The following is a 144,179-nucleotide window of genomic DNA, read 5'->3' on the forward strand; positions in this document are numbered from 1 at the left end:
TGCTTGATGGAGAAAACAGAGAAAGCATTGAGTATGTGAAGCAGGTTCAAAGGGACTATCAAGAAATTAAGAAGTCTATCCAAGACTGGCATAACAGCTTGAAAGAAACTAAGGACAGACTATCTGAACTGGAGGGAAGACTTGAAATATGGGAGAATAAAATGAAAAACTTCTTAAAAATAACAAAGAAACAAACAGCAATAATACAAAGACAAGAAGATGATAAGAGGAGCCATAACTTAAGGATTAAGAACATAAAAGAAGAAGTAGGGACACAAACAAGTGAACTACAAAAGCTACTCACAGAAATAATCCAGGAGAATTTTCCTAATTTAGCAAAAGGTAAAGATACTCAGATGTATGAGGCATACAGGACCCCAGCTACCTACAACCCTAACAGAGAAACACCCAGGCATATAATAATAAAAATTCCAGAAATTCAATACAAGAACAGAATATTAAAAGCTGTCAGAGACAAGAAACAGATCACTTACAAGGGAACACCTATCAGAATTACAGCAGATTTCTCTTCACAAACCATCAAATCACGAAGAGCATGGGGGGAAATAATTCAAGCTTTGAAAGATAATAATCTCCAGCCAAGATTGAGATATCCTGCACAACTGTCCCTGGAAATTGATGGAAAAACGAGGTGCTTCCAGGATAAAGAGGAACTGGGGGAATTTGCAACCACCAATTCAACCCTACAGAAAGTATTGCAGGATATTCTAAAAAAAGAAAAATACAAAGAACCCAGAAATGGTGGCAGGGAGGCCACAACGAATGGAGCAGAGAACAAAATGAAGAAGACAAACTGACAGCTACTGACAGAAAAAGAGCTCAAAAGAAATGAGACAGAGAAGATTGGATGATAGGAACAGCTATTTTGGAGAAAATGACATCTTAATAGGTAATGCTGATTTAGTACCATCTTGTTTTGAAGTCTCATCTAGCTTTTGTTCTTCTGTCTCCAATGGTCTAAACAGGTTGTATCTTATTGGATTTTGTTATGTACGATAGTATAAGCAAAAACCTTTTAAAGACAAGGAGATTATACAGAGACCATTGTTCATTTTCTGTTAGTCGATTCTAAATACTCTATAATGCTGTCATTCTCTTAAATGGTTTTACATTGTTTTGATATACTTAATGCTACAGTATATGAAGTTGTACTCAAGGACTTCAGGGAGGGAGTCAATATGGTAACTACTTTTGGGTCAGAAATATCTGGTAGTGAAACACTATTCTGCTTAAATGGTTATGTTTTGATCTGCCCTGTTTCGCTGTTATGCCCTCTTTTTTCTCAATCTCCACTCCATTATTTACTTTTTTATTTTTATCCATTTAATTAAAGGGAAAAATATAGCAGGATATAATATAGTAACCCACTTTGACTTTCTACTATCTCGATTTGAAGCCCTGTATTACTCTCACCATCTTGTTTTTGACTGAAGTTCCTCTATTCTGTTTTGCTGGATAGTATCAGGTTCGAAAGTTTAGGCATCAGCTGAGAAGATAATGAGATTCATTATAACGCCCATTCTCGTTGACTTTTATCTACTTTTGAAGACCTACAATATCTCCAATGTTTTGGTTTTGTCGGTTTTATTCTTTACTGTTTTGTTCAATTGTATTACAACTAATGATATAGGCAATTCTATTAGAAATAGCGGGAGGCATTATGGTAACCATTGTTGATCACCTTGTATTATGTTTTTATATTATCTATTATATCCACCCTTTTGACTTGACCGATTCTGTTCTGTTATGTCACATTTGGTTTTACTCTCTTCCAAAAAAGCAATAAGAACCGTGGGAGCAATGAAACCCAAAATGTGTAATAGTCACTGTACAAAAGAGAGGAAAAGAAAGTGCTCTAAACTATATAACTGCATGTATATTTAAATGTATAAGATAGAAAATGATATCACTGAGTTTTATTGGATCATTGAACAGAACTGTTTGCAGTATCATTGTTGGAATGTCCACTCTACAAGCTTTAATTTTGTGACTTGAACAATTATTTCTAAGATGGCAATATGTAATCCATTAACTAGTGATTTCCTACTGCGCATTTTTTCTTCTGTAAATCTGTATAACTTGTACCCCTTCACTGTTTTTTTTTTCTTTCTTTTCTTTTCTCCTTAAATAAAAAAAAATAGTTGTAACCACACAAGGCTTGCCATCCTCCCTTAAAGCCAACCAACTATGAACCGAAACCTCTGCAAACTTTGAGGCAAAAATCAACCTTTCCTACTTTAAATTGTGAGTGTTAGGTATTGTGACCCAATGATAAAAATGTATATGATTACAGTGTAGAATCACTTTTACTATAAGAAAAGGGTAAAAAAGACTTTGAAGACTGGACACTAGAGATTGTGGGATCAGGGCATGGAAGAAACACGTCAGAGAAAAGCAAAAGAGCTATCCATATATTGGGTCTTGTTTGTTACAGGGCCTCTCTGCAAGAAAAAGTTTTCACCTAAATATAAATGTACTTTGTCACCATGCACATTGTTTGTTCAGTTGACATTTTAATGCACACAACTTATTTGAGGAAGAAATTAGCATGAGCCTTTCAGTTCTCTGTAAGCTTTTAGCTCAGGGTAGACACTATTTTGTGCAGCATGCTTGGAGAAATCTGATCTCAGGAGCCAAGTGTAAGTGAGGCCTTTTTCACAGTCAGTGAGCTCCATTTCAATGGATTTCTTTTTTTGAATCATTAAAACTATGATCCTCCACCTTAATTTATTGTTTCTTATTTTCTTTCAGTGATGTGAATTTCCTAAATCCTCCTCCAATCCAATCACAAGCTAAAATCCCTTTGAAATACCATACAGTGCTTGATTTCCAGATCCCTCATCTCTTCCCTGTCATTAGACACATCACATGTCATTAAGGTTGAACTAAAAATGATGAAGCCTTGCCTGTTCTAGATATAGACATATGAATACAGAAATACATGGGAACTGTTTATTCTTGGGCACAATACCTCCACATTACAACTCATGATTTTATGTTTGTTGGTGATTATGCCTCAACTCTTAATGACACCAAGTGAACAGCTAACTAAAACTTCATGATTTTGCATTTGTTCCCATGAACTGCGTTTAATTTAGATCTCCAAAATCTGGTGCATTTGTAAGTATTCATTAATTTAATCTTGTTTAATAAGGACACCCAAGTCAAGCAATTATTGTCTGGAAGAGACAGTTCTGTGTATTTCTGGAAAAAAGTTACCTAACTTTACTAAAATCTCCATTTTCCTTTATGTGAAATAGAAATTATAATATATACTTCACAGGGATATTTTTAAGATAAAATATGTGACAATAGTAACTTCATCTCTTAAATTGCTATCTGCTAGAAAATTGTCTTATAAAGTTTAACCTGGGACCTTGGTCACCATCCATTGTGCTAGTGAAAACACAATTCATTCTTTATGTTTGCTGAACCTGAAGAAGACCTTGGATTTTAGCATTAATTTAAGGATGCAGAGCACTATTCAAATGGGTGAACAGGAGTAATATAGACAGTTAAGGCAATTCACAAGGAGCAAGAAGTGTCAGGCTGAGGGGCTAGCTAGGTTTGCTAACTACAAATCATCCTGACGTGCTGTGCTTCCAATTTAGACTGCACCTGGGAAGAAATCAGGGAGAAAAGCAACGTGGCTAGAAAATGGCTAAGACTGTGCAGGACTGAAAGGCTAAATTGAAGAGGCAGACTTTATCGCTTCTGTGATTACAGAGTGTGGGTCAATTGCATTGATTTGGCCAAAGAAATTAACATGATTACCTTTATATTTTAATGAGACATTAAGGATTTTTGGAACAAGTGTGTAAATGTATGCGTGGAAGGGAAGTGCTTGCAGACAGGGAATCCCATAGGATGTGTCAGAGGAATCCAAGCAATTGATACAGGAGCCCTAGGGAGCTTCTGGAAGGCAGGACAAGACATTGCTGAAGGGAGCATGACACTGGAATCTTCCTGACAATAAAGTGATCTTAAAGAAAGGGATTGTCTTCATTATTAGAGCCCATTCTTCCCTCTGCTTCAGAGAGTGCTGACCAGAGAGACTGTCCCAGAGGGTCAGAACCGTGCATTTTCTACCACCTACCAATCTCACTTTTAATTGGGAAGTCACTTGTTTCTTAAGTAGTGAGTGTCACTATTAGAAGAAATTAATTTACAATCAGTGTGTAGGGGCAATTAGGGAAATAAGCTCAATTTAGAATAAAGAAGAAAATGTATTTGGAACATACAAGTTTTTAAATGATAATTTTGTATTTTTCTAATTTAATAACCAACAGCTAAATAAAGTTAAATGGTATTATTATATTTTAGACTTGAAGGTAACTAAGTGACATAACTCATTAAATTTCAAGACAAATAAAATGTAGATTTTTTACTGGATCCAGGGATCAAATTCACAACCTCTCACCTGCCAGTCAGATGCTTGTGCCACTGAACTAAATCACTGGCCTAATACAGATAAACTTTAGAAGAATGCAAATTTTGTCCCGTTGGTTGTGAAATAAGGAAAAATTGTTCAAAACGAAAGGGAAATTATTAAGGAGCTGTGAGAAACTAAGGAAGGGAGAAGAAATAATGAGAAAAGAAGAAGAAAATGAAAACAAAGCTTTGTAAATAAGGAGGGAAAGAAAGGTTGAAGGAAGGAAAGAGAACAGGAAAAAAGAGCAATCAGAACATAAATGACACAGGTTCAAATTCCCTATGAGAGATGTGGACCATTATGCATATCTAAATGGTACCAATAAACTTAATAATAATAATAATAAAAGAAAACCCAAGATATTAAATTGATTTCAAAAATATACTGAAATTGGTAGAAAATTTAAAATTACATTTTCAATGTGCCCCTAATCTTTACAAATTATTTTAACCTTTCTAAAATTTTAAAATTCATTATATCTTTTATATGTAATATATTTTACAGCATATTCTCTGATTGTCAGAATAATTCTTTTGAGAAGACGCTTATTGTTTTGCCAAACATAGAATCTGAAGAAATTAAATGAATTTTGCCAAAGTGGCAAATAAAAAATAAGACTTCATTCTCTTTTATTTACTTTGTGATGTTTTTCAGGCTACGAAGTTACTATGTGAAAGTAGACAAAATTTGTATGATTAAAAACCAAAAACTAAAGAACAGTTTGTTTTGTCATTGTTTGCTTGATCACTTTTGTGTCTAGATTTTGTAATCTGAGTGTAATCGTGTTAATTCCCTACCTTTTTTTCTTTTTAAAAATTTTCTGTCATTTCTATCATTTATTTGTTTTGCCTTTTAAAAATAAAAAAAATTAAATAAAGAACAAAAACTTTATTTATGCGGTTCATACTTGTCCAACTGGCTCAATGCTTTTTCTCAGTCTTAATAATCAAGACAACACTATCCTGAAAATGTGGTCTCCTTGAGAAATGCTGCTTTGAATCTTGTTAGTTCCAAAAGTCAGTCCACTGAGCCCATCCAGACTTGTATTTTCTTTAGTGTTAGATTTCATAAATCATTGAAGTCTATTGTACTAATTACACTTGTCTTACGGTAAATGATCTAAACTTTTAGAACTTAAGATTCTTCATCTGTACAATGGGTTTAACAGTTGCTGTGAGGGTCAAAGAAACATCCATAATGTATTTGACAAAATGTACTTTATTCTGATTTTTTCTGCTCTCCTTTTCTCTCTTTTGTACTTTTACATTGGGAAAATTAAAGAATAGAAAACAATTTGTCATTAGTTTTTCTTAGTTATTTAAATAGTATATTCTATGTTCTTATAGTCAGAAAATTGGTGATAGACTGATATGCTACACACTTTAATTTTTCTAACTTCTTAGAGGCAACTTACAAACAGAGTAGGTCAGGCATTAGCATGTGTCCAAGAGAGTAAAGGCTGAAAGACTTTCACCAGCAAGGCTGACTGCTGCTGTCTACAGAGGAGCACATTTCCTAAATGCACCTTGAGCAGTTCCCCGAAGAATCAATCACAAGCATCCCATTTTATGTCCCATTTAGGCTCGTTCCATATCACGTCTTTTTTTTTTTTTTTTTGGTAATAAGAACAGAAAACTATTTGTCAGGCTAAAGGTTGCTTGTTAGAATTCATTTTTAAATGCATTTACCTTTGGAGCACTTGTACATGGTTTCTCTTATAGGTTTTTGGCAAAGTTGAGTCAGGTGACAATTACAGTGGACTAAGGCTGTGTTCTTCATGGATGTAATGAAGCAAAATTAAAACAATAAAAATAAATACAAAATAATAAAAGTATTAGAAAGTAAAAGCTTCTCTGCTATACAAATTCCCATGGAGAAGAGGGCCGTAGAACACTCTTATGTAGGCATTAACTATATATATCCAGTTCACACACTGAAGCAGTTTGTTTTGAGATGTAGGAAGTAATGCCTACTTTCTATGGCACCATATCCGGCCAATAGAGGCAAACTGGAAAGAGATTCGTAGTGAAATTAATTTAATAATTAAATCATTTGTGAAACCCTACCTAGGTAGTTTGAACTTCAACTTCTCTGTGCAATAAATAAACAATAAGTGACCTTCTGGGAAACTTCCTCACATTTAGGTGTGGTAATATGACAGTGTCACATGAAGGGGATTGCTATAAATAACCATTTCTTTTCTGAAGCATCCTACTTTGATTCTCTGTGATTCAGTAAATTGGGGTCCTTTTGTTTTTCTTTTTCAGTCTTGTCCTTAAATTATCTTTTGCACTTCTGCAATGGATGTCTATTTCTTTACATAAGACAAATTTTCTCTGGCCTTGAAAGCAGATATCCTCATCAGTGCTACTTACTCCAGGAATGATTGTCAAATGCTAAGTTTAGGCCTGTTCCCTGGAGCTAAAGTTTTGTGCAGCCAAATATAGATTGGACATTATTTCCACTCTGTATAACACCAAGAGGAGCACATCACAGTGGCTCCCCGGACTGGAAAATGTGAATTTTTCTCCTAAAGAAAATGCTTCAAAATTAGCACAGACAAAAAAAACTACGAGACATTGTATCTGACTTGGTGACCTGTAAATTTTTGCCCCCTTTTTGAATGTTCCATGCATTCTTTCATTCACGAAACCATAGCTCAGACCTATTCTGCCTTTTGTATGTCTCAGTATAGTGAACACATGGTTTTATTCGTAAACCTGAACATGGCATAAGAAGGCAGATCCTGACCAAAAACTTGACACATCTAGTTCTTCCTCTCATGAGTGATCAGTCTGATTTTTCTATATATAAAAACATTGAACAAATATTTTTAGTAGTTTGCTTAGTGAATAAAACTATACTTACAGTCGTGTAGCAAATGATAATATCACAGAATACTTGTAAGTTCTTATTTCTTTATGATCTGTTTTCTCATAATTCTGGAAAGGATGTAGATATGATATGCATCCTGTCCTTGAGGAGCGCAAGACTGATACATATATATAACATACACAGAGAAGGACACAATTTTACTTTTCATTTCTATTATCAGCTTTGTTAGATTCCAGAAATGTCTGGGGACCTGTTAATGCAAAGGTACTAAATTTAAGTTAGACAAACTCAAGAACTCTATTGGCTGATATTGAAACTATAGTTAATAAAACATATTCTTGAAAAGTTCTGAAAGTAGATTTTAAATGTTTTCACCACAAAAAATAACTTTGTGACCTAATATACATTTTATTTGGCAGATTTAGCCATTGTACAGTGCATATTTATTTTAAAATATCATGTTATACACAATGATGACCTAACCCAATATTTTGCTATTACACAAAGGGAAGCTAAGGTTCAGAGGTGAAAACTAAACCCAGAGTTCTTGATTACCACTCAATCTCTGTTTCTAACCTTCATTTTCTGCTTTGGATGACTTCTTTGTCTCGTTCAAAACCCAGTAAAAAGAGATGTGCTGTGCTTTTGCTAGACTGTGAAATTCGCACTGCAACAAATTTAAGGTCCGGATATTTTTTTTCCCTGCATACATATTACCATCAGGCCACAAGGAACTGTGAGATATGATCTTCAATCATACATCAAGTTAGAAATAGTGAACAAAGGCGTTTTGTGGAGTGAAAATGAACGTATTTGTGGTTCTATATACTGACAAATCTCTTTTTCCCCTCCTCCTTCTCTAGGGAAGCTGAAAGCTGGAACGTAATAAAAAGTAACCGTTTGAAGCCAGAAATGCTAGCTGTCCTAAACTTGATAAGAATATTCAATTACTTTATCAACAGATTGGGTTTAAAGGAACACGTAATTCAGACATAAAGAGACTAGGCAAGTACTCCAGGGCTCTTTCTGTGTCAACTCTACCTGCCTTTTGGCATAGCATCAAACAGTCTTACCCACCTCAGCCAAGATGCCTGTCGAGGGAGCGAATGTTTTAAAGAGGTTGCCTTCTGTTCTAATTATCTGGCTGATAAATGAAGGCTCTCTGGCAGTGCCATCTCCATTCTCCCACTACACCTACAGGGAATATATGAACATACAAGGGTAAGAAAGCGTACTACAGGTTTGTATGTCTTTGCCCAAACCAATTCCACCCTTGTGTGTTCTAATATTAGAAAGAACTGCCTTTCCTATGGGGAAAATTTCTCTTCTACTTATGAGTAGTCTGGAGAGCGTTCTCTCTTGATGTATCCTGTATAATCTTAGTAAAATAACTCTAGCAAGTGGTGTATATATACCTCAAGTTCTGTCAAATGAACTCTCTCTGTGTAGAATCTATTCTCCAGATATCATGACACATGACAGAGAAATGAATGGGGCTGATTCATCTAAAAGGCTGACTCATTCTAGCAAAATGTTATTCAGTATGAAGTTTTTTACTTGTGGAACTATTGTACATTTGTGATTTCTACTAAAGTGCTCATGAGTCATATGAGACTAAGGAGTGCTTAAAATGTGGCTAGTATAATGAAGGGAGTGAAATTTTAATTCAGTTTTATTCTAGTTAAAAATTATAGCTAACTAGACACACTTTGGTAATGGCTCGTGCTTTGGACAGCGTGCTTTCTGCAGCTCTCCCCACTGAGGTCAGCTACTGACACACCACTTAGTTTCATGGGGTTGCTTTGCTTGTTTCTTTCTCAGCTTGGTTGTTTAGCTTTTTTTCTTTCTGTGATGCACAAATCTGTTATAATAATTTCTTCTTTTTAAAACTAGATACAGTTAATTTTCCTTACTTAAAATAATCTTAACTGAAGAACTTACTTGATACAGCTCACTAGTTCATTTATGTAAGTTGAGCTGTTAACAAGTTTGGAGGTTTGGTGAAAGGGTTGCATGTCATCCACCTGCTGCTAGGAAAAGAAGCTTTTGGGTTAGTGTTGACGATCGTATTTTTACATAGGCGTGTCTGCTCATTGATTCTTACTAATGTTTTCATCAGTCTCCTTACATCACTATCCTTATGGTGGTGAAGGAAGAAAGTTCAGTAGGTTAGATATTAAGGATAACTCTGGATGGCAATCAAACAATGTTATTTTTCTATTTCATGGCATGGTATACATCTTCTTCCAGAAGTTACACTCTTTTCCCATTGCAAGGAAAAATAATGTGATCAAATGATAAGCTGAAAATTTTATTCTTTTCAGAGAATTTCATAGTTTTAAACAATCAGTTATTGACATTTAAACTAATATATTTCTGGCATTTGTTTTCTTACAAAGATTGACCTTTCTCTTGTGGATTCTGACTTCCACTTTATTGCTATATTAACTGATCCTCTTCTTTTTTTTTAATTCTAGATGCGTAGTAGGAAAATGTCTATCTTCTTTAGCATTTAAAAATAATCACAATTTAATTATTAATTTTATTTGAGCTGGCCAGTTTTAGGAAATCTTTGTTGTTTAGTTTACTTCTCAAGAATCTTTTCTAAACAGGGAAGAAATTCTCTTTTGAGTGTAACCTTTATTGTACTGTCAGATTTTCAATATCCTAAATGATGGGAAGCAATCTCAGCACCCTGGGAAGATTTATCAGCTCTCCCACAACTAAGAAGCAAACTTTTCTCTTTATCAATTACTACAGTAAGTTATATAACTCCCAGTATGCTATTCTGCTTTGAAAGTATCTACAAAATCAGTAGTTATAGTGAAGTTATAAGTGGAGAAAAATACTTTGCTTTTTTCTGTTCTATCTGACCTTCATATAAGGCTATAAAAATGAAGTTTTTAGTTTGTTATTTGGTACTTTTCTGAAATACATAAGGTTGGTGTTTAATTTTTAGGATATCTTTGTTTAGAATTGGCTTTCACAAAAATTCTATTATTTCAGCACTTAATAAAGTAACATATAAAATTTTTAATCAAATATCTTTCATAGAGTAAAATGTACCATCTTATTCTGTCATTATAGATAAATGGTGTATTTTCTGTTTATAACTAAACAGGCAAAAGAGACGCTTTGGGGTTGGTGAGTGGAATGCAGTTTCTGACTCAAGTACCATTTTTTGGGCAAGAACTATAGACTAGACACATTTGTTAATATTGTTAATCATGTGACATGTCAACTATTGGTACAACATACTATTGCCAACTATGTGTCAGATAATTTCCCTCACTTTTTAATGTTGCCAGTCAATATGTGCCAGAGATAAGATCTGAGTTCAATTCTGTTTGCCTCCACAACCTCTGTCCTACTGTTTTGTATGCAGTTCTGCCCAGCTAAATAGGATGATTTGAACTTATTTTGATTTATAACTCCTTCCACTCATATTATCTTGTTCTAGAATTTTAAATTACCAAGAATTATACTCCAGCTGATTTACCCATTTGGATCATGTAAATTCTCAGCTGCTTTAAACTGACCCAGTAAGGTTTCTTGAGAAGCCTGAAGGTTTTACTGGCTGAAAGTACAAGAGAACGTTCGAGTTGGGATCTGGAACTATGGAAAGAAGCAAATATGTGGGCAGACAAGCATGAGCATGTGATTTACTCATTGACAGAGGAGAGAGACATTGCACAGAAAACTGAAGAAATTTAAGGTAGATCCTGGTGATTTATAACCTATAACAGCATTTCTTTCCTGCAATGTATCTAATCATAAATATTTCACCAACAAACCAAAGGTCCTTGTTGTGGGTTTATTGTAAAGTCTTCCTTTACTTTTTGTTATTCTTTCAACTGTTTCCAGTTGCCTGAGGCTACTGTAGGCATCTTACACTAAGCATGACGCTTAACAATTTTCAACAGAATAAAGTTGTTTCAAGTGAAACTCATCTGAGGAATGTATTTTTACAGTGTCTATCCATGGTGACTATTCATCTAATTATCTTAAATTTTATCATAGGACTGGGAGTGATTAGTAGACATATTCTCCAGGAGATGTTTATTTAGAAGAATATAAAAATATGTATTAGAATGTAGATTTCAGAACTTATTTTCATTTTTTATTTCAGAACCTATTTTCATGTATTTGGTTTAATATCAATTCAATTTTCTTAAAATTTCACTTGGTAAGAGATCAGAAACGTGTTGGAACTCAGAGTAGATCAACTTCATGGAAATTATGGAGGTTAGACAGCAAGAAGAAGAGCAAAGAAGTGAAATCTACTTAATTATCAAGTGTTGATTATCTTCTTAGTATTGTTAGGCAAAATAGACTGAGCTAGCACTATGAGAAATTTTGAGGAAGCCTCAGGTGTTCTTTAATGTGACTATTCTCCTCTCACCATCCCTTTCTCTTACGACACATTGCTTTAAGAGTCAGAATTTTGCTGTGATTATTTAGACTTTCCTAAATTATCACATCTAAGAAATTATGTGAATATGCCTTTAAGAAGGTTTGCAATTTAAATCAGTTTATCTACCAAATGGATAAATGAAAAGTGTATGTGTGTTTTGAATAGAACAGATTAAAGATTTTCCTCTGTTTTGTTACTTAACACACATGCTTTTGCTAAGTCATCTGTTTTCCCTGTAATGGTTTGTCCTTTGAGACTCAGGTGTTGAAACCTAGTCCCAGGTGGGATAGCACAGGAAGTGAATACTTGAGGGAGTAGTTAGTTATAAAGGCACTGCCCCCCTGAAAGCAACTGTGTTCTTATAAAGGAGCCCATAGGGAACACCTTGCCCTGTTTCACCATATTAAAACACAGAGAAAAAGCTCCATTATCAGTCAGAAAGTCTCATCCAAAGCTTCTGTCTTGATTTTGCACTTTCTACGCTACAGAACTGTGAGAAATGAATTTCTCTTATTTATGCTCTGTGCAGTTTTTGATAGTTTATTATACTGACAGTAGTACTAATAAAACAGGACCCCAAGTATCTCCATCTATAAAATGGAGATAAATACCCAAGAATTTGTAAAAAATATTGAGCTTAGATGAAATGATGCTTGTAACACGTGTAATTCACAACACAAAGTGAAGTAACCATAAGCAATTCTAGTTTATAAGCTTTTCTATTTCAATCACTGAACATAAATATTAGAATCTAGTACTCAATTTCTTTTTTCTTTAATATCCAAGGTCTGACTCTTGAACTTGGAGATACCAATTTGGTTCAAAGGAAAGAAGAGGAAAAGAAAGAAAAATCAAAGAAACTTTCTAAGACATTTCAAATCAGACCCTGTGTATAAATTTCAATAGCAGCTGCATTCTGCTCATCAAAGATTTCAAAAAGAAAAAAAAATCCGTCTCCTCTACAGCCTTAAATTTTTTAGCTAAAACACATGTACCATGAGGTCCAAATCCGATTCACAGTACCCATACTTAACATGTTTGGGGAAATTGATTTAAGTTGGGCGACATTCTTTTGTGACTACATTCCAAATTTCCTCAATTCCTACAACTTTCATTGGCCCTCCAGATTTGGTTCAGAATACATAGAAAAGAATAGGTTTTGATATTTTAGTTCTTTTTTGCATCTACATTATTTTTCCAAGAGAGTGGCTCAGTATCAGGGGTTTAGATATGACTTACAACAAATCACGGAGGTGAGAAGGACTAGGACAGCTTGAAGATACCGCCATCTACTTCTCTGCTCTCAGGCACAAAGTCTTCATTCCTCTCTGATTCCAGCTTGGCCACTGCTAGAAGGTTCAGTGACAGTGTCCCTGTCCTTTCCAAGCCATGGCCGATGGCCTCAGTTCAGCTTTAGCTTATGTGTAGACCCCTTTCTATAAAATGAGCTAAAATCCTCGCCCCAAATCACTTTGACTCACTCTCAGAATTCCTTCCACAGTTTCCCTGAATAGACTCAGACAGAAAGTTATAGATGCTCTTGAATCATCAAAGTTCTTTAGAAATAGTTGCTGCTGAATAATCAAACCAGTTCTTAGCTAACTTGACTATCTTAATGTTCATTTTTAAAGAAATTTACGTAAGTGACTAAACAAATCATGCACAATAGTCCCCTCTACCTCTGTGTCTATGAGGAGCACATCCCCAAACCCCTATTAAATGCTTGAAAATGAAAATTAAATGAATTTTATTTATACTGTATGTACAGAAGATAGTTTAATTTACAAATGTGCATTATAAAAGAACAGCTAATACTAAATTAAAACAGTTGCATCAATATATAGTGATAAAAGTTACATGAATATGATCTCTCTTGACAGCCAAGACAAATTCTAATAGTTTCATACTGTTTTTGATCCTGCGTAGCTGAAACTGTAGAAAATAAAAAATGAGAATCACTGCACTCCTTATATTATTTATCGAATGCCTGATTTTTAGCAATGCACCTCTATGCAGAAGAAATACAAAAATGAATAAAACATGCAGCAATCTCTGACTTTACAGAGAGTGTATTATAATAGAGGCAAATATACAGCAATTGGATTTATACAAAATTCAATCATTAAATATTTACTGAACATCTCCACATCCTAGTGTTTGCAAAGTGTTATGAAACTTAAAAGTTAATATATTCAGGGTCTTCTCCTTAAAAATTCAAAGCCTTTCTTAATGTTTAACTGTAAACATTTTAAAGAACCACATAATTTAAACACATGACAAATATAAAGGGGCAAAGAGCCATAGTCACTAGAATGTTAAATAACAACAATGATCATAAATAGTAATAGTTTTTTTTTTAATTTGTTGCGTGTCTCACATCATCAGGCCATTTGCGTTAAAACTAAATCAGTAACGTACATGGGCACAGGTGAGTATCCATATTTGTTGAAAGATTAAAGATAGAAGATAAGCAATTTTCCCATTGTGATTAGTATATATTGTCTCAATCCAAGGCATTGTACTAATTCTCAGTATTTAGGCAGTGTAAGAGGACCAGCATCGACAGAAGCATAGTCAGAAGGATGCAGGGAATGAAAGAGAGTGTCATGGCTTTAGATTTTGCATGTATCTGATTTGAAACAGGTAAACTAACATTTCAAATAAAGACTTTTAAAATTTTACTGTTAAGTTTATTAGTACAGTTTAGCTATGCATATGATCAACATGTTCATTGTAGGCGATTTGAACCTGTCCGTGATGTATCTTAGTTCCCCTTTTTCTCCATTCCCTTTCCTTCTCTTTAGTCCCTCTTCCCCTCCTTATTTACAAAGCTTTGTTTCCATTCTATCCTTTTCCTCACTTTCGCCTCCCAAGCCCCTGCCTCAATTCCCTCTCCCTTTACTTCCTGTTTCATAAATCTATTATACATTTTGGTTCTTATTTACAGTTTCAGTTTCTCACACCAGAGAGACAATGTGATATTTATACCCATGTGTCCACTTACTTTCAGTTCAGAGTATGGTCTCAAGGTACATCTACTTAGCTATAAATATAACAATGTTACCTTTCCATATGACTGAATAGTACTCCACTGCATAGAAAAATCATCTTTTTATTCATTGGATCTACTTGTTAAATCTAGAAGTATTTTGGTGGAATTTTGGGTCTTCTACATAGAATATCATGACATCTGAAAATAGAGATAATTTAGCTTCTTCCTTTTCTATCTTTATTTCTTTTACTTTTTTCTCTTGTCTAATTGCTCTAGCTAATGTTTCCTGAACTAATTTAAATGGGAGTGGTGATAATGGACATCCTTGTCTTGTTCCTGATTTTAAAGAGAAAGCTTTTAATTTTTTATTTTCCTTAGTCTAATGGTAGCTGTTGATTTGTCATAGATGGTTTTTTTAATATCAGATTGAGATAAAGACCATCTATTTTGATTTTCTGTAGAGATTTCAATCATAAATGGTTTTTTGGACTTTGAAGTGATCATATGCTTCTTGTTCCTGGCTCTGTTAATATGGCATATTACATTTATTAATTTGCACAGGTTGAACCATCTCTGCATCCCTGGGATGAATCCTACCTGGTCACAGTATATAATTTTCTTGATGATTTGCTATATTCTGTTAACTAGTGTCTTGTTGAAGATTTTGGCATCTATGTTTATTGGGGAGATTGGCCTGTAGTTTTCTTTTTTAGTTATGTCCTTCTCTGATTTTACTATCAAGTTAATACTTGTTTTCAGGAATGGTTTTGTGAGTACTGTTTCTTTATGATGTCATTAAAGAATTTCACAAGTAGTAGCATTAGATCTTCTCTAAGTTTCTTGTAAAATTCAGCAGTGAATTATCAGGACCTGGGCTTCTCTTTAACAGTAAGCTTTTAATTACATATTCAATTTCATTGACTGATAATGTTATAGACAATTTTTATACCTTCTTTTTCTTTTTTTTAAAATTTTGTTTATTTTAAAGAGATTAAGACAAAAGAGAACATAACAGAGCAGATCAGAACAGAACAATGTAAGCAACACAGTATTTCACCACAATATAATATGTAATTAACAGTAACTACCATAATGTTTCTTTCTTTGAAATAATTGAGCATAAATTCATATACTGTAGTATCAAACATAACAAAATAGTATAAAACCATTAAAGAGAACGACTGTATTACAGGGCATTCAGAACCAAGTAACAGAGAACGAACAATGGCTACTGTATTATCTCATTTTCCACAGAAAATTTGTTTATACTATCACACATAATAATATACAGTAAGATACAATATGATAGAACCAATGGAAACAGAAAAAAAAAGCATGGTGGGGCTTCAGAGTAAGATGATACTAAATCAGCACTAGTATTATAATGTCTTGTTTTCTTCCAAATAGCTGTTCATACGATCACAGATAATAAAATCAAATAATCTAGGATAAAATCATTCCAAATAATGAATGCAAACATTATAAAGCTTCAAAACAATGTAATGGGGAATCATGATTACCATAAACTCTTATGTACTCCTACCATTTCTTATACTATGGAAACTATATGGTATTTATACATGTGACGTTGATTTATTTCACTTATGAGTAAGGTCTCAAGCTGTACCCATTTATTTATAAATATCTCAATGTGATCATCCTTTATAGCTGAGGAGTACTCCATTGTATAAAAATACCACAAATTTTTTATCAATTCCTCAGTTGATAGATACTTAGGTTGTTTCCAAGATTTGGCTATTACAAATTGTGCGGCTATAAACATGAGTGAACATGTATCACTGTGGTATGATGTTTTCAGTTCTTCTGAGAATATGCCTAGAAGGGGAATAGTTGGGTTGAATGGGACTTCCAATCTCAGCTTTTGAGAAATATCCAGACTGATCTCCATAGTGGTTGCACCAGTCTACACTCCCACCAAAAGTCAGGAGAGTTCCTTTTTCCCCCACAGCCTCTCTAGCATTTGTTGTTGGTAGTTTTCTTGATCCTGGCCATTCTTTCTGGAGTGAGATGGAATCTCAGTGTGGTTTAATTTGCATTTCTCTAATGACCAATGATGATAAACATTTTTACATGTATTAATTTGCCATTTGCATTTCGTCCTCTGAGAATTGTGCACACATCTCAGAAGCCCATTTTTGGATTGGGTCTTTGAATTTCAGGGGTCTGATTTTTTAATTCTTTATATGTTTTAGACAGAAGTCATTTGTCTGAGGGACAGGTCACTATGATTTTTTTCCAATTTGTGTGTTTTGTTTTCACTATGCTGGAGATTTCTTTTGACATGCAGAAACATTTTAATAAGACGTGACCCATTATTGATTCTAGGAAGTATTTCCCATAGGGTTTGATTCTGGTTCATGAATTCTCTACCTATCCCTAAGTCTTCAAGATTTTTACCTAATTTGTCTCCCAACAGATTTATGTTTCTGTTTTAATATTTGAATCTTTGATCCATTTAGATTTTAGTTTAGTACATAGTGATAGGCATGGGTCTAGTTTTAGTTTTCAGCATATGAAAGCCAGTTTATCCAGCACCATTTATTAAAGAGACTGTGATTCTTCCAGTGAACATGTTTGGCCCCTTATCAAACATAAGGTGGTTGAGTGTGTTTGTAGTTGTGGTTGTATCATCTAATGTACTTTTTTTTTGTCTTTTTCCTTTTTATTGGTACCAGAGATCGAACTCATGACTGCCTGCTTTCAAGGCAGGCGCTTATGCCGCTGAGTTAAACCCCCAACCCCTTCAGATCTGTTTTTATTCCAGTACCATGTTGATTTTACTACAGCTGCTTTGTAGTATAACTTCAAGTCAGGGATTGTGATGCCTCCTGCCTTGCCTTTGCTGCTTAGAATTGTCTTTGTTATTCTAGGTCTCTTCTGGGTCCAGATAAATTTGAGGAGTGATTTCTCCAGATCTATGAGGTATGTTGATGGTATTTTCATTGGATTGCATTGAATCTGTATAGCAGTTTTGGGAGAATGGCCATTTTCAAAGTATTTATTTTCCTTATCCAAAAACAAGGATATCTTTCCATTTTCTGAGATCCTCTTAAATTTCCTTTTTCACAGTATTATAATTTTACCTGTACAGATCTTTTACTCCTTTTGTGAGATTAATTCCTAAGTATTTCATGTTTTTGGATGCTAGTGTGATGGTTGTGGCTTCTCTTGTTTCTATCTCAGTGATTTTGTTGTTAGTGTATGAAATGTTATTGATTTTTGAGTATTGATTTTGTATCCAGCTACATTGCTGAATTTATTTATTATATCTAGGAGTCTTTCAATGGAGTTTGAGGGTCTTCTATGTAGAATATCATGCCATCTGCAAATAATGATGACTTAACTTGCTCTTTTCCTATCTCTACCCCTTTTATTTCTCTCACTTGCTTAATTGCTCTTGCTAGTATTTCTAGTACTTTGTTGCATAGGAGTGGTGATAAGCGACATCCTTTACTTGTGCCTGATTTTAAGGTGAAGGCATTCAGTTTTTGACCATTTAATATGATGCTGGCTGTTGGTTTGTTGTAGATGGCCTTCATCATACTGAGGTAAAGACCAACTATTCCAATTTTCTGTAAGTTTCTTATCATGAATGAGTGCTGAACCTTATTGAAAGCTTTTTCTGCATCTATACAAATCGTCATGTGATTTTTACTTTTGGCTTTATTGATATGGTGGATTACACTTATTGCTTTTCATATGTTGAACCATCCTTTAGCCTGGCATGAATTCCACATGGTCGTGGTGTATAATCTTCTTGATTATTTGCTGCATCCTGTTTGCTAATATTTTATTGAGGAGTTTTGCATCTGTGTTCATTAGAGAGATTGGCCTGTAGTTTTTTAGTTGTGTCTTTCTCAGGTTTTGGTACTAGAGTAATATTTGCTTCCAGGAATGACTTAGGAAGGATTGTTCCCTTTCCATTTCATTGAAGAGTTTGAGGAGTGCTGGCAGTAAGTCTTCTTTGTATTTCTTGTAGAATTCCTCAGTGAATCCATCTGGGTCTGGGCTCTTTTTTGTAGGTAAAGACTTAATCACATTTTCAATATCATAAATAGAATGTGGATTATTCAGCAGTTTTACATCTTCTTGACCCAGCTTTGGTAGTTCATATGTTTCTAGGAATCTTTCCATCTCTTCTGTGTTATCAGACTTAGGAGAGTAGAGGTTTTGAAATAGGTGCTGATGATCTTCTGTATTTCCAAAGAGTCTGTACTGATTTCACCTTTTTCATTCCTTATTGTATGACTTTGAGCTGTTTCTTTCCTTTTTTAAATAAGGTTGACTAGGGGCTTATCAATTTTATTTATTCTTTGAAAGAACCAGCTCTTTGATTCATTGATTCTCTGGGTTATTTTTTTAGTCTCTATTGCATTAATTTCTGGTCTGATTTTTATAATTTCCTCCCTTCTTTTGGCATTGGGCTTGACTTGCTCTTCTTTTTCTAGATGTTTGAGATGTAGCATCAGGCTGTTGATTTGTATTTGTTCTGATTTCCTGATGTGGGAACTCAGTGTACTCAATTTTCTTCTGAGGACTGCTTTCATTGCATCCCACAGATTCTGGTAAGTTGTATTTGTATTTTAGTTTGCTTGTAGGTATTGTTTAATTTCTTCTTTAATTTCTCCTGTGAGCCACTGACTGCTCAAGAGTGTATTATTCAATTTCCATGTGTTTGTGGGATTTTTTTTCAGTTTCTTTTATCATTAATTTCTAGTTTCATGGCACTATGATCTGATAGCATGCTTGGGACAATTTCAACTCTTTACATTTATTTAAATATGTTCTGTGGCTAGTATATGGTCTGTTTTAGAGAATGTCCCATGTACTGCTGAGTAGAATGTATATTCCTAATTTTGGATGGAACACTCTGTATATGTATATCAAGTTCATTTGTTCACAGGTGTAATTCAGTTCTGTTATTTCTTTGCTTATTTTCTGTTTGGTTGATATGTCCCTTGGTGTCAATGGTATGTTAAGGTCTGCTGTTATAATTGTATTGTTGCTAATTTGATTTTTCATTTCTATTAATACTTGCTTTGTATAACTGGGTGCTCTAGAATTTGGTGCATATATAAGATTATTATCTCTTCTTCTTGAAGTTTTCCCCTAACCAGTATGCAGTGACCTTCTTAATCTCTTAGGAACATTCTTGGTGTGAGGTTCATATTGTCTGCAAATAGAGTATCTACTGCTGCTTTTTTTCGATTCCTGTTTCATGAACTATTGCTTTCCATCCTTTGACTTTAGGTCTGTGAGTTTCCTTTTGTATTAGATGGGTTTTTGTAGACAACATATGGTTAGATGTTGTTTCTTAAGCCATTCTGCCAGTCTGTTTCTTTTAATTGATGCATTGAGACCATTTACATAAATGGTTATAACTTTTATATATTGGTTTATTGTTGATATGTTATCTTTCTGCTGTTGCATCTTTATCTTTCCATTCTGTTTGTCTGCCTTGCTTAATGGTTTTGTTCCTTTTGTATCTAAACTGATTTTTAGTATTCTTTGCAGGGTTGGCTTGGTGATCATGAAGTTCTTCAGCTGTTCTTTGTCATGGGAGTATCTTATTTCTCCATCAATTTTGAAGGACATTTTTGCAGGGTACATTAGTCTAGGATGGAAATCATTTTCCTTTAGGATCTGAAATACTTCACTCCATGTTCTTCTTGACTTCATTGTTCTGAGAAGTCTGCTATGATTCTGATATGTTTTCCTTATAGGTCATCTGTCTTTTCTCTCTAACTGATTTTAATATTCTGCCATTGTGTTGAATTTCTAGGATGGTAACTATTATATGTCTGGATGTAGTTTTATTTTGGTTATGGCTATTTGGAGTTCTATATGCTTCACTGATCCTAATGTCAGTTTCGACATTCTCATGTTTGGGAAATTTTCAGCTATTACTTCTGTAAATAGTCTCTTGATGTCATTTGTGTTGTCCCTTTCTTTTTCATTTATCCCTCTCAATCTTATGTTTTTTTCTTTGCATCATCTTGCAGCTGTTAAATTGTTATTTCCTGACTCCTTGTTATTTTTAAAAGATCTTTCCTTTTCTATTCACTAACTGCAATCTTGTCTTTGAGTTCTGAAATTCTATCTTACTTTCATTGTGGCAGTTTTGACAACTCTCAGTAGAATTTTTGATTTCCTGCATATTTCTTTGAATCTGCTTCATGTATTCTATTTGTTTCTTATATTGTTTACCCAGGGATTCTATCCTTTTGTTTTGTTCCTCTAATTTTTAACTGTATCTTCTTTAGATCTCTTTCATTATTTTTTCATTACTTTCATTCATCATCTCTTTCATTACTTTTATCATTTCTTCTTTTACCTGGGAGATTATTCTAGTTTGAATTCCTTTAAAGCTTCCCAGAGTTGCTTCTTTATTTCCGTTGCTATTATTTCAGGTGTTTCAGGTGTATGACATATATTTACTTCTATGTGCATGGCTCCTAGGCTTTCTTGGGATGGGCTACAGGTTTGAGATTGCATTTTGGTCTTTTGCTATTTCTGTATTCTAAGTGTTGTTCCAAGGCTTCCCCTGGGCATGTTGGAAATCGTCTTCTATGCCCTCGTCTCCTGGGACTGAAAGGAGGTTGCTGAGCGTGGTCCAGTCAGGCCTACAGGACCTCCCATGTCACGTCTAGTGTTCCAGGAAGCTGGACAAGCAGCTAACCACTGTGGATGATGGTCCAAAGCACTCCCCAGGCGAGGACCAATGGGTTGGAACTCACTTCACATGCCTTCAACTACCCTGATTGAAGAAGGTCGCTGGGTGTAATTTAATCAGGCTGCAAAACCTCCCAAGCCTAGTGTAGTGTGGCTGGAAGCTGGGCAGATCCTTGACCACTGGGAGTGATGCTCTTAAACACTCCAGGGGCTCAGGATGGTGAGCAGGAACTCACCCCTGCCAGCAGCACAGTTCCCTGGATTGAAAGGTCACTGGGTGTGGCCCAGGCAGGCCTGAAATCTGCAGAGCCCTGTCTAATGAGGCTGGAATCTTGGCAAGTCCTTGACCACTGGGTGTGATGATCTTAAACTCTCCTGGAGCTTGCGATGGTGTGTAGGTACTGACCTACTCCCGCAGCACAGTTCCCTCCTCTGGCAGCCCCGTTACCCAGATTGAAAGATAGTCACTGGGCATATCCTAGGCAGGCCTGAAACCTGCAGATCCCAGTCTAGTGTGGCTGGAAGCTGGACATAGCCTTGACCACTGGGATTGATGATCTTAAACTCTCTTGGGTCTTGGGATGTTGAGCAGGATCTCACTCTGCTGATAGCCAGTTCCCCAGATTCTATATCTTCTTGTTTCAACTTGGTAATTATGATTCCAAGGACTTATCCATTTGTCATGGTTTATGTGGGTGGCCCCCAGGCCTCATGTGTTTGCATTGTGCATTTGTGATTGGTCATTGTCTAGCACTTGGACTGATGGTGTCAGTGCTCCACCCACATAGGGGTGGAGCCAGGAGGTGATGTAATGGCAGGAAGAAGGCGTGTCTTGCTCTTTTCCCAGGTTGTGCCTTGCTGTTTGTAGCCACCATGAACTATGGCCCAGCCATGCCACCCTGCATTGGAGCCAACTGAGTGTGGACTGAAACCTCCAAAACTGTAAGAAATAAACCTTTCCTTTCCCAACTTTAGCTTCAGGTATTTTGTCTCAGGAACAAGTTAAAGTAACTAAGGCAGAACTTGGTACTGAGGAGTGGCACTGTTGCTGTGACTATACCTGACTATGCTTTTGAGGGGCTTTAGAAATGGCTTGTGGGCAGATATTGGAAAGCTTCAGGCATGTGCCTGGATGCATAGATCTGGAGCAGCTTAGACTGTTCTGTAGAGGAGATTCTGGTCAGAGCTCAGGAGATCAGAACTCTGATAGAAAGCTTCATGGTAAAGATCAGGCTTGGGAAGTTTCGGCTGGGAAGAAGGACTGCATTGGTTATTGGACTCCCTGTGATGTGTTAGGGCTTAGCAAAAAGTTTGTCTGCATTTTGCTCATGCCCAGAGACTTTGCCTGAGACTGAAACAAAGGGCAATGGACTGATTAATCTGGAAAAGGAAATTTCAAAGCAGTTGAATGTTGAGGCTGTGGCGTGGCTATTGTTGGGGTTAGCCAGGTTTATGTTGCAAATCAAGGGCAAAGACCACACCAGGTAATTTACAATACTGAGAATTTGACCAGAAGGAAGACTCCAGGAAAAGCTGTAGATTGTAAGGACAGGGTTGAGACTTTGATTCCTTAGGAGAAACAAAGAGATAAGAAAGATGACCCTGGAGAATCCCAGGAAACAGTGGTTCCCCACGCTAAGCAGCTTCAAAACTGCAAAAGTGAAAGAATTTGCTCAGAGTAGAAAGCTGCAGAGCACCATGCTCCAGAATGGCAATGGAGGCCACATGAGGTTCCAGAATGGTGGCAACATAGAGAAGCTTTACTTCACAATCAGGTTCACAGAGCCCAATGATCCAGGCAATCAACCCCTATAGTCAAGGGAAAGAAAAGCCTGGCTACTGCTCCAGCTGGCAACAAACCTTGGTGACATCCACATGGTGCTGATTTTAGGTGCAAGGAAAATGCACAAATTCTGAGGATAAGATGGCTTCCACCTCGATTGCAAAGGGTCTGGGAGGCCAAGCAGTGTGCCCCTGAGAGGGCAATTTGTAAAGATGCAAAGGTGAGGCCAAAGGTGCAGTGGAGACTCCAGAAGTGTGGAAAAGCCAGGAATGTGGATCATCCAAGGAAAGCTACAAGAAGGGAGCAGAGAGGGTTTAAGAGAGAAACTGTGGGAGCTGATATCTCTAAAAGTGCTGTGGGGGTGAAATCATCCAAGCCTTCTAGAGCTTGCAACCAGATTGCTTCAGATGCTGAGCACATGGAACTCTAGGACTTAGTGTTTGTCCTGCTGGATATTGGACTTGCTTTGTTTCCAATGCTTTATATTCCCCTATTTGTAACTTTCGGGATGCTAATGTTTGTCTTGTGTCTTTGCATTTCAGAAATGTTTAACCTTGTTTCATTTATACAGGGGGTTACAGTAGAATTTGCCATCTATCTTGGAGGAGACTTGGGACTTGGACTTCTCAGTAATGCTAAAACTGTTAGGACGTTGGCAACTTTTGGAGATGGACTAAATGTCCTCTGTATAAAAGATGTACATGAGTTCTGGGAGCCAGGGGTGGAATGTCATGGTTTATGTGGTGACGCCCAGGCCTCATGTGTTTGCCTTATGCATTTGTGATTGGTCATTGTCTGGCCTTGGATTGATGGTGTCAGTGCTGCATTCACATAGGGGTGGAGCCAGGATGTGATGTAATGGCAGGAAAAAGGCGTGTCTTGTTGTTTTGCCAGTTTCTGCTTGCTGTTTGCAGCTGCCACAAACTGTGGCCCAGCCATGCCACCCTGCCTTAGAGCCAACTTAGCATGGACTGAAACCTCCAAAAACTGTAAGAAATAAACCTTTCCTTTCCCAACTTTGGCTTTAGGTATTTTGTCTCAGCAACCAGTAAAAAGTAACCAAGACACCATTTCTTCATCATTTTCTATCTTATTGAGGATCCTTAACATAGGTATTAATGATCTTCTGGATTTACACAGGATACATTGAGATTTTGTCCTTTTTCATTCATAATTGCAATTATCTGACTCTTTCCTTTCCTTTTTTGGATAAAATTGCCTAAAGGTTTGTTAATTTTATTTAATCTTTTAAAGAATCAACTCTGATAAATTTATTTTGTGTATTATTTTCTTAGCCTCAATTGCATTAATTTCTGCTCAGAGCTGTACAATTTCCTCCCTTATGTGAATGTTGGGCTTGATTTGTTCTTCTTTTCCTAGAAGTCTGAGGTTCAACATTAGGTGTTTATTTGAGCAGATTCTGTTTTGCAGCTGTGAGAATTCACCATTATTAATTTTTCTGTCTTAGCACTGCTTTTATCACATCCCATATGTTTTAGCATGTTATCTTGGCATTGTCATTTAGTTGTAGACATTGTTCAGTTTCTTCTTTAGTTTATCTGTCCCAATGATTGTTCAGTAGCGCGTTATTTAATTTTCATGTATTTATGGACTTTTTGTGGTTTCTTTTGCCACTGATTTGCAATTTCTTTGCAGTATGGCTTGATACTGTGCATGAAATAATTTCAATATTTTTGCATTTACTTAAGCATACTCTATGATCTGGTGTATGGTCTATTTTGGAGAATGTTCCATGTGATACTGAGAAGAATGTGTGTTCTGATTTTGTGAGGTGGAATACTCTATAGACGTTTATTAAGATGGTTTATTCATGGGTTTGGATCAGTTCTGATATTTGGTTGCTAATTTTTTGTCTAGTTGATCTATCTATGATGACAATGAAGTATTAAGGTTCCCAAAACAATTATGTTAGTGTTTATTTGATTTTTCATGTGTGTTAATATTCTTAATATAGGTGAGTACTCCGCTATTTGTTGTATATATACTGATGATTGTTATGTTTCTTAAGAGTTTTCCCTTAACAAATATGTAGTGATCTTTTTAGTCTCTTTTGCTTAGTCTTGTCTTGCAGTTCATTTTATCTGCAAACAGGTTAGCTATCTCTGCTTTTTTCTGGCTTCTTGTCACATAGAGTGTTGTCTTTCATACTTTGATTTTCAGTCTATGAATTTCTTTTTGAGTTAGATGTATTACTTGAATATAGCATATTTTCACACATTTCTTCTTCATCCATTTTGCTAGTCTATTTCTTTTTATTGGTGAATTGAGATCTATTATATTATTTATATTACATCATAGTATAGTTTACATATGTTGGCTTTTCTTTGTCATTTAATGTTCCTGTTGTTTTTTTCCTGTCTTTCCTCCATGTCTCATTGCTTCCTCTTCCCAGCAGCTTCTCTCTATTGGTATTCTTGGTAATCTTGGTATTGTGGAGTTCCTTTTCTCTTTGTTCACTATTTTTCAGAGCTTTTTGTAGTGCTGGATTTTTGATCCTGAAGTTCTTCAGTTGTTATTTTTTCATAGAAGTATTTTATGTCTCCATTAATTCTGAAAGATAATTTTGCAGGATATATGAAATTGGGTTAGAAGTTGTTTTCTTTCAGAGATTGAAACACTTCAGTCCAAGCTCTCACTGACTAAAGGGTTGTACTGAGAAGTTTTCTGTGATTCTGATGGGCTTTCCTTTATAGGAGTCCTTTCTTTAAAGGCTTTTCATATTCTGTTTTTGTACCGAATTTCTGGAATCTTGATTACTGTTTGACAATGTAAATTTATTTTAGTCATGACTAATTGAAGTTCTGTACGCTTCACTTATCTGCATGTCAAATTCTTTTCCCATGCTTGGGAAATTCACTGCTATTACTTCTCTGAACAGGTTTTCTATGTCATTTGTCCAGCCCATAGCTGCTTGCCTTCTTGTACTTCAGGACACAGGGCAGTGGCTACCCTTGTCCTGTCACCAGCCAGGGCATCTTGCTTGCTTGTGCCTTTGAACCAAGGATGGGGTGAGCTGTGACCTTGTTTTGTCACAGGCTAGGGGATTAATTTTTGTCCTTTGCAGCTGGTGCTAGGGGCTGGCTTTTGGCATTTGCCAGACTAAAGTCTGGGTTTCACCCTCCTCTTTCTCAGTCAGGTGTCCTCAGTCTGTCATTAAAGTGTTGGCTATCTATTGTGACTGGACAGCCCTTCCCTCATTCAACTCCCAGATATTGGCACTTGAACCATCCAGCTTGTTCTGCTGCTGGAATTAGAGCCTTGGAGCACTTTGAGGTAAAATAGTGCTCCCACCGTTCTGCTGCTACTTCATCACGTCGGGCACCCACCACTGGGATGGGTCAGTTGGGAAAGTGTCTCTTGTTCTCACTGCTGCCTTCCAAGTCTAGGTGAGGTCTCCAATGCTGGTTCTGTGGGGCATCTCAGGAACAGTGTCCCGTCATGCAGGGCCTTAATCCACGTGGTATGCAAGGCCTTGCTTGAGACTATTTTAAAACTAAATTGCATTGTTCTTTTTCTATGAAATATTATTTCCATTATATCCAATTCAAGTTTGATTGAGCAGAAATTATTTCACTCAACCAAAAAAGAACTATTTTTGGAGGACAGCTTTCTAATTCTATATCTCTGATTTGACTTTAAAACTTACATCCCTTTTCTTTTACTCTTTGGTGACTATTTTACCTAAAAATTTTATTCTAACTCCAACCCATTATATTTAAAACAAACTCATTATCTTTCTTTGTAGGAAAATGTCCTTTTAGTGTATGTTTATAGATGTCATTATTCTTTTAAATTGGTGAGACTATAAACTTTGAAGCCATTTATACTTTCTATATTTTTAATTCTTCCTTTGCCAAGAGCAACCAATTAGCAGTATTTTTTGCAATAGTTCTTTTCAATTTCCTGTGCTCCAAGGCTATTCCAGGGTCATTATTTCATGTATGGATGATGTTAATACCAGCTAACTTTTTCCACTCCTTTATTTCATCATGCAGACTCAGACAGTTGGGTCGCTCTGTATAAAACATTAGCTAAAAGCCATAAATGGTAAGGAAAATATAGCCACATCAGTGGAAGTTTTATTACAATTCATATTTAACATGAAGACAGACATTTTATCTGTCTTGTTTACTGCAATATTCCCAGATTGTGGAACAAAGTTCTTATGAATAGATTCTAAATGACTGGCATGGAAATTGTAACTGTCCTACCAAGTGATTCCTTATAGGTTTAAATTTTGTTTGGTTGTGGACAGAACCTATGACTTGTTACTATTCAATGAAATACGACAAAGGAGATAGGGTGTAATTTCCATGACCACATTATAGGAAATTATAGCTGTTATTTTGTTAGGAGACTCCATCTACTACTGATTCTTTCCATTGCTAGCTTTAATGAAGTAAATTGCAACGTGAGGAAGCAGAGCAAAGACGATCTCTGCCCAATAGTTAGAAAGTTAATAATGATCTCATCAGAAGAGAAATATGTAAATCTTGCCAATATTCATATCCACCTTAATACAATGAAGCCTTTGGTTTTGGTCAGTGCATTGAAGACAGTCTTGTGAGGGATGGTAGATCAGAGGTCTCAATTAAGCCATGCTAAGATTCTTGATTCACAGAATATGATATGAAGAAATGCAAATTGCTAATACCTAAAAAGTTTATGGTAATTTTCATCTCAGTTATATATAATACAAATGCTTTTGTATTTGATATTGAATATTTGTATTTGATACTGAATATTAAATACTTGATAGTTTGCAAATATTTATTCATTAGAAAAGTGAGTTAAATATTCTTTTTGGATTATTATGCAATATTAAATATTTGTATTTGATACTGAATATTAAATACTTGATAGTTTGCAAATATTTATTCATTAGAAAAGTGAATTAAATATTCTTTTTGGATTATTATGCAATATTATGTGTGCACCTTAAAATATGTTCTAAAAATGTGATTACCAGTTGAGAAAACTAAATTTATTTTAAAAATAAGATTTCCAGTCTCAAGGTATTTTTTCCCAGCACTGGGTAATTATGAAGTGGCAAATGAGGTAGTCTCAGTTATTGCTTTTGACTTTCAGTTGTTGTTTGATACCTAAAATCTCTGATGCTACTGAAAATGTTTAATTAAATGTGTGATCTATATTTTCACACAATAGTTAATTAAACCTATGTCTTCTGACACGAGATGAATAGTCCTTTTATTTTTTCACAGGGATTTTGAAGTCCCAAAGTCATTTTTGAGGAGAATGCTTAATTAAATTTGCATTGTTTTTAAAATACCTTTACTACCAACAACATACCGTACCATTGTGTTAGATATGTATAAAGAAAATCTTGTAATAAATTTAAACATTGCCAATATACTTTAAATTTGAGTTCTGTAGAATTTGACTCACTTTGCAATATCTAATGTTAAAATATATATATATATATATATTAATATTTCATATCTCTTTTAAAATACTTAAAACTCACAGTTCTCTTAGGAAAAAAAGAATTTAAACAACATTTACAAAACATGCAGCAATGGAACTTGAAGAACACTTTTTATTATAAATATCAAACAAAAGTATCTATAGGTTATATACTCACCTGGTCATTAGCAGACATTACTGTGTGTCAGCCATTCCTGAAATTTTTTTTTAATTGAAGGAGAAAAAGGAAAAAAAAATTACTATAATGTATAAAAAGAAAAAAAAGTTACTATAATGTATCCTGCTTTGTTTTATTTTTCCCTTAATTAAAAAGATAAAAATAAAAAAGTAAATAATTTTTAAAAAAAGGAGATTGAGATAAAAGAGGGCATAACAACAAAACAGCTCAGGTCAAAGCATAACCATTTAAGCAAAATAGTGTTTCATCACAAGATATCCTGACCTAAAAGTAGTTACCATAGTGTCTCTTTCCTTGAAATCTTTGAATATAACTTTGTATACTGTAGCACCAAACATATCGAGACAATGTAAAACCATTCAAGAGAATGACAGTATTACAGGGTATTTAGAACCAACTATCAGAAAATGAACAATGGTTTCTGTATAATCTCTTTGTCTATAAAAGTTTTTGCTTATATTATCACATATAATAAAATCCAATAAGATACAACCTGTTAAGACGGATGGAGACAGAAGAACAAAAGCTTGATGGGACTTAAAAGCAAGATGATACTAAATCAGCACTAGCTATTATGATGTCTTGTTTTCTCCAAAATAGCTGTTCCTACCATCCAATCTTCTCTGCCTCATTCCTATTGAGCTCTTTTTCTGTTGTTAGTTGTCAGTTTGTCTTCTTCATTTCGCTTTCTGCTCCATTCATTGTGGCCTCTCTGCCACTGTTTCTGGAATCTTGGTATTTTTCTTTTTTAGAATGTCCTTTCATATTCTCTGTAGAGTTGAATTGGTGGTTGAAAATTCCCTTAGTTTCTCTTTATCCTGGAAGCACCTTGTTTTTCCATGAATTTCTAGGGACAGTTGTGCAGGATATATCAATCTTGGCTGGAGGTTGTTGTCTTTCAATGCTTGAATTATTTCCCCCCATGCTCTTCGTGATTTGATGGTTTGTGCAGAGAAGTCTACTGTAATTCTGATGGGTGTTCCCTTGTAAGTGATCTGTTTCTTGTCCATGAGAGCTTTTAGTATTCTGTTCTTATATTGGATTTCTGGAATTTTGATTATTATATGCGTGGGTGTAGCTCTGTTTGGGTTGTAGGTGGCTGTGGTCCTGTATGCCTCATACATCTGAGTATCTTTACCTTTTGCTAAATTAGGAAATTTTCTTGGATTATTTCTGTGAATAGCTTTTGTAGTCTATTTGTCTGTGTCCCTACTTCATGTTCTTAATTTTTAAGTTATAGATCCTCTTATCATCTTCTAGCCTTTGTATTATTGCTGTTTGTTTTCTTGTTATTTTTAAGAAGTTTTCCATTTCATGCTCCCACATTACAAATCTGCCCTCCAGTTTAGATAACCTATCTTTAGTTTCTTTCAAGCTGTTATGTCCAGACTTGTCTTCAATTATAAGGATAATAATAAAATATAAGAAATTTTAGTTTGCAGTTGAATTAGTAGACAGATGAAGCTCACAGTAAAGTCTTTGAGAAGGCTAGATTAGAGAGTATATCCATTGCTAGCATTAACATATAATTTATAAATATTGTTCAACCTAATTCTTTCTATGCAGTACTGAAAAATATTTAAATGTTATGATTAAATTTTATAAAACTAATACCTACTCATTTATTAATTTTTTCATAAGGCCAAGAGTATTTAGGAACTTTATTTGGAATTGTAGCCATTTTAGATATTGAATGCTAAGTGATGCATTTCTACATGAGATGATCATGAAGGTAAGCAGAAGAGCTTTCCAAAGGCCTTGAACTTGGCATAATTCAAAATTGGGAATATTAAATTTTTCCAAAACAAAAACATATACATTTTTGAATGTTAGCTCTATTAGTTCACTGGGCGTCTCCTAGAATATATGACTTGAATATGGAGAAACAACTTTGTTAATATGGCAAATCTTACCCTACTTCTCTGATTTTCATTGCCTACCTCAACATTAAGCAATTTTTGCTGTAGCATTCTCTAAACTGATTCTTCAGGGATCTCATAATTCTTAAGACTTTACGTGTTTTAGTTCTTGGCCAGGATAAAATCCATAGTTGTACTTTTCACAAGTAACATTTATTCACTTAGAGTTTGTTTATTCTCAGATGCAATATATCTGCTTAATATCTTTTAGTGTATATATTCAAGTGAATCCTGGCACTTCCAGAGGAGATAGTCACACAGTCCTAATAAAAGCATAATGTCAATTTTTGAGAGATATTTTCAGAGATTTTATATTAGTGTTGCTTTTTATATAAAATATGAAGCTTTTTATATATAAAAAGCTTTCCTTTTTATATAAAAATATATATTTTTATTAAAATATTTATTAAATATTTAGTTAAATATATATATTTTTAAATATATAAAATATACATTTTTTATAAAAAGCTTTCCTTTTTATAAAAAATTAAGACCAATAGAATATGAGATCAAATTAGGTATGGAATTTTAGAATTAGGAATATTTTAAAAATTTCTCAATCAAATACCTTCATTTCTTTAGACAGGAGAGCATTTTCTGGGTCCAATTAATTTAAGAAAAGAACAGAACAGAGTGGTAGAAATATCTACATATTTGGTATGATAGCATTTTTCATATTTTATCTAATGTTCTATGGACATCTGTGTTTATTACCTTCACTATCACACATTTTAAAAATACACACTGAAATATTACATCACAGTGTTAGGCTTCCATGGATACAAGTTATATAAATAATGAAGACTGCTTTCAAACAGTATCCCTAGGTCCAGGCAAGAGCTCCTGCTCCTTGTTAGGCCCTGCCCTCCTGAGGATGCTTTCTGGACTGCCTACTGGTGTGGATGGGATTAAATGTTGCTTCCTTGATCACTTTTGTTATATGGATCTCTTGCATTCTCTTCCTCAATTCAGTGCCTTCATAGACCTATTCACAGGGAGACCTGTCCTCCTAGAGGTGGAGTGCATCTTTAGCATGAAGAACTCAACGAGTAAGGGATGGTTAAGATGCAGCCTGCTGTGGATGCTTGCATGCGGAAGGCTGGGTTTTCTGTGTGTGCTCACAGGAGGTCTCAGATTGAGGAACATCACTGTGGGCATGAAGAGAATGGAGCTGGGTGGGATGTAGTGGTTGAATTTCACTCATGGTCCCATCATCTAGCAAAATGAGGAGTTTAAGAACTATGAATTTATACAAAGATTACCTGGGTATTGGAACATATATTTATCAAGACAGAAGATGGATGTATTTTATAAAATAATTGATTCAAACTTGACTTTTGGGAAAATATAGAGCTATCTAGTACTTCTAAAAATTCCCCAGCCAGATTCAGTGGGAGACAGACTCATTGCTCTCCTGTAATAAAACAGGAGACCTAACTGTAATCAGCAGCACTCTCAAAACCAGATGGGGGGCATTCATAAAAACAAACCTGCGAGAACTAAACTTTCAAAATTTCATGATTTTTCAAGGCCATTAGATGCAGCTTTTCCCTTTTGCACAAACTGCACAAACTTCTCTTGCCTGAAGACTTTGTTTTGATTCAACACTGATAGGTATCGCATCAGATGGCACTTGCTCCTCTTGTGATCTGCTTGTATTAATGCTCAATTCTCTTAGGGAAATTAGCAGGCATTAATTTCCTAATTTAAATTCAACAAGGGAGATTAGATACCTGTGCTTTGAAGAAGCATCATATCAATCAAAGGAAATGATGGCTCTGACTGAGTATAAAGGCAGGAAACAGGAGCATAGATCTTTAAGTAAATCTTGGATATGTTATATCTTAGAGAACAAATAGAATTTATTGACATGGAAATTCTCATGTGTGGGTCAGATTTAAATGTCCCAGTGGGCAGGTGGCAATGATTGCTGTGATGATTCTGCTGTAGCTTAGGAATGATGATTATCTAAAATAAATTAGGCATAAAATGGATCTTTTAGCATATGCCAGATTATTCAGAGATGAGGACATCAGAACAGGAGCATAATCAAACACTTGAGAAACCACTATCATCGGCATTCCAGAAGCTTTTAAAGATATTCTTTTTCCTCTATGTAATAAGGAACACACTTGTCAATGGTAGAGGGAGAGACAGTAGAAAATTTGAGATTTCATATGACTATTTGCTGTTGGTCAGGATGACAAGAAATGTTATTATGAAACTAGATTCCAAATGAGAATGAAAGATCCCAGAAATCAGAGGCCTGGTGGCATCATGGTGTCAGATGTAAGGCAGATGAATTTCCATAATTGGTATGAAGGTCAAAATAGCAATCAGAGTGTCTCAACTACAAAGATGTGTGTAGCAGGCTAAGAGGTCATGATAGTCCTACGAGTTAAAGTTAACACTAAACTATAGTAGTTGTTTATTGATAGTAAAAAAGGATGTGACATCAGTCAATTAAATTAAAATTATGTGCTGCCAGTTTCTACATCTAAATCAGTTCACAAGCTCAGAGTCCATTGATCAAAGAGGAAACAAAGTCTTGAAAATTGTCACAATTATATTTGTTAAATATTCCATTGTTTTGTTCTGTCACCTTTACCAGCGTTACAGTGGCCTGAGCAGGAGGCTTACTCAGGTATTTAAAGATAGCTCTACATCGAGTCTGAGCAGACTCTGACTCCATATATTTTAGACAGTGGCATAGTCCTTCAGTGACACAGCCATGGTGGAAAAGGGAGTTCTTTATTTTGTATTACAACTGCCTGAAGATTTCCAGACAACGTATTTCTGTGATTACCCTTTCTCTCTGGGGAGATGAAGACACCTTATTTTCACAAAACCAGGGGATCAGTCAGCAATATGGGAACTGTATAAAGTAGGAAAGTATGGCTGATTTGGAGTGGTGCAGCGGCTTGGCTGTACCAGACACTGATCAAGTGCTACTTCAGCTATTCAGCACCTATAGCTGACTTCACCTGCCCTTTGTCTGTTGTCACTTATGATACTCCCACTGCTGTGACGGTTAACATCAGATGATGGAATGTTATCACAGGCCTGTGCTGTGCATTTCTTGCCTCTTCACCTGGTGCTTTTGGTTGTTATTGAGGTATAAAATGCCATAGCACCCACTTGACATCAATGTATGTGCAACCCTGAATTTGAACATATTGGTTAATGGAAATGGGGCATAGTGCATAAATTCCAAATTATTTTCCAGGGACTTCTATAAAATTTAGAAGTTAACATATCTTCATAGAAAACATTTCTGTAAGATTAAACCAAATTTGTTGTATTATACTTTAAGCAATGGTCACCCGTTTAATTTCTCTCCCATTTGATACATCACTCTTCATTTCCTTTCTTACTCTTTCTCTAGTATTTCTATCACCAATAAGTATTAACAAAGAAATTTTTGCCTCAAGCTCTGTTTCTAGAAATACTGAGCTAATATAATGTCAACAGTCTCAAGCAATATATCTATCTCTTATACCTGCACAGATATTTCTCCTTTATCTGAATTGGAAACTCTTGATCATTTTTCAAATGCAATTCAATGTGTTCTGTAAATCTTGATCTACTCCAGCAAAATCAATCATTTCCTCCATTATAATGTTTCCTAGTGCATACATCTGTTATTACACTTCAAAAAATCTTACAATGATGTACATTGTTGACTAAAGAACTCTTTGAAAGCCATGTCTTATTCATTTGCAACCACATCATAAATTAGCTTAAATACAATGTCTAATAACAACTTTATGAAGTGAATTGGATTAATTGCAATTTAATATTGTCTACATTGTAGTTAAGTGATCTATGTGGATGCAGAAACAAAATTAAAGAAGTTGATGTTTATAACACAAATGCACCTACTATGTAAGTATAATGTAGTATTCAGAAATATTTTCTTTGCCTATGCATCTCATTTAGATAGCAGGGAACATTTAGCTACCTATCTCTTTTTTTGTCTGTGTGATATGCTTTTGAGCATATGCAGGAGAACGGATGAGGGAATTGATAAAGCAATACAACATGAAATAATATGTTCAAATTCAAAATATTGTATTCTTCAGAGAGACAACTTATTGCTTTAGTTAAGAAGTGAGCTTGTCTTGCTCCTTTGTTTGGGTCTAGTGCATTTTGGTTCTGGCAGATTTTGTTATAATGGTCTCACTGCAGTACTCTAACTAGAAATAGCAACAGTAAGAGATGACATCATTTTCCCCTGTAACTGGAAGGACAATGAGAAATTTCATTCTCAGCTGAAGTACTTAGACCAGGAAGTCAGTTCTGGATTCCTGAGCTTGTATTAATTGATTCACAGATCCTTAGCTAACATATCATTGATTTCTTATATTCTATATTTACCTATTACAGTTATTATTGTTCTGACTTGTGGGTGTCAATTATTATTTCTATGACACAGGCTACTCTGTTAGTCTAAAGCTCACCATTATATAACTAGCACCTCCAGCCCATACAACAAGATAATGTGCCCACATTTTGAGCATAATCAGTTATTGGCATATTTTACTTCTCATTACTTGGCTTTCTTTCATAGTTTTCCTCCAGGCTGCCTTCAAAAGAGTTACTAAATTTTAGGGCTTAATATGTATAAGAACTTTTGTTTTCATGTCCTAGAAAACAGAATTTTATTATAGCTGTTTGGAAAATATACATAATAATTGTGTATCCAATTGTGAGTATAGCAGTAGCATCTAATTATTCTATATTGAATATATTTCTGACTTGAACTTATGTATTTTTGGATAAGAACAAAAAAAGAGGTGCTGGGGATTTAGCTCAGTGGCATAAGTACCTGCCTGGCAGGTACAAGGTTGTGAATTCATTCCCTGGTACAAAAAAAAAAAAAAAGACAAAAAGAGGAGAAAGAGACTCTTTGTTTAATTTACCCTTTCATGATTTATCCAAATTACTTGTTAGTTCTTTCTTCTCTTGAGTATTGTACTTTGAGATGATGAATCCTGAAAATATCTGCATTCTGTTTGCTTGAAGTATATTTTAGAATGAATTGAATCTCCTGTAGGTTGTTATTTATTTATTTTTGCTGTGTCATATCATTTGGAGATGATTTAGGTTCCTGTTAAGGCTTCCATGTTCCTTACTCTAAGTTGGATGTAAGATCACAAAAATTTGAAGAGGAATTGGGCTAATCTTCATGTTGTCAAAGTGGTATGATTTTCCTTCATGATGAGATTAAAGCTATTTATTTTAGTTTTATAGACCCACTTGGAATTTTCAATCAAATAATGGCCCTTAAACTAAAGAAATATAGATAAAGAGACAATAATGCAATCACTTTATCAATACCATTGGAAAACAGGTCATGTAGTTTAGTGAAGCAGATTTGAGGTTCCAAATGTTGTGTGACTGAATTTTGCCTGTATTTCCCATGTTTCAAAAGACTGAAAAAGAAAGGAAGTACACATGGAGAAAGCTTTGAATTTGGATGCCCATTCTGATCAACACTACCTGAGGCTGATACTAGTAGTGAAATAAAGGGGCCAGACATAAATTTTTCAGAACCCAAGCAAAGTAGAACACACCATAAATGGGAAGTTGGCACATATAATCTATGATTTCTGCATTAGTCAGTTTTCTATCACTATACCAAAGCACCTGACCTGGGTTACTTCTGAAGGAAGAGGTTTATTTAGCTCATAGCTTTTAAAGTTCAGTGTAAGGTGCTGGGTAATCTCATTAGTTTGGTGTACAGTGAGGATCATGAATGGTAGGAGTCTATGTAGGAGCAAATGATCACATGTCAAACTGAAGTAGATAGAAAGAGATCAACATTACACAATAATATTTGGGGAAGTGCATTTAATGACTTAAGGAACTCTCTGCAGTGTCCTCATCCACATCATTGTCTTGGAGACCATGCCTCTGACATATGAATGGTGGAAGATATTACACATCCATGACTGTGAAATTTGGGAGTGAATAATGGTTTTACAGATAAGATGAAATGAATTCAAAATATAAATATCGAATTTTCCCCCTCATGGACCTTCTTTCCTCTTCCTTCCTATAGATGCTCATGCACTCTATTGTATCATCTATTCCTTAAGTCAATGCAGAAGTTTTCTACCCTGGCACCACTGATATTTGGTTGGGTTAATTCTTTGTAGTTAAAATGTAGGTTGGTCTATCCTGTGTACTGAAAACTGTTTAGAGGCTCTTCTGATTTCTACCCACTGTATTTCAGGAGTACATAACCCCTCTACCACAGTGATCACAATTAAAATTATCTTGAGATATTGCCAACTATCACTTAGAAGTAAAATGACCTTTTGTTAAAAACCACTTGTGCTACAAGAAGACTTAGAAACTATTAAATAAGATAATGTTAGCTGTTTTTCTCAAATTACTATTGCTTAATAAAATGAAAGCTACTTTCCTTTCTTTTACAGGCAAATATTTTACACATATTCCTAGTCAGATAGGCAGCCATAATGTAATTAAGAGGTGTAAATCCCCTTTCATTTCACAGTTCTTCTTAAGGGGTTTCAAGTACTCTCTAGACCCAGCTGATTGTGTCTTTCTCCCTTTCATTAAAAAAGTTCATTGACCTTACACAGATGCAAATAAATTATGCAGTGTAGACTCCACACATACAGGCATCCAAGAAGAATTCCACCTAAAGATAAGTACCGTGTATCTTTAGGATAGAGGTGGGTTGTGTTCAGTTTTCTTTTTTGCTACTGTAAAATTGAAATTTTTAAGTTTTTCCACATGTTTCCTGAGTTTGAGCCATTTAAAAAGCTTTGAGATAGGCGCCAAACCAAAATACTATTAGACAAAATATGTTGTAAGGTTTAAACAAGGAAGAAAAGAAATCTCAGAAATATGTAAACATTGTAGCTCCACAACTATACATATGTACTCTTTGAGACATTTAAAATTCTTGCCACATTACATATGTATTTAAATTGAATTTTAAAATGTGTTGGATTCAGAAAAATGAAAGTTCTAATTTTTATTTTGACTCTCCTGATATGTTTGTGGCGTATGGTAAATTATTGATTTTTCTAGCACGTTCATTTGACAAGTGTAAAACTGACATAAAATTGCCTTTCTTGATTTCTTAAAAGAGGGTTGAAACAAAAGCCGTTTATAACTTTCTTGGAAAGTTCTTCATTCTAGGTAATTTCAAGGCATTACATTTATCTTGCACTATTACATAAGGGGTCACTGTGTGGAACTATTAACTAGATCTAATATTTACCTATTGTTTGGTAGATACAGGGATCCTAAATTACACAGAAAAGACAGGAAGGATGAGAAATGCAATAGTTATCTTGGGAGCCCACTGAGCATTCAAACAATTTAAAGTGAATTCTCCGTCCCCCAAGTGGTAATCTCAAAGTCTTCAGCAAGAGTGTGACAGTGGTTGAAGTGTAATGAAATGAATTTGGACAGGCCAGATAATGTCAAAAGTAATCAACAGCTTTAGGTCTTGATTTTTGAGAACAGAATACTTCATTAGTCCCCAGGGAGCTATCCACGGTCCTGACGCTCTGTTCTCGGGCTTTCCGTATAGAAGAGCTGATGCTCCAATTCTTGATTGAACACTTGGTTTCAACGTTGTTGTCCCGATTTTAACTGCCTCTGTATGTTGTACCAAAGATGATCTATGAAAGCAGTTTTATATCTTGAAGAACTTTCATGTTAATTTTGATTCGATTTCATGTCTATTTCTTGAGTTAACCAATATGAAACTTAATTTTTCCATGCCCTGCATATGTACGAATATTATGCCAAACATCTATGTTGGAGAACAACTATATTGTGAAAGAGTAATTATTGTACAAATCACATTATTTAGTATGGTTTTGATATTTCAAGATATTAGAGAAGCACCAAATTTGGAATTTATACAACTCTTAATAACAATTTTGTCTGCCACAAGAATAGTGATTTCAGTGTAAATACTTCAGCTTTAATGCTTAAAAACCTCCCATCTTGGCTAATGATGCCAGCATATATAATCACTCTTTGCTCAACAAGCTAGAACTTTCTCATTTTGAGTGCTTCATTATAAAATAATGAACCCTGAAAATATTTTAGCTCTGTTTAGCTGGAGTATTTTTTAGAATAAATTAAATCTAAAGTTTCTATTATTTCTAGCTATATCATGCTTTTGGGAGATATCTTAGATTCCTCTTAAGGTACCCATATTTCTTGTTTCAAACTGGGTATAAGTTGTCATAAAAATTTCTAGGGAAGTTAGGCTATTCTTGGCTGTCAGACATAAGATTTACATTTATGCAAGAGATGAGATCATGTGGGCTACCACTCACTGTATTATCTCACATAATTCTATCATGATGTTAATAGGTATTTTGGTATGGTTTTATTCAGTGGTTTTTAAGTTTATTTATTTTTATGATAATCATGCAAAATATACCACCTTGTACTTACAGCTCTATTTTCTAGAGTTGATTCCTAATTCAAAGTGAGTTCTCACAAGCTGAGGCACAAGTAAGCCAGGTTGAGGAGCATTTTTCATTAGTTTATATTACAGTACATATTACCTACATTCCTTGAGTGGAGTCAGTACATTTATATAACACATCTGGAGAACTACAGCACTGAATCTCACTGGAAAATGTTCTCTTCCTACTCAGAATCAAACCCAACAAGAGAACTAGATAAACTTAAAATTTAAATCAAAACATATCCTGTGTAGGAAACCTAACTTACATAAAAATAAAGTCAACACTAATCTGATACTCTCAAAAGAATGAGAAATTTGGTATACTATCAGAAAAATGATATATCTAAGAATTTTTGCTGTGATTTCTGTCAATCCTTTACTAGACAATGAGATATAAAGTAATTATTTTCCACTGCTTTACTAAACATAAAATAATTATTGAATTATAATTGGTTAAATTGCTCAAGTAATATGCTATTAACCACTGCAATACTTAATATCATGTAAGTGTAGATTTCTCCATATAATACAAATATACTAAAAAATGCAGCAGACATATTACAATTAAATAAATACCTTGTATGTAATTAGGACTCATGACATTTGAATAAGGGAAAGGAAAATGCTGCCTATGTAATTATAAAACATTTTTGTCAATTATTGCTTTTGCATTGATCTTTTCTATACTAGATACCATGTCATCAGTCATAAAAACTGCAAAAATTTTAGGCTCATAATGTAGTGCTTTCAATAGAAAATACAGCTTAGATACAAAAATAATTCTCAGCAGTAGGATGATAAATCTAGTATGATAGTACTCTTATATTGCTGATTATGTGGTGTAAGGTTTATGGATTGTTATAATTTTATTGTACACATTTGACATCTTTTTTTGTGCAGTATACAGATGGACCTAAAATTTCTAAGGGAAAAATCACTGGTAAAGGATGACATTATTCATTTTTTATGTGTCACATACTATGTGGTCATTTTCTTCCAAATTATTTTAAAAGTGTTTTTATAGTCTTTTTATTTTTTAAGTTTAAGTGCATGTTAATCTTGTATGCATCTTGCAGATATTCAGAATCTGGATGGTAGGTCTTAAGGGCAATCTGAGATTATTTCTACCAAATCTTTGATAGTACTGGTTCCGCTCATTTACAGAGCATATTTGTCATAGGAGAATTTGGTGTGTTAAACTTCCTAACTCAAGTTCTTCATAGGAATAATAGAAATAAAATAGATATGGCAAAGTGTAATGTCGATAATGTGGATCTGGGACCACGTGGCCTGAGTTTGTTTGAAATTCAACTTTCTCCTTTACTTGACTCTGAGCTGACACATCTTTCTAAATTTCCATTTTACATTGCATAATAAATATTTAATATCCAGCCTTAAATCATGTAGTTGTGTGGATCATATGAGTTAATACTTATAAAGTTTTTAGTCTTTATGATATGAGTTAGGTACTCTAGGATGGTAGATATTAACAGTTGTTTATAATTCAAGAATCTGGAGAGAATGTCAGAAATTCTGCATTGTGATCACTTAAGACTGAAAGAGTAAAAAACTGTAAGTAAAGATAAAATATTTTCTTTGGTCATTGAGCAAGTACTGATTAATTATTCAAAGAGATAGCATATGAGGGGCAAGATCTGGGAAAAGTTTTATGGAGATCAAGACAATTGAAACAAAGTTCTTGATGTATACAAATAATAATTAGTCAAGAAAGAAGTCAACCACATGTGATATTATTTCATAATTTTTTTGGAATTTTGTGAGTACAATAATAATTTTCTTACTGATATTTCAATTTGTGCTACTGCCTATACCATTTTAGAGCCATTTTAATGGAGAAAATCTGGAGGAGTAAATAAAAATTTATAACACACTTCTGCAAAAAAGAATAACTACTTGGCAAATATCGTCGCATTCTTTTATATGTATATTAAACAAAACTCTTGTTCACTTGGGTATAGTGTGTATCTCTGGCCCTGAGAATCAAGAGACATGTGTTTTAACTATAGTCTGTTACTCACTGAACTTGAGTTCTATGCAAATTCAGACAGACTACTTAACCCATTTCTGATTCATTTTACAACTATAAAATATCGAATTTTTTCTGCCAAGTACCAAATATAGTCCTGGGTATTGATGAAAATATGTTATTGAATATGTTATAAATATAACATCATTATTATGATAAAACACCTCAGAAAAATAATTAAGGTTATCAATAACAAAAGCACTTTTGTTCAGGGAATCCAAATGTCAATGATTTACAGGGTGATAAAAATTACTTTAAGTGTTAACTAAGAAATTAAATATCAGTTATAGACATTGTGCAAAAGAAACTACTAACTATATGTCTGCCAAATTATTATTTATTTTACAAAAAACAATTATCCCACATCACTCCAAATTTGGGTACATTACATATATTTCCAGATAAATCTTTAAAAAATTATTATAATTTAGATGCAAATTGTCTATAAAGGGTTTCCAAAATACTTCACACAACTGAAATTAGGATTACTATTTCATTATTTTACAACTGTCGGTTCTTCTCTCTCGCATCATGAAAATCATATGCAAATATATATGAATGGACAAAGTGTTTATAATTAGGTGGATCTTTAACTTTTTATTAGAGAAAGCTTAATGTTGATTGGCTCATTTCTGTCTGAGATATATGTCTTACGGGGAAAGTATTTCAAAGTTTTCATTGTCTGTGAAGTTTCTCATGTCTCTGAGAATATCCTTTCTAACCAAAATCAAGACTCAACTAAGAAAAGTTTACACCCTTTGAACTGGAAGAGTACTTAGAAATAGAACTTCTTTCAGTTTGCTCAAGTAGAGAACACCAAAACTAATTCTGTTAGATCTATTAAGAACTAGTCAGGTAATTTCTACTTCTTTTTTCCTGGGGCTTCTGCGCGTAAATTCCATTTCCTTATTTGAGGTGTTGTCTGGATGACTTTTCCCGTGTGTCTGGTGAGCCCCTATCCCTTTCATCATCATGTGTGCCCCTGTTGTTTATTCAGGAGCTTCAGCTACAACTGGTGCTTTTATTGGCCACTCCAGACCAGGACAATAACAGATGCAAATGTAATGAGTATCTTGAGGAGAACTTTGGCCTTGGAATAGAAAATACAATACCTTTGTAGGTACATTTCACAAAATAATGCCAATTTGCATTAACATTGTTAGTCAAAACAATGGATGGAAAGGTGCTGTGGTTTCTTTGATTAAGCTAATTTCTTAAATTTAGAAATATTTTATTTCTAAGTATTCTGTACAAAATATACCAAATAGAAATGCCAAAATTGTCTGAATCCGTAAAGTCTTCAAAAAGAATGAAAGACTTTTTGTTTAGAAATTCCTTAATAAAAGTAGTTTGCCTAGGCTTCAGATAACATTTTGAAAGATACCTTAACCAAATCTCAAAACAGATAGTCAATTAGAAAAATTAATATATTTACTAAAAGTAAAGGTAAGCTTTTTATATTGCTCAAAGTGTGGAAATATATGTAAAACGTAAAAATGAAATGTTAATGGAGGGGATTTCAGGAAATATTAGAATAAGATTTGCAATAAATATGAAATTCATTTCTGGCTTGCTGTTCATATACACCTTTTGATTGTGTCACAGGGGCAATCTGGAGTGTTATGAGTGGATGTGCTGAGCAGTCCCACAAAACACATACCTGAAATTTAATAAACATAGAAATAAAGTATGTCTACTGACAAATCATTTTTATTTGACACCTCAGCTGTGAACATTGAGATTGACAGATTTGAAGTTAGTATGTGAAATATGAAGAATATGATTTTGGTAGCTGCACAGGGAAACACTGGTTTGTCACACCATCATGATCTATTGAAGAAAGTAGCCATTCTACCAGAAGACTTACTTTCTTTGATATATATGCTGCATATATATATATATATATATATATATTTCTGTGGGGAGAGCTTGACAGTTGTTTCATTTACAAAAAAGCACCATTAACACTGAATTCTTAAATAATTGTTGCAGCTGACTTTTGGAGTCGAACATGGGCTCAAATTGTGCTATTATTAGCACAAAGACCCACAGCTCTCATTGCCAGGCTGCTTTCCACAGTTCCTAGGATCAGCTGTGTAATTTGACATTATCCTAGGAGCTAGCTCTCATCAGAAATAATTTCTATCACATAAAATAATGATTTGATAAGCTCCCCATGGCCTATATTTGTACGGTGACAATAGCTTGTCTCCTAGGAATTATCACCGGGCCCTGGAAGACTTGCTCAATCAGTGCTTTCTTTTATGAGTCACTTAGTCCCCTGGAAAGCAGTAACAGTATTCAAAGCAGATCCTGAGACAAAGCATTAAAAGCCATAAGTCATAATAACAAGTGCTAATATTAAGATAACACGTTCATTCATCAGGAGCATATATTTCAAAGAGGTTTTTTTCCTACAGACTTTGACTTTGGTTTTCCCTTTGGCAAAGTGAAGGTTTCTTCATTGGATAGGACTCAATGTCCTTGTGAGTGGGGAACAGTGATACAGGCAGAGGGAAGAAAAGCTGTGTTGCTACCACTGAGTAAGTAGATCCCCTGAACTCCTCTGACTACATTTTCTTGGCTTGTAGCTGCTAATAGCAAGACCAGGGCTTTGCCATGTTTTTCACAGCTGGACTCCAACTCGGCATTCACAGAACAAAGTGCAAGGAGCAACACAACTGAATCTTGTGTTTTACATACCAGCCTCTCTCTGCTGCAGTTATTTGGTCAGCATCTACATTTTGCCTTTCTTTTAGAAGGGAAAAAGCACTTAATCCTAAATGAGTTCATTGAAATTTAAAAGTGCTTGTCAGGAAGGGTGGTTTGTTAAAAGAAAAACAACAACTACAAAAAAACCAGGATCAGGCCTTTCTTTGCAAAATAGAAAAGAATCTGAGCTTTCACTTTCCAAGAAAATTTGTGAAGTGCCATTTTCTTTAACTGATACCTCAAACATAACTGGAGAATTCAAGTGATGTGTAAAGATTGTAGGCAGGCATATAAATCAAATTTTCACATCAGGCACACAGAGAAACTATTTTATTGTGTATGCTAATAAATAATTTAATTTTGACCTTTTGAATAATTAATGTGAAAGCTACTATTTTAACCTTTGCTTTTGGTTTGCTCCCATCTTATTTTGCAAATGCTTTGTTATAACTGCAAAGTGGTTTCTAATCATTCTTTTCTTGTGTTCCATCTTAAGTCAGGCTCAGTGGAATATATTTTTAGTAAGAATCTAGAGTCACTCTGATTAAAGATAAGACAAATTCATTGCTACAAATTAAAGGAGTCAGGGAGTGCTGCTTGAAGACCTCTGTAGCTCCTGAACAGACATGAGGTCCTTACTCAGTGGCTCACTTCTTTCTCCAAAGTTGTAAGTCTCCTGTCTGACAGAAAGAACAAGATGAGCAAAGGGTGAATTTTATAGAGTCACGTGGCAGAGTGAATAGAACATCAGGATCACAGTGTGATAGACATAAAATTAAACTTGGGCTTTATCATTTTGGTGTTTCTTAAAGTATTGTCTGATCCTTGTCTGGCAAAATCATCATTTTTTTCCTCTCTGAAACAAACTACATTAGGTGGTGGAGCCAGGGTATAAGTACAGTTAGTGAATTTTGGGTGTACATTAAAATATGCCTGTCACTGATTCAAATCCAGCATGTCCTCTAAGTATAATTGATTTAACTTTGTTATATCATTATCACCACTATCAACTCATTGTAGATAAGATTTATCAGGAAATTGCTTAATGTCAAACACTGCGATTTATGGGCATTTATTTCCCTTAATCTTTATAGCAAATCTATAAGTTAGGATCTCATCAGCTATTTTAAGTAAGAAGAAACTGGCATGAAGAACTGAGGAATTTTCCCAAGGTCACATTTGTTAGCAAGGGAAACAATCGAAACCCAATCTTTCCAAGCCTTTACTTTTGAATACACTGTAAACTTAAAAACATATTTTCTGGACAGATTCTAAAATAACATAAATGAAAAGGAAATATCTCAGGGAAAATATCACTAATCATATTCCTAATAGGTGTTCTGGAAAGTTTAACTTCAGGTAGTCTGCTTTATCAACAGAAATATTGATGCTAACCATAAATTATAAAAAAGGATTATATAATTTTGGTGCATGTAATTAAAGCAATATATGCTCTCTAAACATTTCCTGGGGAACTTGGAACCTGCCCATGTGAATGGCAAGTTTAGAACAGTAAAAGCTCTTTGAATAATTGGGGACAAAAATTTTTATTTCCAATTTAGAATTCTCACGTAAAAACAAAACAAAACAGAACAAAACAAAATAAAACAATTGCTTTCAATTTGCTTTTTCTGCAAGGAAAAGCATCTGGTACATTGCTATATCATTGCATTAGTTTTAAAATTTTTATATAAAAATATATGAAATAATCTCTCTATCCTGAGCTGACCAATATGCATGAGAACCAGCATTAAATGACTCACAGGAGTTAACTGACATGAACATACATTTGATTTAGATCCCTCTCAGTGTCTTCTTTCTGTTCAAGTATATTACGCTGTCATGATATATATAATGACATCAGTATTTGTTCTTTACAGAACATTGTTTTAAGTCCTTGTATTCCTCTAATGCTTTCACAGCTGAAGTTCTAAGTCTTACTGTCAGGGGAATGAGTTGCAAAATTAAATTTGGTAGCAGTTAATTGTTCTCTTCGCTAAAAAATGTATTCTGTTAACAGAATCACACAGGTTATACCTTGCAAAAGGACTTTATGATCACAAACATTTGGGAAATCCTGTATAACATACTCTACTTCTTGCAAATTTATAGTGAATTTTTCACAGTGTTAAAACTTGCTGTTAAAATAACTATTAATTGCTAAGTACATTTTATAATTGCTATGTCAAGTATTTTGCATACTTATTTGACATGAAACTTCTTTTATCATTGAAGTTCTAAGGACTGACACCAGGACCTTGTCATGCTATGACATATAACTTTTCTGCACATATTTCTTACTATCTCTTGGATAACCAATAGGTGATAATCTATTGGTCTTGTAATATAATAATTAAATACTTGCTGGGAGTAATTAAATACTCTCCCTCCTTTTTTGTCTTGTTACTTACTATGATGGGTCATCTTGTCCTATTTTTATACTGATTATGATGTCTCAATGGCTTGGAAACCTTGTAAGGCCTTAAATGTCAACCATAAGACTGAGTTTTTGTGAAGATTTTATGCCCTCTATTTAAGGACTTTGTACTGTCGTATGTGATGGCATTGCCATATGTTCCTTATAGGACAATGTTTTAAACCTATGAAACATTTAAAAATACTAATGGAGAGCTAGGAGATCTTGAGATGATGTCAGCAGACATTTAGTATATACTTTTTGTGGTAAATATTATACTCAAATGTAAACTGTGTTGGGATAGGGACACTCCAAAGTTTGAAATTGATAATTCTAGAAACATTAATATTTTGAACGTGTCAGAAAGACCTGGTTTTAAACATAGCTTTCTACAGTTTTGCTGTATTCCCTAGGATATCTTACCTAACATTAGCATTTGTAAAATGTAGATGCTTAACTTATAGAGATGTGGAGAGGCTGTGGACATTTCTTTGAAATGATACCTAGAGAGACAAAGTTATAGAACTAAACTATGAAAAGAAAATCAGAACCCACTGAAATTTTATTAAATATAGGAGTTTTCTTTAGTGTTTGTATAAACATTTTATTATATTGTAAATAAGTTGTTTCTTCAAGATAATAAATAAGCTAGAAAAATTAGAACAAAATTAATCAATCACTGTGGTTTATTTAAACACTCAGATGTTTAAAATTGAACAGATAAAATGTTTGGCTGATGAATTGAAAATTTTATTTTTCATGTGTAAATTCAGATGACACTATTTGGTGTATATTTATATTACAATGTTTTCTTTTTAAAGTAGTACACAAAAAATAATACAAAATAAACTTGGTACAGAGCAGGGAAAATCTTCCAGTTTTAGGTACACTTTAATTTCACAATAAATATTTACTCTCTGAGTTCATAACTTATTCAATTTTTAAACCAAATCCTTATAAAATATCAAACCCTGGCCTTAGACAATATGGATTTTAAATTTAACACAAGCAAATAAACAAAAGTAACTATGCCTGGAATTGGATCACATTAGTAGGAAGAAAATAACAGGTAGACAAAGTAAAGCCAAATAGGGCTTGTCTTGGAGAACTTCCAAGAGAAAGATAACATGACAACTGAATGACTCAGATCAGCATGTGTAACCCAGATGAGCAAGAAGCGACAGACATGTGATGAACGCTTGAATTGACCTGCACATCTAAGATTTGCATGTTAGGTGTTTGGAACATCAGACAAGCAAGGGAAGATCCTTAAATGGCTTTCTCTAGAAGTCAGTGGGGTGGTGTAATGCTACACGGTGTGAGCCTGATAGCACGGAGGGTAGACCGTGAAGGGACACAATAGCTAGTATGGAGACTGTTCCACTCACTAGAGATCACAGAACCTGTTTTAGGAAAGAGAGTGACTGAGGAGAGCATAGGTTTCAGATATTTAAATGAGGTACAGTAAGTTATTAATTGGTGTTCTGAGTAGACAACAAAGAAAGAGGCTTGTAAATTTTTAAGTTTTCTACTGAGTGACAGGGAAGTGATGATATTTCTGTGAAAAGAGAAAGACCAGCCATGTGTGCAAATACGGTGGATCTGTTTCCTGACAGTCACCTAATGTACAAAAGGGAGATGATACCAGATGTCTGTCAAAAAAGTGGTCAAAAATGAAATTATTTTAAATATGGTTGAAATTTAAAAACAAAAACCGTAAACATTATAAACACTGAGTTCAAAGTGCTCTCTAGGTTCATTTAAATGACAAACCAGACCATCGATGCAATGCACATATATTTTTTAAATTTTTCATTATTAATTCTATTAACTAAAATTTTTACATTAGCTGAAAATGAAAATAGAGACATTCATTATATAAGCCCTAGTAAAATCTCTATGCAATGATACCGGTGTTATCATATATTGATCTTCTCAAAAACTGTATGATTTTGTGAATTACCTTTCAGAGATTCATTTCATTTTAATTCAAAAAGTAAAGATATGAAACGTGTTATACATTTTTTATTCACTAGAGTCCATTTGTATATCTGATGTGAACTCTATTTTAGTTCATATGTTTTGTCTGTGGATCTAAATAGCATAAAGAAATTTAAGTTTTTCTAAAATTGTTGATAGTTCAGTGATACATGTCTTTGTAAATACACCACTTATTTCCTCGTGGTAATAAATTTGGTTGGAATACTAAACATTAGACTAATCCTTAGCTGTTATGTTTTCTCAACTCATCTTGATATTTTTATTACTAATACTGCTATGACATGAAATGGAAGAGTGATTCCCATCATCAGGCATCACAGCCCAGGCCTCACTGTTATTTATGTAATGTAAGATATTGGGGAGTTTAAGTTTTGCCCAAAGCTTCGTGTGAATCGGTAACATAAGCAAATTTTGATTTAGAGGCAAAACTAAATTTCTGAAGCACCCTCAGCAAGTCAAGGGTTTGCAATCCTCACACCAGGATTGAAACACAGTCTTCAATATTAATTTACCTCTTCATTGACAGAATCTAGTATAACTCTCATTTTTATAATTGAGGAGTCTTGGCTCCACTTTACACTTATAGACTATGTTCTCAGTGTCAAACTCAGTCTATTCTGTTTTATTGATGAAACAACATGAAAAAGAAAGATGGCATTTCTTCATTTATGGAGGTCTAGGAGTGAGTTTTAATATGTGATAAAACTAGGTCATTCTTATTGCTCTTATTTTTCCTTCCAATGCTCTTTCTTCATGTATAAATTCATATGTAATGCTTTACATGCTTGCACATGTAAAATATGAAAGAATATCTTACATATACACTATCAGTATAATGCAAAACTAAAAGTAATTTTAAGATGTAATTAAGCTGTATTAAATAATTATCTCATATTCTATCCAGGCTACAGGTAGGTAATGTTCACATACAGACTTGGACACCCTTAATTCTAGCATTCACCATGAATCAATTCCAGCAGCACATTCTTAATCCCAGCCTCTTCTGAAGAGCTTCCCCTATGACATGAGGCTTTAGGGGGACATGTAGATACAAATCACAGTAGGGAGAGTGGGTGGTTACTGAGAACAAGGTCCTGGGTTTGATCCCCAGCATCCATATCAATCTGTCCATTCTATAAAGCCTAATATCTTGTTTGATTTTTTTTTCACATTTTAAATTTTCAGAATCTTGACGTTGCATAAATAAGTGCATGCACACACATATACATGCTAATGGGCTTTTAAAAATTGTTATAGCCTAGCAAAGAGACTGGGATTGGTATTTCTGTAGAAGAGTGGTCGCAAACCTGTGGCTTGTGTGCCACAGCCAGCTGTTTGCCATCACTGACAGCTCTAAAACATTCATCATCAATGCTCTAGAATGTTCTACATTTTGCACTTGCTTATAATTTTCTGTATATCATTGTGCAATTATTTCACATAATAAGGTCACAAGCAAGTTGTATAAAGAAATTTTACTTGTGTATAGAATGGAGTAGAAAAGCTAGAATTACTGCCTGATCTTATAATAATTAATGTCTTGCACTAAATATGGAAAGTAGGATGCTTCTGATATTTGACAAGAGGTAATGATGCTGCACACCTGTAATCCCAGCACTCAGAAGACTGAGGTAGGAGAACTGTTGCAAGTTCAAGACCAGCCTAGGCTACAATGCGAGTCTCAGACCAGCCTAACTGCACAGTGAGACCCTGTGTCAAACAAACAAACAGAACAAAACAACCAAACCAAACCAAACCAAACCAAGCCAAACCAAACCAAATGAAACCAAAACAAGACATAGCACAGAAATGGTGACTCTTCGGAGGGAAAAATAAACAAAATGAACCCTGTATTTGTTCCAGTTTATTGTCTCAATAGCATTTCTATATATCCTGAAGCTCCCATAAGGATACCTAGAGTCCAACAGTCTGAATTGAAGAGATGGAAATCTGTGTTTATTTGGGGGAAAATGAAGGCACAACATAAATAGAATTCATGGAGCAGAATGCAGGAATACAGAACACAGAGAAAGAGAGGGTCTTAGTTTCTTTTCTCATCGCTGAGACAAAATATTTGACAGCATATATTAAAGGATGAAAGATTTATTTAGCTTACAGTTTGTGGATGTTTCAGTCTGCAGTTGGCTGACTCCAAGGCAGAGTGGCATGGAAAAGGGGAGCTGCAGGGAGAAACAGTTCACAGCTGGCAGAAGGCAGGAAGACAGCAAAGCAGTGACGTAGCAAGGAAGCCACAAGGGACAGATGACACGTAGGGACCACAGCAGCCCACTTTTACCTCTTATATTCTATCCAGGCTACAGGTAGGTAGTGTTCGCATCCAGACGTGGACACCCTTAATTCTAGCGTTGGATCAATTCCAGCAGCATATTTTTAATCCCAGCATTGCACACTGTATGTCCAGCCTCCTCTGAAGAGCTCCCTCTATGACATGGGGCTTTGGGGGGACATCTAGATACAAACCACAGTAGGGAGAGAGACAGACAGACAGACAGAAACAGAGACAGAAAGGTGAAGAAAGAGACACAGAGGGACAAAGACAGAGACAGAGATAGGGCAGTAAGGAGAGGCAAACAGAGACAAATGATTCAGAAGGACAGTTTTGAGTCTGGATGAAAATAGATCAGTGTATAGATGTGCAAATACTGGCAGCCAAGCAAATAAACCCCAAAGCACATGGGATTGCCCTTACAGCTAACACAAGGTTAAAAATAGCCTTTACTCTTGCAAATCGGAGAGAAAATATCTTCCTGAATTTAGGCACTGAGAAAATCCAAAGCATGATATTGCTCAACAGTAACACTTAGAAGACAGGCCAATCAAAAACAGAACCAAAATGAGAGGGAAGATGGACTAGGGAAATGATTTTATGTTGATCCCATATTTATAAGGTAATGGAGAAAATCATGACACATAAGGTTGAAAGAGACAAACTAGTAATTCTGGGGATGAAAAGTGCAATGCCAATGTCTAATATTAAAAAAAATTCTCCATAGGATTAACTGTAGACAGAATTTTAAAACTAAATAAATGATAATATTTCATTGTAATATATAGCACAAAAAAGTATCTAACTAAAAATACTGCAAAAATGAATGAGCAGATGAGGAGAAGCATTTAAGATATAATGAGTAAAATTTTTTTCTAAATGTAATGAAGGCTATGAACTCATAGTAACAAGAAATTCAAAAACCCCAAGATGAAGGCTACATAATGTCTTAGGATATTACCAAATTTTTTACCAGTGATAAAGGAAAAATCCTACAAACTGCCAAAAATGAAAGTGATGTGTTATATACAGAGGAATGAAGATAAGACTGACAGATTTTTCATCAGAACCAGCACAAGTCGAATGACAGAACTGAATATTTTTAAAATATTGGAAGCACAAACTGCTGCCCTACAGTAATAAGTGACAAACTCTCTTTCAATATTGAAGGCAAAACAAACACCTCAGGCATACATAAACTACAATCATTTGTCACAGGCAGTATAGCAACATATGCAGAACATAAAAATCATTTCATCAGAAGGAAAATTATAGACAAAAGTTTGGACTCATACAATAAAATTAAGAACACTGAATATAAAAATATATGAATAAATAATTTTTTTCTTTGAAAGGCAAAATAATGTTCATGAAACTAATCTTTGTCACAGCCTGTTTTTATGGCCAGTGAGCTAAAAATATATATATGTAGATATATATATATATATATATATATATGTAGATATATATATATATTGTATTATATATACAATTTTAAGAACAAAACAAAAAGAAATAATACAGAATTTCAGAAAATAGGAAATTAACACTAGTTCATATATTACATATCATCATCTTGGCAGTAGTTGTTCAAGTTTAGGCATGAAAAAAAAGATCGAAAACTATACTACTGGTCTCTGTAAGTTCATCAAAAAGAACAGTTTGTGCTTTCAGAATAATTTTATATTTTAAAATTACAATGAGTTTTGCATTTCAAAATGTACCGTTGTGCATTTTTGAGGGTAATAAGGTACTACAGTTTGGATGTGCTTTGACTTGTACCATAAGGGAGCCGGAGGCTTTGTCTGTACGTGGTCATGTTAAGAAGTGGTGAAGCCTTGGAGCTGGCCTAGTGGGCATCACTCAGGGAACGTATTAGTGCCAATCCTGCATGGTGAGTCAGCTGCTTACCGCAGTGTGTACTACACGTCAGACTTGGCTTAAGATTTAATGTCTGCTAAGCTAGTTTTCAGTCTGTCTTTGAGTCAGTTATTCCTTTTCAATTCCTCATGTCCTCCTTTTGAATGATGCCTCCAATTGGGCCCACACCAGAGACTAAATAGACGGTATCACCCAATCTTGGGCTATCAACTTACAGAATTGTGAACTAACTGATCCCTTTTTAAAAAATAAAGTGTTCAGTTTTAGATATTTTGTTAAATTAATAACAAATAGCAAAAGCAAAGCAAAATACAAAGCAAAAGCAAAAACACATTACAGAAGAGGCCATATGCATAAGTTACTGACCTTTTGAGCTTTCAAAACAAAGTCCCTGGGGCTTAAAGCAAAAACACTAGTGAGGTATTGTGATACTTACAACACACAGAAAAATGTAAAAAAAAAAAAAATAGCAGAAAAATTTCAGGTGAAGAGAAATAGGATCATAATGTCATCAAATTTTTGATCTAAGAAATTCAATATAAAACTCCATACAGAGGCTCCCAGGGGACAGCCAGACCCCAGCCTTTTCCCATGAGTCAACACCATTTGAAAACTGTAGAGGAAGAAAACAAGAGGTCACCTAGAAGCAAGCCCTGCATGCGAATCAGCGCCATGTGCTGGCCACTGGGAGGAGAGCCAGATGCCAGCCCCTTTTGTCATCTGCGGGCTGGGAAACAAGAGTATCCACCCCCCACCTCCCAAAGTGACTGGTTGACCTGGAGAAACACAGGCTGTGATGCTAGCTATTGAGGTAACATACAATTTAATGCTTGTAGTGTGTCAGAGGATAACAATATCAATGTAGCATCTATGGGAGATCTTCTTCTAAAGCTGGTAACCATTGTTAATTCCCTAGTACCTTGTTTCAAAGTCCTGTATCATTTTCATTGTTTTATTGGGTTGGGTTTTGTTCTTTTTTGATTTGTTTGGTTTTGTTACACCTGATGGCATGGGCGGCTGTTTCAAAGATAGCAAGATATAGTGTGGTAGCCGTTTTGCATTTGCTATTGTCTTGGTTTTAAGTCTTTTATTCCATTCATTGTTTTGTTTTTATTAGTTCTATTCTGTTCTGTTTTGTTTGATTTTTACTATGTCTGAAGGTATCTGGGGCTATTTTGAAGACAAGAAGAGGCATTATGGTAATCATTGTTGACTTTGTATTGTTTTGAAGCCCTGTGTCACTTACACTGGTTTCTTGTGATTGACTTTATTCAGTCTTATTTTGCTTGGTTTTGTTTTCTTTAAGATAAAAACAATTAAAAAGTGATTCAGTATAATAATTTATTTATAATTTTAGTAATTATATAGCCTAATGACAGTTTATGATAAAACAATCCTTTAAAACATGAATAGTATGCCAATAAAAGAAATATAAGGGACTAAAACTATGATCAATTACTCAAAAAAAGGGGCATTTAGAGGAAAACGGCCAAGTAAATATTATATGCAAGATGGTGGACCTAAATTCAACCATGCTAATAATCATAGTAAAGATAAATGACTATTTCACTACACAAAATGGCAGATGATCAAAACTGTATTTAAAAATAGTGTGAAGATACACAAGAAACATATCTCAAATATAAAGACACACATGACTTAAAAGCAAAATGTTGAAAATGTATGTGCATTGGTAACCTAATGAAAAGGAAGTCAGAGTTGCTAGTAAGTGAAAAGATTTTAGTAAATAAGAAATACGAAGTGAAGTACACCTCAGCAAGGAATCTTGCTAGTGGCAAAGGAGACATTTCATAATAATAAAGAGAACCTAGCCATTCTGAATTTATGTACTCAGTACCAGAGTTTACAAATAAATAAAGCAAAACTCATAGTGCTGAAAACATAAATAGAAAAATTTCCAATTGTAGTGTTATATTTTATAATTTATTGAAAGAAGAAAAAGTAACTAAAGACTACAGAACATTTGAACAGTACTGTAAGCACACAATTTTTTTTTTTGAGGTGGGAATCAAATTCAGGATGTACCTTCCAGACAGGCACTATGCCTCTGAGCTATCCCTGCAAATCTGATAATTTAATGGATATTGTAGATCATCCCACTCTATTTTAGTAAAATATACCTTGATTTCAATTTTATACAGAGCTTTACTGAGCAAAATAGTATCCAAAAACTGTCTTTACTCACAGACAATTTGATGGCTTATGTGAAAAACCTTAAGAAATCCACAAAAAAAAAAAGGTAAAGCATGTATCAATTAATTTAAAAATGTTTGAATCATGCCAAGTATTCTGTATAACACACTTGGGACTGAGTTAGAAAAGTGGAAGAGATAGATGGAAAATTCCCCCAAAAATAAAGTGACACACCTGTAGGTAACATTTAGGTCAAAGAAAAAAATAGAAGAAAAATACTAGGACTAAATAAAATTTCAAACAAGAAACCAATATTCTTGGGATGCAGTTATGAAAATATTATAGCATTAAGATCTCATGAAATACACAGCAAAGAAGTCAGGTCTCAAATCACTGACCTAAGATTCCTTCTTTAGTTACTGGGATTGGAAAAGCAAATGTCATCTGATATAAGAGGAAGACTACAACAAAGATAAAAACATAAATAAGTAAAATAAAAAATTGAAAGACACAGAGAAAAATCATTGTATTAGCTGTGGAGGATAGCTTTGACTTTTTCTTTTTGAGACAGGGTCTCGCTATGCAGTTCAGGCTGGCCTTGAGCTCACTTTGTAGGCCACGCTGGTCTTAAACTTGCAACGATCCTCCTCCCTCAGCCTCCTGAGTACTGGCATTATAGGTGTGAGCCACTACACTCAGCACAGAGAATTTGGCAGTTTAAAGTATGGTATCCATATTTGTTGTGGTTGTTTTTTGTTTCAGAGATTGAACTCACAACTTTGTGCCTACCAGGCAGACACTTAATGCCACTGAGCTAAATCCACAGCCCAAGAATAGCTTTGAGAATGCCTGTAATATAATCAACCCATAAGCTAGACTGATCATGAGAGAAAAAAGATGCTACTGATACCTAAAGCCACTACAGACCTAAAAAGTATAAAAATGAAAATGTATGCACCATTTTATAACAATTTAAATGTTAAAAAGTAAAACTTCCTGAGGTACACAATAAAGATTTGCCAAGGAAAAAGGAAAACTGGAGAACAGATTTTCAGGAAAAAATTTTGTATAAAAAACATTCACACGGAAAACTTCCTATTAAAGGTTGTCACTGATGAAATCTACTAAAAATTAAGGAGACGGTAAAATTTTTACACAAATTTTCCCAGCAAATTTAGAGCAGGGGTCTCTTCTCAACTCTTTTTATGCAGCTAATATCATCATGAAAGCAGAACCAAAACATTATTTAGAAACAAATTACAGATCAGCCTTCTTCAGACATAGACCTATAAATTCTTAGTACAACTTAAGCAAGTAATGTTTAGTAAAAATAAAAAGAATACATATTTACATAAGTGAGGAAAATTAGAGGAGGTAAGTCTAATGAAATATACAAAATTAAGCAATGTAATCTATGTCATTTGTAGTCTAAAGAACAAAAAGACCTTGGTCATATCAATTGGTTAAAAAAAATTTAAAAATCTAACATTTATCCACTATAATGAATGCTCTCAAAAAGTAGTAATAGAAATTTTCTCAATTCAGTAAAGAATGTACAGTGTACAAACAGGTGCAACAAACATTTTATTTGGTGGTGAAAGAATGCATCCTTCTCAGTAAGGGTGATACGTGAAGAGATGACCTTCCCTCCCAGATTCTATTCGTATTGTACAGTTGGTCTTATGAATTGCTAAATGAAAATGAAGTGAAATATACAAAATGGAAAGCAAAAACTGTCTTTACTCACAGACAACTTGATGGCTTATGTGAAAAACCTTAAGAAATCTACAAAAAAAAATTTAGCAAGTAAAGCAGAGTTATCAGATACCCATTACATAAAAATCAATAGAAAATCAAAGACATGAAATGAATAACCAAGTAGAACTTTTACTAAAGGGAAGGAGACCAAAAGATTAAGGAAAGGGTGAGAGGATCAATAGGAATAGAGAAAGAACAAAGATGTGTTACCTTCATGTAATGACTCCTCACAATGTAATCATGATGTACTGCAAAGATGTACTAATAAAAACTGCAGAAAAGGATAAGTTAACCATTCCTCATGGAAATGTTCTCTCATATTTCACATTAATATTTATTACAATAAAATATCCTAACAAATAATATTTTAATGAGGTTTTAATCTTTAAAAAATAAATATGTCTATATGTAACAACTGACAAGCAAAAATGGGAATTTAAAGACAATTTTAAATTAACATAGCTGATGATTATGACTCCTTTGGAATAAACTGAAAAATTCATTGGATACCTGAACAGTTAAAATATAAACCTGTTGCCAAAATAAATTAAAGAAGTGATAAGTGGAGAGAGAGTCTGAGTTCTGTTTTTTTTTAAATGATATCAATTCTTCTCAAGTCAATTCATGATTTCAATGCAAGCCTGACTAAATCTCTGGGGGTTAAGGGAATAATAACACTCTCTAAGCAGAGTTTAAAATCTACTTAGAAGCAGAAAGAACTAGGAAAAACAAAAAAAAAATTGAAAATGAGTAACATTTAGAGGATAAAGCGTATTGACCCCTAATAAAACTTACAAAATAAAGTTAATTTTTTTGGCTTAAAGATAGGGACTAAAAATAGACATTCAAACTACTGTAACATTATAAAGAATACAGAAATTAACTTGAATAACTTTTCTGCTGCTAAGAAAATGACCTCACAGCCCTAGCTTGCAGGAGGCCAGATTTATTTGGATCAGAGTTTCAGAGATTTCAAGTCCATGATGACATTCCAGGCAGCGACACTGTGTCCGAAGGGTATGGTGAGCAAAACTGCTCACTTCATGGCGCAGACCAGGAAGCAAATTATAGAACAGTGACAGTGCTGTCTTGCAAAGGCTCCCTGCCAATGTTTGACTCTCCCAACGAAGGCCTGGGTTCTAACAGCATGTTCAGCTATGAACATCAGTGAATTAGTTCACTGAGCACTATAGTGACCCAATCAGCTCGCCAAGAGTCTTTTAGTTCAGTCAATTTGACAATTATGTTAAACTGGCACAGATATAAATGAACAATTAATTTTCCCAAGTACAATAAGTCAAATAGCGTAGACAAATAATCTTTTCAACAAGTTTGGAGGATACAGTGACTAGTCTTATGAAAAAACTAAATCTTTATCCATATATTGAAGCATGAAAGAGTCCCTTAAATGTCAAAATGAACAGTAAATTTGCTTATATTTAAAAGCCAAAGCTATGGAACTTCCAGAAGAAAATTCATGGAGTGGAGGATGTCCAAAGACTTATGATTTGTAATATACATGGTATATTTGATTATATAAAAATTATTTTTATTTTGCTCTGTAAATGGCATTGCTTCAGAGTGAAATAGACCTGATTTGGAGAGAAGGTATTTGCAAAATTTGTCTAATAAATAACTGCTCTCTGGAATACTTTAACAAATTTTTAAAACTTTATCAAGACAGAGTGAGGTGGATAAGTGGGTTTGAGGCATCTACATCTGCCTCCCCATTCCGACTGCGCTTGGAGAACTGTGGAGTTTCCAGCAAGCAGGCAGGCGCACACTATCCCCGGAGCCCAGCCTATATGGGACTCCTGCACCGTCTGGGTGCAGAGAAAGGGCTGGGCAGATCAGGGGTGCCTGCATCCGCCTCCCCATGTGTCTGGAGGACTGTGGATATCTCAGCAAGCAGGCAATCATCACCAGTTCCAGAGGCCCCATGGCCTGCAGTAAGTGCTCAGAGCACTCTGCCCCAAGCCCAGACTGTTCTAGACCCTCCAGGCTTCCGGGTGCAGGGAAGTACATAAGTGGGTTTGAGGCCTCTACATCTGCCTCCCCACTCTGGCTGCACTTGGAGAACTGTGGAGGTTCCAGCAAGCAGGTGGGCGCACAGTGTCGCTGGAGCCCAGCTTATCTGGAACTACGGAGTTCTAAACAGGCAGAAGAGGGCCATTGGTTCTAGAGGCCCAGTGGCTGGGGGAACTGGGTGCCAGAGTCTCAGGAGCTGCGAACATAGAAGGGAATTTCCAACAGACCTTGAGGAAGCTTTCAAATAACACTTGAAACACAGAAATATAGGAAAATGACAAAACGAAAGACCAAATTACAACCTCAAACCTCCAGCCCATCTCAAGAAACCCTAGGAGCGATGTATATAGAAGAAAATATATGCCATTCACCTCAAATATTGGACATAATAGCTACTGAAATTAACAAGCAACTCCAGGAAGCTTTAAAGGAATTCAAACTCAAAATAATCTCCCAGGTAAAAGAAGAAATGATAAAAGAAATGAAAGAGATTCTGAATATATCTAAAGAAAACACAGTTAAAAAATTGGAGGAACTAAACAAAAAGATAGAATCCCTAGATGAGCAATATAAGAAACAAACAATACATAATGCAGATGCACAGAGATATACAGGAAATAAAAAACTCCACTGAAAGTTGTAAAAACCGCCTCAATGAAAGTGAAGATAGAATTTCAGACCTTGAAGACAGGATTGCAGATAGTGAACAGGAAAGGAAAGATCTTTTAAAAATAACAAGGGATCAGGAAATAACAATTCAACACCTGCAAGATGATGCAAAGAAAAATAACATAAGATTGATAAGGATTAATGAAAAAGAAGGGGACAACATAAAGGATGTCAAGAGGATATTTAGAGAAGTAATAGCTGAAAATTTCCCAAGCATGAGATCAGAAAGCGACATCAGGATCAGTGAAGCATATAAAACTCCAAATAGTCATAACCAAAATAAAACTACACCCAGACATTTAATAATCACCATCCCAGAAATCCAACACAAGAAGAGATTATTAAAAGCTGTCAGAGAGAAAAGACAGATCATTATAAAGGAAAACCTATCAGAATCACAGCAGACTTCTCAGCACAAACAATAAAGTCAAGAAGAGCATGGAGTGAAGTATTCCAGATCCTAAAGCAAAATGATTTCCAACCTAGACTGATGTACCCTGAAAAACTATCATTCAAAATTGATGCTGAAATATGATACTTCCATGACAAAGAACAGCTGAAGAACTTCATGAACACCAAGCCAATCCTGCAAAAAATATTGAAAGACAGTTTAGATACACAAAGGAAAAAACCACTAAGCAAAGCAGATAATTAAACAGAACAGAAAGATAAAGATGCAACATCAGAGAGATAACATTCCAACAATAAACCATTATTTAACAGTTATAACCATTGATGTAAATGGTCTCAATGCACCAATCAAAAGAAACAGACTAGCATAATGGATCAAGAAACAAAATCAAAACATATGCTGTTTACAGTAAACCCATCTAAGCCAGAAGGATACTCACAGACTGAAAGTCAAAGGATGGAAAACAATACTTCATGCAGCAGGAATCCAAAAAAAAAAAAAAAAAAAAAAAAAAAAAAAAAAAAAAAAAAAAAAAAGCAGGAGTAGCCATTCTGTTTGCAGGCAACGTGAACTTTAAACCAACAATGACCATAAAGGACAAAGAAGGTCACTACATACTCGTAAGGGGAAAACTCCAAGAGGAAGAGATAACTATCTTAAATATATATGCACCAAATTCCAGAGCACCCAGTTATATAAAACAACTATTAACAGAAATGAAAATTCAAATTATCAGTAACACAATTGTAACAGGAGACCTTAATATGCCATTGACACCAAGGGACAGATCAACCAGACAGAAAATGAGCAAAGAAATAACAGAACTGAATCACACCTGCAAACAAATGGATTTGATAGACATATACAGAATGTTCCACCCAACAACATAAAAATACACATTCTTCTCAGCAGTACATGGATCATTCTCTAAAATAGACCATATATTAGCCCACAGAACATATTTAAACAAATGCAAAAGAGTTGAAATCATCCCTTGCGTGGTATCGGATCATAGTGCTCTGAAATTAGAAATTAATGATAAAAGATAAACACATGGAAACTAAATAACACACTCTTGAGTAATCAGTGGGTCACAGAAGAAATTAATACCTACAAGAAAATGAAAATGCAGATACAACTTACCAGGATCTGTGGGATGCAATGAAAGCCATCCTCAGAGGAAAATTTATTGCACTGAGTTCCCACATCAGGAAAACTGAACGAATACAAAAATAACGTGATGCTACACCTCAAAAAGCTAGAAAAAGAAGAGCAAGTCAAGCCCAAAGCCAAAAGAAGAGGGGAAATTATAAAAATCAGAGCAGAAATCTATGCAATAGAGACTAAGAAAATAATCCGAAGAATCAACAAATCAAAGAGTTGGTTCTTTTTGAAAGAATAAATAAAATTGATTAAGCCCCTAGCCAACCTTATTTAAAAAAGGGAAGAAAAAGCTCAGATTCATGCAATAAGGAATGAAAAAGGTGAAATCACTACAGACTCTACAGAAATACAGAAGATCATCAACACCTATTTCGAAAACCTCTAATCTCAAAGGTTTGATGACACAGAAGAAATAGACAGATTCTTAGAAACATATGAAGTACCAAAGCTAGATTAAGATGATGTAAAACTGCTCAATAACCCAATCTCTGTTAATGAAATTGAAAATGTAATTAAGTTCTTACCTACAAAGAAGAGCCCAGGTCCAGATGGATTCACTGCAGAATAATACAAGAAATACAAAGAAGACCTAATGCCAACACTCCTCAAACTATTCAATGAAATTGAAAGGGAAGCAATTCTTCCTAAGACATTCCTGGAAGCAAATATTACTCTAGTACCAAAACCTGAGAAAGACCCAACTAAAAAAGAGAACTATAGACCGATCTCCCTAATGAACACAGATGCAAAAATCCTCAATAAAATATTGGCAAATAGGATACAGCAAATCATCAAGAAGGTTATACACCATGACCAAGTGGGATTCATCCCAGGCATGCAGGGATGTTTCAACATATGTAAATCAATAAATGTAATCTACCATATCCATAAAGCCAAAAGTAAGAATCACATGATCATTTCTATAGATGCAGAAAAAGCCTTCTTCAATAAGGTCCAATATTCATTCATGATAAGAACTTTACAGAAAATTGGAATAGATGGTCTTTACCTCAATATAATAAAGGCCATTTATGAAAAATCAACAGCCAGCATCATACTAAATGGCCAAAAATTGAAAGCCTTTACTTTATCAGGCACAAGACAAGGATGTCCTTTATCACCACTCCTATTTAATATAGTACTGGAAGTACTAGCCAGAGCAATTAGAGAAGAGAGAGAAATAAAAGGGGTAAAGATAGGAAAAGAAGAGGTTAAATTGTCATTGTTTGCAAATGACATGATACTCTACCTAGAAGATCCCCTAAACTCCATTGAAAGACTCTTAGATATAATAAATAATTTCAGTAATGTAGCTGGATACAAAATCAATACTCAGAAATCAATAGCATTCCTATACACTAACAACAAAATCACAGAGAGGGAAATAAGAGAAACCACACTCTTCACACTAGCAAGCAAAAAAAAATGAAATATTTGGGAATTACTCTTACAAAAAAAGTGAAAGACCTATACAGGGAAAATTATAATACACTGAAACAAGAAATTGAAAATGATCTCAGAAAAAGGAAAGACATCCCTTGCTCATGGATAGGAAGAACAAACATTGTGAAAATGACTATTCTCCCAAAACTGTTATACAGATTCAATGCAATCCCAATAAAAATACTATCAACATACCTTATAAATCTAGAGAAATCACTCCTAAAATTCATCTGGAACCAGAAGAGACCTAGAATCGCAAAGGCAATTCTAAGCAGCAAAGGCAAGGCAGGAGGCATCACAATCCCTGACTTGAAGTCATACTACAAAGCAACAGTAGTAAAATCAACATGGTACTGGAATCAAAACAGAGACGAAGATCAATGGAATAGATTAGAAGATACAACCACAACTACAAACACACTCAACCACCTTATCTTTGATAAAGGAGCCAAGCAGATTCACTGAAAGAACGACAGTCTCTTTAATAAATGGTGCTGGAAAAACTGGCTCTCCATTTGCCGAAAACTAAAGCTAGACCCATGCCTATCACAGTGTACTAAATTAAAATCTAAATGGGTCAAAGATCTGAATATTAAAACAGAAACACTAAATTATTGGAAGACAAGTTGGGTAGAAACCTTGAAGACATAGGGATAGGTAGAGAATTCACGAACAGGACTCAAACCGCACGGGAAATACTTCCCAGAATCAATAATTGGGACCACTTCTTATTAAAAAGTTTCTGCATGTCAAAAGAAATGTCCAGCATAGTGAAAAGAAAACCCACAAACTGGGAAAAGATTTTCGTGAACTCCCTCTCAGACCAGGGACTCTTGTCTAAAACATATAAAGAATTTAAAAAAAAACTCAGACCCCCAAGATTCAAAGAGCCAATCCAAAAATGGGCATCTGAGATGAATACGCACTTCTCAGATGAAGAAATACAAATGGCAAATAAATACATGAAAAAAAGTCATCATCATCATTGGTCATTAGAGAAATGCAAATTAAAACCACACTGAGATTCTATCTCACTCCTGAAAGAATGGCCAGGATCAAGAAAACCAACAACAACAAATGAGGGAGAGGCTTTGGGGAAAAAGGATCTCTCCTACACTGTTGGTGGGAGTGTAGACTGGTACAACCTTTGTGGAGGTCAGTCTGGAGATTTCTCAAAAAGCTGGGATTGGAAGTCCCATTTGTTCCAGCTATTCCACTTCTAAGCATATTCCCGGAAGAACTGAAAGCATCATATCACAGTGATATATGCGCACCTATGTTTATAGCAGCACAATTTGTAATTACCAGATCTTGGAAACAACCTAAGTGTCCATCAACTGAGGAATGGATAAAAAAGTTGTGGTATTTCTATACAATGGAGTATTACTAAGCTTAAAGAAGGATCACATTGAGATATTTATCAATAAATGGGCAGAGCTTGAGACCATACTCATAAGTGACATAATCAATCTCGCATGTGTGAATACCAAATAGTTTCCCTAATGTTCAACTTTATAATACCTAATGAGATAGACAATTCTTTTTAAGGAAGCAAGAAGCATTATGGTAACCATTGCTGATAACCTTGTACTCTGTTTTTACATCATGTACTATGTCTATCCTTGGTTTTGACTGACAGCTTTGTTTTGCCATATTTGACTTTATTCTCTTCCAAAAAAAAAGTAATAAGAACTAAGAAGTAACAAAACCCAAAATGTGTAAATTTTGTTGTAAAAAAGAGAGGGAAAAAAAGAGCTCTAAAGGATACAACAGCAAGTGTGTTTAGGGATGTTAAATAGCTGACCATATTAATGTTTTTGGTTGGATCATTGAACACAACTGTTTGCAGTCTCTCTGTTTGAATGTCCACTTTGTATGCTTTGATACTGTGACTTGAGCAACTATCTCTAAGATGATAATGTGTAACCTATTAACTGGTGATTTCTTAGTTTTTTTTTTTTTTTTTTTTTTTTTTTTTTTTTTTTTTTTGTAGTTCTGTATTACTTGTACCCTTACATTGCTTTGTTTTGTTTTGTTTTTTCTCTTTTTCCTTTTAAATAAAATTTAAAAAAAAACTTTGTCAAGACAAATAAACATGGGCAGATCACAAGAGATATTTCAATAAAGAAATGGTAGCAAACAGGCATGTGATAATATGCTCTGCACCCATTAGTCACTGAGAAAATAAAAATTTAAACTTCATTTACATACCTTGTTTAATGTTCTGCCTTATCTTACTTTGCTAACATTATATTTAGGAAATTTTTTTTACAGAAAACTCATTAGAGAAGTATATATATAGTTTGAGTATTGTGTTTAGTCATTAAGAATATTTTTTGCTTGTCCAATCCATGTTTTTTACACTCTGTAAGTCTAAATTAAATTAAATTAAAATGTTTCTCAAAAGTTTAGTATTTTCATATTTGGAATATTTTCTTTCTCAAAACTTCTTAAAATATAATATTTAGCTAAAAAATGTTTCTAGCTAAACAGATACATCTGAGATCATACTTTTAAGAGAAATAAATTGGACAGACATGTAAATACTGCATTGTTTCTGTGGTGTGAGAAACCAAATGTGTAAATAGGGACCAAAATGTATAACAGATACTGGGACATAGGAGGAAAATGTTTAATTGGAAAGGGTAAGTAATAAGGGAAAGGAAAAGAAAAAAGATTTTTTTAAAAGGTAAAAATAGAAATGAAACGTGTAAATGGGCAGGGGAGAGAGGCTGAAGAGAGACCAGAGGAACGGGAGAAGAAACAAGATATCTCACTTACAGGTACAAATCTGTGATGAATGTGATCATTATATGTACTTAAAATGGACCAGCTTTCTAGAAATACCTTGCTGATGAGTATCTGCAACCAGAGAAGTATTTTTTATTTACTTTCACATTTAAAATTATTTCTTTGCTAATTTTCTTCTGCTACTATTTGGTTTGCATTAATTAGGTTTTTTTCTCTAACAAACAGGGTGATTTTCAAGGATTTACATGATAACTTTTCCCACCTTTCTTGGTAGAACATTAGGTTTTTTGAAAGATATGATTCTTCGTTATGGCTGTACCTCATCTACCATAATCCACAGAACTCTTAGATTGATTCTCTGATAATCAGTAATACTGCTTGCCACAGCTGTTTCCATACTTTTAGAAGTAATGAAATCTGTCATCTTATATTTATTTCACTTTATTTTCATTTTTTTTTATTCTATGGGAAAAAAAACCCAAAATTTGAAAACAAAATAATAGGAAAATAGCAATAGTTAAGACATTGCGAATTGTTATCTTCAAAGTACTTACTCAGAGTATGAGACATGGGCATAAAAAATTCTCCAAAAGGTATTATGACAAACCTTAGGTCACTTTTTTCAATGAACTAACAGCCACTAGTGGTAAACCTGCCATGTTATACAACTCCAGGAAATTTTTGTGTCTTAGATTTCTACTTCTGCACAATATAATTTTCAAAATTTTAAATTTGAAATCTTGTTCACATTTCTTATATCTATATACTGGTCTTTAACTGTATTTTTACTGTATCCTTTCTTCCTGGTAGAGTCTTACTCCTGAAAATGTATTTTTGGTTATATTTCTGGGTTATTCTACTGCTAACATTGCAAATGCCTTAGTATTTCAGCTTTAGTGATATTACTTCTTGAGGTTTTTCTCTTCTGCACTTGGCTGAATTTAAAATAATTAAATAAAGGTGAAGCTTGCAGGATTTGTATCTCTATTAGCTTTAATAAAAATGTAATGCTATGATTTTTATTTCCACATTTTTCAGCGATATAGTGTTCAGTAAAAGTGGGAATTTCAACCAGATACTTCTATACTTCTATATTTCTTTTTAAAGTGTAAGCATGAGTTTTGATAGTTCAAAAAGAAATCTTCATTATTGGATTTAACAAGGAGGCTTTAAGAAATTCTATTTCCCTGGGACAGAACTCAGTGGCACAGTACCTACCTGGCAAGCATGAGATTGTGAGTTAGATTCCAATACAAAAAAAGAACCTCTATTTTTTAAATGATGCACGTCAAATTTATGTTTTAGCATAATATTTTGGTAATTTTATTTACTGTTTCCAAATCATCTTCCTTCTGAAGTATCCAAATAATTGATTCTAAGACACCATGAACTATTTAAGAAACATGATATTTGGTTCTGTTGCTGAGACATATTTTATTGTTCACTCATTCTATAAATATTTTACCACTTATATAACTCAAAAGATTTTTGTTTGACAAAATATGGATTTAGATTGTTGTAATACACTGGAAGCTAGATGCCAGAACTACTATAATTTTGGAAATTATGCACAGTAAGACTTAATCAAAATGTAGGATTACTCCCATGTTTCAGAGTCTTTTTGTGTAAGTTACAGTAGTCTAGAACTCTATATGGGAAAATATAGTTTTTATTTTAGTCTACCATCACTGCTTCGTTAAATATAGTCTTATGAGCTTACCAGAAAATTTTAGGCTATTTTAATCAGGAATCTTCTTTTACATCTTAACCCATTCACACTGTTTTTTTCCTTAATTGGCATAAATTTCATGTATCTATTCAACTAGCTGCTTCCATTCTTTTTTTGGGAGGTGGTGGTACAGCGGATTGAACTCATGACCTCATGCTTGCCAGGCAGTCGCTGCTGCTTCCATTCTTGCACCTTCAAATTTATTTGCTTTCTCATACAATTCAGAGCATGGCATTCCTTGCTTTAAGCGCTTCTGCAGATTCCCATTGTGGAAAAATAACACCAAATTACCACCATATCATAATATGCTGCTTATAATCCAGCCTTCATGCTTATGTCTATTTTTTCCACTGTACACCAGCCATATTGCTGTCAGTTCTCTTCTTCCAGGGTATCATGCCTATCAGTTTTCCAAAAATCTTCATTATTCTAATCCTTTCATCTAGGAAATCTTCCTTAATACATGTTGCTATATATATTCTGACTCTTTGTAGTCCATGGGATTAAGTTCAAATACAACCTACCTTCCTTTGCAGACTTACATAAAAATAGCCTGTTACTTCACTGTCAAAGCCTCCTTTAATTTATTGTACAGTTTTATTTTCATTATATCTATGGGATTCCAAATAAGGACAGGTCTTAATTGTTTCTTTATCCAGAACCTAGAATGTTCAGCATCTGTTTCTACAACAATATGAGTGTTTAATAAATCTATTTTAATACTTCTGGGTGCAAACTTCTATTTATGGGTACAAACATTTGATTGTAAGCTTTCTATGTTTTTTATTTGGAGGCCAAGATATAGTGAGAATTTTCTACAGATTCAATGGAATATACCTTACATTTATTTCTGAAATCTATACTTACTGAATGTACGTTTTGAATTTTAAATAATGGTCTGTTTACAGACTTAGTAGATTACCTCATTCTGTACACATTATGAAGTTACCCTACATTTGTTATTGTGCTTCAAAAACTGGCATCAGTCGTGTGTGCATATGACAAACATATATATACACATACACATGACTATTTGTATTCATTATAAGAGGCCATATAACTTTGCACTATTCTTAGCGATGAGAAAGTCACATCTGATTTAAACAGGAACATTGACCCAATTGCATGGCATATGTAAGAAAATCAATTTTATCACTCTGGTAATAATTTGAAGGATTTCAGCATTTTGCTTTTCTAACCTACTTTATTTTTCTTTCCTCTGTAACATCAACTAATTTGGTGTAATTGTGCCTAAGAACATTTTTCTGTCAGCTTTTAGAACAATTTTTTTCTGAGATCATTTAAACAGAAGTCAATTTTAATGTAGTAAGGTTATGTTCTCAGGACATAACTTTAAGCGATCAATTTTAAATGTTCCTTAAATTCTATTGATTCTTAAAAGTACATGCCCAAATGAGATTTATTTATTCATTTGATTGCATGAGGACAAAGTTTAGGATGCAAGATATATTCATGAATGGAGCTGTATCTGTGAAGAAATCCTACACTTATCTAGTATTAGCTTTAAAAATTCTTTCTGTTTTTAAATTTGACAAGTTGATTTAAAAAATCATGATAAATGTAAAATTTGATTGAGATGTTCTTTGAGCTATATAGCTTAGATTAAGAAGGTATGAATTCAGAAAGCATTATTTTTCAAATTGAACTTGACCTTATCTATTTGCTTTTTCTTTATATTAAATTTCTTTGTAACTTTGCTTTTAAGAACATTATGGCAATATAAAATTTATCATATAATCAAATATCATATCTTTCTAGTGTAGCGTGTGAAGTATAAAATAATCATAAGAATATAAACATTTAGCTTATTTTGATCAGCACTGTAAAATGCTTGGAGCTGTGGTACCTATATGATTGGTATGATAGATAAAAGACTCTGATGCTTCTTATATCATGTGGTAGATGGCAGTGTTGGTTCCATTTATACACTTCCATATGTAACACGTCTTTGCCAGGTGATTTTCCTATTCCTTAGAAAAAATTCACCAATTTTTTTGCCTCCCAAGTTATGTAACACTTTTGGCCCATAATTTTAATTCTGTTATCAAAAAAAATTATAAATCTTTACTTACTCACTCCAGATCACTGAATGGCATTGATAAAATGACCTTAATTATGCCAGACAGGTACAACAATTTTACATTGTTCTTTTTGCCCACCTAAGGTCACTTTGGGTTAGTAAGTGGAGTCCCAGTCCCCAGTGAACGAAAGCTGTACACAGCAGAACTTCATAGCTGCCTGGCAGCTTACTGTGCAGACCTGGAGAAAGCCAGCTGAGGTCAGCTGGGTGTAATCTGGATGATTTGAGGTTTGGGAGACACATAACATTTTTTTATGCCACTGAGGTTTTTGTGTGTTGTTTTTGTGCACAGCTATAATTTCTAAACTTACCTTTTAGCTTATTTAGAAAGGTATAATTTTAAAATGGAAATTTTCTCTCTCTATATATATATTTTTTTTTCTCTCAGAGAGAGAGAGATAGATTATTTATATACCTAGATCCTATACATAATTAGATACATATTTATATACATAGATAGCTATCTGGCAAGATTAGATCACAGTTTGGTCACAGTGGGATTCACATTTGTTTACCTAGCATTTGGAATTAAGACATTCTATCAATATTATTTTCAACCCCCCCTTTTTAAATTTTTTTTTTATTATTTTGAAGGTAGTAAAATACAACAGAATAAGACAGAACAAAGCCAGTTGAGACAGTGCAGCGAAACTGGTACAGAACTTCACAGCAGGCTACCAGGATAGCAGCAGTAGGTATCACAGTATATCATTATCTTCACAATAGTTGTTCTTCTTTCAATCAGGTATAGCAAAATAAAATAAAATACAGAACACTATAGAACTTATCAGAATTTAATATTGAATAGAGCAACAGCATTAATCAGAACAAAGCAAAACAGTGCTAGCAATATTTGCCTTCAAAGGGATGGTAGTAGAAAATCCCCCTTATTTTTTATATTGCATATGGTCATCCTCCCGAGAGATGCTCAAATCTCTGGCTCCCATTTGCTAATGGGGAGGGGATGGGATGTTTGATTCTCAGCCCCTGCGCCAGTAGGCTCACAGCCACTTACCAGGGAGGTGAGGTGGTTGCTTGGTTTCCCAGTGCCCCCGAGTTCCAACATGCCATTTTCTACCTTGTTATGGGCTTATGACTTATCTTCTACTCCACAGCTCAGACTTGATAGAAATTGTCCCAGTAATAATTCTATGTGACCTAAATATGGCCAATTGGTCACTGACATGAAATTTTTCTAAAAATATGGTGAATGTTTAATTTTTTAAAAAATTACAGAAAACAATGATGTATTGCCATTAACCCTCCTCAAAATATTCCCTCTGAATCCAAACATACGTAGAACACCATTTTTGCTGCACTCCCAAGTACTTCTGGAAGTTTTTGTGAGCATCTTCAGTTCCTCACATCTTGATTCAATTGAAACAGTTTGCTTTTCTTGCTCATTTTAACTTTGAGAAAAAGTAGAAAGTGTCATGATGCCAGAATCGGAGAAATATTTTTATGAGCATGTCTTTCGGTCAGGTATCACTCAGCAGTTGCATTTGCCATGTATTTCATCATGCTTCCTAAAGATATTCACGAGCTCCAGAGCTATAAGAAAGGTGGACTGTTTATGATCAAAGTGAGAGTATTTTGAGAGGGATAAAGGACAGTCTCTTTTTAATATAATATTTACATTTTATTTGAACATTTACTGTATTTTGACCAACAATTAAATTCCTATTACCATTTGATTTGTCATCGTATTTTCTACCTGCAGAAAAATGTCTTAAGCTTTTCTTTCTTCTGATATTTCTTTATTTGAACCTCAAAACTGAATAAATGTGATCCGCTTACTAAGTAACATAGACTGAGTGGCATTTCTTTTCTTGTCAAATTTCGATCCTGGTTCAGTGTTGAACTCAATGCATCAAAGTATGCAAATGTTAAGTAGATGTGCCATATAAACTTATCTCTCAGCCCCAGGGTCACACTGACATAAATAAGTGTAACAGCTGCATTGTTAGAAGTCAGGAGCCAACACAGGAAGGTGATAATAGAAGCTATTTTAAGTGAGGTCATGAAATATCAATTCAAAAATTCTCTGTGGCAGGTAGTTGAGACTGCTTCTGCTTTCTGTCAAAGGCAAGCATACTGATAACAGTTTCTATTTTCCATGTATGTTTTTCAAATATGAAAGTCAGTATCCAAACCTTATAAGGCATTTTCCTCTCATTGAATTATATCATTCTGCAGCAATTTGAAAAATGGTCAATTTTCATTGTGACCATTATTCCAAGGCATATTTTATCAGGTTTAATCACGCTTTTGAATAAATAAGACATCTTATTTATTCATTCCAAGAAGTATCCATTAATTTTTCTCTGGCAGGATAACATGATAGTCTGAGACTCTTAGGTGTCTCAGTGATATAACTGAAAATTGCTGGGAATGTCACGTGAATTACCCCTCTGAAGGTAGTTTTTGCATTGCTGACTATTACAAAGTTAGCAAATTCATCCCTGCCTCTTTAAAATAATGGAGATTTTTTTACTTGTACAATATATGTATTAGTAATCTGATCAAATAGTAGTAAGCAAAATGTACTCACTTTTCTTGACTCTAAAAAGATACATTCTTAGAAATAGCCTAATGTTGGCTACTGGCTGTTTTGAAAAGATAGAAGATCACTAACAACCTAAGTCTCAGTCACATACAGAAAGGAATTATTAAGAAGTGGACAGCACTGTCTTTGTGGCTCAGAGCCTTCTTTAACTGCCTTTTCTTCTCTGTCTTAACTTTCCTATTTTCAATCTTCTGTGCTTAGAGACTTTCTCTTGTGGTTTAAATTAGTGTTAAACTTTGGTCTCAGAAAGTAAAGCACAAAGGAAGATGTATAAAGGAGTTTGGTTAAAACTGTTTAGAAAGAATTTAGGAGCAAATTCTGCTCTATCAATCACTAGCTATGTATCTTAAGCAAACTCCTTTTATGCACTGGTTCATTCTTTGGCTTGGTAAACTGATGGACTCATAGAATTTTTTGACGATCAAACCAATTCATTGTTCTGAGGTCCCTTAAACAAATCATAAGCATAAATGAATGTTAGCTATTCCTCTCATGTATATCTTTTACAGATTACTATTTTTAAAAACATTTTCTAAGGAAAATAGGAATTTAAAATCACGTCTTAATGCTTAAGTAATTGATGTTTCTTCAACCGTTTTGAGGTTGGCAGTCATGATATTTTAGAAAAGAGATAACTTCCTTTCAGATCACTGCTATTAACATGCCCTCAATGAGGCGATATGACCATATGTCTTATTTAATTCTCACAGGATCCACAGGAATTATGAAAGTAACATCTGCATATTTTTAAAGAAAGGGTTATTTCCATTAATTCTAGGCCATCACTGCTGTGGGGGTGGAGCGTCACTATAAGCACTTTCACTGTGGTCACTGTCTGCAGATTCCGTAGAGTGAACCCTCCCACTCTTCATTGTAACTGATTTCCTGCTGTTCTCAATGCAGGAGTGTTTGAGTCTCACATTTAAATGGTGAAATATTTGTCTGTGACAAACACCATATGTCCACAATTCTTGTACCTTTCTCAAACAAGCATCCTAGGAGCTGACAGGTGGCGTGCCTGTGTATGGCTTGTTCCAGCATGATAATTCATAACGATTCCCACAGGGAATGTGAGCAATTTACATATCAAAGATCCTATGTCAGGCATGCATATTAAGAAAGAAGTTCAGTGTTAAATTTGGGTTACAAAACTTCTTCAGGGATCATGTCTCAATTTTAAGGAAATATCTAGGAGAGGCAAATAACATTTTGCTTGCTAGTGTCACCTTTTACATTTTAAGGTAACGCTGCTGACTCAGGTTCAGGTATCTGAAAATCATCATGATAACTGAGTCAAATATTAACGTCCACATATTAAGGCTAATGTGCTGTCCATCCCTAGTTTAGAGCTAATATTTTATTATTTTACACTGTCTCAAATATAACTCTCTTCTCAGATATTAACTTACAAAATGCTCATTTTGAAATGAAAGGTCTTGTCCCATTTAAGAAAATGGAACTATATATAAAACTAGTTAGAAGAACACATCTCATAGTAAATAAATATTTTCCTGTAGTCTGAAATGTCAGGGAGTGCATGATACCTATTCAAATGAAGTTGCCTCCACAAATCCTTGGTTAAGGAGCCTGTTTTAGCATATGATAATATGTATTCTGGAGAAAAAGACTTTTTAAAATTAGATATCACAAAACATTTGCTATTACTAATATATAAGCATATAGGTACAAAAGATACAATTTTCAATATTGCCCAAATTTATTTATTCGTAAAATATATTTTGTTCACAAAGACATAAAGTAGTTCATAACTCTAAGGTCCTCTACAATGCATTCCAGAAAATACTATTTTTCTGGAGGAAAATAGAGAACCTGGAAAAAATTCCTATTAAATTGGGAAAGTTGAAAGCAAGCACAAAGCATAATTAGAGTTCTGAGTGAAAAACTTTGACTTTTTCTAAATACTATACAAATCTATATGTAAGCAAGAAAGTGAAAAATAAACAATTGCTACTCCAATCCTTCACAACCACAATAATCATTTTGATTAAATAATAATAAATAAAGCACAGGCTTTAATGTGTGAGTTTTATTACTTTGTCATGTTGCTAATGAATTGAGGGCTAGCTACTATTGTGACTTTTTACTGCCATATTCTTGCCCTATTTTATTTTATCTTCCAATCTATTTCCTTCTTTTGGCTAATTTCTTACCTGGCTTCATGTCTATTAGGAAGAGAAAGGTTACTCCTTGTAGACATCCTTACATCTTAGACATGCACTCTAAATATTCCTGGCCACTCATCTATCAATTTTGACATGTGGCTTCTGTCTATCTCTCATCTTAGTCTGCTAATTTTAGGCTGGATATTTCATAATAAATTCTTCTTAGGTTGACTTATTTTCTTTATAATATAGCATGATATTTTTCCTTTTATTTAAAAATCTACCACTTACCATTCATTCTTTGTTGAGTTTAATGCAAAAGATAAAAGATAGAAAAGGCAATAGACTAATGCTTTATATCAGTCTATTTTCTTGTTTAGCACAGTAGAAACCTGTCCTCCTCTACTAAAGTTCCAATGTGAGAGATTTGGTTGAGCAATAGGAGTTTGGAGGAGATGTTGTAGAATGAGGACACTGAAAGGAAATTCAGTATATCCTGCAGCTGTTTCCAATTGTTTCCCTGGAGCCAGTCTTTCAAACAAGCCAGTGTTAAGCATTAACTTATACAAGCTTATAATAAGATATATTATATTAAAATCAATAAAACAAATATTATAAACTCATCACCTCCTAATTATCTTACTGTATATTCCTCAGATACAGGATTAAAGTTGTTTACATCTGTTACATCTGCTTGGTGAAAATACATACTAGTGTGCTATTATGTGGGTTGGTATCTAAACTGGTTATTTTGTGGTCTTATAACATCATGGAAATCTGCAAATGCTATATATCAAGGCTTGGTTTATTATTTTACTAATTTTCTACGTCAGAAAATTTTGTACTTGCGTATCAAAAAAATTCTCCTAAGATAGGTTGTGCAGATTTCCTCCCTGGTGACAGTTTTCTGGGATCGCATCTAAACTTTAGAGAGTGATGCTGAACTCTTTATAACGCAATTTAAGTGTAGTGTGGCTATGGCACCAAAAAATCCAGAAAATATTATATATCTGAAAACTGTTATTTACCAAAAACATCATGCTCATTGTTAGCAAATGAGTGATGTTCTAACATACGTTGTTATGGTTTGTGTCTAGATGTGCCCCAAAGCCTTATGCAGTCATGGAAGCCGGGTGTGAAGGTTGCTGGACTTAGGGTATGTGAGTATAGATAGACGGTGCATGATAAGTAAATTTGTGCACATAGTGTGAGTGTTGATAGTAGGAAGGCCGCTCTGGGTGTGGGTGGGGCCCACCAGTAGGGCTGTAACCTGAATGCAGTAAGAGGGGAAAGGAGGCTCCCTGTTTTGCTGCTCCCCCAGTCTGCCTGCCATCCCGGACTGCTTTTCTTCAGCCCTGCCTTGGAGTCAGCTAACTGAGGACTGAAATCTCTATAAACTGGGAGCTAAAGTGAACTTTTCCTCCTTTAATTTACCGGTCTGTGACATTGCATTTCAGTGATGAGAAATGTAATTAAGACGTATGTCTTTGTCTCACTTTCATATAACTCGTTGATATATATGAAAATATTCAACCTTTAACATTGGAGCTCTACTTAATTATCAGTAACAATAAATTGGCTGCAGGTTCAAGAATCTGGCGAAAAACAAAGAAAACGTGATGTGAGGATCAAATAGTTATGTAAAATTATATGTTATATTTTTTGCAGATATTGGGCTATAAATCTATTATATCATTAAAGGACTTTATGTAGATGTATACTTTTTGTCCTAAGTGCACATTTTTCTTAAGAGCTTATTGATAATTGCTGATAAATATTTATCATTTCGCCCCTGAAGAAAAAGTAAATCTCCTTGTACCAACTAGAAATGGTGATATAAAGGGAAGTAGATGGGCATATACCTAGAACTATAAGAAAGAAGAGGGGTGTGTAGGAGACCGTGTGTCCTGGTGTGGTTTGCACAAGTACTCAGAATTCTTCTGAACTAAAACATGAATGACAAAAATATTGTTGAAACATGTTGAAGACAATAAGGAAGACTTATTCAAGAAGTGGACAATGCAGTGGAGTTTTGCAGTACAGAAGAAAGATGAAACTCAGCTTTATATACAAGACTAAATGAGAATTTACAGGGACCGGAGTAGAGGTCGATGGACAGAAAATTGATAAGTAGAAATATTAAGAGCAAGAACATTTTTACTGAGGACGCTCCACAGATGTTAAAGGTCAGGAATAAGGTATTTGATCATACATCACAGACAACTGAATAACAAAAATCAAGAGGATTTTTGGTAAATTGACTTAGCAGATTTCTTGGTAACACTTTCCTAAATAGCCCAAGCATAGAGCCCAATCTCAAGACCTAGGAAAAAGAAGACTCAGAAGAATCTGACTCAAGTGTGGTCAAGGAGAGAATGGTTGTCATGAGATAAGACCACCGTTCTCTTAATAGACTAAAATGAATTTGTTATCATGAAAGTACACTATGCAGCACTGACAATAAACTAATTTTTCACACTGGTAGAGACTGAAACCATATATGGGTACCTTTATCATAGCATTCAATTTGTTTTCTTTTTTAATTTTTTAATTTTAAATAGATTAGGACAAAACAGGTGTGGTTGTGGCCTATGGATTTACTGAAAAAGAAAGCCTTATTCTTGGTTTGAGTGACAGAAATCAATAGGTTTGTAGATGGATAGAATGTAGAGAAAATAAGTAGGTAGGCTTGCTGCTGCTACTTTCTCTCTTCTGTACCATAGAATATTAAAATAAACGTGTGCTCCTTCAAAACAAAAGACAAAACAGGATATAACAAAACAGATCAGAACAATGTAAGCAACACAGTATTTCACCACAAGACAACCCGTACTTACCAGTAACTACCATAATATCTCTTACTTCGAAATAGTTGAGCATAACTTCATATACAATATTATCAAACATAACAAAATAGTATAAACCATTCAAGAGAATGAAAGTATTACAGGACCTTCAGAACCAAATAACAGAATGAACAATGACTCCTATATTATCTCATTTTCCATAGAAACTTTGTTTATACTATCACACATAATAAAATCCAATAAGATACTATATGATAGAACCAATGGAAACAGAAGAACAAAAGCATGGTAGGACTTCAAAGTAAGATGATATTAAATCAGCCCTGGCTATTATAATGTCTTGTTTTCTTCAAAATAGCTGTTCATACCATCGCAAATAATAAAATCAAACAAACCAGGATAAAACCATTCTGACTAATGAATACAAACATTATAAGGCTTCAAAGCAATATAGTGGGGAATCATGATTACCATAAACTCTTATGTATTCTTACCATTTCTTACACTAGGAAGACTATACAGTATTTATACATGTGAGTTTGATTTATTTCACTTATGAGTATGATCTCAAGTTGCATCCATTTATTTATAAATATAGCAATGTGATCATTCTTTATAGATGAGTAGTACTCATTGTATAAAAATACCACAACTTTTTTTATCCATTCCTCAGTTTATGGACACCTAGGTAGTTTCCAAGCACATATTGTCCTTCTATAAACATGGGTGAACATGTATCTCTGTGGTATGATGTTTTCAGTTCTTCTGGGAATATGCCTAGAAGTGGAAAAGCAGGGTTGAATGGGACTTCCAATCCCAGCATTTAGAGAAATCTCTAGACTGACCTCCACAGTGGTTGCACCCATCTATACTCCCACGAACAGTGCAGAAGAGTTCCTTTTTCCCCACAGCCTCTCCAGCATTTGTTGTTGGTGGTTTTCTTGATCCTGGCCATTCTTTCAGGAGTGAGATGGAATCTCAGTGTGGTTTTAATATACATTTCTCTAATGACCAATGATGATGAACATTTTTTCATGTATTTATTTTCCATTTGCATTTCTTCATCTGAGAAGTACATATTCATCTCAGATGTCCATTTTTGGATTGGGTTTTTGAATTTCGATGGTCTGATTTTTTAAAATTCTTTATATATTTTAGACAGAAGTCCTTTGTCTGAGGGACAGTTCACTAAGATTTTTTCCCAGTTTGTGGCTTTTCTTTTCACTATGCTGGAGATGTGTTTTGACATGCAGAAACTTTTTAATAAAATGGTATCCTGGTAATTGATTCTGGGAAGTATTTCCCATGTGGTTTGATTTCTTTTCATGAATTCTCTACCTACCCCTATGTTTTCAAGATTTTTACCCAATTTGTCTTCCAACAGACTTACTATTTCTGTTTTAATATTCAGATCTTTGATCCATTTGGATTTTAGTTTAGTACATGGTGATAGGCATAGGTTTAGTTTTAGTTTTCAGCATATGGAGAGCCAGTTTTTCCAGCACCATTTATTAAAGAGACTGTTGTTCTTCCAGTGAACATGTTTGGCCCCTTTATTAAAGATAAGGTGATTGAGTATGTTTGTAGTTGTGATTGTATCTTCTAATCTATTCCATTGATCTTTGGGTCTGTTTTGGTTCCAGTACCATGTTGATTTTATTACAGTAGCTTTGTAGTATAACTTCAAGTCAGAGATTGTGATGACTCCCGCCTTGCCTTTGCTGCTTAGAATTGCCTTGGATATTCTAGATCTCTTCTGGTTCCAATGAATTTTAGGAGTGATTTCTCTAGATCTATGAGGTATGTTGATGGTATTTTCATGGGGATTGCATTGAATCTGTAAAGCAGTTTCGGGACAATGGCCATTATCACAATATCTATTCTCCCAATCCATAAAAAAGTGATGTCTTTCCATTTTCTGAGATCGTCTTCAATTTCTTTTTTCAGAGTATTGTAATTTTCCCTTTATAGATCTTTTACTTCTTATGTGAGATTAATTCCTAAATATTTCATTTTTTTTTGGATACTAGTGTGAATGGTATGGCTTCTCTTATTTGATTCTGTGATTTTGTTGTTAGAGTATAGAAATGCCATTGATTTTTGAGTATTGACTTTGTATTCAGGTACATTGTTGAATTTTTTTTTTTTTATTATATGTAGGTGTTTTTCAATGGAGTTTCGGGGGTCTTCTATGTAGAGTGTCATGTCATCTGCAAATAATGATGCTTTAACTTCCTCTTTTCCTCTCTTTGCCCCTTTTATTGCTCTCTCTTGTCTAATTACTCTGGCTAGTATTTTCAGTACTATGTTGAATAGGAGTGGTAAAAAGGGATATCTTTGCCTTGTGCCCGATTTTAAGGTAAAGGCCTTCAGTTTTTTTACCATTTAATATGATGCTGACTGTTGGTTTGTCATACATGGCCTTTATCATATTGAGGTAAAGACCATCTATTCCAATTTTCTGTAAGGTTCTTATCATGAGTGAGTGTTGGATCTTATCAAAAGTTTTTTCCGCATCTATAGAGATGCTCATCTGATTCTCGCTTTTAGCTTTATTGATATGACCAATTATGTTTATTGATTTACATATGTTGCAACATCCTTGCATGCCTGGGATGAGTTGCAGTTGGTCGTGGTGTATAATCTTCTTGATGATTGCTGCAAGGATGCAGCGATATTTTATTGAGGATTTTTGCATCTGTGTTCATTAGGGAGATTCATTAGGGACATTGGTAGTTCTCTTTGTTAGTTGAGCCTTTCTCAGGTTTTGGTAATAGAGTAATACTTGCTTCAAGGAATGACTTAGGAAGAATTGCTTCCCTTTCAATATCATTGAAGAGTTTGAGGACTTGTCGGCATTAAGTCTTCTTTGTATTTCTTTTAGAATACAGCAGTGAATCTATCTGGACCTGGGCTCTTCTTTGTAGGTAGGGACTTAATTACATTTTCAATTTCATTAATGGAAATTGGATTATTCAGGAGTTTTACATCTTCTTAACCCAGCTTTTGTACTTCATATGTTTCTAGGAATCTGTCCATTTCTTCTGTGTTATTGAATTTATGAGAGTAAAGGTTTTTGAAATAGGTGTTGATGATCTTCTGTATTTCCACAGAGTCTGTAGTGATTTTACATTTTTTTATTCCTTATTGCATGAGTTTGAGCTGTCTTTCCTTTTTAAAAATCAAGTTGGCTAGGGACTTATCAATTTTATATATTCTTTCAAAGAACCAAGTCTTTGATTCATTGATTCTCTGGATTGTTTTCTTAGTCTCTATTGCATTAATTTCTGCTCTGATTTTTTTATACTTTCTTCCCTTCTTTTGGCTTTGAGCTTAACTTGCTCTTCTTTTTCTAAATGTTTGAGGTATAGCATCAGGTTTTTATTTGTATTCGTTCTGTTTTCCTGATGTGGGAACTCAGTGCAATACATTTTCCTCTGAGGACAAGTTCATTGTATCCCACAGATTCTGATAAGTTGTGTTTGTATTTTCATTTGCTTGTAGGTATTGTTTAATTTCTTCTTTAACTTCCCCTGTGACCTACTGATTGCTCAAGAGTGTATTATTCAATTTCCATGTATTTGTCAGATTTTTGAAATTTCTTTTATTATTAATTTCTAGTTTCATGACACTATGATCTGATAACATGCATGGGATAATTTCAATTCTTTTGCATATATTTAAATATGTTCTGTGGGTTAGTATATGATCTATTTTAGAGAATATCCCATGTACTGCTGAGAATAATGTATATTCTAATGTTTTTTGATGGAACACTCTGTATATGTCTATCAAGTCCATTTGTTCACATGTGTAATTCAGTTCTGTTATTTCTTTGCTTATTTTCTGTCTGATATGTCCCTTGGTGTCAATGGCATGTTAAGGTCTCCTGTTATAATTGTGTTATTGCTAATTTGATTTTTCATTTCTATTAATACTTGTTTTGTATAACTGGGTGCTCTGGAATTTGGAGAATATTTATTTAAGGTAGTTATTTCTTCCTCTTGAAGTTTTCCTCTAACCAGTGTGGAGTGACCTTCTTTATCACTTCTGATCATTCTTGGTTTGAAGTTCACATTGTCTGCAAATAGGATAGCTATCCCCTTTTTTTCAGGGGTTCCTGTTTCATGAAGTATTGTTTTCCATCTTTTGACTTTCAGTCTATGAGTTTCCTTTTGGGTTAAATGGGTTTCTTGTAGACAACATATGATTGTATGTTGTTTCTTGATGCATTCTGCCAGTCTGTGTCTTTTAATTGGTGAATTGAGATCATTTACATTATTGGTTATAACTGTTATATATTGGTTTATTTTGACGTGTTATCTTTTTGCTGCTGCATCTTTATCTTTCCATTCTGTGTAATTGTCTGCCTTGCTTAGTGGTTTTTATTCTGTGTATTAAACTATCTTTCAGTATTCTTTGCGGGGTTTGCTTTGGTGTTCATGAAGTTCTTCAGCTGTTCTTTGTCATGGAAGTATCTTATTTTTCCATCAATTTTGAAGGACATTTTTGCAGGGTACATCAATCAGGGTTGGAAATCATTTTCCTTTAGGACCTGAAACACTTCACCCATGCTCTTCTTGACTTTATTGTTTGTGCAGAGAAGTCTGCTGTGATTCTGATAGGTTTTCCTTTATAGGTGCTCTGTCTCTTCTCTCTAACACCTCTTAATATTCTGTTCTTATGTTGGAATTCTGGATGATGATTATTGTATGTCTGGGTGTAGTTTCATTTTGGTTAAAACTATTTGGGGTTCTATATGATTCACTAATCTGTATCTCAGTTTCCATTCTCATGTTTAGGAAATTTTCAGCTATTACTTTTGTAAATAGCCACTTGATATCACCTGTGTTATCCCTTTCTTTTTCATTTGTCCCTATCAATTTTATGTTGTTTTTCTTTACATCATCTTGCAGCTATTTAATTGTTATTTCCTGATTCCTTGTTATTTTTAAAGGCTCTTTCCTTTTCTGTTCACTGGCTGCAATCTTGTCTTCAAACTTTGTAATTCTATCCTCACTTTTGTTTAGGTGGTTTTGACAACTTTCAATGGAACTTTTGATTTCCTGTATATCTCTTTGAATCTGCTTCATGTATTCAGTTTGTTTCTTATATTGTTCATCCAGGGATTCTACCCTTTTTTTGGTTCCTCTAATTTTCAAACTGTTTCTCTTTAGATGTGTTCAGCATCTTTTTCATTACTTTTATCATTTCTTCTTTTACCTGGGAGATTATTTCTATTTTGAATTCCTTAAAGGCTTCCCAGAATTGCTTCTTTGTTTCGGTTACTATTATTTCAGGTGTATGGTATATATTTTCTTCTATATACATGGCTCCTAGGCTTTCTTGGGATGGGCTAGAGGTTTGAGATTGCATTTTAGTCTTTCATTTTGTCATTTTCTTATATTTCTGCATTTTGAGTTGTGTTCCACGGCTTCTCCTGGGTGTGTTAGAAGTCGTCTCCTATGTCCTGGAGGTTGCTGAGTGTGGTCTAGTCAGGCCACAGGACCTTCTGTGCTATCTCCAGTGTTCCAGGAACCTGGGCGGGCACCTCACCATTGTGGATGATGGTCCAAAGCTCTCTCCAGGCAAGGAACAATGGGCTGGGACTCACTTCACATGCTCTCAACTCCCCTGATTGAAGAAGGTCACTGGGTGTAATCTGGTTGGGCCTCAAAACTTCCCAAGCCTAGTCTAGTGTGGCTGCATCCTGGGCATGTCCTTGGCCACTGGGAGCAATGATCTTAGACTCTCCAGGGGCTGGGGATGGTGAGCAGGAACTTATCCTAGCAGGAGGCCCAGTTAACCTCCTCTGGCAGCACAGTTCCCTGGATTGAAAGAAGGTCTCTGGTCATCACCAAGGCAGGCCTGAACCCTGCAGAGCCCAGTCTCACTTTGTTTTCAATAGTAAAAATATTAAAGGACGTTGTAGATAATTTATGAAAACTTTCATAAAATAATTACATTTTAAATGATCAAAGTAAACTCTCAAGCACAGCATGCATTACAATTGCACTGTTACATTCCTTGTCACTGTTGTCTCCAGTGCTAACTAACATTATGGAAACTTACACATCAGAATATTAATTTATTTTCATAGTTCAATTAAAATGCATTACAGCAATTTGTCAACTTTGCATTATGCAGTAGCTCTAGATTATCTGGATGCTGAAGCTACAGTAGATTCTCTGTATATCATCCAATACAGATTTAATCTTGAGCCAGATTCCTTGTCTCTAATCAATGCTCTATAAAGGTATTTGGTTTTATGTGAATTTAGGCAATATGAATTTATATTAGTAACATTTAAATCCAGAATTTAGGAAACTATTCCTATTGCATCCAGAAATATCATCTACTCTTACATCAAATAGCAATGATTTTTAAATCATGAATGCTGTTTTGATTTCTCATCCTGCATCTTGTTTTCCTATTTCATTCGTAATTTGCCTTCATCACAAAGTTTATATTATTTTAGAACTGACTGTGGTGCTCTTCAGCCAATCATCACAATTGTTGGTGCTCTCCAAATACATGATTACTAGCTGTCACTTTAGGAAGAGAGGCTATATATTTGAGCCTCTTCTAATTCTGCATATACTGTGTCTCAGTTCAAAAAGAACTAGGGGATAGTCTTCTTGTACAATTAGTCATCTGACATGCTATTGCTAAGAGGTGCACATGTCAGTAACCAGCTACTTGGGAGTATTATAGGAGCATTTTAAGAAATATGAATCATGCTTAGTTAAGATGAATGAAATGAAGATCATTTTCTTCAGAATTGTTTGAAAATAAGGATTTTGTAATGGAGGTCTAGCTGAATACATGACAGTACTGCCATGTGGAATACTTTATATCATAATTTTAAGCAAAGTTTAAACAAAAGGAAATCATGCCATAATATTTTATGAGAAATTATGGATTTAAATCTATGACCATGACTATGTATTTAAAATTATGATCTTAATTTTTAAGTATCTATTACGTCTATATATTAAATATGAACCAAAAGTTAAAAGCACATTTAGTAACAAGTATTTTTTGACTGGGCAGATTATGAGTGACTTAAATTTTACCCTTCAGCATTTTCTGCTTTGCAGATTAGTATAATATTCAACTTTTATTTTTCAGTAAATCTTAAAATACTATTACTATGAGCAAAGAAAATGGTATGACTATGTAACAATAACATTTGTCCATTTTCATACCATAATTTTCCAAAAATAAGAGAAGAGAAAGCATGCTTAAAATACTAAATTTTTTCATTTAATAGAATGAAGTGTTCTTTACAGTGTAGAAAACCATTTATTTTAACTGACTCTTGAAAGCACCAAAATGAAAAGGTAAAAGGAGTCAAACACTACCAAATATTTACAAGATAAGTGCTGCTAATCAATTAATTCCCACTGCATTTTAGTGGTATAATTTCTGAAAAAAATGTGACAACTTTGGAAATCAGATTAAGCTACAGTTCCACAAACTTAGCATTACAGCTAAAACCTGAAAGTTAATAGGTTCCAGTTCACTACTATCAAGACTCAATTCTTTTCAGCAGAGTCAAGAATATTTGTGGCATTCAGAATCTCGCACTGTGGGCCACCTGTCTTCTCTTATTGGACCTTCTATCTCATCACAGTCATGTTTTACTTAGGTATATGCTCAAGCTAGAAAATCGACTTTCATGTCATAGCTTTGGAACTTTTATCACCAGCTGTCAGTCTGACTGAGTATTCACATTGTTCAGTATGCAACAGACGTAGTGAGACCACAGGACATGCCTTAATAAAAAGATAACATTTCATAACATCATCTGTGTTTAGTACTATGCTAGAAAACTCCAAGTACAAATGAGGACTTTAAAACACTAAGATACCAAAAGGAAAGGGAGCTCCATTTACACTATTGATCATTTGTCTGGCAACATGGGAGGAGACATTTAATTCTTTTGCAAATGGATAAAAACAGATATCTGATTTATGGTAGGAGAAAATTACTTCATGAGAAAGTGGCAAAATGGAGGTGTGAGTGGGGTGACCTCTGCCATTTTTGTTTCCTAATCTCAGCTCTGTAGTGGGGTCCGAATAATTCTTTCCTCATGATAAAAATTATTTCTAGCAATTTCTGATTCTTCTTTAAAAATTACTTTGCCCTTCCTTGATAAGCAGGAAACATTTATTTGTCAAAGAATTTTCTTGGAGCAGCATTTGATATTGTTAAGAAGAAATTAGTGCACTTCTGATTTCCAGAAGATCATAATTCTTTTTCACTTTATTGTTACAGTTGGATTGATTAAAAAATCAATTTTTTCGATTAATATAAAGACTGCAAGTATCAATAACATTTTTAGCAGGTAATTTTCTATATGATGCTTTAGATGATAAAATGGGTGATGTGGTAGTCAGTAATTGAAATGAGTTGTCCGTCCTCTCTCCGTCTACATTCCACTCTTATGTTTTTAAATCATGTAAAAGTAAAAGCAGTATCTGAGGAGATCTGCACAGATTTTGTTCTTGGTTTTAGTCACTATTAATTTAAATATAAGACAAGTTTGCCCGTAGCTTGCAAAGGAAATCATCTTATTGTTGTTTGATCTAGTAAATGTGTTGAAATGCTGAGCTAATGCTCAGGTTGAACTCACAATGCATGTGTATTTCTTCCTCTGCAAGGACCAGTTTTGTGACTACAATAAGGATGTGCAGAGGGTGCATCGTCTCGTCTTGTGCCCTAAAAGAAGGTGTGGACTGTGAGCTTATCATCTCCCTGACCATTAGGCCTTATTGTAAACCAGATGAGTAAATGGGTCAGGATGGCATGCTAGAGACTCAATAGGCCACTGATATTGGAATAATTTGCTAATGAAGAATACATAGTTAAAAAGTGGATTGATCACAACTATTTCCATTGTTACTAGTTTTCATACTAAAAGCATTTATGATTTTTTATTTTCATATTTTTATTTTTCTTACATATATCTCACCATTAAATTTTTGGCTTAGTTATAAGTCATTAGTCAGTCATTCTTTTTGAAAAATCACAATTATATTTTTCTCTAAAAAAAGCGGTCAAGTGTGACTCTCTCTGCCTACCATTTTTCTGTTTTCTTTTTTATGGTACCCCTAAATTAATTGTTCACAAAAAAACTCTAGGTAAATTGCCTCCTCCTTAAACATGTACATGTATCTTTATTTTGTTTTCACCTTTGATTACAATTTTTATTTTTTTAAACATTGAAGATACAGTTTTATTTTTGTCTTTTGACTACAATATTGATTTTAAATTTTCGTGTATTTATAGATACATTGTTAAATTTTCTCCTTGAATGTTACTGACTTTTTATTTAGTTTTTTTTGAAGCCTCATGACAACGTGCCTCAGGGTTAGTTTCTTTTCCATTAACCCAATCAGACTGGATGTTATTCAGATCTAGAACTAAATTTCTGTGTTACTCCTTGTCATCCATTTCTTCTATTTTCATTCTGAAACTTATAATTGATTGGCCTTGAAACTTTTGAGTGTCATCTCTGCCTGTCTCAGATTTTCTTGTATGGAGCTGGTTGGTTTATTGGGGAGTATACCTGTATTGGGTTTATTCTGTCTTCTGGGTCTGATAGCTTCAGGTCCTCTCAAAAGATCGTGTTCCTTCTTTGGCCCTAGATCCTTCTCCCACATCTGAACTTATACCTCACAGAACAAAGTTGTTGCCTTCCTTAGAAGGTGAGGTCCTTCTTTTTTAGGTCTGGCCTTTCAGTGCCTGTACAAACTTGGAGCCCCCCTGGAGCAGACTGTTCCCCACCTTCTAGGCAGCTGTTCTCAGGGCATCAGTCTGTGGGAGTCATTTTTCCAATCTGTCTTTAGGGTGATAGAGAGAGCCCATCAGAGCCAAGTATGCTGAATGAACACTGACTCACTTTGTTTTTCTGATGACTGCCTGAGCTCCTGGGTTAGACAGTCTCAAGTACTTCATCAGAGGTCTGATTTTAGGGGGTTTTTATTTGCTTTTTTCTATCAGTCTTGTCTCATTTGCTCTCTGTCCTTGAAAAATTTCTAAAATCTATAAATATCATTAGAAGTTCACTTGTGATGTTACAAGATCTTTTCGTAATACGTTTTAAGAGATTTTAGTGTGAAAGAGATATAAGCATCTGAGTTTAATTTAGTATTCAGACCATAGAAATTCTAAGAAAACTGGCAGCATGTTCAATGAGGTTTTCTAGCCCTATTGCCTGTTCTGAAACAGATCCCTGGTTGGCGGTTGCCCCTGACAAAATCACAGATAATTTTTCTCCTAGGAATTTTTTATTCAAATTGAGTGTAAAATTCAGTAGTTCTCTAAGGGTATACAGAGAAATATCAAAGTGACATTAAATTTTATAACACCTAGCAATATTTGTCCATAAAACTTTTATACTTATTGTATTTTATTTCATCCATACAATTCCTGAATTATAAAGTATTGCTCTCAGTTTTGAATTTGAGTAAACTGAAACATGTAATGACTAAATATCATGGAATCATAAGAACCAAGGATTTCATGGAGCACTGAACACGCATCTACACTGACTTTATCATTTAAAAAGCCTAACGAATACCAAATGCCATACTGTGTTAATTTTTTGACAGATGCACACTACTTTGTTCAAAATGGTAACATTTATTAAATATTCACTGTCAGGCAGGGTTCTAGCACCTTTACCATGGTAACTAAGTCATCTCCGCATCCATCTAATCAGGAAGGGGTGTATCATTATCATCATAATCTGTATAGACGACGAAACAGATTCCAGAACCTTGCCCCAAACTGGAATTAACAGGATTATAGGTTAATGATCTTTTTTTAAAACTGCCCTTGAATTAAGAAGAGGTTTTTAGATTTGTACTTATTTATGTTTTTATTCATAATAAAATACATAATATCTTTAATTTTGCTTTGCCTACCCACAAAAAATAGGACTCTAAGAGTTGTAATTAATACACTCCTGAATTTTCATTATTAGTTACAATTAATTGTGGTACAGCTCACTGCTTGAGGGTTGATATCTGTAATTAGAAATATTGTCCTAGGACACACTATTAAGTGTAGAGACTGAAATTAGGCAGTTTGCATCTTTTATGGCTTTTCTTGTCTCTTTCCATCTGTGTCATCAATAAGACCTTAATAGGCAGCAAATATGAAGGTATATTTTTTCACTATTAGAAAGAATAAAATTTCTCCACCCCTCTTTACTCCCTTTTAAATGTACCCAAGTTTTCCTAATTTATATTTTTATCCACACTTACTAAAAATTCTTCACATGATTTGATTTAAATGGTTTTTTGTGATATTTCTTTGTGGATAAGAACAAAAACCAAAGGAAATGATAGAAAACTGAATCCTCAAGTTTTTTTTTATTTTAATGTGTGAATAATTATAAATCCTATATCTACTGCATAAATTGTAAAATATATCGGATGTAGAATGTATCAACACTTATGTGCTCATAAGAGTAAGAAAAAGTTCCACAAGGTTTTCATTATTTTTCCATGATATTGTAGAATGTGTGAAAAATAGTCACTTCGCAAATATCTGTCATGTAAGTACAGTGCAGGGTTGGGAAATTTATAAGAATTGGAAAAGTATAACAGAAGTCAATGAGAGCTTTAATACTACTTGCTACCTGGTTTTTCAGGGATAATATAATGATAAAAATAACTGCAAAAGCCTTAAATTCTTTCATGTGGGAAAATATATGAAAAGATTATTCTAGACGGTTATAAATGTAAATGAATATAATAAAATTTGATGCATGATGAGTACCTGGGGTTGACTAAGAATAGCCAGGAGGACCTAGCTGAGGGATTATCGAGGAGATAAACTTGCTGATGAAAATAGAAAGGTGGCTATTGAGCTTTTTAACAGTCTTATTTAAAATATAGGTTTATTCCAACAGGCAACTGACATTCTCCAAGCTTGCTTTGTGGTTAATATGTGGCAGCCAGCTATCCAGCAAAGCCATCGATATTCAAAGCTGCTCTGCCACACAGAGACAAAGAACCTGACATTAAAAGATAACACTTGGGGGGATTTAGCTCAGTGGCTTAAGTGCCTGCCTGGCAAGTGCAAGGTCATGAATTTGATTCCTAGTACTGACTGGGAAGGGAAAAAAAAAAGATGTTGAAAAGATAACACTTTGGAGTTTTGCAAAAGAAAAAAAAAATGTGAACATGAAGAACAGAAGCAATTTTCAAGCCCATCGTGTTATCAAATGTATCTATACTGACATCATTTTTGTGGGGGAGCTGCTGGGGCTCAAACTCATGACCTTGTGCCTGCCATACAGGTGCTTATGCAGCTGAGCTCCATCTCTGGCCCCTGACGTTATTCTTAGTAGCCAACCACATTTCCAAAGCTAAGAAAAACTTCAATGTTGTTGAAGAGTTGGTTATGCAAGCTACCTAAGTACATATTTGGTGAACTTTGAGGACAGGTTGCAGTTTAAAAAGTAACACATGTTCCTCATGTTCCTCTTTTACCTAGCTTCATAACTAGACAAACTAAGGAAACCGTAGAAGACTTTGAGACATAACTGTTAGGATTAAGGAGACAGTATTGTGCATAGTCCAGATTGATGAATCTACTGATGTTGATGACAAGTCAACAATTGTTTTTGTATGATATATATTTCAGGGAATTGTACATGATGCACTTTTGTTCCCAACCAACAACTGACAAAACTATTCAAAACTTTGAATGATTGTATACAAAACTAACTCAATTGTAATTTTGTGTCAATAAGAGGCAGAGTGCTGCCATGACTGGACATTTTTCTGATTTCAATATCCAGGTAATAGAGTGTGCTTCCCAATGTGAATTTATGCACCATGTCACTCATAGAGAAATGCTGGGTAACTGAAAAATGTCACCTAAATTTAACAATATTTTGCGGGAGATGATTGAAATTATCAGCCACATTAAGATATGTGCTCTTCACTCATGTCTGTTCAAGCGGCTCTGTGAGGAAATGAATTCAGAACATGCACGATATTTTATACACAGAAGTGAGATGAGTTTCTACACGTGAGCTCTGGAACTGTGAAGGCCACTTCAGACATTATTTTGCAAAAACATTCAACATTGGCAAAACATTACAATGATGCAGAATGGGTTGCAAAACTTCTCAGTGAACTGAATCTGTGATTTCGGGGGAGAACAACTATTTAATTCAGCAGATAAAGTGGCTGCATTCGAAATCAAGTTGGGTTATGAGGATGACATGTGAAAACTAGGATTTGACATGTTTAAAACATTACCAGAGAATTTGAAAGATACAGAAGTAGGGCCTTCTTTCTCTCAACTTTTGTATGACTCCCTATATTAGCTTTTGGAAGAGTTTGAGCATTACTTCCAAGACACAAAATACCCCTGAACTGTGCAGGAGTGGATTTATGAATAATCCAGGTGAACTGACTTTGTCTATGCTAGAAGGAGATCAACTGCTTGAGATCAAAGTAAAATGTCCTTAGGTTATCTCAAAAACACTGGAAAACCTGCTTCCATTTCTAATGTCCTATCTTTGTGAGAAAGTTTTATTTTTAAGTGACAGCAACCAGAATTAGGTCAAATAGTAGGCTGGACGTGAGCAACACTTTGGTGTCACCGTGCCTCCCCTCCTCACCATGGACCCCTCTAACTGCAGGGAAATAAATTCAGTTCTCATTAAGTCTGGATTACAATGAATTGTATAATTATTTCATTATATATTATAATGTGAAAGCAATAGAAATGAAGTGCAGGATAAATGTAATGCTTGTGAATCATCCCAAACCACTCCTCCATCCCATGACAATGGAAGGGACCTTATACTGATAGTATGGTAGTCATGATCTACATGTAACTACTAAGCTCTTGAAATGAGGTAGTGTGACAAGGAACTGAATTTTTATTTTATTTATTTTAATTTTAGCTTTAATAGAAGTGACTGGTGACTGCAATATTGGAAAGAACAACGCTAACCAACTATGATGTCGAGTACCATTTTACATAAAACCAAAGTTTCTGGATTAATCCTTATTCTGTGCCACACACTGTATAGTTAGTCTGAAGAAAATGGAGAGTGACCTGGCACCAAACTAAGAGTGAGAAATAATATTTGGAGGCTTTTAAAGACTTGGCAGTGGAATGTGGCAGGAAGAAAACCCTGTGTAGAATTCTTATTTCCAGAATATAATCTAAACTTTAATATGGACGGCTGGAATCCATCTATGTTCAATCTGTATGTTAAGAATCCAGGAATGAGAGATCTGTTTTACTCTGGAGATTAAAATACAGGACAGCACCACAAGAGTAATATATTGTTAGGCAAAGGTATTCAAGTGGAAGAATCTATAATAAACAAAGGACAGGAGAATAATTGATACCTGTGCAAGTAGGACTGACAGAAGAGAGACAGATCTTTCAAGACAGCAAAGGCACAGGCAGGCATTAACTCTTTTTCTGAGGACCAGTATTCTGGAGGGAGGATGTGGTACAGAGTGAAGCTTTATTGTTTAGATTTTTAGTGTTTAGAAGCTTCGTAATTGGGATATTCATGTAGATATAGAGGTGAGGTGAGGTGGGAGGAGCAGCTACCTTAATATTGCCTGAATTATCTAATATTTTCCTTTAGAAAGTGTCGGATGGCCAGAGGAAACATCATATGACCAATTAGTCTGAATTTCAGACAAATTATGAATATTCAAAATGTTACTACATCCCAAATATTGCATGAGACTACCCCATACTAAAAATTGCTATTTATATGAAATTTAGCATTTTTGGTTTCAGTAGTTTAAGGTGTGAAATTTGACAATTCAAAGTAAGGGCCACCATGTGCTGATGCTATCACTGGTTCTATGAAATGGTGGATAGCTTACTACATACTCTGTTCAAATGTCTGGAAATAAAGAAAAGGTTGATGCTTAGTAGAAACAATTATTGACCATAACTGGTTGGCGACCTCTCTCGGTTTCACTGAGCCTTCTCTTCTTACAATGTAAAACGATGAAATGGATTCAGTAAAGGCAATATGTATCCTACTTTGAACAACCTAATGCAAAAATTAAATAGAATCTTATTTTCTACCTGATACTCTTATTTTTATAAAAGATAAAAGAGGCCTACAAAAGAAAGTGATTTTTCCAAGAACCCAGATTTTTACCTGTGATCACATGACCATTTGTAGAAATATATACCTAGGTCCTTTGTTCAACCTCTTTTTCTCCCTCTGGACTGTGCTGTACTATCTTCTAAGACCATAGAAAATATGTACATTAAAGTGCTTTGTAATCTTTAATATGCAAAATTAAAAATATAGAATGATTTTTTTAGGATTATGTCAATCATGGAAATTATCTTTGCAAGTATACTGTTTCACAAGCCACCTTTGGGAAAAATGATTTGGTACACGTGCCTCAAGACTCAAGGGTCTAATTTTTGTTTTTTTGTTTTTGTTTTTTTTTTTTTTTTTTGCTTCTCCCTGGAAAGCACGACTGATATAAGTAAAGTTCTCTAAATTAGTTACCAGTTGTACATCTGTTCAAATTTGGCCCCATGGAAAACCTCAGCTATTTAAGAAAGCTAAATATCCTTCTATGCGTCTCCCCAGCTTTTGCATTTTAATGTCGACAGTTCAGGCTGGATGTATAACGTGTAATTCTGTCTGCTTTGCAAGAGACAAATTCTTTATTCCAAAGCAATTCTCATCCCTGCCAACATTTGTCACTGTCTGTCACTGCACTATAGTGACAGGCAAACTCCTGTCAGAAGCTTCATTTGCTCTCTACCCTCATTTTTATAAAGATTTTGGGGGACGGGAACAGAAGTGGTATGGTATAAACTGTTCGGATATTTAATGCTAAAAATACTTGGATGAAGAAGTGGTTGACTCCTGTAGGGAGAAAAATAGCCAAAAGCAACAAATAAGATTCAAAGTCAAAGAATACTACAGAAGTCCCACCTGAAAGGAAAGAGATCTGAGCTCCTTCAGTTTATTCTGATTTCTGTCATCCTCATTGATTATACCTTCATTTCTTGCAGACCTGACTTACTTTGATTCAAATTTGACGCATCTTATATTGAATGTATAATCGCTTGATGTTACAAGTGGTTCAGTTTTCTTTTAATGTGTTTAAGACTTCCTTTTCCCAAATGATTGAGGGGGAGGTAGGACTATTTTATTTGGATAAATGTAATATTATAAATGTAAATGAAATTTCAGCGGAGTAAGTTATAATAGAAGTATTTTAAGGTATGTAAAGCTTTTAATCATATTATTTTGAAAGTAAAGGAAACTTTCCTCCCGTGTGCATATTGTTTGCTCAAAATTATGTATGTTTTACCATATACTCAGAGACTTATGCAGTTCAAAAATCCTTCATTTCTTACTGATTTTTTAAAAAAATCAATTGTCTTACATAGAACACGTTACTTTATAATCTCACAGACGTTCAGAATTTAGAGTTCATCGGTACTATCCTTTAATGATAGGATTTAGATTTTAGAATTATCAGTTGGGTTAAACATTGTGTTTCTTTAGTCTCTCCCAACTGAAGAACTGCTTTCAACTTGCAAATTATATGTATAGGGCTTCTTTTTAAAAAAACTTACCAAATCTACCTGACAGTGTGTCTACTGACGATTTGTTTTTGTGAACCAAACTATTTTAGAATGAGACTTCTGGGCTGCAGAGAGCTGTCTTGGGTTATGCTTTTTACCTCTGTCTGTGGCAAGGGAAGAATCTTCAGACAGAGGTGCCAGGACCCGGTTCATTAATTAACTGACTCAGGTAAGTTTCACTGGGGGGGAAACTCAGCCACTAGGGGAAAATTCAGTTTGAAAATAAACTTAGATAAAGAACACTTCTGTCTAGGTGCACTCACTTTACACACATATACACAAGCACACACATGTGTTAATCACTAGGCTTCCTTCTTAAGTGAAAATAGTTTGTATCTGTTGCTTTCATTTTGTAGTCATAAACATCCATTTTGAACAAATCACAATACTAATATTATTTGAAATGATTTAAGGGTTGTGTTCATTCATTGATTAAATCAGTTCTTTATTTTAAGCCCAATATCTTTGGAGGCTCTTTATAATTTTGGAGTTTGTAGACTAGGCTTATGTTTAGAAAATTAGGACCTCTTGAACCTGAGAAAGCCTGAGGACCACAACCTTTCTAGGAAGGGGTAAAGTATGACTCATTGCTTAGATACAGTGTGAACTGGTTGTTTGGTGTTTGGTTTTTACTTGTTCCTCTCTTCACTGTCCACATCTTCTCTTCTATTTTGAGGACATTTTCACCTATATCACTTAAAGATAATTCTTAGTGAATTCTGTGTTCTGTGAGAATCCACCTCCCTAAAATCAGTCAAATAGTCATTGTTTCTCATAATTCTAAATAAAATGATGGATAAGTTTTCTAGTGATTACTTCATCCCGGTTTTTATATTAATTTCTTTTGAGTATGTTCTAGGAGCAAAATGAACTAAATTTTGCTTGTAATAAGAAAGTATTTAACAGAATCAGGCTTAAAATTCTTAATTTTCATGGTGTAGTGATTATTTCCTTCCATGCATTTCCATAGTAAACCTCATTAGAAACTTATGCAACCATGTTAGATGTTTCATTTGAGACTCTCTTAATTTGACAAGAATTTGGGCTTCTGTAAATAGAAAAAGGAGTCACTTCTATCTCTCAGATTGCAAATGCTGCAGTACATGATTTTGGTATTAGAGACACACTGTATTTATTTTGTGGATAAAGTTATTAAAATAACATATTTAATGCAGAAATTTAAAAAGGAGAGAAATAAACCCATTATATAATGATGACTAATGCAGTGTAAGAGGAATTATTTTGGCATGGTGATGATGTTTTTCCTCTTGCAGTCTGGTAACAATTTTCTTGCTATTAGGTAACTATGTTAACAACATTGCACTGACTTTCAAACTGCTTAAAATGATTCATTATTTTTGTTTCAAAATTAACCTGAACTTCTGCCTTCTAGAGAAGGAACATGGTTTATTCAGTTAATTATTGCCAATTGCACCACCGTCCGCCCAGTCACCCCGATGTACCCTTGAAGCCAATCTGACTCAGCCACTACTCTCACTTTCCTAGGAATGTGCAGCTCGGTTGGTCTTCTCTGAGATTTCTTTTGCACCCGTTCCATCCTTCTATAATTGCTGTCCTCGACAATTCCCAATCTATTCTTGGCTGGACAGAGTAACAAGGAAATAATTATCTCCTTGTCTCAGATAGTCTTGAACTCCTATTTATTCCCCATATTATAGATATAGTAGTTTTTCTAAAATCCAATATACAAACACTTCACTGGCTCCATCAATCTCTCTGTCTCCCTCTAGCATTCAGTCTTGAATCTAAGCTCCTTAGAGTGTCATGTTAGTCTGGACAAGATCATTTAATCACTCGTCTCTTTAGCTGCATGTTTTAGTATTTCATCTTTCATACTTTAAAAACAACTGAACAACTTTTAGTTTTCAGAATCTGTCCTGTTTTGGGGCTTTCCCCCATTCTTCTCTTTCTTCCTGAAACACTCTACCTCCCTTCATTTCCTCCATATCTACATTGATCATACTAGCTCCTGCTTCTCTGTCAAAATCTCCTTGTGTGTCACTTTCTCTGGGATGTGATGGGTCACCTCTTCTGTGTTCTATCTTTTTTTTTTTTTTTTTTTTTTTTTTTGGTCTTTTTCGTTTTTTATCGGTACCAGGGATCGAACTCACGACTACCTGCTTGCAAGGCAGGTGCTTATGCCGCTGAGCTAAACCCTCAGCCCCCTGTGTTTTATCTTGGTAGCTATAGCAAATGGTTTCAAGCCAGACTGCCTAGGATCAAATCCCCGCACCATCTTTAAGTAGTTTTGTTACATTAGATAAGATTTTTTAATTTCCCTGTGTTTTAACTAACATTTTGTATTTAAGATAATGATAATAATATTGCCTTCCTCAGTGGTAGTTTTCAGAATTACAATAAAAATAAGAAAAGTGTTTATTATAAAGAGTGTATATATATATATATATATATATATATATATGTAGTTATATATAACTATATAGTTATAAGCATTAGTAATTTGTATATTCAAATATCATTTTATTTTAGACTGAATACAATTATGTTTTGCATTCCAATATCTCACAGTAACATTTAATGAAGAATTTGAGCAAAAATAGAATTTTATTCATTTTTATACTTCGAAAGTTGCTATAAAGCCAGAAACCTAGGAGATATTGTGTATAAACTTGTTGAGTATGAAGTGTTTTTACTTTGAAAACAACTGTTTGTAAATATGAGTGGTATTGTTTGAACTTCTAATCACTGAGAAAAATACACGGCATCCACACTTTACAAGAGAAGAGGTTTAAGTTGGCTCATGGTTTTAGTAGAATAAGTCTGTGATTAGCTGGTACCAAGCATCATGCATGGCTGACATAGCAGAGTAAAGATGCTGAGATTGTGGTGTCCAGGAAGTAGATGCTAGGAGACATTACTAGAGAGGAAGGCATGAGATACAATGTGAAGGTCAGATCTGTAAGACCCACTCAACACACACCGAAGCTTGCTTTACTGATCTCTTTGTGGGTTCCCTAGTAAATGAAGTTGACACAATTAATCTACATTTCAATCTGTGTTAACTTGCCAACCTTATCACAACTCTCTAAGTCACATTTAATCTCCAAATAAACACAGCAACAAGTTAATAATTCCATTTAGCTCACAACTAAGCTAAATCACAAATATCCTGTGTGCAACCAAGAATGCACTAATCCCTTCTCCAAAGTCTCTACAATTCCAGAATGGTTCAAAATCCAAATCCAAGTGTTTTCTGAGATTCAGGCAAACTTTTACCTATTAATATCTGTAAAAAATAAAATGCAAGTTATATTATCTCAAGGTAATGCAAAAGAGAGGAAAAAGAGAACAAGAAAGCATAGAAACAAAACAATATTTGGAAACATTAAATCATTTGGTTCCACATCTGGAATTTAAGGCACATGGGGATGAAATGTAAATTCCACATGACTTAGGCAGTCATGACCATGAGTTTGCCAATTGCAGAGCATATTGCCTCTCTCTTGAGATGTATTTTCTCACCCCCTGAAGCTTTTCTCTGCAGATATTCCATATCTCTTGCATCTCCAACTTCCAGGAGACACCATACCTTTCGCTTCATTTCCACAGCTTTATCTTTTGCCCTAACAGTGGCACAGACCTAGATTACCAAATAGTTCTTTGAAATCTGAGTGGAAGCCCCCATGACCCCACAGCCCTTGAATTAATTCTTCACTTAGGTAAAACCAGCATCTCTTGGATGGCACCAAGGTCTGCCACCAGTGTTAGTGGTAGTCAGATGCCTTTGGATCATGGCTACAGTGGCCTCTGAGTTCCTGCATGGCTGAAGACAGTGAAATGAATCCCAAGAGAATAACTCATTAGGCACTCCCTTCCTTAGCCAGGGGGACCAGTATTTCTATTTTAAAATGAATGGTTTATTATGTTTATATCCTTGAGACTCAGATGGTGAGATCGTACTGATTTCTGATACGACCTCCAGGTATCTTTCTTCTTCTCCTTGGTTCCTCTTAAACTGCATTCATCTCTCCAGCATCAATGCCTCCTTTTATTATAACTTCAGACATCATTTCTTCTGGCTCATAATTTAATATTTATAATTTTTTCTATTTTGTTCCTGATTTTCACCCTAGACTTGGCTAACACTGGCCAGCAATATTCATGCCACAACCCAAATGTTGCTTTCACTTGAAGTTTCCCCTACCAGAAAAATTAGTCCATGGCCATTAATCTCAGTCTCTTGAAAGTCTCAGAACATATATAAAACGTAAGCAAAATTTTTTGCCACAATATGACACCTGTGGCCTCTATTGAATTGACATTAAAGATATTGTTCCCAACTGAAACCTCCTGAGTGTTTCCATTACCGTCCACCTTCTTATTGGCATTCTGGTATTCTGAGGTCCAGGTAGAATCACCCATCAGACTCTGCTTACAGCATTGAAAGGCTTCTCTACACCCACTATCTCTAAAACTTTCAAAATTCTTCCTATAAACCAGTTCCAAAGGCTTCTAAACCACATGGTCAAATACAGTCACAGCAATGAACTCAATACCCGTTTACCAACTTTCTGTATTAGCTATCTCCACACAAACACACTTCCCAGTATCCACAATTTAAAGAAGGAAATGTGCAATATTGTTCAGAGTGTCAAGGGATTCCATTCATGGTCAAACATCTCCATAGCAGAGTAAGCATTTCTGAAAGATGTGATAGAGCAGGGAAACTTAATTCATAGCAGCCAGGAAGCAGAATAGAGAAACACAAGCAGAAAGGAAAGGGTGAGGAACCAAGATCATGCCTGTCTGACCCACCCAAACACACCTAGCAATATACTTTACTAATCCCCTTAGCAGCACACAAATCCATTTGCAGTGGACACAGTTAAGTTTAGCTATCACAATAAGGCAATATTTATCTTTATCATGAGAAAGAAAAACAAAGAAAATTTAAAATTATAGATGGTTGAAGAAGAGATAAATCGACATTGGTTTAGATTATACATTGTTTTTGCTAACATCAAAATATTATATTTTACAGCAAGAGATTATATGCTAGAAAAAATGCTCTGATGATAGGTTAGCAAAATAAATCAGTATACAAGTTTCTCCTGAATCACATATAAAGCCTATCAGATTTCTCAAAGCAATCCAAGTGTTTACCAGGAATTCCTACTACCTCTCAGATACCTGCTGCTGTCCGTCCTTTCTTCAAGGACCACAACCCTGTTGTCATTAATGTACTAAATCCGCGGTCAATAATTTTGTATGTAGGAACCCATGGATTGGCTCATTTTGCAAATGCACATATTTTTTCTTTAATATTTTCTGTAGGTGTAAAAGCAGTACTTTTATAAACAATTACTTTATACACTGCTAAGCTTCTACTCTCCTGCCAAACATCCACTGTCTAGATGCTTTTAGCACTCTAGTAATAAACCCAGACCTTAGTTTTCCAGTGTCCTTCTGTCCAACCACAAATTTCAGTTCTCCTTGAATTGCCATAGTGTGGCAAGAACCTCCAGAATTCTAAATAATTCAGTTTAAAATATTTTAGAAACATTTTAGAAGTTGAGTGCAGTCAAGCTTACTAAATCCCTATAAAGTGATAATTGAGAGTAGATTGCATGTTTTTTGGAGTGTGTAGTTTTACACTTAGCACATAAAATCCAGAAGGGTATAGCTTCCTTTTGATGCATTTTTTCAAGAATGTGTGCATTAGCCAAGAAAAATAAACCCTAAATTTTATTAGAGAGGACAGGAGAAATTTGGAGTAGGGATTAAAGTTACATAGGTGTAATTGTAAGCTGTACACCATAGAAGTAATGCTTGGAATCTCAGTGTGTATACATCAGTTCTAATGTCCTATAAATCATTTTGAGATTGAAATTATCAGAAATCAAGAGGGTATAAATAAAGTAAATTCTCTGAGTAAATCTCTGTGAGGGAACGTTGCAAGCAGACTGCTTTATGTAACATCCCTGTAAGTAAAAGTTATCTAGTAGTTTATAAAATAGACGGGTTTTGTGTAATTATTTGATTTTTATGAAATTCAGAGTCAAAAAATTCTTAACACAAGCAAAATAATAATATTAGCAATCATAATAAAAAGTCCTAAAAGTTTTACAAAATGTACATATATTTTTTCTTTAACATTTTCTCATGGTGTAAAAACTGTACTTTCATAAAGAATAATGTAAATGTAATTTTAACATTTTAAATTAGAAATGTGGAAAAGGATTCAAAATTTTGTATTGGCCTGGGGCATATATCTGAATTATATGTTTTGGGGCTTTACTCCAGGGATAAAAATATGTTATTTTGAGTGTACAATGCTGTCCAGTGCATCAGCTGTGTCAGAATTGCACAGACAGGTATTCCCTTAGCCAGCAGACGATTTTGCGGACATAGTAGACCTTGTTTCATTATCAACTGCTATGATTTTTTGGCTCTGTAATGTAAAATTGTGATGTGATGCAAATGATGGGTAAACTGAAAACAAATGAGGGACTCCTGTTGACAGTAAGTGCAAGGCGACATATGATACTGGGGTGCACACACCACATGGCTGGTTAATCTTCAAGGCTCATTTTATGTCAGGAAACAGAGCCAAGTGAGAATAGTTCCTTCCAAGTCCAGACAGTCACACAAAAGCCAACAAGCCGAGGCAATATTATCTCATTACGCAAAGCTGTTTTCCACCAGTCAGTCATCTTTTATAAAATTAAACGTTGTTCACTTTTGTTTTGTAACGTTAAGATTGGTGACATTCAAAAAAACTGTTAGCATACATTCAGTTTATGCCGCCCCAGTGCTTCCTCAGCATGAGCTGCTTCCAGGAAAAACAGCAGTTGACAAAATTATTACTAATTACTCATCTTGCTCTTATTTTTGAGTATATCTGGCCCCACTAATATGTGGTGTTGAAGTTAAACGTTTGTTTGAGTACTGGAAATTGTTTTCAGCTCAGCCAGAACATGAGCTACTTTCCAAGCACGCTTTTTCCAGTCTAAGTAAGGAAAAGAAGAACCAATAGAGGTGGTCATGCCAAGGCAGACTGTGCATTTAGACTTCAGGGAAGATTAGAGCTTCTTCAAGGTTTAATGTTTTGTCATGAGATTTACCCCAATGATGCATTTCATGTTGCATCGTTATTACAAATAGGTAAGACTGAAGCTATTACTGTTGGCTTTATACTTGTGGCTTAAAATGTTTAAAAACCATCAATGACTCTTCATTGCTTTTTGAGTTAAGCATAAAAATTTGGTTTAGGGATTATGTCCTTCACAGTTAATATAGTCCTATTTTCCCCCTCCAGCCTAACCTTAAATTATTTTCCAGTCTTATTTTGGGCTCCTGCTAACTCCAACAATCAAGATTCCTAACCACATTCTAGACATTTTAGTATGTCTGCCATTCATCACATATGTTTCATCCTTCCACATTTAATTTCTTTGACTTGCCTGAATCTCTATGAAAAAAATTTCTTTAGGTAATTCTTTGGTTGTTAGTTAGTACCTACTTTCTTTAGCCAGGAAACTGTATACTTGTGGCTACCTAGTGTCTCACACAATTTGTCATTTCAGACTGCAGTAAACATTTGGTCAATCAAATCTGAAAACATCTGTACAGATTAAAGCTATTTTCTACCCTATGTAAGAGGAAGAAGAGATGTAGACTAAATTTTCTTTATTTTAGACATTTGTGTAGCATGAATTCTTACATTCAACTACAGGACACATTTTCTGGTATATTCTTAATTGTATAATTCTGGAACATGCCTGTCTGTATTTTCTGTATTTTCTATGTGATAGTCTCACTAAATTAAATATTTTATGTCAATTCCCATAATATGACGAATAAAGGATTGCTAAACCAGGCCTATTTTACATTAGTGATAGGAACTAAGAACTGAGTGAGGAAAAACAAAAAATGACTGAGTGAGGAATATGCCTGACAATTAAATGGTCACTTTTGTTAATGAGGCTTCTTTTCTACTGTGATCCATATACAGTCTAGTTTGAAGCTTTAATGAAAGTATCAAGGCAGGAATTTACTAATACAAATTTCTTATTCTGTTCTCTTCACATGTAGCATTTGATTCATTTCTTCTAATATCCTTCAAACAAATTATAGTGAGTTGATATTTTTCTTTTTCTGATTTTGAGATCCTCAGTTTAAACCCATTTGAAACATATCACTTAATTTTAGGAAGAAATTTTTCTTTCCTTGACACAGTCACTAAATAACAGTTACTGCACTAATTTGCATGATACACTGCATTTCCTTGGGGTTTTTTTGTTTGTTTGTTTGTTTGTTTTTTAACCAGGAATCGAACTCAAGACATTGTGCTTGCCATGTAGGCACTTTGCTGCTCAGCTAATACCCTGGCCCCTGTATTTCTTTTATAAGTGAAACTCATGTGTAGCTAAAGACATATGACACTAACTGAAGAGCAAGCATATGCATTACACACATCCAAATACATAGCCCTGTACCCGAGAGATACGAAGTCTATGACTTGCACAACTGGTTCTGTGGAGTAATGTTAATGGCCAAGGGAGAGTAAAGGTATCCAAGATAACAAGTGTGGGTTCTTCAAGAGAGGCCTTAACATTGATGCATCTATTAGCTCAGACTGGTGGGACAGCAGCAGTTGACGACATAGCAATTGAATGGTAATTCCTTTTCTCTATACACATTCAGAGAAATAAGGAATCTTTTATCAAAAACTTGTGAACTCCTTCTCTGCTCCTGAGGTATCTTCACCATGTTATTACTGAACCTAGATTGTTTTTCATGTAAATGTTGTTATGCTGGTGGAAGCTTATACAAATTAATTCACCACCAAGATCAGCAACTAGTGTATTTCCTCCCCCAGACACAGGAAGACTTATGTTTGAGATCTTTTATTCCCACATAATGGTTTCACTTATTTGAAGTTTCAAACCTTATATCTCTGAGAAAGAAATTACTCTGAGGAAAATGAGGTGGTGAATCATTATGAGATGGTTCTAAGCAAGAGAATAAGCAATGTAATAGCCTTCTTTGTCATTAGTATTTATTCAGAAAGTCATTTGGACTTTTACAGCTGAGCTGTGTCATGTCCCTTCCCACAACAGAAGAAAAAGAAATCATGGAGTGAGGCACCTCCCCACAGAAACAATGCTTATTCTTTTGGGAGTGCTAACCTTTAAGATGAGTTCTCACCCATACGGACCAACGGCTCCCAGGATATTCCTAACAATTTTCTGTGTGGCAGTTTACATTTATCAGTGATTGCTGTAAGAACTCAAAATTGAGAAAAGCATAAAATTAGACATATAATAGTTCTCTTTATTGTTAGACTGATCATTAGCCTTAGGGAGTACAACTTCATGTCTTTCAAACACACGTGTATTAGGCAAGTAAATAAATAAAAGCAAAGACTCCAACAAGACCCTTGAGGGTTGAAAAGTGTCATAATAGCTTATGTCATCACCTACAGAGGCAAACCAGTGCATGGGAGACCGAATTATATTACACAGGACCAACTTCCATGTGATTATCACATCCCATAGAGTTAAGGGATGACGTTAAGCAATGATTGGTAGGAGTCACTGTCATAAAGAACCATGATAGAAGCTAAGGGGGCAAATCACCTTCTTGCTAGAACCTCACAGTAAGGGAACACAATAGAGACCCTCCACCTCACCATTATTATTCCAGAAGGTGTGTTTTTCTGGGTTCCACAGTGTGGTCACACATAGAATGAGTGATGGAACCTAAACAAAGTCAAGGGAAACCAATATGCAATCCAGTCCAAGCAAGGGATTTATGAAATATGCTTTTGAAAATCACAGATACTGATGATATAGAAAAATTTCTCTCTCTCTCTCTCTCTCTCTCTCTCTCTCTCTCTCTCTCTCTCTTTGTATTTGGAAAGATAATCCAGTAAACACAAGTTCAAATTTCACTAGAGGTGATTTGTTTTATCATCTAGTTCACTTATTCACTTGGTTAATGAAAATGATGATGGCAACAAAAGTAATAAAAATCACTCTTACCCTTTATAATTAAGATCTCAAGTTGGAGGACACCATATGCAATCTTTTTCCTCTCTTCAATCAGTGGTTGATAAACAGTGATGCAATCTCTTTGCATGTGTATAACATTGTGCTGTTAAAAATGTCCTTTAGAGCAGCTAAATTTTGGAAGCAGCCTATATATCCATCAAGCAGTGAATGGATAAAGAAAATGTGGTGTTTGCACACAGTAGAATATTGCTCCTCCATAAAGAAAGATAAACTTGAGGCCTTTGTAGGACAACAGATGCACTTTGCGATCACAGTGTTAAATGAAATATATCTGACATAAAAGTTTAAATGTCCCATGGCTTCACTCATGAAAGGAAACCTAAGTGTAAATAGAGAGCAAAATAAACTATAAAATAGAAATAGAGATCAAGAAGATCAAAAGATGGAGGGAGAGAGAAGAGACGGTAAATAAGAGAAGAAAAAAGAAATTAAGCTAATTTAAGTATATGTCCCAACTCCACACAAGGAATGTAAGTTATGTACTGCAAACATGCATTAAGTAAAAAATAAAATTCTTTGGATAGGATCAAGGAATAGTGTGGTCTTCTTTTCCTCCCTTTCTTCATACAAAAACTATATCGAGTTCTACTTTTATAAAGAAATTTCATACATGAAAAGAAATCTAAAAAATGTATCATGTACACCTTCTTTCTTAAATAAATTATAACATCATGTCATATTTGCCATTAAGTTTGGATTTGGAGCAGATTTCATTGTCAGGACAAGAAAAGCCTTTGTTGTATTTCCTTTGCTAACAGATTTTATCCTGAATAAGTAAACAATTTTTTTTTCATTTTTGTTACTGAAACTGTATGATAAGGAATTATTAAGAGTGAATTTGAAGCCTTTGTTTTGTAGACTTTGAAACACTTTGGATCATATACATTTATCTATTGTTTGCTTAGAGACAAATTCATTAAAGGTTTTCTTAAAGGTTTGTAACCTGAGTATTTTAGAGGTTTTTATCTCCCAAATTCACATGAATGTGTATGCTGGAACGTAGGGACTGGCTGTGGGTGAACTGTTGGTAATGAGCTGGGGAAATGAGACTTTAACTGCTACCTTCATTTAGTTATTTTCACTTTTTATGTCTAAAATACTTCTGAAGTCAGTTTTAGAATGCTTATGGATATTTAATCTTATCCAAATTAAATTTGATGTATAAGTTTTATACTATTCTGTCTTTAAATCTCTGTCTCTTAAGTTCCGTTGTTTGAAGCATTTCCTGGTTATTTTTATCTTTTCTTATTTTACTTACAACTTTTCTATTTTATTAATATTAGTAGTTTTAAGTAATCAATTTTTTTGCATCATGAGGAAGACAAGGAGGGAACTGAGTCCTTTGGACCCAGGAAGAATCTCAAATGCAAACTGAAGACCACAGAGAGAGTAAAGAGAAAAACTTCAATGAAGAAGAAGGTGGTAGCCAGCAGCACCTTCTCCCTGAGACATGGCTCACTGCATGAGAGTAGCTCGAACCTGCAAATAGTCTCAGTGACAGTCATGGCTGGTGATGCTGGAAGCCTCTGCAGAGAGATGTGGCAGTGGAAGGGAGCGGCAGATGTATGTGGCGGACTGCACTGAGTGGCAGTGAGTGCAGAGGATTTAGACCTCCCACAGGAGAGAGCAATTGGCCAGAAGCCATCTCAGAGATGGTCTGAGGAGCTCAGAACTCAGAACTGCTGCCAGCACCATCTAGCAGCTGCCAACATGGCTCAGCCTTGTGGAAATTGCTTGGACAGTGGTAAGCCCAATGAGTCTGGTTTCAGGCAGGCCTTCTGAGATTATCTACTATTCTGCCAAAAAGCTACTGCTGGCTTGCTGGGATAGATTGGCAAAATTCGGGACTCTGTCTCTCTGGTTGTCTACTAGTGAAACCAGAGAAAATCCTGAAAAGAGGTGGTTTTTCTTTTTCATTTTTTCTCTTCCTCTCTCATTGTTTTTATATGAGTATAAATGTGGTTCTTAGCTCATTTGTGTGGTTCTGTTCTGTTCCTCCTTTTATTTCTTCTATCTCTCTTTCCTTCAGTTTTCTGCACCAGTTTCCAAAGTTGGAGTGATTCCTCCTTTTCCTCCAATCTTAATTGTGATCCCTTTGTCTTCATCCACTTCTCTACTTTCTCTTTAATCCATTTTAAATTTTAACCCTTGAGGACAAAGTTGATGTAGTAAGGACTTATATTCTACATATAATTTTCTGTTTTGCTTTACCTTTTGTTATATAATCAAACAGTTCATTTGGTTAGAGTGGCAAATTAAGGGTTAACTTAGTTTGTCATTTTCTAGGCTGTGTTTTATATAGCCAAAATTGACATAATTTTTCTAAATAGCTGTTGGTTGTGGTATTCCAAGACTGAGATTGGCTAAGGGTCACAAAAAATACTGCGGCACAGTGCCAAAGAACCCGGGACTAGGTTAAAGTAGCAACAGCTTCTCATCCCCAACAAACTGAAGAGGTCAGAGCTTCCAACAGACTTAAAACCCAAAAATCAACTATACTTGCAAGATACTTCAGAGAAGTAGTCAACACCTGACAGTCATAAATACTAGCAACAAAACAACCCACCATAGAAAAGTTACAAGATTCACCCCAGGAATGAAACTAAAACAGAGAGAAGAAAATGAGAAGACACTTCAACAAAATGCAGCCCCAGACACCCAGCTTTCCAAAGGCAAATCCAGGGGACAATGAAGTGGGACAATCTGAAAGTCCCTCATCAGGCCTCTCTGAAGTGGTAACCACAAAGAAACTGAATGAGGCTCAGGAAAAAATGAAATCAGAAATAATCTCTCATGTGGGAAGCCCTCTAGGTGGCTGCCACCTTATATCTGCAGGCCACACCATCTTAATTCCCTCTAGGAGTTAAGTTTGGTAATTAAGCAGCACCTTGCCTAGCTTGTTTAGCCTGACCCATTATTCAGGGATTATGCTTATGAGCCCATTCCGCTGGAAATTTGAATTGACCAATAACCCTCAGTCTTGCCACTGTTGCTAAGTTACCTGCTGACTTCTCAGAACCCAACTCCCTCCTTCCCAATACCCTATATATTTGATAGTCATTCCTTGAATAAAGGAGACTTGATTGGACTTCCTCATCTTGTCTCTGCTCTTTGTGTCTCTTGTCCCTCTTCATCCCCACTCCCCCTCTAGGGTGTCCATGCACTTACCTTCAGGCTGGGTCACTCTCATATAACTACAGACATTATCAAAATACACACCACGCTTAGCAATATTAGAGCAGTCACACAGAGAGAGAGAGAGAGAGAGAGAGGCAGAGAGAGAGAGAAAGACAGAGAGAGAGAGAGAGAGAGAGAGGCAGAGAGAGAGAGAAAGACAGAGAGAGAGAGAGAGAGAGAGAGAGAGAGAGAGAGAGAGAGAGAGAGAGAAGTTTAAGAAAATTATGAAAGCTCAGCACAGGAAAAAAAAATAGAATCCACAAAGCAGATTCAAGCAGATATCCAGGAGAATAAAATCCCCATTGAAATACTTGAAGCAGATTAAGCCAAAATGAGGACAGGATCTCAGATATTAAAAACAGGCTAGCAATCACCACCAGGGAAAGAAAGGTCACTACTAGGAAAAGGAAGGTTTCTCAAAAATAACAAGGCACCATAAGAAATCAATCCAGCAGCTGCTAGATAAGATAAGAATAACTTAATATTAATAGGAGTCAATGAAAAAGTGGGAGATACCACAAATGGCATTTGAAAAAAACATTTACAGACATCATGATGGAAAGCATTCTTGGTAGAGAAGAAGAATTTGACATTCAGATAAATGAAGCATATAGAGCTCCAATTAGCCATGATCAAAACAATCAAATTCTATTTTTATTAATTTTCTCAAGGGCTGGGGGTTTAGTTCAGTGGCATAAGTGTGTGCCTGGCAAGCACTAGGTTGTGAGTTCGGTCCCCAGTACCCAAAACAAAGCAAAGGAGCCAAGGATTTAGCTCAGCTGCATAAGCACCTGCCTTGTAAGGCTGGGATACTGAGATCGACCCCCTGCCCTGCTGTGCAAAACAAAAAGGAAAGTTGTTTTCTCTATGCATCTGTCATTGATTTCTGCTATGTTGTGCTGTGTTTTCCTAATTCTTTAAGTTGAATGTTTGATTCATATTAATTATTCTACATTAAATAAGAAATGCATTTAAATTCACATTGTATCTGATTAAAATTTTAGTTTGATTATTGTGCAATAATTTCAATTTGTATAGTTTTTAAAGTTCTAAATATGTTACAGATTGCTTCAATTGTAATTTCCTCCTTTATCCAGGAATTAGGAGTTTTTGTTTCTAAAATTTTATAAACATCTAAAATTTTTTCAAGTTCTAATTCAGTTAGTAAAAAGATAAAGTCTGACCTTCAAATTGAACATTATTATTTTGATAGTGTTTTAAAAATAATGCTTTTTGGAGATTTAATTTCATTTCCTGTCATTGCTAGGTGAGCTTGTATAAATGTGATGCAGAGAGGCACCAGGCAGAAAATAAGAGAATAAGCTTTAGCACAAGACGGCTTTGATTTGCATCCAGTTCTAACACTTATTGTGACACAGACCTAAGGATTGGAAATATCAGTATTTGCATCTAGCTTTATTGATATGGAGCATGTACTGTTTCACACACTGTGCCCTGTTCCTGTGGAACTGTACGCATTGCTCCACGTTCTGAAGGAGCTGAGGAAAAAGGATCTTCCTTGGGGAGCGGGTAGTAGCTCTCCTGAATGCTTTGCTCTCTTCCTACTGTGACTTCACAGCACCCTCAGAACTCAGAATGGCTACTTTCCTCAATCAGGTACAACTTGCTCATAAAATGGGACAGGAGAACATTTTAATAAGTGATTTCTTCTTACCTTTGATATTCAAATGAGTGATACACTGTCTTCAAACTTTCTTCATTTTTTTTTTCTCTAATAAAATTGTAAGAAATGGGTCTGGCAATCTTTTTAAGAGTTGCATGAAATACTAGAATTTTTAGTACCTTAAATCTCCCTTTGGACAGTCATGGAATTACAGTATTTGTCCATGTATGAAGCAGCATCAGTTATTATGTGAGAATGTGAGTTTCCCTAGCATCTAGTGAAGTGGAGGACTGTTGATTCTGAGTCTCCAAGATGCTTTTGTGTTTTGGTAACCTGGGGCGCTTGGCAAACCTGCCAGTCTGCCTGTAGTGGCTTCCCAAGTCCCTCATGTCGCTGTGAGACAGCTTATTACATGCTGGCACAGGACAGCAGTCCACAGCTGTGACTAATCAGACATCTTCCCTCCAGCTCTTCCTGAGGAACTGAGGAGCGTAGAAGCATGAACATCTGGGTGCATATTACATATTTCTTAGTGCCCTCTAGTTGAGGGAATAAGGGAAAACTATGGTACTCTATGCCACTGCAAAATATGCCACTTTTGTATGATGGTAACATTGTGCCATGGCATTTGATAAGCAGCAGATCAAAGAAGGTATGCTAAGCTCCCTTATTATTCCTAAAACGAGAGCAAAAGTCTCCTGTGAAAGGTGCCCTCCAAGAACCAAGAGAAATTCAACACCACAGCAGAGAGAGCACTGTACAAATAGAATTTGTTAAAACGCATCTTATCTTCCTCACACAGTTTAGCTACTTTTCAACAATTGATTCTCTTTGTTCAACCTTTCATAAATTTATTGAGGTTTGGCCACATTTCTGGGGTCTTCATTCCCTTATAAGGACTCCCACATCACATAAAATTTAAAATAAGTTCATACGTTTTTCTCCAGTTAATCGATTTTCCTTCAGTTCAGTTCTCAAGCCTAGCTAAAAACCTTTAAAAGGCAGAAAGTAAAATTGTGTCTCTTTGACAAGGGCAAAGTGAAGAAATGCTTTCTTTCCTTTTTCATAGTGTGCGATTTAATCTGGATTGTCAATTTGATGGAATGTCTATATCACTGATTAGATTGGGAGAGAGCCGTCTCATCGACTGATGAGCCTGCTGTTGGGTGCACAGTGGATCAGGCTGTGCAGAGCAGAGGCCTGGTGGCCGGAAGTAGGCACTGGGGTTTCCTGACCGCCATCAAGCGGGCAGTTGTCCTTCACTGTGCTGTCCGCCAGGGTGGTTCTACCTCCAGGGAGCCAACCACAAACTGAATCCTCTGAAACTGCAGTTGTAAGCCAAAATATCCCTCCTGCAAATTGTACATGTCAGGTATTCTGTTCCAGCAGTGGGAAGATAATGAACACGTGGGTAGCAACATCCTAGATTTAGTGGGAGAAGATTTTACACTTTCTCTTGTTTTCAGGAAAATTGTATTTATGCATTTTCTCTAGTTTGTGATAATTTTTTAATTTTTAACCTCTGTGGAGGTTTTACTTTGCTTGACACACTTTAGTGTACTATGTTAGGCATATATTGTTTGATAGCAACTGAAAGTGAGACAATGTTTGAACTCTTCTAAATTATATCTCAATAATGCAGGACATTTAGAAATATAGTTACTAAAATTTCCACAAATTCTTTTAAGAGTCCAATATATCTGAAATATTAAAAGCAGAAATCAAGTAGTTTCCCTAAGGTAGGGATTTATCTATAGTTCTTAAAGTAATATTTAATCCACAAGAAAATGAAATAGAAAACAGCAGAAGTTTGAGAACCCTGGAGAGGTCAAGCCCAGGAAAATTTGTCTTCCTTTATTAAGGTGCCTACGTGTTTGCAGCTAGCCTGGCTGGAACAGCAGGCAAAGAATTCCTACTCAAGCAGTGTTGACTTTGCACAATCATTCTAGCTTCCAAATAAGCAAAAGAAAATTACATATTCATTTCAAATTCATTATTTGGCTTACTGTGAGTAGAGCTATATTCAAGTATGAATTTTTATGTCTCTAGATTATTAAAGACAAATTTTTTCCAGCTCTCTTAAGAAATGTGAAAATGGTAGAAAATAGAGACAGCACCTTAAAATGAAAGATAGGAGAGGGTGAAGTAGAAAGAAAAAATAAATCAGAGATCGGTCCCTGTAGTCAACACATTGTCTTAGAAAAAATGATTCTGAAGGAGGGAAAAAAAGAGACTTACCTTAAGCACGTGAAAGGTACTAGATTTATCTACTATTAAAAATCATGGAATGTGTCACACAGCTGTCAGAATTCTGAGATAATATTAACTTTCATTTGATGGCGATGCTCTGCCACTGCTTTCACATTTAACACAAAATCCATTTCTTCATCTCACCTTCAGAGGTAGTAAATTCAAGATTTATTGATCCGATGTCAATCAAATATGCTTTATTTTCTGATTCTTTGCCTTCCCTCACTGCAGCTCAGGGAAAACAGAAGACAGTTAACACTGGGGAGTGTGTGTGCTGACCGGCGAGTGAGGAGGAAAGGTTTAGTTGACTCAGTTTGGAAGGAGCATTAGTGCTGACAGAGTTTGTTCAGGGCCACCGTGCTAGGTCACTGCAGGGAGAGTGTCTAGGTAGAGAACACCTAAATAAAAAATGATAGAAGGCACTATGTTGCTGAGAAAAAACATACAACTACTTCCTTTCTTGAGTGGTACAGCAATTGTGGAATTGTATGAATAAAGTGAGCATGTTATATTTAGTAGCAGTAAAAGTCTTATTATTTAGTGCTTTCAAAACAATGTTATTTGAAAAATCTATTAAATATGAAGCTACTGAAATGTAAAAGTCTCATTAAGAAGCCACTGCGTACCAGTTACTGATCAGTAGGTGACATACCTGCTCCTGTTCTCCCCGCTGGGACCACTGCAGTCCTTGGATCCGTGTCCTCTGATGCAGCTGGCCATTCTGATTTGTCTGTAGTATCTCCCAGCTCCTACTCTTTAGTCTTGCCTGCTGTCTGGAGAGCCTGGTTTCCGTAGTTTTGATTTCTTTGTCTGCCTTCCCTAAAGATGGGGCTGCAACCTTGTCTCTTTCCTTTCGCAGTGGAGAAATCTGCCTGAACCAAAGGCACCTGTGATTCTGTCCACCACCAGCCTTTTCTGTGGTGATATCTGGGGTTGCAGGGGAAGATAACAAAAACCGAAACAAGAGAATGCACTACGTATGTTAGTGTTCAAGAGGAACAGGACTTGACAGTGAGGCACGGGGAGTGGCAGGTGAGCAGAAGAGGAACATGGGTGAAAAGGAACAGCTAAGCTGCTGACTAATGCTTCAATTTGTGTGATCACAGAAGTACCAGAATTTCAATATTTTTAAAATAACAAGACAACAATTTGAGGCGATAGCTCAGTGGTTGAGTGCTTGCCCAATAAGTGGAAGCCCTGAGTTCAATTCCCAGCGCTGCAAAATCAAAACAAAATAAGACAGAAGGTAGCGATGGTGGCATTTTTCTACCCTGGCTGCATGTTAGAAAGTTTTAGCATATTTAGACTTGAATTCTATTTCCTTCAATACACGATACAATCAGTCTAGATTATACTTTTATCAATAACAGTTTAAAATTCTTCCCCAACATTCCACTATACATACTGCCAACACTGAGAAATACAGAAATTAGAGAATGCCAGAATTTGAAAAACTGGAACTCTAAATGGAAGATACAGCTCTTATTTTTATTTTAACCAAAGAAAAAGAAGAGCAACTTTAATGTTTAAGGAGCACTTAAAGGGAGCAGGCACAGTGCTAACCACCTCTGTCTTTCTTTTGCTGGGAAAAAAATATCTGACATTAATAACCCCGTAGTGGAGAGGTTCGACTGGCTTATTTCAGAAATTTCAGTGCATGGTTGGTTGGTTCCATGGCAGAAATATCATGGCAGACAGTCACAGTGACAGAAATCCACTCAGTTTGTGTTGACTAGGAGGCAATGATGGAAGGGAGGAGCCCGTGGAAGGCAGGAGCCCAATGACCCAGTTCTCCTAACCAGACTCCACCTCCTCAGAGCACATTCAGTTACCAGCTCTTCAATTCATTAATTCAGCAATGAGTACAGTGTGGTCTAATGCAACCACACGCCAAAGCCCCTCCTTTGCACACGTGGGTTTCGAGGTGATATTCTAGATTTAAGTCGTAACAGTGTGTGTTACTGCCTATTTTTTCATACTAGTACTATGAAGTAGGGAAGAGTCAATTCCCTGTAACAAAGTGAGCTTTAGGGTGAAGTAATTTGCACAGGGCGACACTGGCAGGAAAGCTGGGAACTCGGCCTTTATCCTGGGCCTGGGGTTTGCCTTTTTTATCTGCCTTTCCTTTAAAATACTGGTAAAGTGTAATTTATCATGGACTATCTGAGAAATTGCATTCTTTAATCCTTTTTATCTAGTAATAAAAAAAACATAAATTCTATGTGTTCTAATTACTATGACCTTTAAGACTGTCTAAAATCATGGATCAGAAAAATGCAATCTACCTTCTATTTTTATGTATCTATCAAGCAAGAATAGTTATGCTTTCACAGCCAGAGCAGGCTTGCATAGCTGTGACAGAAACATATAGTCATTAAAATACAAGCCTGAAATATTTATTGTTTTGCCTTTTACAGAAAAAAGTGTGCTAACTTGTATTCTAAAGTAAAACCTAATAGAGAAATCTAAATGTGCAAAACTGATACATGATGTAGAGATTCTGATTCACACTTTTAAAAATTAAACAATGGGAAACAATTTGCTTCCTCAGGGTCTCTGTGTACTGGTTTAAAAATCCACAGGTAGCTGTAGGGGTTGGTGCTTAGAGAAATTAAAGTCAAAGCACCATGAACCATTATTTAGAGAAGATTAATCACAGCAAAAGTTAAAGCCTTTGCAAATGACATTACTAGCAATTCAGGATTCGCTGTAATGGCTCTATTTATTTTTATGTTTAGCTGTCAATTAAGTAAATCACTGTAGGCACATTTCCATTTTGACACCAAATACCATTTTACAAAATTTATATTTCAAAAATATTGGTGTGTGCAATAAGCTTTGCAAAATGCACCAATTTGTTAGTATGTTCTTTATTATATCAGCTGGACCAGACTTTCACCACACGTATTCCTTGGATCACATGCATAAGAATCACAAAGGATGCTTGTTTTGTTTATCATGATTTTTAATTGATATAAATACTAGACACATCGCCTTGTGATGTTTCCACACTTCAATATACTATGAAATATTTAAATCGCTATCACTATAAACCTCTTCAAATGTTTATTTTTCTTTGTATTGAAAACATTTATAATGAGTTGTTTTAAATACAGATTCCAGCTGAGCCTGGTGGCACATTCCTGTAATCCCAGCACTTGGAGGCTGACTAAGAGAAGTGGTAAGAGTTCAAAGCTACCTGGTGAATTCAAGTTCAACCTGAATTAAATAACAAGACCCTGTAAAGAAGCACAAGAAATGCAAAGTCCGATTCCAGAATTTCAGGCTCAACTTTCTGGTTCCAAGAGTTCAGGATTCTGCATTTCCTCAAATTTCCCAAGTGAATCTTACGCACTTTATAGCGTGAAAATTCAATCATGGCTAAATTAAGAAGGTAAATTCAGAGGAACAACCAACAGAGGAATAGAAACTTCCACGGAAAAGCGGGAGATTTTGAGTCTCTATATCCCCAAAGTACATTACCGAAAGCAAACATTAAAGCTATTTGCTAACGAGAAGCAGATTCATCAACATAGAGAAATAATTGAGATGAGGAATCTCACTGACAGAATGAAAGCAAGCATGGAGAATGCCTAGATTTTTCTTTTTTGCTTTACGACAGTGTGGCTGGCCTGAAGACCATCTCCCTTTCTGGAACTCCTTTATTATAGAAATAAGCAATTGTGCTGGGCATTTTATATTTGCTCCTCCAGATCCACTCACCATTCTTTTCCACGTATTTGCTTTCTACCGCTTGAGGCTGAACGATACTAACTGCGTCAAGAAGTTCCTCTGCCCTTTTGCTTCTAGTAGGAGTCACTAGTGTTGTTCCACACCAGGAGATCAGAGCTGAGGAGGAGAGTAGGACTGCCTCCTTGTGGAGCCCACTCTGACTAGCTGTCTCTGTGGACTGAAAGTCCTGGCTATGTGCAAGGTGGTCTTTTCTGCAAGACACTCTAGGACTCCGTATCTTTCACCTTGTCCATTTGCCTTCAGGGTAGTAATACTCCATGGTTGTTGCTAATGCCAGGTTAACCTGTGAAATCCTATCTGTTCACATATAACAACCTCCAAGGTTTGCAAATATTAAAATGTCCTTGATTTCTCTTAATTTGACTATGACTTCTGCTTCCTGTTTGGATCTTGTAGAAACAAAAGCAAAATGTTTCATGTGAGATTTCAAGAAAAAAAAATGAGGGAGCATCTTTTCTCCACAAGCAAAGACTTTATTAAGTATAGTAAGGATTATATTTGCGCATTTTCCACACTAGCCAGAATTTCTAGAGGGCTATCACTCTTTCATGTTCAATACTCATTCTTTGCATATGTTTACTTAATTTTTGCAGAATGTGTAAATTATCTATTATCTTAGAAAATTTTACTATATTATCCTTTTCCTCAGAAAATTTGTGACATGCACAAAAATGCACATATTCAACATGTTATTTTCTGTTTTTATAAAACCCACACCCATTAATATGATTAACTATCAATGCTCATGCAGATCTGAGCAATGGTAAATGGTAATTAATTTTGTTTCAGGGAAGCTTTTTAAGGCATTTGTTATAAGTAGAGACATTATTAACAAATTGTGGAAACAGAGTAACAATACATAAGAGAACAAAAGAAAAACATAATAAATATTGATTGGAGCTGAGGTGAGCTCAGGAACGATTATTTACGATTTAAAAACAATTACTTAAAAAAGGACCTTTATATCTCCCCCCCCCCCTTTTTGTCTCTCTGAAGCATGGTAAATCAGAGATATTAGTCTCTTAAATTAGTAGGCTTACCCTTTGAGAATCAGAGTGCTAGAAGATTTTAAGATGTGACCGGCGCAGCCCCTCAATGAGACAGGAGACGCTCTTGTGGGCGACAGTTAACTGCTGCTTTATTCACGCAGGCTCTGGTTTATATATTTGGCCGTGACCAATCACAGGCTGCCACGAGGAAGCAGGGCGGGAATGGGACGCAGACTCTGGCTACTATATCCAGCTGTGGCCAATCAGGAGTTGCCACAGAGTATGGAGTGAGCACGAAGTGCGCATGGGTTGGCTAATTTAAAGAGGGACGTAGCGAATTGCGGAAGCTGGTGTGGTCCTTAGTCCCGGGTGGGGTATGGTATGTTGAGCGCCTGCGCCCAACAAAGATGTTTAATGAAACTACATATTTTAACTTGTTACAAGATTTTTTTTTGTGAAATTAGTAACAAATCCTGCATGAGTTGCCCAGACTAGACAAAAACAAAACAAAACAAAACAAAACAAAACAAAACAAAAAAACAAACAAAAAACTTAGTTGTTTTAAATATGTAGAGATACACTAGTGAGTAGAAACTCTAGATAATGTTCTAGTTTTCCATTCTGACTCCTCAGAATGTAGATTGCAGCTTCTTTATAGAGACCAGGATACATGGTTTAGGTTTAGGTGTAGGTTTAGATGCTCACAAATCAGGAAGCATATTAGCCTTCTTCTCCATTTCATCCACTTAAAATTCCTACTTAACTTTAGTTTTTCGCTTCATAGAGCAAAATGTCTGTGTCCAGAAGACTCTGCTTTTTCCTTTTTGAAAGACTAGGATCGGTGCACATTCTCTAGTCAGTTGCCATCCCCGTCATGCAGATAACTAACTACCCTTCTTTCAGGAATAGACTGAGGACAACTTTCTGCACCACACCAAATACCATTGTGAAGAATGGAAAAATCAATTACACTCTGTTTGTGTTTCTATATGACCTGGTCTTCCCCCTTTATAAGTAATTTTAGGGTTGAAGAGAAGACTGTTCAATTTCTCTTTACAAATGTGTTAAAGCTCAGAATTCCTTTGTTAATGTTTAACCTAAATATAATAGGGCTGCTTATAAGCAATTGCCTTGGATAAGGTAGCATATATCACATTATGGTTCATTACATTTTGGTATATAAGTGTCATGCACTTTTTTTGACAGTAGATTTCTATAAGGAGTACGTGGGGTGTAAGAAAACATGAGGATCCTCTCTGAAGCGCAGAAAGAAGCGGAAAGTTTTCAAAATAAAAATTATCTACCTTTGGCTTGAAACATCCCTTATTTTAATATAAAATTCAAAAAACTATTATTTTTTCAATTTCTAAGGCATTTCAAATAAAATATTGTAAAGTGACATTTTTTCATTTGTCAATGGGTCAGAGAAGCATTTTCTTCATTAACAAATATATTTCATAAATTTTGAATTTGTCCAATTTAAATAATCTCATGTAATGAGTGCATGTTTGCTTAAACAAGTTAAAACAGTAGACGGCCTAAGCAGTATCTGGGGTCATAGGACTTACAAATATGTGAGAATGCACCATTACGTATTGCTTTGTACCCTTTGAAGAAATGCAGACAAGGAACATTTATCTAGAAGTTCAAAATTTGTACCTCCATCTAGTGGTAATTGACAGAAACAACATGTTTTTAAACCGCCTGATTTCATAGATGGGAAAAAGATAAATTGAAATATTATATGTATATCTCAGACATTCAGCATCTCTAATCAATTTGGTTATATCTTGGTATGTAATGGGAAGCATAGCAAACACTGTCACCAAGTAGAACAAGAGAGGCCAAGGAATTATCGCATAAATTGTAGCCTTGGCTACAATTATTTATGATGGAACCATACAGAATTTCAAGCAGAATTTATGCTTGGGAAACTTCATAGCATGAAAATATAAATAATTCATTTAGATATGAAAAGCCATTATAGTTACTCTTGTTGAGTTTTTGTTTCATTTTGTTTTTTGCCGAGAACATGACCTAAGAGGCAGCTTTCTCCCTCGTTTCCTAGGCTCTCCCTGTTTGATGGCAAAGAATGCATCAAAGAGGACACTTCCAGGTATGAAAGAACCCTTGTTTTCCTTGTGTCAAATTTGAGTGCAGATTTCAATAAAATTATGTTTCAAACTGATATAGGAGTAAAAGATATCTGTTTCAGACTCAGGGTGCCAAGGAGAATTTCTTAGTAGAACAACTGCTATGAGCTCCCCACTATAAATTTTTCTTGAGCCCCTTTGATAGTTCTTTCACGTATAAGAGAGAACAAGCTCCTGAGAAACCCCTTCTGGGGTTATATTTTTAACATAAGAAAGAGAACCCTGGCATTATTTTATTTTTAATGTGTTCCAAGAAAGAATTGTACAGACTTATCAAATATCATAACAACTTTCATTCTACTTAGATGGGAAAGTGGTTAACCTAATAAATCTGGGAGACCATAATATTTATGAATTTACATAATTCGTATGAAGTTTATACTAGTTATTATGAGTTGGCTCACTGCTCTAAAAATCTAAAACGACTCTATGTGTGTGGTATTTAGAACACCAGAGAACAGTCTCGTGGTATGCCGGGTAATGTAATCATCACTTTGAATGCAAGAAGTAATTCCAAGAAGGAGATTGGATCATAAGGTGCTACACTCAGGGAGGACGTATACATCAGCTGGAAATGATGGTTTACTGGAGCTGTGCCTTTCAGGGTTTCCCCTGCTTGCTGTCTTTCTCTGTTCTCTCTTTCTCAGTTCCAAGAAGTGAACAACTTTACTTCATCACACTTTTCTGCCATGACGTTGCCTTCTTAGGGCAAGCTGATCATGGACTGAAACCTCCAAAATTACAAGCCCAATGAAAATCTCTTCATTTAAGTAGCTGGTGTCAAATATTTGGTCCCAGTAGTGGGGAAAGTGACCAATACAGAAAACTGAAACTGTAAATGGGGGCTTTGCTGTGTCTATAACTGACCGTATGCTCACCAGTCTTCAGAACTTGTTTGCAAGATGAGTTAGGAAAAATGTGGGGGAAATTCAGAAAAAATAAAATGCTATGAGCCTGATAAGTGATTCTGGTTGGAACTCAAGACCAAAATGATAATAGGTACGCAGACAATAAAGGACAGGATTATGAAGTTTCATATGGGAGGGGTGCTGTTAGCATTGGATTAGAGTTCATGTGCATTTTGTTCTAGAAATTGTCTGTGCGTGTTTTGTCCACATTCTAAGATTTTATGTGAGCCTGAATTTAAAGTTGGAGGACTAACTGATCTGGTAGAGGAAATTTCAAAGCAGTGCAAGAGCTGGGGCTTTGGCATGGAATATCTAGCTCTTTTTAGTTAATTTCATAGTGAGAATAAGGAGAAAAAAATTGAAAAACATACAGTTTGACTTTAAAAGAACTACCTGAGTAATTGGGATGGTATAGCTGCTGCACAGACTAATGTCATTAAAGACATCAAATATTTTGAACTGAAACAACTAGATGCCTTCAGGACATCTTAAGAATCAGCAAAACTCCAACCCATCACAGGTTCATGAGAGCAAAAAACACAATCCTTGAGTGACAAAGTCTTCCCAGGTAATTATTCTCTGGGATTCATTTTACTGTGCTCAGTCATTCAAGCACTCAACATCAACCTCAACTATAGTCCAAGAAGCCTTGGCTAGTGCTTGGGCTTGTGGCAGACCCTAGTATAATCTACATGATCATGTTTTTACCAGCATGCAGAATGCAAAAATTGTGGGGTAATGGAACCTTCCACCCAGATTTCAAAAGGAGACCTGGAAGGCCAAGTAATGGGATGTTTAGAAGGAAATGGATGAAAAGTAAAATTTAAGCTGAAGGGTGATACTGAGAATATACAGGTGCCAGGAATGTCTGTTGGTACAAACTGTAAGCAGCAAGAGAAGCCTATTCAAAAGGGAGGCCATGGGGGGTTGAGTCGGCCAAGCTCTCTAAAACTCATATCTAACACTCATAAGCCTCAGATGCTGGATAGAGACTTTCAGGGATTCATATTTGCTCTGCTAGAATTTGTCTGGCATTAGTCAGATTACTGTATATCATCTAGTCCTCCTTTGTAGAATCAGAATATTTACTGTGTCATTTTGTCATGGTATATGTAACTTGTTTTTCAGCTTTATAGTTCACATTTAGAGTTTACCTTGATTTTTGACTTGGACTTTAGAGCAGTGCTGAAATTGTTGAAGCTTTGGGGAAAAGGGTACTGCATTTTTGATGGAACACGGACCACTTATAGCATGTTTGGTGGAATTGTGACCTTGTTATTTTTGTTTGCTTGATAATGAGGTACAGTTTAAAAAGATGTAGCTAGGGGTAGACGTGTGCCAGGCAATCTTAATTCTGTCAGCATTCTTGTCTTCTGAGTTCCAGCAGAATCTCCACTCAGGTTCAGCCTATGGCATTCGGGGGAGCTGCTTCCCTGGCCCGCATTTCCAACCTTCCAAACTCCACCTGCGATCTAGTTCTAAAGTCATTAGAATCACATGGTCAGGCAAGGACTTCACTTCTCTGTTGGCAAAATCAGTGTTTGTTATTTTCCTCATTTCTGAAACAAAATACCTGACACCAAAAATTGAAAGGAGGTGAGATATATTTTGGCTCCTGTTTTAGAAGTTTCATGGTTGATGGGCTTCAAGCTGAAGTGACACGGTGGAATGGTATGTCAGAGGAAACCTTCTCTAGCTCTGGGAAGATTTCTGAAAAAGCCTAGACTTTTTGTAACCATAAGTTACCACCATCTTTTCTTTTCTTTTCAGGGGAGGGATTCTCCTTACAAAAGAAGCAGCAGCCTCCTTTCCAGGTTAAATCTTTCTGTCACAATGTACATGTATCGGCTTTATGGGTAACTAATTAAAGTTATCCTTCAACCTCTGTAAATGTACTTGCATATTTTGGCTGGGCTGTCTACTTTTCTGAGATGCGACCTACTGTGTTGGACTGGTCCTGACTAGGAAAAAGAGAGGAATCTGCAAGACATCAGCCAAGAGTGGTTGAATCTCCCATGTACCATCCAGATAAGAGTCTTATAAATGTAGTAATATAGAAGATTCTTAATGTGAAAGACTTAATTTCATACGGAACTGCTAGATATTTAGATGTATGCTATGTTGACTTTAATTATCTATTGTCCTAAGTCCTACAAATGTTGGCAATGGCTCCATCAACTCCTTCCCAGGTTTTACCTCTCTTCTGCCCCTGTTCTGGTGGGCACAACTGCTCGCCCCTCTGCTCTGTAGCTACTTCACTGAGCATCAGGCCCTCCCCGTGGTAGGAGGCCTGTTATTCCTCCTGTTGCAAAGTCACACTTCCCTAATGCTGTCATCCTTAGAGGTGAATCCAAGCAATATTGCAGGAAACAGTGAAATACTTCTTTCTTTTATGTATACATAGATAGAGAGATAGAGAGACAGAGAGAGAGAGAGAGAACTTACAGGTTTCAGATATGAGTTCATTGGAGACAAGGACAAAACCCCAAGACAGGGAAATACATGTAAAATGATTTTCCTCCAGTCTTGGAAAGTAAATGACAGAATTATGCTTACACTCATGTTTTTTAAATTCAAATCTATGACCTTGTGTGGAGTATCAGGCTAACACTTGGTTTCATTTTATTAACATTCAGGTAATGTCTCCTGAATTATCTACTAATTGTTTTACTCCTGATTATTTTCCTTATCTCTTAAGACTGTAAACATCTAAGTGGAAAGTCAAATATTTCTATGCCACTCTATCTCCCAAAGCACTTACAGTATTGTTCAGAAAATGATAGCTACTCAGAATAAATTATTGGATTGCAGAAAGTTGGTGTTTGGAGTAATCAGGTGCTATACCAGAAACTCAACAACACAAAAGATTCCTGAATCAGAAGAAAATTTATCCAGGTTCACACACTACTTACTGTTTGTGAGACTTTAGGTTAATTAGTTTATTTAAGACTATCTCTTCATCTCTAAGATAGATATAGTAAATATCTGCAATGATGTGATATTATTGCAGATATTATCTATATTATCGATATTATCATACCGATATATTATTGGTATGATAATTAAATTACATAATGTTCATAAAACACTGAGAGCATAAGATGCTCTTAATGTTACATATACTAGTTATCCTCATCATCATTTTATAATATTTCAGGAATCACAATGGTGAATAAAATTTTTCTATTTCATTAAGGAGTCAGTTTGCTAAATAAATAATAGAGGCAAGAATTCACTTTGGGTCTGTTACATGTGCATTGCAAGTAGCAACTCCTTTGAACTCCATTTTGATGATGTTTGCAGTTCCAGTTGATGTATTTTCTCATTAATGTTAGTAACAAAATCTCAGTGAGTTCATTGCCTGGGGTCCTGTGTATTATGAAGAGCTCAAGCACAATCCTTCCTTGGAATGGTGATATGGTACTCAATGGGCGGAACCAGCACCAGCAGGAGAACCACAACCACAGTTTCTATTAACCCCACTCAGTTTCATATAGAACACATTCACCAACCTTCACATTTACTACAGGCCTGAGTCATGTATATTTCAATCTTACACCACAGAATGCAAAGTGATGCTACTCTCTTGTCTATGAACTAACCCGGAGTTTCCCCCTAGAGAGAAACTACAAAAGCTCTTTATATTGTAAATGGGACCTATATTCATCCATTTTATCACCTCATTGTGACACCAGAAATTAATGCTGCTTAGCATGTCAAAGTCCTAAGTAAGAAGTTGTCCTGTATTTCTATAGTCATGTTTATTAACTTTATTTGAAAGTTCCTTGTGAGACTTTAGGCTACTGCTCACGGCTTACAGCTGTGTTCGACACCAGAGCTGCAATCCACAGCAGGCCTTCTTCCCTGAGACATCTCTCCAACGTGCCTGCCTATCCTCACCAAAAGCAGAATGCCTCATTTTTGACACAGAACACAGATGGGCCACCTGCCAGCTGAAGAAAGCTATTTAAAGAATTGACTGCAGTTCAACATCTATCTTTCAGCTCCAGCTCTAGATGGTTTTATTGTTCAAAATAAAAGGCTTGGGTGTTCAGCTGACAGAGAAAGTAGAAGCATCTTTGTTTGTTGACAGCAATAAAATGTGTCTTGTCATAGGTGTTGATACCACATATTAATCACCTCCACTGGGGAACATGGGCACCCTGGTGTGGTACACTATAAATATGGATGTGATCATCTCAGACTGGCAGGGTCCCTGGAAGCCAAGAGAGAGATAGATAAACAGTTTCCATAAAGATGTGTTCAACTGCTTTCCACCTTCCTTTCCCACCCTCTGATTGGAATCTACACAAGACTAAAATAAAAAATAAAATATAAAAAATTATTTCAACAATTCTAGGGATAAAGTTGATCTCTCCTACTTTTCAAGCAGAACATCTAATCCTTTTATACAGTGTTAACTGCAGTCCACAGCTTCCCCCAGCAGGTTGTCCCTCTGGTAGAGAGAAAGAAAAGTTGCCTGTCGCCAGCCACTTGTGAAGAAACTTCCAGGCCATTTCAGCTGCAGAGGCAGAATTTTATACTGTGATGTTATTTTCAGTTCAAGGAACACTTTCCAGTAATCAAGTTGACAGCCTTTCTCGAAGTCACATGCCGATTAGAAATCATTCTGTTTCTGAGGATGAAGCAAATATTGATGTTTATGATGACAAATTGCCAGTTATCTAGAGACAGATTTGTTGTTTTCTTACTGTTTACTAATGTTTGCAAACCTCAAAACACTGTCTGAATTCTGACTGGCACAATACATTGTGGAATAGTCTTACAGTCATATATTTCATTACTTTTTATCCCATACATATTTATTGAGCACCTGATTTGTGTTTGTTCTGCAAGCTATGTAGGCAGGGATGAACAAGTGCAAAAGACGGATATGGTCTCTGCTTTGTTTATCTTTTGAAAAGAGAACTTACAAACAAACAAACAAACAAGAAACAGTAGTTATAAAGACTATTCAAAACAGTAAAGCCAAGAGGAAACTGGGTGGTTACAGGAGACACAGGTATAAGTTAGGTGTGGCTAATATGTTTTCCTATTTTTAAAAATATTAAACAGAAAGAAAGGTGAGACTGACTGAGGATATGTGGAAAAGAATGAAGAAACAGAAGTTAAGACACACCAAGTCTTAAGGGGTATTTCACAAAGAAGGAAGACATTTTTATGTTTTAGCATAATTCTTATTTTTGTATTTGTTCGTAGTGTTTGGCATAGAAATTAATAAATATTGGGTGCTCAGATGTTATAGATGATGCCAATGAATAAATGCATATAAAAAAATGTACCTTCCTGCTTCAACTGCAAACAGTAGACCAGTAGGAAAACTGGAATGTCGCATCCTAATTGGAGCATTTGTAATACACTCCAGCCCCTTAAAGGATAGATGTCTAAAGCAAAGAGAAACATACTAATCACAAAATTGTTTAGCTTGCTCTAGACTTCTGTTTTCAAATATTAGGAAATGAACACACTATAAAGACTGCTGATGTACTTTAGTAATCAGGCAAACAATCTGAGTTCCTTTTATGATCTCTTAAAAATGCTTATATCAAAAGAAACAGTTTTTTGAAATGTAGAAAAGAACATGTTTTAGATTATTGTTTCAGGAAAACGTATCTTCAAAAACAGTTCATAGTTTGTCTGACTTTATATGAGGGTGATTTTATTCAGGGCAATTTGGCGGAGTTAGCTATTTTCTTCTGAACCTTATCTATCATCTTACAAAATTTCTGCAGGGTGCATAACTATTATATTGCAGAAGGTCTTTTTAGAGATGGTCTGCAAATGCAATTAGATTTTTCAAAGTGGGAAATAATTTAGAGAATTTTCTGTATTCAAGATTTTACAATGACTACTAAAATAGTTCTTACATTTAAATGGCAAATGAAAGCTTCAGAAAGACAGATTGGTTCCCTGTGTCTATCTTCTTAAGCTTAAAGTTTAAGAGATCAAATAATTCTTACTGAAGGACATATTAAAGATGCTGGCTAATGTGGGAAATGGATTATAGAGTCTGATCACGGGATTTCTGCAGAAATTGGATTTCATAGATACAACATGAACTGCACAAAGCAACTTATCCAAAAGGGGAAGGACCTGATAGTACTTAGAGATTTCACTGGAAAAGTTTCAAAATATTGGCATTTTATTTGATATTAAGTGAGCAATAAATGGGAAAGCTAAATATTTGATATAAAGGATGTTTTTCTTGATATAAAAATTGCACTAAATTATTTAAGAAAATACTTTCAAGGACTTTGGGAAAAACAACAGGGCTTTGAATTAATCCTATTCTTTGCAAAATTTACTGTTTTTGTATGTGATTCGTAAGACGATAAACATTGGTGAATATTTCTAGTATCTGCTGAATTTTGATTGAAAAAGAAAGAAAAGACATTTTTATACTTATTGCATCTCTTTTCCTTGGTGCTTTTGACCTTTCCAAAATAGAACTGTCAATTAAATCAAGTTTTTTATTGAGTACAACGAGGACCTCTACTTAAAGAAACACCACAAAATGAGTTAGATAAGGTCTCTGTCCTCAATGTTTTAATCTAGAGATAGGGAAATCCTGTTGTTACTCATTGATCATCATTATCTGGAATTTATTTATATTTAATGTGTCAGGTGAATTCTCTTTTTCTGCAGTTTTCACCTTGGTGAAAGTCTATGCCAAGCCACTTTGTTTCTGAAGCCTGAAATAGCAAAGTTATTCTTAAAGTCTGTCTTTTGCTTCAAATTCATTGAACTGCCAAGTTCTTTCCTAGTTCCTCAGTATGTTTTAAAAGCAAATTTATGTTCTCTTGTTAAATGTCATCATTCATGCTACTAAATTAGTTCAGTTGATGCCAAGATTATTCTTGGGCATATATTGATCAGTGTAAAGTTATCAACTGTCAGCTAGACATGGTGATGCATGTGTGCAATCCCAGCACTTGGAAGGCTGAGGCAGGAGGATTGCTGGGTGTTCAAGGTCAGTCTGAACTGAATAATGAAACTGTTTTAAAAGGAAAAAATTTCTTAACTATCTTTGATTAAAAAAACTTTCTTGCACTGTTTTTATTATTATTTTAATTAATGAGTATTCAACTAAAGTAAAAATTTAAATAAGAATATAAATACTAATTACTTTATTAAGTATTAATCATACCTGCGTATTTTGCTCAGAATTTCACGCATATCCTTCCATTTGTTCTCATAATAACCCTATCAAGTAGGCATTATTAGTAATTGCATTTTAAGTTTAAGCAAACTATTTGCTTTTTTATATTGAAATATAATATATCTTATGAAAATAAAGTTTGTACATCTTTGTAAGTAACATATTTGGATTTTCTAGGCTAATTGCAATGGATTGCTTTAATCAATTGAAAATGAACCAAAGTGCACAGTAAATACCTTTTGTTTACTACTGGGTTGCCTGTGGCAGATTTTTTATTTAATAGATTAAGCATTTATAGAAATACTTGGACAACACTTAATACAATGTTTTATTGAGCTTTCTGCCACATGACAGTTTTTACTCAAACATTGAACCCTGAGGGGTGGTCTGAATGCTTTTTGTAGATTAGAGAGTGAAACTCGTGTGAGAAGAGCCGAGGCGCGTGGCAGTGAAGAGGATGCTGGTGCCTGGCTCCGCCCTTCCTTGTGCTGTCGCTGAGACTCTGGGCCCTACCACATGCTCAGACTGTGATGCTCTGCCCTGAAAAAGGTCCAGGCACAGCGTGGCAACCAACCATGGCCTGAAACCCCTGAAACTGTGACCCAAAATTAATTTTTCCTCATTTAAGTTGGTTCTCTCCAGTGTTTTTTCCACAGTGATAGAAAGCTAACACTTCTCCATCAAGCTGAGCATCCCACCGAGGTGAGTAGGAACAAAGGAAGCCAATCCCTGGAGGAAGAGGAGAGAAAGAGGCAGACACACAGGGCAGTGGAGAGCCAGAGGACTGGCAAATTCTCCCGACGGTTTCAATGAAGACAATCATCAACTCCAGTTGAGTACTAGAAAGAAAGTGAGCTGTGGATGGCATAAAGAAGGTGCATTGGCTTCTTTCATCCCTCAGAGATTTTAGAGCTTGTTTCAGCCGGGACTGAATGGAGCAGACCCACTAATGAGAAAGGGTAGAGCGAGAACCAACTGTGAGTCCCTCTGATCCATAGCTAATTAGCTAATCGCCCAGGGAGTGCTCTGTGCCTGAACTCTGTGAGGCCCGGCTCTTCCTCAGCAAGCACCCCTCTTCCTGCCTTACTGCAAGTAACAGCTCCTCCACCCACAGCTCTGCCCCTAGTTCTGCTTTGCCTTTCCCCACAGCAGTTACCGGTTTCTAACTTGGTAGTATAAATTTTTTTCTCTCTCTCTTTTCCACTACTATGAAAGCTGCAATGGGAACTTTGAAAACTTTCTTGACTCTGTGGTAGGTATAATAACACCTGCCACATGGAAAGAAAGCGGCTATTAAATACCCTCACTGGGAATGTGTTAGTGAATGAGTGAAACTGAATGAATCTCTGAAGGATGAAGCAACCGTGGCCTCCCTGGAACTACAGTCTGTTTCAGGAAGCTGTAAAGACGTGAGAAGCTGCTCACAGGTGATGGGTCCAGTGCTGCACGGTTGGAGAGCAAGCTTGTATATGATGGTCTCTAAAGCAGCTGTGTCAGGAGGAACCATGGCTCATGATATGGGGCAGTTGGAACCCATGGCTAGAGCTTCATGAACAGTAAGGAAAACTACCTTGGGATAGAGAAGCTCAGGCAGGCTTGGCGGAGGGCCCTGTGCCTCCAAGGAAGGAGGAGCCTCTGAGGGCAGGGATGACTCAGCCAGCCTTGTTGGGACAGGATTTTCCACTTTCCACCCAAGGACACTCTGGGTTGGTGGGAGAACTACTGCTCAGCCCCAGCTGCCTGCGCCTGAGGTTGGATTACCGGTTGGTTCTCTTTCTGTCCATCCCCTCTTGCTGCCCTCTGCCTCCACCTCCAGGCGTGTTGTTTCTGGGGAGTCTGCGAAGAGCAGATGATCCATAAGAGGCAAACACTTATTCCTAGAAGCCACTGCAGCCACATGTGACCTTTGAGCATGACCAATGGCATTTCCCCTTCCTTTCCCTTCCCTTTGCAAGCTAGCTATTGAGCATCACTTCCACAAAGGAAGTGCATGGTGCTTGCTCCTGGAGACAGGGAGTGGTTCAGGCCAATGAGCTTCAAGGAGACATCACCAGGGATTTCTAGGAAGGAGGCTTCCTGGTTCTCTAAGTGACTCTGTCGTCAAAAGGTAGAAGAGAGGAAAGCACATAGGCCAGGAGTCAGGGGCAGTGACTCTGAGATGAGCTAGCTGTGGGATGGAACAGAACCACAGGAGGCAGCCGGGAGAGAATGACATAAACAGGCTCTTTGGGGACAGTGCTAGGCTCAGTCCCAGATCTAGATTTTTTTTAGGCGATATAAATTGTATGTAGGTTTAAATCACTATGAGATGTTGAAACTGAAAGTTGTCTGATACTTGGCTTCTCATTCCAGGCATTTTGAATTTTCCAGGCATTGTAGCACATGCTAATAATCCCAGGCACTCCAGAGCTGAGGCAGGAGTATCAGTACGAGGCCAGTTTTTGGTACATAATGACTTCAAGTAGTTTGAACTGTATACCAAGACCCTGTCTCAAAAAAAAAAAAAAAAAAAAAAAAAGGTGAACTGAAAGTGTTTATCTTAATAAATGAGCTCAGAGGAACATAGATGTTATTGTAAATAAACTAATTTTATTACTTGTTTGGAATGAAAACTTGCACACTTGCGTATTTTGGAATCTGAGATCTGAGCTTTGAAGCTGAAACATTCCACTCCTAAACTGCCAGTCATATCTATAGGCCAAAATATTCTTCAACATTCACTGCACTTATAAAATGACCGTATAAAGCAGTTGAATGTGTCTTAAAAAAAACAGAAGGGGTGAAATGTTACAGCACTCATGGAGACACAGCGACCGGACTTTGGTGCTTGAAAGACTCTAGACATTTAAATCAGAACAGGAAGAAAAGCAGCAATGTTGTAATGGTACAAAGGATGGCAGTTCCTGGAGATACGCAGTGACTGAGTGAAGCTTTATATAGTTATGCTACCAGTACAGTACTCTTTCATTGTTAAATTTTTAATGATTATCCTTCTCTTCAAGCAATTAACACAAGCTTTTCTTAGTTCTGTCATACTTTTTATATCATACTCAGACTTCATTCTACCATAACTTACTATTAAAAGTTCTAATAAAGGTAATTTAGAATATCATACATTTTCTTATGGAGCATTTATATTTCAAATCTTGTTTTGACTATGTAATTTTATTAATGTGCATTTCAATGATCACTAATTGAATGACTTAAAAATATACACGTTATTTCAAAGTTACTCTTGGTTAGAAGTCTGGGCACAACTTAGTTGGTCCCTCTGCATAGGATGTGGTAGGGTATAGTAAAGGTGTTGGCAGGGGAAGTATTCACTTAAAATTATCACATTAACAAATGAACTCCTAGATAGATGAATTTACACCACAGTGTGAATAACATAAGGTTTGTTAGGCCTTCAAATTCTATGTAATCAATGAACGGGCTGATACACATTTAAGAATTTCATTTCCTGTAATGCTGTCATTCTCTTAAATGGTTTTACATTGTTTTGATATATTTAATGCTACAGTATACGAAGTTGTACTCAAGGATTTCAAGGAAAGAGACAATATGGTAACTACTTTTATGTCAGGATTATCTGGTGGTGAAACACTATTCTGCTTAAATGGTTATGTTTTGATCTGCGCTGTTTGGCTGTTATGCCCTCTTTTATCTCAATCTCCACTCCATTATTTACTTTTTTATTTTTATCCTTTTAATTAAGGGAAAATAAATAAAAATAGCAAGATATATTATAGTAACCCACTTTGACTTTCTATTATCTCGATTTAAAGCCCTGTATTACTCTCACCATCTTGTTTTTGACTGATGTTCCCCTATTCTGTTTTGCTGGATAGTATCAGGTTCGAAAGTTTAGGCAACAGCTGTGAAGATAATGAGATTCATTAAGACGCCCATTCTCATTGACTTTTATCTACTTTTGAAGACCTACAATGTCTCCAATGTTTTGGTTTTGCCGGTTTTGTTCTTTACTGTTTTGTTCAATTTTATTATAACTAATGATATAGGCAATTCTATTAGAGATAGCGGGAGGCATTATTGTAACCATTGTTGATCACCTTGTATTATGTTTTTACATTATCTATTATGTCCACCCTTTTGATTTGACCAACTCTGTTCTGTTATGTCACATTTGGTTTTACTCTCTTTCAAAAAAGTAATAAGAACCGTGGGAGCAATGAAACCCAAAATGTGTAATAGTCATTGTACAAAAGAGAGGAAAAGAAAGTGCTCTAAACTATATAACTGCATGTATATTTAAGTGTATAAGATAGAAAATGATATCACAGAGTTTTATTGGATCATTGAACAGAACTGTTTGCAGTATCATTGTTGGAATGTCCACTTTACAAGCTTTAATTTTGTGACTTGAACAATTATTTCTAAGATGACAATATGTAATCCATTAACTAGTGATTTCCTACTGTTCATTTTTTTTCTGTAAATCTGTATAACTTGTACCCTTTCTCTGCTTTTTTTTTCTCCTTAAATAAAATTTTTAAAAAAAGAATTTCATTTCATAGTAAATATAGTTACTTGGATATTTTTAATCCTCATTAACTAAGAAATCGTTGAAACTCTTAGTTTCCTCAGGTCAGTTGAAATTTTCCCAAATCTAGAAAAATATTTCTGTCTTAGCTCTCTTTGGTTTGTTATCATCTGAAAAAAGTCTTCTGACTTCAACCTTGACAGAGCTAGGTGGAGAGAGTCATTGCTTATTAGATTCTGTTTTTAATTCTTTTTGCAGTTTGTTAAATATATTCATTTGATTCTACTTATTATTTTGCCTAATTTTCTACTTGGCAGGTGTGAAATCCTGGAAATCAAGTGTGCTCCCCTTTACCATATGTTTGGGGAAAGTGAAAGCTGCTGTTGGGGCTCATTCTTCCACTATTCAGACAGAAATTGCAAGTTAAACCACCTCTTCTGATTTTTGGATGAGTGCATTTTTTGTTAAGTGCATGGAAATCAAGGGGCTGCAGTATTAATGAAACATTAAACCTATGTTCCCTTCGTGTTTTATTATTAAATTATCAGATTTTCACTATGTAACCAATTCATTCCAAGTGTGTGTGTATGTGATAACATCTACAGAGAGCTGATGATTTTTTCAACCAGTCAAATTGCATCAATATTCATGAGTGCTAAGAAATGAAATATCATGAAAATGAAACTGAGCTCTTGAGTATCAGTACCACAATTCATTTTTTTGTATTTAGTTTTGTAAGCTATGCACAAGTTTTTTATTCTTCCTCTATACAGAGTGCCTTCTCTTCTATCCTAACTTTGCGTGCTTCTAGGTCTCACAATAATTAGATGTCATGTAACATTTTAGATTAGGACTTTTATCTTTGTGTATCATTTAGAAATGTTTTATTAGAAGATAGTATTGAACATAATTCCTTAATGCAAATAGTTTAATATCTGTTACAATACATTAAAGTACATGTCAATAGATTTCTTTGAATTGTTGATGTTTAAAATTAAAAAGCATTATTTTAATGCCTTTCTTTTGTAAGAGAGAGACCATATGTCTCCATAGTAAGTCAAGTATGGACAATGATAAGTTAACAATTATTGGTCTATAGAATATCTGTGTCATGAATAAGAAGTGAAGAAAGCAGTTCAATGCCATAATTTTCCTCTTTCCAAGTAAGTACTTGGCTGCATATGCCATTAAGCTCCTGGAAAAGGAAGTTTGAATTCTAAAATAAAGAAGAGAAATAAGAAACACTAATGAGATGTAGATTAAGGCTTTAGCAACTTTTATGTTTTCCTGAATTATCATTCTCCAAAATGATTGTATTCCAAGTAGAGTTTATATGGTATGCTTTTAAATATGTAAGATGGACTTTAGGTTAAACATGAAACCTGGATATTGCATAATATAGTCATTTAACAATTAATTGAGTTCATTCTCTGAGCTACATTGAACAAAAGACACAGAAGTCTGATTGAGGCTCTCTTGCAAATGTATTATCTACAAGGAAGACAGAATTTATGAAAAGGCTCACCCAGACCTGAATTCCTCTGCCTACATTTAGGCTTCTTGTTTGTGTAACATTTTGAAATTTACAATGTGTTCTCATGTATGGTATTGCTTAAGATCTCTCAAAACACTGAAAATTGCAGATTTAGTGAAAATGCATGGACTGGTTCCTGAGTCCTGCTCTGCTTCTTATGTTGCAGATAAGCCCTATGCTTCAGTTTGCTCATTTGTGTAGTGAGAATAATAATGATTTATCTAGGTTGTTTTGAAAGTCAAAGGTATTGAATATTGTACTTTCATAAAGTAAATGACAATATGCTATGTTATTTTCCTCATTTTAAATTAAGGTAACTAAGTCTATTGACTGGCAGTAGATCCCAGGTCTCTTGAATGAATCAAGGCTGTGTTCATTGCGCAACACTACTACAGTTATCATGAATGCTTAGTTATCTAAAGACTCACTTTAAATATTCTCTGCATAATTTGATTGTGTCATGTATTTATCCTGAGCAGTAAAAATTATTTACATTTTTTTAAACATTCATGACTTCTAAGAGTTGTAGTTCTAGTTCATAATACACTTATTTTCTGGAAAACCTAGTTCCAAAGTGTCCATAATATCAAAATTCAATTATATATTTCTCCTATTGACCACTATTTTGAGCAAAATTATATTTTAAATCTCGATTGATTAACTGGAAATATTTGTGATTCTGAAGCTTTAACAGTAGTAAATACAAGGGGCTGGGGATTTAGTCAGCGGCATAAGCGCCTGCTTGGCAAGCATGAGGTTGTGAGTTTGATTCCTGGTACCAAAAGCAAAAATAGTAAATACAATATTTCCAAACAATATAAAAGTAGTAAAGCAAATATATTTTATATACCTGTTGAGCTTATAAAAATAAATATTCTTCTCTGCAGTCACAGTCATGCATGAACAGCAAAAGATGTTACTTGCATATAGTATAACCTGGAGATCATTTGTCTCAGTCTCTGACATTACATATAATAGAAGTGAGACACAAAAAAATGAGGCTGAAAAAGCCTAAGATTGTATAGTTTCCACTAAAGCAAATCCTAATCACATCTCTTATTTCTTTCTCACGATGTAATACATACTGCATACTTCTTGAAAATATTTGATCTTCAAGAATTTCCCTAGAAATCAAATTATGTAAGGATTACAATTCTGAGATATTGATAATCCAAAGTCAACTCATCAATCTGGTATAGATTCACAATGAATACAATGAGTATACAATTTCAAACTCATCAGAAAATGTTAACTCTAATTTTAATTGTGCAAAAAATAGTATTTATTTTCCTTTTCATATATGTAGATGATTCAAGAATCTCTTCTTGTTATATCTTTTTTTATAATTCCAGAAATCAATTTAGCTTTTTAACCTGGAACAGAGAGGGACAGAAAAGAGATTTAATTTAGCACCTTGCTGCCTCCTACCAGGACCTTGCAAATGGCAAAATGACATAGGGCTTGAAAGAAAGTTATAGTTTACCTAAGTGTCATACTATAATCTGCTTATAGAATTAAATAATTTTTCATTGCTTCATGTTTGCTAAGAACCAACGCAAATCAGTGGCTGAGTTATTTCAAGAAATATTTAGCACAATTCTAGCAAATGGAAGACAATTTAAAAGAAAATACACATCATAACTTCTTCATTCTGCATTTTTAAAATCATTTGCCTCCTTGTAATTCTTTGGTGTAATATTTTCTTTTTGTATTTCTGTTGAAAATTGCTAGGATGTGAAAAACAAAGAAATCAGTTTGATATTGGTGTACAGAATAGAATAGAAAACAGAACAGAAACATGGATGAATATGAAAGACTGGCTTTAGAATATACTAATTACCCATAAGCAAATTATTGAAATGAGCTACATTTAACAGATGTATTAGTGCTTCTATTAGATAATTCAATATCATAGTTGTGTTACAATTTTTCTTCTTGAAGTCTTAGGTTTTTAATCTGTAAAGTGGAGTGACTGATAATCCTTATCTCTGACTTTTTAGAGAAAAACCTCATTCAAACCAAAAAAAAAAAAAAAAAACACTACGTACTTGAAAACATTTGCAACTTTTTAAATATATTTGGCATATAAGCTATTAAGGGTGAAACTTAATGGTTTTGGAATTTAATGATATTTTTATCAGGCTTCATTTCCAGCTCTCAGATTTTGTAGTATATTCAATAAATACTTGATACTTCTTAAAGAGTCAGTTAATTTATTCTAGGGCAATGAAATTTCTTTCTCTCGTGTAGCATGTTAGTTATGACACTGATTATTATTCACCTTTGAATCTTTCTACAAGTGCTTAACTCACTGCCTAGCATTCACTTAGTGAAAAACTCATATTGTTTCCCAATCAGAAAAGTCAGACTTCTCTGTAGCTATAATTGTATATCACACTTTAAAGAGCTTTTGAAAAAGTTCACTCCTAAAAAAAATGTCAAGAAGTTCACCTTAGTCTCATTTGCAATCACTAATTTTCATTATTTTTCTAAAAATGAATAGAAGCAGCAATTGTCAGGGAAATGAGTTCCTTCTTGCCAATGCCCCACCACCATTGCCCACCTTTACTCCTGAAAGTCTAAGTTGGAGTCAGAATCTTAGTTTTCTCTGTATGTTAAGTTTTAAAATGAATATAAGTTGTATTTATGAATCAAGGTAATTCATTTTTTAAAACTTATTTACCCAGATCTATTAAGTAGAATGATAATAGTTGCTATTTCCCTCTGCCATTGTGGACACCATTTTTCATGGAGTATTTTGCAGCTATTGAGACAGATATAACCCAAATACATATTGCTGTGTTTGGTCCCTGAATCTCTGCACATCAAAAAGTTAATATTTATTTAGTGTTGTACTCTATGGAACGATGTTATAAACTGCCAGGATAATTGTTAACTTCCCATAATCTTTTATTGAAGAAAGAGGTAATCATTTAAGTTCACTGGAATATTGACCTATCCTCGATAATGTGATAAACCTAACATCCTCTCTCTTAAAGCATAAAGGGAAAATGCAGCAAAAAGAAGATAAATTTCTTTTAGCAGGAGTTTCCAAGAGTTGTTTCCTGGCAATGACACTTTCAGAACGCTTAGGTTCCCTGCTGCATTGCTTGTATGCAGGACCTAACCATTTTTCTTTGGGGTGTAAGGGAAGCTTTACGTGTACTTTGTTACAGTAGATAAAAGAGGAGATGCGTGGTGCTGTGTCCTGATCTTGTTGGCTTCATTGTCATACTGACATAGAGATGCATCAGGACCTCCCAGTTTTCTATTAACGCACCTCAGAATGATTCCTTCCTCAATTCTCCTGGGTTAGCAGCAAGTCTAACCTTCTAAACAACTTCTGAGTATGATTCTTTATAACTAAAATATTACCAATAATTGTGCCTACATTAAAAATTTCACATATCCTAGTCTGATTACCTCAACCTTCCTTCATATGGCTATTACCCTTTTCCTTAGGTGTATCTCTCAGTTTTTCTTATACAAATTATTACTGAATACAAAGTATTTTTCTCCATATTTAAACTTTAATTTTTATTTTAGACATTTGTGGTATCTCCCACCTTTCCCCTTTCTTGCTGCCCATACTCTCCAGAGATGTTTAAATGTCATCTTTATGCATATTGTGGGGAAGTGGCTCTAGGGACTTTGAAAGTTTGGCGTTACCTTTAATGTAACTGCTGTTGCTGGTATTGCTGTTGTTTAAATGTTTCCAGTTCTCACTGTGTTCCACAGGACAGATACTCATACACCGTGCTTCTCTTTATAGGACTGCAAATCTAGCAAGGGCTCAAATATTTCTTTACCCAAACACACCTGGCCCACTTAGAAGAGGAGAGGTACATTTTGATTAAGACTTTCAGAGGTCTCTGTCCATGCACAGCTACAAAGGAAAAAGGGTGTCATGGAAGAGCTTTGGAGAGGAAAACTGCTCCTCTTCCCTTCCAAGTCACGTCCCCAGAGACCTACCTCCAGCCAGGCCCCGTGACCGAGAGCAAAGTCAGTAACTGAACACGTCAGTGAATACATCCATTGATGAGTGTAGCCTAAGAGAAATGAAAGATCAATAAAGGCACGCAAACTGATGAGCCAGTATCACCGAAAATTGTTGACGAAAAAGACTGAAACAAATAGTAAAACTCCATGAAGTAATACTGACATAGACATGGCATGTTGAGACCGTATCATATTTTATTATAAGATGTAAGAGTCAAGGTTAGTCAAACATTAGAAAATAAGTTTCTGGGTCAATATGATAAATATAAAAATCTCTTTAAAATTAATACTGTTTGCCTATTATCAAGGGGCCTGGACATGGCAATGTGCAGATACATTAATTTTGAAAGATGTAGGAATTTCCATAGAAACTTTAATCTTTTAGATTTTAAGCAAGGTAATAGACTGATAAATGTACATTCTATGATAAACGCACAAAATCATTTCTATAAATCAATATTACATACTACTATTATACGTGAAGCAACTTTTTACTCCCTGATGAGAGAGTAAGTGAATTGCTAGAGAAAATATAAAGTAGTGATATTTTCATCTTTGATCACTTATTGACATAATTTTATGATGTGGCATATTGAAAATAATGCAGGCTGCTATTTTAATAGGAATGCTGTGTATTTTATTGTATTTTGATTTCTTTTTGCTACAATACCTTTAAGAAAATGCTACCACAAGCAGAAAAACTTGTATTACTTCAAAAGCTCTGAAATTCTCTGCCTTTTATAATTAAAACTATTTATTGGTTTTGAGTAGCTTGCTGGGGTAACTATTACAGACCCCCAAGCTAGTCTGTTAAAACTGACCTTTCCTTCCTTCTTAGATATCACTGAGTTGAGAACTTGTGGGTTGTTTAATATGAGTAAAGACTCTGCATTTTGTCGAGTTCATCCTGTTCTCAAAAGCCTCTTTCCAGGAAACCTATTGTTCTCTTATTAGAACTGTAACATCAGTCTGATTTGGTAGGTTTTCTGAACATCTGTGAAGTATTTTATCTTAATAACCAACTGTGGAATTTTGAAAGCTGATGCTGCTAAGTGTGACATTTGAGGTTAATTCTCTTCCACTTGAATAAGTGATTTTTTTTAGTATGCATTAACAACGTGGTTTCATCTAAATGGTGCCAACCAAAGATGAGAAATTAGCAGTCTTGTATCAAATTCAATGTATGTAGACAACATATAAAACCAAGTGGAAATTTCATAGCTTGTAGAAATTTACATTTACATAATACTGGGGTGTTTCCAACAGCTGTTACTTGGAATTACTGTGGATAATACATAACGTAGGTTTTTTCTTTCTTTCTTCCTTCCTTCCTTCCTTCCTTCCTTCCTTCCTTCCTTCCTTCCTTCCATTCTTCTTTTCTTTCTTTTTTGAAGAATATGGAAAAGCAAAGTTATGACATTGGATGTATATGTCTCATAGTTTACAGGCATCTTTTGTTTTATTGCATATGTTACTTTAAAAAAGTGTACTAGTGATGCTAAAAAAAGCTAGTCTTCAATTTCTTCCTTGCAGAGACTAGAAAGAACCATAGTGAAAGGAAGATTTATCATTGTTAATCAGTATACCATACCCACAACTTGCCATTTGGAAAGGTGTACAATTAACCTGCATTGAAAAGATTAGCTGTTGTTTTGTAATTTTAATTGAAAATTGTCACATGAATTTTGTTTCTATTTTGCATACACACAAAAAAAGTGTAAAAAAAAACAGGAGAAAGCAAACAAAACCTGCCACTACAAATCACAGATGAAGACCAGAGGAAGGAAAACAGTGACTAACACAAAAAGTAACAACAAACTCCCCTATTTGGTATCCGTACTAATGTAGAAGGAAATAATCTTTCTTTTTATATGCAAATAAGAGATCTACACTGATTATTACAATGAGTCATTTGTACAAGTGAGGTATGAAAATGACCACAAACATGAAACAATTCTAAGCACTGCCACCAGGAAAATGCAAACAAAAATCACAGTAATAATTTCACAACTATGAAAGTTACTACAATAAATAAGTTAGAAAATCAAAACTGTTGGTAAAGATATAGTGAATTTAGACCTTCATACATTATTGATAAACATATTAAATGATATTTACATTTTGAAAAACATGCAGATAACCCTTTAAAATGTGAAATGTGGATTAACCACATCATCTCCATTCTTCCTATAATATAATAAAAAAAAAACAGAAAAATACATAGGTTTTTACTTACAGAAATGTCCAGATCAGCATTATTAATAACAGTAAAAAATAAAACAGTTTAAATATTCATCAATTGATTAACAAGTTAATATTTCAGATTAAGGTGATCTTTTTATCCCAGTATAAATCAAGGTGTCGCTATTACCTTCCTCATTTAGCTTTCTATTAGAAAGACTGCACCTGCCACGACTTACTCTTTCCCACACAGGCTATTTCAGTTTTATTTTATGTTACTCATTTTATTTTGACAAACAGTGCTCAGGAAAACATATGAGTCATGCATACCCGTGTGCGGCTATACTTATTACAAAAGCAATCTTTCTATTGATATTAAAATACTTACTACAAACTTCTAGAGTAAAAGCAAGGTGTTTGTATCTACAAAGATATTCAAGCATTTCAGATTTCTAAAAAGAACATAGACTTCTTACAATTGCATTTTTCAAGTCTAGGGAAGGTAAACTCATAATGGCATTATGTGGGATATAAGAATTGCTATCTTGATTTCACACCCTTGTGACAGCAGATAATTTTGTAGCAATTTTCTGGTATGACAAGAAAATCTTTTTGATGAGACTGTCAAAGAGTTGGCAGACAAAGGATAAATCATGAGAACAGGGGCAAAAATGGATTCTTCAGGAACTTAAATAAACCAGTATGGCTGCAGTGCAAAGAACTGAGTAGGTTATCATGTTATATGGAACTGTGGTCTGAGTAAGACCAGGCAGAACCAGCAAGTTCATGCCAAGAATTTTGATCTTCACTCCAAATTCAACAGGAAGCCCATGAGTCATAACATTGAGGTGGTGGTGTGATAGATTTTCATTTTTTTTTAAAGTTGACTCCGTCTATAGGTTGAAAATTTACTGGAAGTGGTGAAGGACTGAGAGAGGGAACTCTTCAATGAAAACTTCTGTAGTACATTAGAAGTCATTGTGGTGCTTTTCATGAGGGTGGTCATTTTAGAAGAAGAAAAAGACACATAAGCTATCTTCTGGAGAAAGAGCCGCCTGAACAGACTAATAGATTGGGCTTAAAAGGAAAAAATAACTCCAGAATGCACTGTGGATTTCTGTCTTGTGTAACTATGTGGAAGGTGGTGCTTTACTGAGGTAAAGAACCCTGGAAAAAAGAGAAACATTTTGGATTTGTTTAATTAAGTTATTCTAGAAGAAATATTTCTCAGAGATTGGAATATGCCGTTCTGGGTATCTGAGAAATGGTCTAGCATGATATTAGCAGTTCTTAGTATATGATAAGTGAACCCTTCAGTGAAGGTGAGGTTCCATGGAGAAAAATATTTTGGATACTAAAAGAAGACCAAATTTGAGTTTTGAGTGACTACAGAAAGCAGGGTATAAGTCTATAAAAATGATGGAGAGTATGACATTACCTGAATCAGACAATATTTTAAAGGGAGTGCTTAGAAAAAGTGAATGTTGCTGAGCAGGCAAGGAAAATAGACTGCAAAGTGTCAGTCTTCTGTGAATTGTCTTGACAATCCGGTAGGCAGTCAAAAGGCCCTGTAGTACCTATTAAAGGGCTAAGGTGCTTTATTTGCAGTTGTTTAAATGACAGATGGAAATGTATCTTTTGTGAAGGATGAATTAAAAATTATTAATTTTTTAGAGCAAATGCAGAGAAACAACTGGTGACCCTGAGAAAAAATTCCAAGGAAAGGAATCTAGAAGCAATGCTTGGATTAACTGACTGGCATTGGTGCTAAATTAGATTTCTCCTACTGTTTTGTTCTCAGCATGATTTTCCATAGTAACCAAGTTGAAATGATTCTGCAAGGTGAATAGGTCAGTATAATTATAGCCATTTGTCTTATTGCTCTTATTGTCAAAATTTGGGAGGTTATTTTTGTTTTGGAGTCTAATAAAATTTAGGCAAACCATCATTGCTTCTGTTTGGAGCTTTTACAACTAAATCTGCATGAGGAACAATTATTACTGCCTAAAAAAGACTCAAGTTTTGAATAGGAGAATGCAATATATTTTAAATATAAACATTTATGTCCTCGTGGAGGAGAAATACTTACAGGTTAAACAGTTTTACAAATTAATTAGTAATCAGAAGTATAATGTGAAGAAAGGAAATCACATTTCTAGACATGATGGGTAAGGCTAGTTGTGTCAATTTGATTGGATTGGGAGCCATTCAAGAGTCTGGTTAAACACACTTCTGGGTTTTCCTGAGTGATCCTGGAGGCATGAACTTGAATGCTATAGTTGGTCCCTTGACCGTTTCTCTGTCACTGATACACTAAGCATCTGCTGTGAAGCAAACAGCTTTACCCCACACTGTCCTTCCAACGATGTATCTCTCTTAGAACCAGCTGAGTATTGACTGAATCTCCTGAAACTGTGAAGAAATTAAATCTCTCATATTTTAAGTTATAGATATCAGATATTGAGTACCAGGAAAGCCCATTAATACAAAAGATTGGTGTGAGGAGTGGGGCTACTATTGTGACTCTATCTGATCATGTAATTTAGAAGTCTTGGTAGTTTTTTTGCAGGTATATGGATATATTTATAGATGTAGGGTACAGAAGTTCTAGATTACTGCAAGCAGAGCTTCAAGGTGAGTCTGGTCAGAGCTAAGATAACAAGAATGTGAATAAGATTGTAGACAGTAAGGCCAGCCCAAGTGGTTTCAGTTGAAAACAAGGATTTTATTGTAATGTAGACTAAATAAACTTAAAGAATTTTTCTATATTTTCCATGTGTCCTGAGTCTTGCAGGAAAATATGATTAAGGGCTACAGACGGATTATTCTTGGAGAGGAAATTACAAGATTCCCCAACACTCAGGCTGATGCATGGGTCTGCTGGCTGCTTTAGCCAGTTTTATAGTGAGAATCTAGGTCAAAAGGCATAGGAGAAAAAATTTAAAACCTTAAAATTTGCCCCAGAATGATGTATAAATTTGTGGCCAAAAAAGATCAAGAGATTGGCACCATTAAATAAAAGACAGATATTTTGTACAGGGAAAGAAAAAAGATTTTTTAAAGGCTTCTCAGAAATCAGCAAGAACCTACTAGGTTTGTGCAAAAGTGTAAACTTCCCATTTGAGAATGGAGCACCTGAGACCCCTACTCAGGAAGAGCCTCCTAGGAAGTTGGTTCTAGAGAATTTATTTCAATATACGCAGACATTTCTGCAGACAGAGGTGATTACAGTCGAGGTCCAAGAATCCTAGCTACTGATCCTGCAAACTGAAATCCTTGGTATTGTCTGCATAATGCTCATTTTATGGGCATCCAGAATACAAGAGTTGTGGAGTCATGGAGACTTCCTCACAGATTTCAAAGAATGCCTGGAAAGCCAAACAAGGAGCCTCTGAGAGTTCTGGGTGTGAAATTGTGAGGGTTGAGACAATGTGTAGTGGTGGTCCCTGAATGTTAGAGATGTCAGGAAATATTTGCTGAGCAGAGGGCCAGGCCATGAGTGGAGCCAGTACAATTGCACTTTGGAATTAACATTTACTAGCAGATGTTCTGATACTTCACATGGAACTATGGGAATTAACATCTGCCCTGCTGGATTTAAGTCATATTTTGGTTTTATTTTCTGTCTTTTTTCTTCCTTCATTGGAATAGGAATATTCACTTAGTTCTTGCACCCTGGAATTATGTCACTGATTTTTAAATTTTTAATGAGGTTCAAGGCTCAAGGTTTGCCTTAAGTCTTAGAAGAGTGACAGGGATTTGGTTTTTTGAAAAATGCTGGAACTGTTAAGGCTTTAGTGAAATATTTATAATAGTTTCGTTATATTCAAGATAGTTGTTATCGTTTAAGGAAGAATTACGATCTTGTGTTTATTTGGGGGGTTAACAGGGTTCAAGGAGATGTATGTGCGATGTGACAGGTAAACTTGATTATGTGAACATTTGGAGCCAACCAATAGAGCACATTTCTGGTTGTATAAGGATCGTCTCAGAAATGTGATCTCAGGTGGGATTGGAAGTCCCATTATTTCCAGCTATCCCACCTCTAGGCATATTCCCAGAAGAAATGAAAGCATCATACCACAGTGATACATGTGGACCCATGCTTATAGCAGCACAATTTGTAATAGCCAGATCTTGGAAACAACCTGAGTGTCCATCAACTGAAGAATGGATAAAAAAAAGTTGTGGTATTTTTACACAATGGAGTACTACTAAGGAAAAAGAAAAAAAAGAAGGATCACATTAAGATATTTATAATTAATTGGGCACAGCTTGAGACCATACTCATAAGTGAAATAAATCAAACTCACATATATGAATACCAAATAGTTTCCCTAGTGTAAGAAATGATATAAAAACATAAAAGTATGTGGTAATCATGATTCCCCATTAAAATTGCTTTGAAGCCTTATACTGTTTTCACTCATTAATTGGAATGGTTTTATTCTGGGTTGTTTGATTTTATTGTTTGTGATGGTGCAAACAACTATATTGAAGAAACAAGACATCATAATAGCTAGTGATGATTTAATATCATCTTGTTTTGAAGTCCCATCAAGCTATTATTCTTCTGTCTCCATTGGTTTTATCAAGTTGTATCTTATTGGATTTTATTATATGTGATAGTATAAACAAAATTTTTATAGGCAAGGAGATAATATAGAAACCATTGTTCTTTTTCTGTTGGTTCTAAATACCCTGTAATACTTTCATTCTCTTGAATGGTTTCACACTGTCTTTATATGTTTGATGCTATAGTATACAAAGTTATACTCAAATATTTCAAGGAAAGAGACACTATGGTAACTACTATTATGTTGGATGATCTTTCGGTCAAATACTATGTTGCTTAAATTGTTCTGTTCTGACTGTGTTCTTATGTAGTTATGTTCTCTTTTATCTCAATCTCCTTTTTTAAAATTAATTAATTTATTTTTATTATTTTTTAATTAAGGGAAAAATAAATTAAAAATAGCAGGATATATTATAGTAACCATTTTGATTTCCTATTACCTTGATTTGAAGCCTGTATTGCTCTCACCATCTTGTTTTGACTGATTTTACTCTATTCTGTTTTGTTTGATACTATCAAGTTTGAGGGTATAGGCAACTACTTTGAAGACAATAAGATTCGCTATGATGCCCATTCTGTTTTGACTATTATCTTCTTTTGAATTCCTGTAATGTCTCTAATGTTTCGGTTTTATTGGTTTTGTTCTGTACTGTTTTGTTCAATTTTATTATACCTGATGATATAGGCAATTCTTTTTAAGGTACCAAGAGGCATTATGGTAAGCTTTGTTGGTCACCTTGTATTCTGTTTTACATCATGTCTATCCTTTGTTTTGACTGACTCTGTTTTGTTTTGTCACATTTGGTTTTATTTTCTTCCAAAAAAAAGTAATAAGAACTTTGGGAGTAATAAAACCCAAAATGTGTAATTGTTATTGTAAAAAAGAGAGGAAAAGAAAGTGCTCTAAAAGATACAACTGCATGTAAGTTTAAGTGTGTAAGATAGATAACCATATTACTAAGTTTTCATTGGATCATTGAACAGAACTGTTTGCAGTCTCACTGTTTGAATGTACACTTTGTATGCTTTAATTTTGTAATTTGAACAACTATTTCTAAGATGACTATGTAATGTATTAACTAGTGATTTTTTTTATTTAAAGAGAAAAAAAAAAGGAAGGAACAAAAGCAGTAAGAGGATACAAGTAATACAGAATTTCAAGAAAAAATATACAGTAAGAAATCACTAGTTAATAGATTACATATTGTCATCTTAGAAACAGTTGTCCAAATTACAAAATTAAAGCATGCAAAGTGGACCTTCATACAGTGAATTGCAGACAGTTCTGTTCAATGATCCAACAAAGACTCAGTAATAGGGGTTTCTATCCTACACACTTAAATATACATGCAGTTATATCCTTTAGACCACTTTCTTTTCGTCCCTTTTTTACAATAACTATTACACTTTTTGGGTTTTATTACTTCCACTGTTCTTATTACTTTTTTGTTATTTTTATTTTTTTTTATTTAAGAGGAAAAAGAGAAAAACACAAAACAAAACAAAGCAGTGTAAGGTTACACATAATACAGAACTACAAAAAAAAAAAAACATAACAGTAAGAAATCACCCGTTAATAGACTACACATTATCATCTTGGAAATAGCTGCTCAAATCACAGTATCAAAGAATACAAAGTAGACATTCAAACAGAGAGACTGCAAACAGCTGTGTTCAATGATCCAAAAACATTAATATAGTCAGCTATTTAACACCCCTAAACACACTTGCTGTTATATCCGTTAGAGCTCTTTTTTTTTTCCTCCCTCTCTTTGTTGTAACTAGTGATTTTTACTGTTTATTTTTTGAAATTATGTATTACTTGTACCCTTTTTCTGTTTTTTTTTCTCTTTAAATTAAATTTTAAAAAAAGAAGTGTGATTTTGGGTACTCTATCTGATCTCTTACCCTTTCCTGTCTGTCACTGTTCCTTAATTTGGTTTTCAGTTGTCATAAACTAAGCATCTTTGCTCAATAACTATTATACCTGATGATATAGGCAATTCTTTTTAAGTACCAAGAGGCATTATGGTAAGCTTTGTTGGTCACCTTGTATTCTGTTTTACATCATGTCTATCCTTTGTTTTGACTGACTCTGTTTTGTTTTGTCACATTTGGTTTTATTTTCTTCCAAAAAAAAAAGTAATAAGAACTTTGGGAGTAATAAAACCCAAAATGTGTAATTATTATTATAAAAAAGAGAGGAAAAGAAAGTGCTCTAAAAGTTACAACTGCATGTAAGTTTAAGTGTGTAAGATAGATTACCATATTACTAAGCAAACCAGAAAGAGTACTGATACTATCAATCACTGAATAAAGATTTAATAAAATAACAATTCTCTAATTCATAAGGCAATATAAATAATGCAAATTCTGTTTATGTTATGAGATGTGGATTACAAACGGTAGGATGGA

General features: G+C 35.0%; 1 long non-coding RNA gene across 1 annotated transcript; it reads right to left on the reverse strand.

Moving 5' to 3' along the window:
• Nucleotides 1-17,355: 17,355 nt before the first annotated feature.
• Nucleotides 17,356-111,032, reverse strand: LOC134471265 (uncharacterized). Its single transcript, XR_010040557.1, has 3 exons — nucleotides 110,643-111,032; nucleotides 28,794-28,830; nucleotides 17,356-25,741 (listed from the first exon to the last, which is right to left on the reverse strand). It is a non-coding gene; the product is annotated as an uncharacterized LOC134471265 (long non-coding RNA).
• Nucleotides 111,033-144,179: the final 33,147 nt, after the last annotated feature.

Source organism: Cavia porcellus, unplaced genomic scaffold (assembly GCF_034190915.1).
Source record: "Cavia porcellus strain 051 isolate PalLab524CR breed Dunkin Hartley unplaced genomic scaffold, mCavPor4.1 scaffold_18, whole genome shotgun sequence".
NCBI classification, from domain to species: Eukaryota; Metazoa; Chordata; class Mammalia; order Rodentia; family Caviidae; genus Cavia; species Cavia porcellus.